At 35.4% G+C, this 138,979-nt stretch overlaps 1 protein-coding gene and 2 pseudogenes across 2 annotated transcripts; 2 read left to right on the plus strand and 1 right to left on the minus strand.

The window, feature by feature from the left end:
• The first annotated feature begins 43,606 nt into the window (after window positions 1-43,606).
• LOC141506524 (high mobility group protein B1 pseudogene) lies at window positions 43,607-62,349 on the plus strand (annotated as a pseudogene).
• An 18-nt stretch (window positions 62,350-62,367) lies between these two features.
• Window positions 62,368-121,405, minus strand: TMX1 (thioredoxin related transmembrane protein 1). 2 transcript variants are annotated; one of them, XM_074213354.1, is made up of 8 exons: window positions 121,163-121,334; window positions 83,517-83,632; window positions 68,985-69,030; window positions 66,546-66,674; window positions 65,539-65,584; window positions 65,341-65,442; window positions 65,155-65,224; window positions 62,372-63,418 (listed from the first exon to the last, which is right to left on the minus strand). In XM_074213354.1, exons 1-8 carry the CDS (start codon window positions 121,312-121,314, stop codon window positions 63,240-63,242), a joined length of 840 nt encoding a protein of 279 aa, XP_074069455.1. In that variant the 5' UTR covers window positions 121,315-121,334; the 3' UTR covers window positions 62,372-63,239. The 2 variants fall into 2 exon arrangements, with proteins under 2 accessions (XP_074069456.1, XP_074069455.1); XM_074213355.1 differs by lacking the exon at window positions 66,546-66,674 and having other exon boundaries at window positions 62,368-63,418; window positions 121,163-121,405.
• LOC141506526 (proteasome activator complex subunit 3 pseudogene) lies at window positions 106,094-109,957 on the plus strand (annotated as a pseudogene).
• Window positions 121,406-138,979: the final 17,574 nt, after the last annotated feature.

Below are 138,979 nucleotides of genomic sequence, written 5' to 3' on the forward strand. Positions count from 1 at the left end.
TTCCTTATCTCTCCAAGAGAGTAATCACATATAAATGAAGAGTATGTTCTTTCCATTTATACTAATTTGTACATTGTTTTCTTGACTTTACCTTCTTTATATCAGTTTATGTATACCTTTCCAAGATGTTCTGTATTCATCTTATATATTATTTTTATGGGATATTAATAACTAATTACATTTCTATAACCCAATTTCTTTAAGCCATTGCCCAACTCATGACTTTTTACTTTGTTTACATAACTCATTCATAACACAAAAAATATTGAATTGTGGAGCTCAGTAATGGAGTCTCTGGTTCAAAGGGATATTTTGGTTACTCTGTTTGCACAATTCATAAATTGTTGTGTCATTTCACAATTTGTCCCTTTTATTCTACAACTTCTACATTGACTATTTTTGGGTCCCATTTTCCCTTTTCAGAGTGTGAAGTGAATCTTCAGAGTTGTTGATTTTATTTCTCTTATTACTAGTGATTTGAAGCATTCTTCAATTTGTAATTATTTTTCTTTTAAGAAATGTTTCGGGCCGGCTAAGTGGCTCAGTGGATAGAGTACCAGCCCTGGAGTCAGGAGTACCTGAGTTCAAATCTGACCTCAGAAACTTAATAATTACCTAGCTGTGTGGCCTTGGGCAAGCCACTTAACCCCATTGCCTTACAAAAAAAAAACCTTTTAAAAAAAAGAAATGTTTTTATCTCCTTTGACATGTTAGAAAATAGCTATCTGTTAAAATACACATAAATATATATATGTGTATATATATATACATACAAATATCAGATATATTGATATTGTTATATTTCTTGGATGTCAAACCTTATCAGAGAAAATGATAGAAAAAATTTTTTCCTTATTTACTTTACTTCTTATCCTAGTCACACTAATTTTGTCTGAGAAGTTCTTCATTTCTATGCAAAGTTACCTTTTTTATCTTTTGTATTACCTCTATCTCTTCTTTGGTTATTACCAATTCATGCCTGGTTTACTGAAATTACCTTCTTATTGACTCTCTGGCATAAACCTTTCCCCACTCCATTCCTATCCTTCATTCATGCAAATCTGATTCTGTCACTTACCTTCTCAGTAATGATTGGTTCTAACATTCTCTAATTGTTGTTCAATACCTTTCATAGCATGCCCTCCTTTCCATTCTTACACTTAATTAATTACACTTAATACCTCTCTCCTCAGTGAGTATATCACTATCATTGGCCTCCTTCCAATTACTTAAGCAGGACATTCCATTGCTTGCTCTAGGGATTTTCACTGACTGTCTCTCATGCTTAGAGTTCTCTCACTTGTCATCTCAATTTCCTGGCTTCAAGACAGAGAAAATTCCACTATGCACAAGAATCATTTTGGAATTTTGCCAATTTGTTTTATAAGGCTCAAGTTTTCATATTGTCTCCTTCATTAGACTGTGAGAACCTTAAGATAAAGAAAAATTAGTTAACGAAGTATCATACTAATTTGTTGTAAAAATTTGGAAAAATCTAGGTACAGTGGTATCTTTGTTTTTGCAAGGCAAATGTGGTTAAGTGACTTGCCCAAGGCCACACAGCTAGGTAATTATTAAGTGTCTGAGGCCATATTTGAACCTAGGTACTCCTGACTCCAGGGACAGTGCTCTAGCCACTGTGCCACCTAGCCGCCCGGTTTCTTTTTTTTTAAATAGAATAAAAACTACCTATTTAAAATCAATATCATGTCATATGAAATGAGAGTGTATTCAAAGCTCTCAGTAATTATACGAGTAAAACTCAGATGCTCATTCTCACTTATTATTATAGAGTTATTGAAATGCTTAGAAACTGTGATAAGAAACATATAAAGACATAAAAATGAACAAAAAGAGGAGACAAATGATAATATGATTGTTTATTAGGAAATTCTAGAGGATCAATAAACAAACAAAGTGAGACAATAATTTCAGCAAAATAATCCAACAAAAATCAGTAACATACAATATATAGGAGGCAATAGTAGAAAAGACATCCAGATAAAAACAAAATGCATAAAATATCTCAGGATCAATCTACTAAAGTGAACAAAATATTTGTTTATATTCAATTATAAAAAGATCCTTAATGAAAATAAGAACAACATAAATTACTGGAGAAATATTCAGTGCTCATGTCTTGGACATAATAAAAATGAGTACATATCAAATATCAAAGAGATATTTTATCAAACTTGATGAAATTTCTACAAAATTCATTTGGAAAATAAATGATCTAGATTGTCAATAGAGAAATAATTTTAAAAGTGGGGAAAAGGGGGAATAGTATTTCCAGACTTGAAACTATCTAATAAAATAATATTCTGTTGTTTTATGATGTGTTATTAGTTAAAAAATTTTTTGAAAGTTTGTTCAATGAAACAGATTGGACACAGAGAAAAATTGAAAAAATGGAAATCACTAATACCATGTTGCGAGTCTAGAAGATATAAATAAGTTTTTTTTTCAAATTTCAAAAATTTTATTTTTTAAAATTATATGTAAAAAAGTAATCATTTTTATTGCTTTTTTTTGGTTTTTGCAAGGCAATGGGATTAAGTGACTTGCCCAAGGTAACACAGCTAGGTAATTATTCTCTCCACTGTGCTGCCTAGCCTGCCCCCTTTTTATTGCTTTAAAAAAAAAATTTGAGTTCCAAATTCTCTTTCCTTCCTTTGCTTCCCTACTTCATTGAGAAGGCAAGAAATTTTACATAGGTTATAAATAAGTAGCTATGCAAAAAATATATTCCCATATTAGTTACTTAGTAAAAGAAAACAGAGACCAAAGCTGCTGCTCCAAACCAAGAATAATAAAATGTAAAATAGAACAAGGAAAAAACCTCCACCATAATTTAATCTGCATTCAGACTACATCAGTTTTTTCTCTAAAGGTGGATAACATTTTTTTATCACAAGTCTGTTGGAATTGTGATGGATTGTGGAGAATGACTAAAATCATTCATAGTCCTTCATTATACAATTTGGTTTTTTGGGGGGAGGCAAGGAAATGGGTTTAAGTGCCTTGTCCAAGGTCACACAGCCAGTGTGTTTGAGGCTGAATTTGAACTCAGGTCTTTCTGACTCCAGGGCCAGTACTCTAGTCATAAGAACCTGCTAAATGAAAAATGAGAACTCTAAAGGGTTTACCAGTGGTTCATCCATTTCTTTTTTATTTTTTTATTTTAGAATTTTATTTATTTAAGATAAAGGGGTTAAGTGACTTGCCCAAGGCCACACAGCTAGGTAATTATTAAGTGTCTGAGGCAGGATTTGAACTCAGGTCCTCCTGACTCCAGGGCTGGTACTCTATCCACTGTGCCACCTAGTTGTCCCCAGTTCATCCATTTCTAAGAAGGCATCATTTAATTCCAATAAAAGTAAAGTCCAAGTGAAGCTTAGAGAGATGCAAGACCCTCAGCTCAGTAAGAAGGGAGATGAAATTTAATTTTATGCAGATCAAAACAAATCAAAATGCTTTTATGATGCCCTGAAGGCTATTTATGAGCCAAAGACATATGGTACATCTTAACTACTCAGTGCTGATGGAGTCACATTGATTAACGTTGGGGACTTGATCCTAGAGCAATGAGCTGAACACTTCCATAGTTCTTAACAGTCATCAATTAATGCAGAAATCATTGATCATTTATCTCAAGTTGAAGTCAATCAGTCTCTAGCTGACGTTCCAACTGAAGAAGAAGAGGTTTTGAATGCAATCAGGCTCTTTTCAAGTGGCAAAGCACCTGGTGCTGTTTCTATCCAACTCATGCAAAAACTGACTGAAATTTTCCAGGTTATAGGGCATGAAGAGGTTGCCTACATCATCCATCTCTAGAAAGGTAGGGTGTCCTATGACAATCACAGAGGTATTTCTCTTTTAGTCTTTTTTTTTTTAGGTTTTTTGCAAGGCAAATGAGGTTAAGTGGCTTGCCCAAGGCCACACAGCTAGGTAATTATTAAGTGTCTGAGAGCGCATTTGAACGCAGGTACTCCTGACTCCAAGGCCAGTGCTTTATCCACTACGCCACCTAGCCACCCCTAGTCATTTCTTTCCATAGTCCTTCTCAATAGGCTGATCCTTCACCTGGAAGTTGGTCACATTCCTGAAAATCAGTGTGGGTTCAGAAAGGGTAGAGAAGGAGGGGCAGCTAGGAGGCATAGTGGATAGAGCACTGGCCCTGGAGCCAGGAGGAATCTCCTGATTTGAACCTGAGTTCAAATCTGGCCTCAGATACAATAATTACCTAGTGTGTGACCTTGGGCAAGTCACTTAACCCCACTGCCTTACAAAAAAACAAAACAAAAAAACAACAGAAAGGGTAGAGGGTCAGTCAATATGCTATTTGTTGACTGACAATTCCAGGAAAAAATTCCAGGAACAGAACAGAGGTCTGTATACATTTATAAAATATGACCAAGGCCTTTGATAATACAAATCATGAAGGTTTTATGGAAAATTAGGTCAAAATTTGGTTGTCTGGAGAAGTTCATCAGCATGATGACATGCATGCCCAGGTTGCTCCCATGCTTTTTAGCATGATGTTTTCGGTAACGTTATCAAATACTTTCACTGAGGATGAACATGGCCTCAAGGTCAGCTACTTCCCTGATGGCAAATTCTTCAACTTGAAAAGTCTACAAACCAAGACAAAAGTAGAGGGAGTGTGGTGTAGTATCTTCTGTTTGCCAATGCTTGTGTACTCAGTGCAGCCTCTGAAGCTGAGATGCAAGTATGGATAAATTCTCTGCTGCTTGTGTTAATTTTGTTCTGACAATTAGCACCAAGAAAATGGGTGCTCCATCAGCTAGCACTGCATCATTCAATGGTGGAACCATTGGTTACAGCAAAGGGAGAAGTTTTGAGTATTGTGGACAAGTTCACCCACCTTGGCAGTGTCCTATCCAAGGAGGTACACATTGACAATGAGGTTGGCACTCACATTGCCAGAGCTAACTCAGTATTTGGGAGAGAAGAGGTACTAGACTGAACACCAAACTGAAGGTCTACAGAGCTATTGTGCTGACCTCATTGCCATATGCCTGTGAAACCTGGAGAGTCCATTACTGTCATGTCAGGAAAATGAATCACTTCCATTTAAATTGTTTTTAGGAAGATTCTGGTATCTTCACCTGGCAGGAGAAGATACCAAACCCTGAAGTCCTTTCTCAAGCTAAACTGTTTATCATTCCAATATTACTACAGAGAGTGCAACTACAATGGACTGGACGCATTGTTGGAATGCCAGGCGTACGCTTGCCAAAAATTACTATTTTATGGAGAACTCACACAGGGGGTCAGAAGAAGCTGAGGGTCTCATTGAAGAACTTTAAAATCGATTGTACAACATGGGAGTAGATATATATATATATATATATATATATATACATATATATATATATATATATATATAATATTCTCCTGTTTTTACTCTTTTTACAATCCTTCATTTCACTCAGTTCACTTAAGTCTTTTCAGGTTTTCATAATTTCTTAGGGTACTATAGGTTTTTTTCTTTAGGAAGATTTTATTAAGTTTGAGTTTTACAATTTTCCCCTCATTCTTGCTTCCCTCCCCCACCCCCACAGAAAGCATTTTGTTAGTCTTTACATTGTTTCCATTGTATACATTAATCTCAGTTGAATGTGATGAGAGAGAAATCATATCCTTAAGGAAGAAAAACGAAGTATAAGAGATCACAAAATTACATAATTACCATAAACAGGGCCACTATGAATATTTTTGTACAAGTGATGTTTTTACCCTTTTTCATAATGGTACTTCTCCCAATGCATGCTGCTTTCTCACTTCTTAATTTTATTTTCCTTTTTTTAGATAGCATGTTAACTCACATCTGTGCTCTCTAAGTGTAATAAATAATAATAAAAGTTCTAAGGAGTCACAAATGTCATTTCCCCATTTAGAAATGGAGATAATTTGGGGCGGCTAGGTGGCGTAGTGGGGGCAGCTAGGTGACATAGTGGATAAAGCATCAGCCTTGGAGTCAGGAGGACCTGGGTTCAAATCCGGTCTCAGACACTTAATAAATGCCTAGCTGTGTGGCCTTGGGCAAGCCACTTAACCCCATTTGCCTTGCAAAAAAAAAAAAAGGAATGGAGATAATTTAACCTCAATGAACCCCTTATGTTTTCTTTTTCCTGTTTAACTTTTTTGTGCTTCTCTCGAGTCTTGGATTTGAAAGACAAATTTCCTAGTCACCTTTGATTTTGTTATCAAGAATGCTTGAAAGTTCTGAGTTTCATTGTGCCTATTGTTCCCCTTGAAAAATTTACTCTCAATTTTGATGTGTAGGTGGCTCTTGGTCATATTCCTAGCTTTCTGAAATATTGTAGATAAGTTGGGCTATCCTAGTGCAGGGACCAAACCATGAATACCTGAGAAATCAGACTCAGACCCCAGAAGTAGAAGTTTAGTACTATTCCTCCTGTGCCTAGTAGCAGAGCTCAACTATCAAAATGAGCAAAAAAACAAAAAGAGCACTAAACACAAAAAGCTACTACTCTGATAGGAATGATAAAAATGACATTTCAGAAGAGAAAAATAGTGACAAAATATTTCCTTAGGTGAAGTGTCAAAGTGGTTTATTAATTAGTCTCAAATCCCAAAAGATCTCTTGGAAGAGCTCAAAAAAGACTAAAAAAAACACAGAAGAGAGGAAGAATTGAGAAAAGAAATGAGTCATGAAAAATTGAAGAAAACAAAACCTTTAAAAGTAAAATTGACCTACTAGAAACTGAAAGGAACTCATATAAAAATAAATTAACCAACTGGAAAAGAAATATGAAAATTAACTGAAGAAAATAAAACCCTAAAATTTAGGATTGGACAACTTTAACTAATGATTCTATGAGACACCAAGATTTCATCAAATAAAACCAAAAGGCTAAAAAAGAAGTAGAAAATGTAAAGAACATCTTTAGGAAAAATGACCAAACTGAAAAAGAGATCCAGGAGAGATAATTTAAGAATTATTGATGTGTTCAAAGTCACAATCAAAAAAATAGTCTAGACAATATCTTTCAGGAAATTATTGGGCAAAACTTTCCTAATATCCTAGAACAAGAAGAGAAGTCCCTTAAAGACTCCACCAATTACCCCCAAAAGAGATCCTGAAATAAAACTCCAGGTAATATCATAGCCAAATTTCAGAATTCTCAGCTAATGTAGAGAATATTGCAAGCAGTCAAAATGAAGCAATTTAAATACCAGGAATCACATTCAGGATTACACAGCATTTATCAGCTTCAACATTAAAGGATCAGAGTGCCTAGAAGATGATATTCTGGAGGGCAAAGGAGCTTGGATTGCAACAAAGAATCAACTACCCTGCAAAATTCAGCATATTCTTTCAGGAGAAAAGACTTCCGAATGTATCAATAAAAAGAGCAGAACAGAAGAGAAAATTTGATCTTCAAATAAAGGGGGAAAATGTTAGTCAATAAGACTAAATTGTCTACAACTCTAACTTGGAAGACAATACTGATAACTTTTGAGAATTATATTTCTTTTCAGGCAATTTAAAGAAGAATAATTAAATGTATATCATGATGGGATAGTATTTTAGCTCATGAAAGCAGTATTTCTATTGGGACAATTGGAGGGGGTGTACTTGAACAGAGAGTGTGAGAATAAATCGATCATGATGTGATGATGCTTATGACTCTTGAGAATTGTGCTTCTATCAGAATAGTTGAAATGAGTATACTTTGACAGAGAGGGTGAATACAAGATAGGGATATAATAATTAGGACATGAAAAAAGAATTAAACTGGGAGAAGATGTCAGAGGCATTAGAAGATAAAGCTACCTGAAGATACACAAAGTGACTATTATAGAAGAGAGTATGAATGCTGAGCAAATCTTATTCTCAATAGATTTGTCTCAAAGAAGGAATGGCTTACATTCCTAATTGGGTTTAGAAATTTATCCTACCCTACCTACAATGAAGTAAGAAGGGAAAGGGGAAAGGGCAAATTGAAGAAGGTAGTCAGAAGTAAAGCACTAGTGAGTAGGGATAAGGTGAAATAATAGATAAAAGTACAAACAGGGGAAGATAGGATACAGGGAAACACAGAGCTAGTAATCATAAGTGTGAATATAAATGGGAAGAACAAAATGGAAATAAAATGGAAACATTTAGCAGCTGGATTAAAAAACCAGAATTCTATAATATGTGGTTTACAAGAAATATATTTGAAGCAGAGAAATAAAGAGAAAGAGGATATCAACAAGTTGGGCATGTGACTAAAGTTAGAGAAAGAACAAATTAAAAATCCCAAATTAAATACCAAATTAGAAATTCTGAAAATCAAAGGAAAAATTAATAAAATTGAAAGTAAGAAAACTTTTGAATTAATAAATAGAATTGAGTGTTGGTTTCATCAAAAAATCAATGAAATAGATAATTTTTTTGGTCAATTTGATTTAAAAAAAAGAAAACCAAATTATCAGTATCAAAAATGAACAAGAGTGAATTTGCCACCAATGAAAAGGAAATTAAAGTAATAATTTGGAGATATTTAGCCCAACTATATGCCAACAAACCTAACAATATAAGTGAAATGGATGAATATTTACAAAAATATAAGCTTTCCTGAATAAGAGGAAATAAATTCCATAAATAACCCTTTTTAAGAAATAGAAATTGAACAAACCATAAATAAACTCCCAAAGAAAAAAATCTTCAGGGTCAAATGGATTTACAAGTGAATTCTACTAAACATTTAAAGAACAAATCATTTCGATTCTATATATAAACTATTGGAAATATGATACCAACATGGTGCTGATACCTAAACCAGGAAGAATTAAAAGAGACAAAGCAAATTATAGTCCAATCTCCCTAATGAATATTGGTTTAAAAAATTTAAATAAAATTTTAGGGAAGAGTTTACTACAAGTTATCACTATGTAAACACTATAATTAAGTAGGGTTTATACCAGGTAGGCAGGGATGGTTCAATATTAGAAAAACAATCACCATAATTGATCATATGAGTAAAAATAAAAATCTTAAGATTATCTCAATGGATTCTGCAAAAGGCTTTGACAAAATATAACACCCATTCCTATTAAAACACTAAAGTACATATGAATAAATGGAGTTTTCTTTAAAATGATAACATCTGTCTAGGGGGGTGGCTAGGTGGCACAATGGATAGAGCACCAGCCCTGGAGTTCAAATCTGGCCTCAGATACTTAATAATTACCTAGCTGTGTGGCCTTGGGTAAGCCACTTAACCCCATTGCCTTGCAAAAAAAAAAAAACAAACTAAAAAAAAATCTACCTAAAATCATCAGCAACCATTTTGTGTGATAGGGTTAAACTAGAGGCATTCCCAAAAAGATCAGGGGTGTAACAGAACTGCCCATTATCACCAATACAATTCAATATTGTCTTAGAAATTTTAGTTTCAGCAACAAGAAAATAAAAATAACTTGAAAGAATCAGAATAGGCAATGGGGAAACAAAATTCTCACTCTTTCCAGATAATATGAAAGTATACTTAGTGAATCCTAGAAAATCATCGAAAAAAAAAAACTACTTGAAAGATTAAGAACTTTAGCAAGGATATAAAATAAATACACACAAATCATCAACATTTTTATATATGACCAACAAATCCCAGTAAAAAGGAGATAAAAAGAGAAATTCTATTTGAAGAAGCTATAGACAACACAATACACTTGGGAACCTATCTTCCAAAACAAACCCAGAAACTATATGAACACAATTACAAAACTCTTTTCATACAAATAAAGTCAGATCTAAACAATTGAAAAGATGTCAATTGCTCATGGGAGACCAAACTAATGTAATAAAAATGACATTTCTAACAAAATTAATCTATTTATTCAGTGCCATATCAATCAAACTACCAAAAAAACTACTTTACAGGTAAAAGAAGGGGGCCTACCAAACCTAAAACTATAATATTACACAGAAGTCATCAAAAAGGTCTGGTGCTGGCTAAGAAACAGAGAAGTAGATCATTGGAACAGATTAGGTACAAAAGAAACAGTAGTAAATGACATTAATCTACTGTTTGATAAACCCAGACTCTAGCTTTTTTTTTCCCCAATTATCTTTAAATTTATTTTTTTTATTCTCATTTTGTACAAATGTTTTTGTACATTAATAAAATATACTTGTTTACAAGTAAACAAAATACCCCTCCCCCATGAATATAGATAGACTTGCTTGGGTGAAAAAGTAAAGGGGGGAGAAAAAAAATTAAAATTAAAAAAAAATAGTAAGAATTGTAGGTATAGCCAGGTGGCGCAATGGACGAAGCACCAGCCCTGGAGCCACGAGCACCTGAGTCCATATCCAGCCTCGTAAACCCAATAATCAACCAGCCATGTGACATGCAAGCCACCCGATCCCCACTGCCCTGCAAAAACCAAAAAGAAGGGGGGGAAAAAAAGACCCAAAATAAAACAAAATAGTAATAATAGTAGGGGTGGCTGGGTGGCAGACAGAGCATTGGCCCTTGAGCCAGGAGCACCTGGGTCCGAATCGGGCCTGAGACACCCAAAGATCACCCTGCTATGTGGCCCCAGGCAGGCCACCCAGCCCCACTTGCCCTGCACCCTCCCCCAAATAATAATAACAAAAAAATGTGCTTCAGTCTTTGTTCCAACACTATCAACTCTGTCATGGGTGGATCACATTCTTTATGATAAGTCCATCACAAAAAGTTATTTCCATATTTTTCCACCATTGCCATTGCTGATCGCAACTCCCTCCTTTCTTATTTCTCCACTACCATGTACTATATTTTCTCTCTCCTTTCACTCTGACTCTGCTGTAGGGTCACTGAGTGGCGCAGCAGACAGATCCCTGGTCCTGGGGCCAAGAAGCCCTGAGCCCCCATACCACCCCTTAGGCCCAGAATCCACCTGGCCCCATGGTCCTGGGTAGGCCATCCAATCCCAGCCCCTTGCAAGAAGTAAAAAAGAAAATGTGTTATATCTGACCACTGTCCCCCCATAGTCCATCCTCTCCTCCTTTATTCACATCCCCACCCCTTCCCCCTGCTCCCCCCTTCTTACTCCAGATGTCTATACCCCATTGAGTATATTTGCTGTTTCCTCTCCTAGCCATCTCAGATGAGAGCAAAGGTTCCCTCATTCCCCCTTGCCTCTGCCCTTCCATATCATTGCAATAGCTCATTGTAATAAAAAAAAAAATCTTATGTGAAATATCTTGGACTATTCCCCCTCTCCTTTTTCTTTCTCCCATTCTATTTCCCTTTTTTTCCTATTGACTCCATTTTTACACTATATTTTATCTTTGAATTCAGCTTTCTCCTGTGCTTCAACTATAAAAGCTCCCTCTACCTGCTCTATTAACTGAGATGGTTCATATGAATATTATCAGTATCATTTTTCTATACATGCAGTCCATCATCATTAAGTCCCTCATACTTTCCCCCTCTCCTCCAATCTCCATGCTTCACCTGAGTCCTATATCTGAAGATCAAACCTTCTGTTCAGCTCTGGCCATTCCAAAAGGAACCTTTGAAATTCCCCTGGTTCATTGAAAGTCCATCTTTTCCCTGGAAGAGGACATTCAGCCTTGCTGGGTAGTTCATTCTTGGCTGCATTCTAAGGTCTTTTGCCTTCCAGTATATTGTATTCCAAGCCCTATGAGCTTCCAATGTAGTTGCTGCTAAGTCCTATGTGATACTGACTGCAGCTCCACGATATTTGAACTGTGTCCTTCTGGCTGCTTGTAATATTTTCTCTTTGACTTGGGAGTTCTGGAACTTGGCTATAATATTCCTAGGGGTTGGTTTTGGGGGATCTCTTTCTTGGGGGGATCAGTGGATTCTCTCCATTTCTATTTTGCCCTCTGCTTCTAGAATATCAGGGCAATTTTCCTGTAATAATTCTTTGAAAATGATGTCAAGGCTCTTTTCCTGATCATGACTTTCAGGTATTCCAATCATTTTAAAATTATCTTTCCTAAGTCTGTTTTCCATATCAGTTGTTTTTTCAGTGAGATATTTCACATTTTCTTCTAATTTTTCATTGTTTTGGTTTTGAAGTATTGATTCCTGATTTCTGTTAAATTCCTCAATCTCCCTGAATACATGGTAGTGGAGAAATACAAAAGGAGGGAGTTGCGATCAGCAATGGCAACAGTGGAAAAATATGGAAGTAACTTTTGCCATGGACTTATCATAAAGAATGTGATCCACCCACGACAGAGATGTTGGTGTTGGAACAAAGACTCAAGCACATTTTTTATTATTATAATTTTTTTGGGGGGTGCAGGGCAAATGGAGCTGGGTGGCCTGCCTGGGGCCACATAGCAGGATAATCATTGGGTGTCTGAGGCCGGATTTGGACCCGGGTGCTCCTGGCTCAAGGGCCAATGCTCTGTCTGCCAACCAACCACCTCTACTATTATTACTATTTTATTTTATTTTGGGTCTTTTTTTTTCTTTTTTTTGGTTTTTGCAGGGCAGTTTGGTTCAGGTGGCTTGCATGTCACATGGCTGGGTGATTGTTGGGTGTAAGGGGCTGGATGTGGGCTCAGGTGCTTGTGGCTCCAGGGCTGATGCTCCATCCATTGCACCACCTGGCTATACCTACAATTATTACTATTATTTTTTAATTTTAATTTTTTTCTCTCCCCTTTACTTTTTCGCTCAAGCAAGTCTATATTTATAGGGGGAGGGGCATTTTTTTTACAACAAGAATATTTTATTAATGTAAAATTTATTATTATTATTATTAATGTATTATTAATGTAAATGTAAATGTAAATTATTAATGTAAATGTATTATTATTATTATTAATGTAAATGTATTAATGTAAAATATAAAAAATTAATGTAAAAAAACATTATTTGTACAAAATGGGAATAAATATTAAAGAAAAAAAGAAAAAAGAAAGTAGGATATTAAAAGCAAAGAAATGATAAGCTGTCCCTGAGGTACCACCTCACACCTCTCAGATTGGCTAATATGACCGGAAAGGACAATGACCATTGTTGGAAGGGTTGTGGGGAATCTGGGACACGATTACATTGTCGGTGGAGCTGTGAACTCATCCAACCTTTCTGGAGAGAAATTTGATAAACTCAAATTGCTAGCAAGTTGCCCCAAAGGGCAACAAAAATGTGCATACCCTTTGACCTAGCACTACTGTGTCGATACCTTGAATAGATTATGAAAAAGTGTTAAAACATCACTTGTACAAAAATATTCATAGCAGCCCTGTTTGTGGTGGCAAAATATTGGAAATTAAATGAATGCCCTTCAGCTGGGGAATGGCTTAGCAAACTGTGATATATGTATGTCATGGAATACTGTTGTTCTATTAGAAACCAGGAGGGATGGGGGATTTCAGGGAAGCCTGGAGGGATTTGTATGAACTGATGCTGAGTGAGATGAGCAGAACCAGAAAAACATTGTACACCCTAACAGCAACATGGGGGTGATGATCCATCTGGATGGACTTGCTCATCCCTTCAATGTAACAAACAGGGACAATTTTGGGTTATCTGCAATGGACAACACCATCTGTATCCATAGAAAGAATTATGGACTTTGAACAAAGACCAAAGACCATCAAATTAGAAAAAAAATCATTATATTATTATGTAATTTTTACTATCTCATACTTTATTTTTCTTCCTTAAGGATATGATTTCTCTCTCACCACATTCATTTTGGATCACTGTATACCATGGAAACAATGTAAAGACTGGCAAATTGCCATCTGTGGGGGGGGTGGGGGGAGGGAGTAAGATTAGGGGAAAACTTGTACAGCTCAAAATAAATGAAATATTTCTTAAAAAAAAAAAGACTAATCTAGGGGCAGCTAGGTGGCACAGTGGATAGAGCACTGGCCCTGGAGTCAGGAGTACCTGAGTTCAAATGTGACCTCAGACACTTAATAATTACCTAGCTGTGTGACCTTGGGCAAGACACTTAACCCCATTGCTTTGCAAAACCTAAAAAAAAAAGTCTAATCTAGTTCTGAGAGAGGGAGATTGAGGTCTCCCATTATTAAAGTTTTGCTATCTATGTCTCCTTGTAATTTACTCTATGAATGTGGATGCTAAACCACCAGGTACATACATGTTTGGTAATGATATAGCTTCATTACCAATGGTGCCTTTTAAGAAGATGGAGTTTCTTTCCTTCTCCCTTTTAATGAGATTGATTTTTGGTTTTACTTTATCTGAGATTAGGATTGCTACCCCAGATTTTTTTTTTACTTCAGTTGAGGCATAATATATTTTGCTCCAACCTTTTACTTTTACCCTGTGGTTATCTCTCTGTTCCAAATGGGTTTCTTGTAAACAACATATTGTAAAATTCTGGTTTTTAAGCCATTCTGCTATATACTTCTGCTTTATGGAATAGTTCATCCCATTCTCATTTATAGTTAAAATTACTAATTCTGTATTTCCCCCCATGCTATCTTTCTATATTTTTCTCTTTCCTTTTCTCTTATTCCTCCTCACTAAAATTTTACTACTTTTCCCACTTGACTTTTTAAAAAAAATTTAACTTTCAGTTTATTTTCACTTATACCTTCCCTTTGCTTTTATCAGTCCCTTCTCCCTTTATCTTTCCCTTTCCCAGTCTTCTCCCTTCCTTAGATTGTTAGATTTGTAAACCCAAGTGGGAATGTATCTTATTTTGCTTGCTGGGCTAAATCTATTGAATAGAATTTACTCAGCATTCATATTATCTCTTCTTTTCCTTTAAAATTATAAATCTTTGTGCCTCTTCCCTTAGTGTTATTTATGGCTCTAATATTACTAATCTGGTATCATCAATCAAAGTTTTGAGTATTTGATTGCTTGATAAACTCAAATTGCTAGCAAGGTATCATCACAGATTGTTTACTTGATTGCTTGATAAGTAGTATCAACTCAAATTGTATCAAATATAATTATAATCATTTTTACTTTATCCTCTTTTCAAATTTCTTTCAAGTACAAACAATCCTCCTCTTGAGCCTAAGTATCATCCAAAACCATATCATTTCTTGAACTATTTGTGCCTCTCTCACCATGCTTATTTCTTTCACACTTTAACCTAGCCACCCAGGGTATTTAGCACCTTGTTAAGTGAAGCAAGGCCTATTCTCTCTAGCACTGTGTCCCATCCTCCCCATTAACCCCTGTTAAATGAAGCAGGAGTGAGGTCAAACCTTGATCTAATTAACTACAAGAATCTTAAAAGTCTCTAAATCCTGGGAGGCTCTGGGGGTCTCACTTGAGAACTTCACAAATGATTGTAAGTTATAGAGACACTGACTCAGGTCCTTGAAGTTTATGATGCCCTCATTAGACAAGGTGCTAAGCACCATGTGATTAAAGTGAGTCAAAGGATAATGAGACACTTAAGTTTGAAGTTAACACTCCTGCTTTTCTTTGGGGCTTTTGTCTTAAATATAGTGATGTCATCTTGGACATTTTCAAGTGAGATAAGACCCAATTATACCCATATCCTTTAGGTTCATTTTCTTCAATTATATTCTACCCTTTAATTATTCTAAGAGAAATAAAGTTCTAAAGAATTTAGAAGTGTTATATTTTTCTTTTTAGGGTTGTTTACAATTTGATGATCTTGACCAACATTTGTTTTGTTTTATTCCTTCCCCTTTTCATTTACCTTTTTTTATGCAACTCTTGAATTGTGTATTTGGTGATTGAGTTCTTTTTTTTTTTAGGTTTTTTGCAAGGTAAATGGAGTTAAGTGGCTTGCCCAAGGCCACACAGCTAGGAAATTATTAAGTGTCTGAGACTGGATTTGAACCCAGGTACTACTGACTCCAGGGCTGGTACTTATCTACCGCTGCCACCTAGCCACCCCTTGGTGATTGAATTCTTTGTTCAGTTCTGGTCTTTGTGGAAGTCCTCTATTTCATTGAACATCCATCTTTTCCCCCTGACACTATATACTGAATTTTGCAGACTAGTACATTCTGAGTTGTAATATCAGGTCCTTTGCTTTCCAAAATATGCTGTTCCAGGTCTTCTGATCCTTCAGTCTTGAGGCTGATAGGTATTCTGTGAGTCTGATTGTGTTTACATTTGAATTATTTTCCTTTTGCTGCTTGCAGTATTCTCTACTTTATTTGACAGTTCTGCAATTTGGCTATTACAGCCCTTGGAGTTTTTATCCTGAGGTCTCCTTCTGGAGGGGTTCTGTGGAGTCTTTCAATAGTTATATTGTTATCTTTTTCTAGTAGATTTGGACAGTTTTCCCTTATAATTTCCAGCATCATGTTTTCCAGATTCCTTTCTTGATCTAGTCTTTCTAATAGTCCACTGATTTGTAGATTGTCTCCCCTGAATCTATTTTCTAGGTCAGTCATATTCCCTAAAAGGTACTTTACATTTTCTTCAATTTTTTTTCAGTCTTTATATTTTTTTTGATGTGAGTGGAATATTCCCTCATAAGAGTGAACATTTCTAGTGAAGTCCTCTCAGGGTTAAAAATCATTAAAACAAAGACAGACTATTACTCTTAGACTATTCTTAGAAGAGGGAGAGAGGCCTTGAATTCTCAGTCAGACCCCCTCCCAATTCTGCTAGGGAGTGGACTATTTCCAGAATGACCTTGCATTGATTCTATTAGGGAGGGAAATAGTGGAATACTTCCAGAGAAGAGACCTTGCAGTCTTAGTTAGCCACCTATTTGATAATAGACTGTGAGAACAGTAGCCTGGCTTCTCTTGTTTGATAAGTACTAAACCAAGAAGATAGTAGAGTTCCTTAGAAGACCTTGCATACTCAGACATTAATCCATTCAACAGAAGCTTATTAGAAATCTTCTGATACCCTTGCCATTTGGATGGTGAGGTAATATTTTATGAAAACCTTTTATTCTTCTCTTTGTTGCTGGGTAGAGTTTTTGTGTAAAGATTGTAACTCAGAAAACCTTAACCAATCAGGCTGGAAGAGAGGGGGCTAGGAGGGGGGAAACGTGCTAGGCCATATAATCTTACTTAACTGTCACCTTGGGGCAGCTCCTTGATCTTCAGAACCTTTGTGAGACTTTTTTTTTTAGGTTTTTTGCAAGGCAAATGGAGTTAAGTGGCTTGCCCAAGGCCACACAGCTAGGTAATTATTAAGTGTCTGAGACTGGATTTGAACCCAGGTACTCCTGACTCCAGGGCCCGTGCTTTATCCACTGTGCCACCTAGCCATCCCTGTTCAATTTTTTCATAATTTTCCTGCATGACTTTCAGTTCCTTTTCCCACTTTTTCTTCTTCCTTTCTTCTTTAGTTTTTAAATTCTTTTTCAAGCTCTTTGACGAGCTTTTTTATTTGCATACAATTTATAGACTGTTTAGATACTTCCCCTGTGAGTGATTTTTCACTGCTTTCTTCTTCATACAAGGCATTGCTGTCATTTAAAGTAGTTTTTTATAGAGAGTGGTCTTTTAGCTTTTTTGTTCATCTTTATTTTTTAGCTCTGCTCATGGGGTACAGGGAGTATAGATGCAAGCCTTTTTTTTTTCCTGGGGCTGAGGTCTGCTCCCTGGCTTGCTGTTGGCCAAGATATTACCTGTGTAGTCCAGGTCTTGTCTTTGCAGACTTTTTTTTTTTCCTCCTTTATGTCCAGGTTCTGACATAACAGTGGTTTGTTCCTGACCCAGTCCTGTCTTTTACCCCAGTGTTCTCAGAGTTTAGACTTTCTCTGGGGCTGGAGTCTTCCCTGTTGGCTTGCTATGTAATTGCCGGTACCTCTGCTATTTTTAAGTTGTCAGGACCTAGATTGCACTGGGACTAAAAGCCTCTTGCTGGCTTTCCCACTCTCCCACTTTCTGAACGTTACTTCCCCTTTTCCCCCAAAGAGATAGACCTTCACTGAAGATCCTCCATGATGTCTACAGTTAAAAACTTCTTTGAATCTTCTCTTTTTCTTTGGTGGGATCTGTAGTGTGAATGTCAGAGTAGAGGCTTTATTTATCTTTGGTAGGGAAAGGCTCCAGGAGCATGTTAGCTTCACGCTACCATCTTGGCTCCACCCCAGAAGTCCTTCGGTTGTTAAGTTTCAAGCAAGGATACATTAACAGAATCTTTGTATTTTTGTTTGTGTGTGTGTGTGTGTGTGAGACAGAGACAGAGAGGGAAAGAGATAGGCCAAGTGACAAAAAAAAGATACACATAGATTCTTTTGATTTGGTGATAAGGTCATGGCCATTTCTTGACTTTCAATAGTCTTAAAGAGGAAAGGGGCAGCAGCTATGTGGTACAGTGGATAGAGAACCAGTCCTGGAGTCAGGAGGACCTGAGTTCAAATCCAGCATCAGACACTTGATAATTTACTAGCTCCCTTGCCCTACAAAAACAAAAAGACAAAAAAAAATAGATGGGGATATTGGTCTAAGACATGATATAAGTGAAAAGTGATATTACATTCCTAGAAAGACTACTTATCAACTTCATATTATTATTATTATTTACCTAATATGCTCTTCAGGCAAAGTCCAATAGTGCTTATTTAATCATTAAGAATTATTATCAGGGGGCGGCTAGGTGGCACAGTGGATAAAGCACCGGCCTTGGAGTCAGGAGTACCTGGGTTCAAATCCGGTCTCAGACACTTAATAATTACCTAGCTGTGTGGCCTTGGGCAAGCCACTTAACCCCATTTGCCTTGCAGAAACCTAAAAAATAAAAAATAAAAATAAAATAAGAATTATTATCAGAAATCAACTCCCAAAACCTGTATGAAGACTTGACTGAAAACTATAAATGATATGAATATTCTCACTTAACCAGCTGCTATTGCCTACTGCTATGTAGCTACAGTCCTGAATAATTTTTATGAGGTATGTTATGTCCTGTTCTAGCTTTTCTTTACTTATAGTTTCACTTATTCTGCCCTCCAGGCATGTATAACTGATTTCTTAAAAACCTTGAATTATACATAAGTAGAATCACATAGAATCCAATATTTCAGGATAAGCCCTTAAAGTTAGAAACACAGTAGGCAAGAGAAAGGAAATAGAAACTTTCAGAAGGGAAGGAAGGAAAGGTTCAAAGGATGCCTTGCCTTTCATGCACAGACCTGTTTTCAATCATGTTGAATATTTTCACTGTGTCTTAGCATGTTGAATAAAGAAAACAAATTTTACCTGAGGCAATCTACTTTTCAAATTACTTATGAAATCTCATTTATATTCATTTTGATGTACACAGTAATTTCTTAGGGGGTTAAATAGCTACTCAAAGTGAATGAAGAGCATATTAAATACTATACTTTTATCTCAAATACATAATCAGCAATACCTATGCTTGAAAGAGATATAATCTTGTGGAACAAAACAATTCAGAAAACTAACACCTTCAGTACCCATATTTGTTCCAGGTATCATTTAGAATCCTTCCCTCCATAAGTGAGTGAGTTTGAACTAATTAATATATTTTAATAATTATTTTCTGGAGTCTTCAAAGTTGAAGAAAATCATCTCTCAGTGGTTCTGGCTTAAAAGGATCTCTCAAAAGACTATTCATATGACTAATGGCCTTAATATTTTTCTGAAAAGGGGCTGGGGGTGGGGGTGAGAAGAACTATGGCAGTTTGAGGAGGGATGAAAAGTTGAAAGAGCCTCTTTGGAGAGGGGGATAAGGGGGTATAGTAGGTTTGTCAGAGAAAGTCTTGTTGAAGCTATGTAACATAAATTTGTGGGGGACTCAGAATGGTTGTGTGATTTTATCCAACTTTATTGAGCAGCACATATGTGGGTATGAAGGCAACAAATGGTGGAAGTGATTCAAGGCTGAAATTTTGCTGAGCATAATTAGTGATATGATAAGAGGTCTAGGGACTAAGATCATTTCAAAGATTTGCCATTTGTAGAGAAGAAAAGTAGGATAGGAAATGTTATCCTGTGTCTAAGGACTGCTTGAGTGAGTTCCTAACAGTAAATATATATTTTATATATTCTATATACAATAGGTACAAAACCAGCAGAAAAAGCAACAGTATTTAATAATGAGCATATGATTGAGATTGTATGAGAGGATATATTCCAGCTGTGTCAGTATAGTAAATTCCTGATGGATATTAAAACATTTGATTTCTTGTTACCTGCTTAATCATAATGAAAGAGGCAGGATATATGATAAGTTGTGTATTGACCTTTGAAAGAAACATGGTTTATTCCACATAGAAAATTATAGATATTTTATTATTGATACAACACAATCTACATCAACCATTCATCCAACTCTAAATCAATTAACAGAACAGACTTCTCTTTACTCCCTCATACTTAAGCATTAACCCCTAGGTTGCAAGATCCTTTATCATCATCTTCCTCTCCTAACTCCTTCATGTGTACTAGGGGACTTTAATATTGAAGTAGATGCTCTTTCATAATCTCTAATTCTCATTTACTCAAATTCCTTAAAATCTTAGTTATATAATAAATCTTGCTATTACCCAGAAATATACACTTCCCTAATCAGAAACTTAACATCTGACCCTAACCTCCTATTGAGTGGAATATTCCATTTTAAGAGTTAATATTCCTAGTGAAGTCCTCTCAGGGTTAAAAATCATTAAAACAAAGACAGACAATTACCCTTAGATGAGGGAGAAAGGCCTTGCATTCCCAGTCAGACACCCTCTTGATTCTGCTAGGGAGTGAACAGTGTGGACTATTTGCAGAAAGACCTTGCATTGATTCTGTTAGGGAAGGAAATAGTGGAAGACTTCCAGAGAAGAGACCTTGCAGTCTTAGTTAGCCACCTGTTTGATAATGGACTGTGAGAACAGTAGCCTGCCTTCTCTTATTTGTTAAGTGCTCTTAGAGTCCCTTAGAAGATCTTGCATACTCAGACATTAACAGAAGGTCAATAGAAATCTTCTTCTGATACTGTTGCCGTGTGGATGGTGAGGTAATATTTTATGAAAACCTTTCATTCTCTTTGTTGCTGCATAGATTTTTCATGTAAAGATTGTAACTCTGAAAACCTTAACCAATCAGATTGGAAGAGAGGGGGCTAGGGAGGGGGAAACTGTGCTAGGCCATATAATCTTGCATGACTGTCACCTCGGAGTAGCTCCTTGATCTTCACTATCTTTGAGAGACTCCGGGGTGCCCTTTTCTCAAGAAAAGCCAAAATAAACTTTCCTTTTGCTCAGAGGAGTCTCTATTTTTTTTTTAGTTTTGTTTTTTTGCAAGGCAAATGGGTTTAAGTAGCTTGTCCAAGGCCACACAGCTAGGTAATTATTAAGTGACTGAGGTCAGATTTGAACTCAGGTACTCCTGACTCCAGGGCTGGTGCTCTATCCACTGTGCCACCTAGTTGCCCGCTATTATTTTTTAAGTAGATTTTTATCCCACACACTATTATTTCACTTCTCCCTTTGCTTCACTACTCTTTGACCCCATTGATACCTTCAACTCCTTCAACCCTTTGTACATTCTCAGGATCCCTGCTCTGATTTCACTTTCCTCTCTTTCAAACTTCAACTGAATAGTTAGCTATTTAAACTTTATGATGTCCTCCACTCTTGAATCCTTTCCCCTCTTTGTTCTATTACTGTGCTTCTCTTGTCAAACATAAGTCTCAGATTACTCTCAATTCAACAAGCATTTTTAATTATTTATTATATGTCATATTCTATTTTAAGTTCTGGTAATAGAAATGTAGGCAGGGAAAAAACCTTGTCCTCAAGGAGTTCACATTCTAATGGGGAAAGACAGAACATAACATTACTTATTTTTTTGTGGAAATAAAACAAAAAATTTATTTAAAAAGTTACAAGAAATAGGCAGGGCTAAGAAGAGAGGGAGATAGAGATAGAGATAAAAGAACAGCTGAACAGTGTTGGCTGGGCCACAGGGAAGAGAAGCCTGGCGGCTTTTATGTCTTACCTCTCATCTAGAGGGCAAAGGTGAACTCCCTTCCCCTGCACTGGACCCAGAATTAGGTAGAGGGTGAAGACTAGAGAGATCAGTATACAAATTTTACATTAAACAATGAATCAATGGTAATGGTGATCTCTACCCAGTTTGAGATTACAAATTGCTTCTGTTACAATTATAATTCTCTGCTTTTAGTCAGCTTACATTTCAACTGTAGGTGGTAGTTAATTTACATCTCCTCCCAATTTCTGTTTACATTCATAATTCTTTTCATCTTTTCCTTGCATCGTTCCCTCCCCCCCTCAAAATTATTCAGGACCCAGATACTTCTGGTCCTTTCAGAGTCCATTTGGAGCTGAAGGTTTTACAGCGAGGGCTTCATTAAGGCAGGGTCCAGGTAATGATTGACTAGCACAGTTGGTTGGCATCCTGCAGAGGCTGGTCTTGGAGCTATACAGCTAAGAAAAACAAAACTCAAGGAGAAAAAAATGAGCAAGCAAAAACCAGAGATATTGTAACAGAATAGGCTATTTAACAGAGGCCCAATAATTATGAAAAAACTAGAAGGTCTATAAGGGACAAGAATTATATTTTAAGATCCTAAGCCATTATCAAAATACCTTTTATAAGAACATGGGATCCAATACAACATACATTCGTTGATGGATGCCACATAAGTTGTAAACAAAACCTCAAAACAGTATTATCAAATGTACTGAAAAAGCATTTTAATACTGCATATGTACAAAAAAAGTAATTTGCAACAAAATTTTGTATTTTGCTTTGGCCATATTTAGCATGAACAAAAATTCCAATTTAAGAATGAATCTCTCTTTAACTCTTTAAAGTAGTTAAAGGGTATACCAAAAGGCATTATCCTGATCCACTGGCTCACTCTCAGACTTAATTATGATGCACCTGAAATGATCATGGCAATCTGCTATTACAGAGCAGAGAGGGACACGAGAACATGTTCCCTTATGAAGTCATACAGACAATATTTTTCTCTTTTATATTTATAAAGAGTCTATTTTTATTTAATGTATTTATTTATTTATATTAATTAATTTATTTTTCCTCTAATCTTACTTCCCTCCCCCCACCCTCCACAGAAGGCAATTTGCTGTTTTTACATTGTTTCCATGGTATATACTGATCCGAATTGAATGTGATGAGAGAGAAATCATATCCTTAAGGAAGAAACATAAAGTATAAGAGAGAGCAAGATCAGACAATAAGATATCAGTTTTTTTTTTTCCTAAATGAAAGGTAATAGTCCTTAGTCTTTGTTCAAACTCCACAGTTCTTTATCTGGATACAGATGGTATTCTCCACTGCAGACAGCCCCAAATTGTCCCTGATTGTTGCACTGATGGAATGAGCAAGTCCATCAAGGTTGATCATCACCCCCATGTTGCTGTTAGGGTGTACAGTGTTTTTCTGGTTCTGCTCATCTCACTCAGCATCAGTTCATACAAATTCCTCCAGGCTTCCCTGAATTCCCATCCCTCCTGGTTTCTATTAGAACAATAGTGTTCCATGATATACATATACCACAGTTTACTTGATTTCCAATTCTTTGCCACCACAAACAGGGCTGCTATGAATATTTTTGTACAAGTGATGTTTTTACCCTTTTTCATCATCTCTTCAGGATATAGACCCAGTAGTGATATTGCTGTATCAAAAGGTATTTTAGACAATATTTTTCAATGAGCCAGGTGAGGGAACTTTTAAGCTTATCCTACCCCAGTTGAGGCTAGGGTCATTCTTTTAAAAGTCATTTTCTCCATCTGCAGCATTTAACATCAAACCCCACAGGGTTAAATCATTTCATTGGCATATTGTCTTTCTGATGTCAGGCAGATAAATTATCAATATGTTGTAATATAGCAGTTGGCTATAACCAGAGCTTCAGGTGGCTTGAGCAGTAAGGAGAACCAAGAGTATTCCAGGCTATAATTTGGTATAAGAGATTCAGGGAAAAAAATCACAATTCAATTGTTGTTCATGTACCTGACAGTGCTGTAAATGAAATGCACAAACATATTTTGAGATTTAAAAACAATAATCATAATTCACAAGCATATATATATATTTTTTTAATAAAATCAACTTTTTGCAATGAACCCATTTAGTTATTAACTATGTTTAAAATAACTAAATGTCTCCTTCTGGTTAGGAGGTTGCCCATCACCTCCATACTTCTCAAATAACAATTGGCTAGAGATTGCCACATAGAAATCTCAAATTATCATTATTTTATTATCCTCATGTTACATAGGTGATTTTCCCTTAACGCACATAACCACAGTTTAGTCCCACTTTACATATATGTATGTATATATGTAACTAGAAATTTCTATACATAAACTTTTAACCACTAGCCATCTTCAGAATGCAAATTATTATTTTCAGAATTCTTGAAAACCTTTAGAACATCTTAGGTAGCATTAAATTTCTAACATATGTTATTGCTTTCAGTGCAATAAAATAGTAAAAAACAACAACCAGGCATTCAAGTCAATTAACAACATGAGTTATTATATATGAATCCACAGATTTATCCCTGAAGGGGGTCATGATTTGTAATATTTCCCTTACCATCCCTTCAAATCAATCACAACTTAATTCCAGCCTTTAAAATTGTAGTATTCAAATAGCTTACATGTTCACAAAAGAACCAAACACTGTTAATATAATTTCTTTGAAATGACAAAAGAACATCACATATTGATAAGAGAGAAAAGGAGAATAAAAATAAGAGGAAGAGGAGAAGAAAGGGGAAAAGGAGGAAAATGACAAGAGGAGAAGGAAGAAGAGGAAGAGGCAGAAAAGGAAAAGAAGGATGTGATGATAGATGATGAGACTAAGATTACAAACTTTCTTCCTTTACCAAAAGACCTTGCTATTCTAACAGCCATGACACAAATCATTTCCAAGTAAACCACCACCTGGACAGTCTCAGGAGCTGGCATGCTGCTCTAAGAGATAAGGTGCACCGGAGTCCTTGGGAGCTGTACATTCTGCCCCAAAGACCAAGAGCACAAGACACAGCTGTGTTTTACCACCTCCCTCCTAGCATACTCCCTTATCCTGTAACGCAAGATGCTGCATGTACCCTGCTTGTGCATGCCCCCCCCCACTTGTGCACGCCCCCAATTACCTCATTATTCTTTGTTCTACCCCGGAAGACCTAACAGTATATATGTAATAGCTAAGCAGTAATAAAATTGAGCCGGAGGCATAAGGCAGTGGTGGCTTGACTCCTTATTCTCAGTTTCCCTCCTGGAGCGAGGTGGTGGCTGTGGGCCCCAAGGTGAAGCAAGACCTTGTGAGATTATTGAAAATGTATATCAATTTAACATCAAAACACATTAGATTAAAAAATTTAGTACAATATTTCTCTTTCCCAAAAGAAATCAGTAGATATATTATATATGATTCAATATTCCCAAATTCCTGGACATATAATGTATCCCAGTTATATTTTCCTTCTTAATAACACACAAATTCTCAAGACTTGTTACAAAACTTAGGTGGCTAAAATTACTCTCATTTAAGCTCTCAGATAGTTTTTTTTAAACACAAGGTGGTGACCTTTTCTTATTAAAGGCCTTCCCACCCTCTTTTTAAAGCCTAAACTTTAAAGTCTCCAGTAACCTAAATTGAATACAGCCTTCAATCAATATTAGGTCAACAAAAACTTCACTCACAGCTGATATCATTTCACAAACTTTGCCACTTACAAACTTTCAAATGGCATAAGTGGATAAGGCTCAGATCCCAACTTCATTAATTGCTTAATTTTAAATTAGACCAATCCAAATACAAACTAAAAAAGGGTAACATTTAACTCAGATAACTGTTAACTATCTCAGATCTAGAATTACACACATACAGACACAGGAGTTCAGACACAGACACAACTCTTTTGTATCAAATTTACCAAAGTGAGATTGATACCCTAGCCAGTACCAGATCTCAGAATATAGAAACATTTTCCCACCTCTCCAGGCCAGTGGAGAGATGTGAAAATGTCCCATTGGTGTTTAAATACATATATGTATATGAACATATATGCACATATACATATTTTTGAATGTACCAATTAAGACCAGTCAGAAAATAATTTTTAGAATCAATCAGAATTTCTTGAGGAACATCTTATATGTTCATTAAGATTTCGAAATAGCCAACCAATAGTTAAATTTGAATGCATTCTTAAGTAACTTTATAAAGCTCAAATCCAGTTACTCTGTTACAGAGATATTAGTTCTTAGAACAGGCTTAATTAAAAGATGAAATCTGAATTTCCTAGTCCCAGAAAAAATTATCTTCCCCTTTTTAATTCTTAACTAATTAGCCACAAGGCTTCTCAATCAATCTGCCCATTTCCTCTTCCCCCTCCCAAGGGTGGGACTTTCTCAGCCCAGCTAAATGGGGTTTGAATGTGTAGCCTAAGAACATCGACATTTTCCCCTCTCCTCCCCAAACCAGGAAGAACAAATTTTAAACAATGGGGTCAAAACAAGCTTGTTTGTTTTTTGGGGGGGTGGGGGGCTTACCCTTCCTGCAGTAAAGCATGCATTCCATCTGAGACATAGGTTTGAGTTTCAAAGTTCTAAAAAGGAAGATTTTCCTTCTCCCTCCTCTGCAGAGAGTAGAAACAGCAGAGAATGAGAGAGAGTATTTCAAAGAGAGAGAGAACCATCCAAGGATAATTTACAGGAGCTCAGGTGTTTTGCTTTTGTCAAATCTTATTCCTTCCAAGGGACAATACCACAGCTGGGGGAGGAGTATGGTATCAAATTTTCCCCATATTTTAATTCTCCGTCAATCTATAGGTAGGCAAGCACATTAATTGACCATATGCCAAACATCCTTCCTTAACAACCCTCACTCCACAGTGGGGTATAAACCAAACACACCTCACAATTGCCTTTTCTCTGGTCAGTCTGAAAATAGGGCAGGCCCACACCAGGGCTACTTAAAAATACCACATGGGATCAGCTTAGCTGACTCTCCACAAAACTCAACCTTTTTCCATTTCTCAGAAAAAGGGAAACAGAAGGAGGGCTAGAGGTCCAATAATTTTCCTGCTTTTCTAAAATCTAGGATCTAAAAAAAAAGGGAGGTGTTGCTTCTCACCTATGGAGCTCAATCCAATTTCCCAGTCTGGGCAGAGTCTCCTGGCTGCTCACCATTGTGTGGGTGCTGCCTATTTGAGTTCAGTTCTGCCAGTGAAGAATCATTATTCAGTCTAGGGAAAGCAAGGGTGGAAATAAAGCAAAAAAAAATTTTTAAAAACATTACAAGATATAGAAAGGGCTAAGGAGAGAGAGAGTGAGAGAGATAGACAGAGAGAGAGAGAGATATAAAAGAACAGCCAAGCATTGTGACTGGGCCACAGGTCAGAGAAGACTGTTAACATTACTTTAGCCAGCTGAAATGCTTCCATTGATTTTTACTGGCAGGTTATTTTCCCAATTACCTTATCATTTACAGTAGTCATGACAATCAGCACCCCATGCTGTTATGTCTTCCTGGGATATAAATCACTTATTCTAATTTTTCATTTTCTCATTTGATTTTTTTGGTCATTAATCACTCTGGTGTGAACTGTAGTCATTTAATAAATATTTTTGAGTTTTCTTTTTTTTCTTTTAAATTTATTTTTTATTCTCATTTTGTACAAATGTTTTTTTACATTAATAAAATACTCTTGTTTACATGTAAACAAAATACCCCTCCTCCCCCATGAATACAGATAGACTTGTTTGGGTGAAAAAAGTAAAGGGGAGAGAAAAAAATTAAAATAAAAAATAATAATAGTAATAATTGTAAGTATGGCCAGGTGGTGCAATGGACGAAGCACCAGCCCTGGAGCCACGAGCACCCGAGTCCATATCCAGCCTCATAAACCCAACAATCACCCAGCCGTGTGACATGTAAGCCACCCGATCCCCCACTGCCCTGCAAAAAACAAAAAAAAGAAAGAAAAAAAAGACTCAAAATAAAATAAAATAGTAATAATAGTAGGGGTGGCTGGGTGGCAGACAGAGCATTGGCCCTTGAGCCAGGAGCACCTGGGTCCAAATCCAGCCTCAGACACCCAAAGATCACCCTGCTATGTGGCCCCAGGCAGGCCATCCAGCCCCACTTGCCCTGCACCCTCCCCCAAATAATAATAACAAAAGATGTGCTTGAGTCTTTGTTCCAACACCAACAACTCTGTCATGGGTGGATCTCATTCTTTATGATAAGTCCATCACAAAAGTTATTTCCATATTTTTCCACCATTGCCATTGCTGATCGAAACTCCCTCCTTTCTTATTTCTCCACTACCATGTACTCTATTTTCTCTCTCCTTTCACTATGATTCTGCTGTAGGGTTGCTGAGTGGCACAGCAGACAGATCCCTGGTCCTGGGCCCAAGAAGCCCTGAGCCCCCATACCCCCTTAGGGCCAGAATCCACCGGGCCCTGTGGTCCTGGGCAGGCCTTCCATTCCCAGCCCCTTGCAAAAAGTAAGAAAGAAAATGTGTTATATCTGGCTACTCTCCCCCCATGGTCCATCCTCTCCTCCTTTATTCACATCCCCACCCCTTCCCCCTGCTCTCCCCCTCCTTCTTACTCCAGATGTCTATACCCCATTGAGTATATTTGCTGTTTCCTCTCCTAGCCATCTAGGGTGAGAGCAAAGGTTCCCTCATTCCCCCTTGCCTCCCCCCTTCCATATCATTGCAATAGCTCATTGTAATTAAAAAAATCTTATGTGAAATATCTTGAACCCCCTCTCCTTTTTCTTTCTCCCATTCCATTTCCCTTTTTTTCTATTGACTCCATTTTTACACCATATTTTATCTTCGAATTCAGCTTTCTCCTGTGCTTCAACTATAAAAGCTCTCTCTACCTGCTCTATTAACTGAGAAGGTCCATATGAGTATTATCAGTGTCATTTTTCTATGCAGGAATACATGCAGTTCATCCTCATTAAGTCCCTCATATTTCCCCCCTCTCCTCCAATCTCCATGCTTCACCTGAGTCCTGTATCTGAAGATCAAACCTTCTGTTCAGCTCTGGCCATTCCAAAAGGAACATTTGAAATTCCCCTAGTTCATTGAAAGTCCATCTTTTTCCCTGGAAGAGGACATTCAGCCTTGCTGGATAGTTCATTCTTGGCTGCATTCTAAGCTCTCTTGCCTTCCAGTATATTGTATTCCAAACCCTACGAGCTTCCAATGTAGCTGCTGCTAAGTCCTGTGTGATCCTGACTGCAGCTCCATTATATTTGAACTGTTTTCTTCTGGGTGCTTGTAATATTTTCTCTTTGACTTGGGAGTTCTGGAACTTGGCTATAATATTCCTAGGGGTTGGTTTTTTGGGATCTCTTTCTGGGGGGGGGCGGATTGGTGAATTCTCTCCATTTCTATTTTGTCCTCTGCTTCTAGAATATCAGGGCAATTTTCCTGTAGTAATTCTTTGAAAATGATGTCAAGGCTCTTTTCCTGATCATGACTTTCAGGTATTCCAGTAATTTTAAAATTATCTTTCCTAACTGTTTTCCATATCAGTTGTTTTTTCAATGAGATATTTCACATTTTCTTCTAATTTTTCATTTTTTTGGTTTTGAAGTATTGATTCCTGGTTTCTGGTAAATTCATCAATCTCCCTGAATTCTATTCTTTGTCTGAAGGATTTGTTCTCCTCAGAGAGTTTCCTTATCTCTTTTTCCATCTGGCCAATTTTGCTTTTTAAAGCATTCTTCTCCTCCATAACTTTTTGAACTGTTTTATCCATTTGACCTAAGCTGTTTTTTAGCATGCTATTTTCTTCAGCATTTTTTTGGATTTCCTTGACTAAGCTCCTGACTTCATTTTCATGTTTTTCCTGCATCTCTCTCCTTTCTTTTCCCAGTTTTTCTTCCAACTCCCTCATTTGATTTTCAAAGTCTTTTTTGAGCTCTGTCATATAGCCTGAGCCCAATTTCTGTTTTTCTTAGAATCTTTAGATGCAGGAGCTTGTGCTTCCTCATCTTCAGACTGAGTATTTTGGTCCTTCTTGGGCTCATTTGCAAAATGTTTCTCAATAGTCTCCTTTTTGTTTCTGTGCTTGTTCATTTTCCCAGCCTGGGCCTGGTTTGGGGTGTTTCTTGAGCTTTTGGGACACTCCCACAAGGGTCTCAGTGTGTGAGGCTCTGTCCTCCCTCCTGGTCTGTGAATGACCATAAGCACCTCCCTCTGCCACGGGGCCGAGGTGGGGGGGCCCCTGCTGTTCTATGGGGGAGCCTAGACTGGGATCAGGATCTGAATGTGGTCAGAGCCCCAGAGTCCTGTTCCTGGGGCAGAGGACAGAGCTCTGCAGTCTCTCTTCACTCCCCTCCCTCAGCTCAATGGGCTCATGCCCTGGGGGCTCCAGCTTACTGGCTCCACCAGCTTCTGTTTCCTGAATCAGGGCTGGGGAAAGACCCTGCTGCTTGCTGTGTGCCCTGAGGGCTGGGCTCCACGTGCTTGCTCTGGCAGAGGTCCCCTGCTGTTCCCCACTTCATGCCCGGTGCTCCTCAGGGTGCAGCTCAGGAGACTCCCCCGCTGCTGTGAGCTGAGGCCCCCAGCGCCCTGGGACTGCCTCCGGGAGGCTGAAGTTCTTTGGCTCTGGTGGGCCACTCCTCTGGCGCGCCGCCTCTCCGACCCCGGGGAGCAGAGCCTTTCTACTCTTTTCCAGGTTACCTTGAGTAGGAGAACTGCCTCACTGGGACCCTTTGTGGGTTCTGTCTCTTGAAAGTTTAGTTAGATTCCTTAGCTGATGAATTTTATCAGAGAGCTCCTAAGACTGGATCCCTTCTTGTCACCATCTTGGCTCCGCCCTTGAGTTTTCTTTAGTTGATATTTTTCTAAGCACTGGGGATACAAAGAAAGGCAAAAAAGTTACTCCTTTCAAGGATCTCAAAATTTTATGGGAGAGATGCCGCACAAACCACTATGTATAAGTAAGCAATATACAGGGTGAATAGGAGATAATTAGTAGCGGAAATGCACTAGTATTAGTGGGATTAGTAAAGTTTTCTTGTAGAAGGTAAAATTTTAATTTACACTTGAAGTAAGTTAGAAAGGTAGGAAGTAGAAATGAGAGAGAATATTATGAACAACCAGGGAAAATGCCCAGAGCCAAGAGATAGAATGTTTTATCTGAAGAAAGCAAGGGGGCTACTGTCACTGTATTGAAGAGTAAATGGAAGAGGGAGAGAAAGGTGTAAATGACTGGAAAATTTAGGGAAGAGGCTAATTAAGTTATGAATGATTTCGAATGCCAGAGGATTTTATGATTGATCCTGGAGATGATACAGAGCCAGTGGATTTTATTGAGTAGAGGGGGTAATATGGTTAATTGGACTTGTACTTTAGGAAAATCATTTTGGTACAATGGAGGAATGATCAAAGTGGGAAGAAACTTGAAAGAAACAGGCCAACAGACAATTGAAATTATCCAGATATGAGAAGATGGAGTAGAGGAAAGAATGAGGCATATCTGAGAGGTGTGGCAAAAATTAGATCCACAGACCTTGGCAACAGATTAGATAATGGGTGTGAGAAAAAGTAAAACATAGTGGTGGATAATACCTAAATTTGTGAACCAGGGATCTGACAAGATAATGTAGTCTCAATAGTAGCTGAAGAGAAAAGAAGCCAGACTTTCATTTGATTCTGCACCTTATATCTCACATTGCTCTTCTCACAGTGAGAAAGGGGGCAAGGAGTCATAACTGGTCAGCTGCAATCTGAGTCAGCAGTTGTCAACTTATGATTTCCCAACTATATGTGGAGAATCTCTACTGAGAAATGGAACAATTTTTCCTCTGATCTCAGTCATTCCATTTCTTGTTACACCTGTTCCTTGAGGAAAGAGGAAAAAAGTGGAAGTGAGACTTCTTTTTCCTATTGTACAGTTTTGACTTGGATCTCCATTCCACTGTTTCCTGCCTAATTCTTCAAGCCTTCAGAGAAAAGAGAAATAATGATAAAGGGACTATCATATGACCATCCTCTGACTGAATTCCTTCCATCTCATGCTGTTTGTTTCTAGCTTGTCTCCAGGACATTCTCAATCTCCTTTGAGAATAAAAGTAATGCCTTCCACTCAATGTTGAACATTCATATACTCCAGTCTTATACATCCCAGGGATTCTAAAGCACTATAGGTGTCATTCTAATTTCTTACTCTACCTCCTCATTTCTATTCCTCACATGTCCAACTTCCTTTCAGAGATCTTGAACTGGATTTCCAGTAGACTTTCAAAACTCATCATGTCCAAAACTAAACCCTGCTCACCTCCTATCTTCAGTATTGTGCAGAAGACAACACTATTCTCCCAGTCCCTCAGGTTCACAAGGCTAGTGTCAACTTTGCCTCTTCACTATCTTTCATATACCCTCCTACATCCAATCTGTTGTAAGACATGTTATATTCACCTTCTAAAATTTCTTCTCTCTTCTAGTGTTGCCACTACTCTCATCAACTCATCTCTGAACTATTGCAATAGCCTGCTGGGGAATCTGCCTGTCTTAAGTCTCCTCACCCTAATCTCTCCTTCATTCATACCCTAAAGTGATTTTCTTAAAATGTAGGTCCAACTCTGTCACCTCTCCTACCCTTCCCTCTCTATCAATAGACTCTAGTGGCTCTCTATTGGCTTCAGAATCAAACATAAAATCCTCTTTTTGTAATTCAAAATTCTTCAAAACCTAGTCCACTTCTAATTTTCCAATCTTCATCCTATTCCCTATCACACCTTCTTTGATCCAGTGACACATTATTCTTTGCTGTTACATGAATAGCTCCTAGAATTTTCTTTTGCTATTCCTCGTGTCCTGAATGCATTCTTTTTTCTCTGTTCCCTTCCTTCTTTGGCTTCAATTCCTAATTAAAATTTCATCTTCTACTACAGAAAGACTTTTTGAATCCATTTTAAATTTCAGTTCTTTCTTTCTGTTAATTATTTACTATTTATTCTGTATATAGCTTATATATACAGAATATATATATATTCTGTATATAGCTTGTATATATTTGTTTCTAGGCTCTCTCTCTCCTAATAGACTGTGAGGACAGCTCCTTGTCTTTTTTTATATCCCCAACACAACATAATACTAAATAAAAAATAGCTGTTGGTATAAATAGAAAAATCAATAATCAGTACCTTTCCCTTGCTTTGCTTTGCAATATTTTATCAGCTATAATAATTTGACTAGGATAAGAAGTAATTGATTGATTTATAGTAAGAGTATAACCATGAAAATTGTAGAGGGTAGTGAGAAAGTTGCCTTAGGACTCTTCACTTTCCCTCAGAAACAACATGAATCAAATCTCTGCATTGATTCTAGAGTGACAGAACCCACAAAAAGACAGAATGGAGCAATCTTCAGCTTAAGATATCTTGAAGGAACTTCAGGAAAGGTCTGTCTAATTCAGGGGCAGAGGAAATCAATAACCACAGCAAATATCAGCAACTGAAACTTCTCAATCCCAGATCAGCAAGCCAGCTTCACAACAGGCCAGCTATGAAGACTCCAGCCCCAGAATAGAAAACAAATTATGAGCCCCAGAATACCAGCATAGCAGTTATGACTAGGTTTTGCAGTCCAAGAAAAGTGAGTAGGCCACTAGTGCCTGAGGACTCACTGCCAAAACTCAGTGAGCAGACTACTGGTCCCCAGCACAAGAAGCTTGAGACAATGCCCCCTCTGCCCTAGGAGCAGAGCTTAATTCTAAAAACCAGGAACTATGCTAAAAATTGAATAAGAAACATAAAAAGATCTGATTCTTCATAGCCACTATGGCAATAAGGAAGATAAAAATACAATCTCAGAAGTGGATATTGGAAAAAGACCTACGTGTGAAGCCCCAGAGAAGAATATGAATTAGTTTCAAGCTCAAAACATCTCTTGAAAGAAATCAAAAAAAGGATTTAAAAAAAAAAACAAGTAAGAATCAAATCACAGAAGAAAAATTGGGAAATAAAAGAGATAAGCAAGAGAGAGTCAATAGCTTGGAAAAGGAAACACAAAAATTGGCCAAATGGAAAATGAAAATAGCTTCTTTTAAAATGAGATTAATAAGGGGCGGCTAGGTGGCACAGTGGATAGAGCACTGGCCTTGGAATCAGGAGGACCTGAGTTCAAATCTGGATTCATACACTTAATAATTACCTAGCTGTGTGGCCTTGGGCAAGCCACTTAACCCCATTGCCTTGTAAAAAAAAAACCCTAAAATGGGATTAATAACACTAACACTAAAATAGAATTGGTCAAAGGAAATCAAAAGCTAACTGAAGAAAATAAATTTGTAAAAATTAGAATTGAACAAGTAGAAGGTAATGATTTTTTGAGACATCAAGAATCAGTCAAACAAATTTTTTTTTAAAAAAGAAGAAAATGTAAAATATCTCACTGAAAAAACAACAGACTTGGAAAATAGATCCAAGGGAGGTAATTTAAGAATTACTGGACTACCTGAAAGGCATGATCAAAAAAAAGAGCCTGGGTAACATCTTTAAAGAAATCATCAAGGAAAACTCTCCTGATATTCTAGAACCAGAAAGTAAAATAGACATTGAAAGAATACACCAATTACCTGAAAGGGATCCCAAAATGAAAATGCCAAGGAATATTGTAGCCAAATTCCAGAATCATCAGGTCAAGGAGAAAATACTGCAGGCAGCCAGAAAGAAACAATTGAAATATCAAGGAGTCACAGTTAGGATACACATTTAGGAGAAAAGTGGATATTCAAAGAAATAGATGACTTTCAAAATTTCCTGATGAAAAGAAAATTCTATCTTCATAAATGAGATTCAAGGGACACATAAAAAGGTAAAGAGGGAAAAAGAAAAAGAATACTATTTAATAAGATTAAATTGGTTACATTCAAGTATAGAAGGATGATACTCATACTCTTAATTGTATTTCAATTAGAGGGAGGATATTTAGAAGAGGGAAAGAATGGAGGGGGTGAGAGTTGTTTGAATCTTACTTTCATAAGATTTGGTTAAAACACTCAGATTAGGTTAGAAATTCATCATACCCTACAGAACTAGGAGGAGAAAGGAGAAGGCAGGAAAGGGACTAATAGAAGGGAAGAAATAAAAACTGACCATGTATTAGGGCAGAAAAACCTCATAATCAAATGCTAAAAGCAAAAAAAAAAATGTCTTTTTCAGATCTGGATGCAATAAAAATCATGTGCTAATAAAGGACATGGAAAGTTGAACTAAAAGTTAATTAGAAACTATATAGCCTAATTTTAAAGGATGAGTGGGTCAAACAACAAATAATAGAAACCATCAATAATTTCATCCTGACAATAAATATCAAAGCAGTTCTTAGGGGAAATTTTATTTCTAAATGCTTACAAGAATAAAATAAAGAAATGGAAATAAACAATCAATGAATGGGACATGCAACTGAAAAAGCCAGAAAAAATAATAAATTAAAAATCCCCAATTAAATACTAAATTAGAAATTCTGGAAATCAAAGGAGAGATTAATAAAATTGAAAGTAAGAAACTATTAAACTAATAAAACTAAAATCTGGTTTTATGAAAGAATCAATAAAATAGATGAAACTTTGCTATTTTGATTTAATAAAAATAAGAAAATCAATTAGCTAGTATCAAAAATGAAAAGGATGAATTTACCAATAATGAGGAGGAACCTTAAGTAATAATTTGTAGTTATTTTTCTCTACTGTATGACAATAAATCTGACAATCTAAAAGAAATGGTTGAATTTCGACAACAATATAAACTGCTCTGATTAACAGAGAGAAAAATATTTAAATGACTCCATTTCAGAAAAAGAAACTGAACAAGTTATCCATGAATCAATTATTAAATTTTGCTTTGTGCTTTATTTTGTTTTTACTCTCATGGTTTCCCCATTTTTGTTCTGATTTGTCTTTCAGAATAATGACTAATATGGAAATGTGTTTCACATAATTGTACATATATAACCTATATCAGATTGCTCTCTGTCAAGGGGAGGGAGAGTAAGAGAAGGAAGGGAGGGAGAAAAATTTGGAACTCAAAAATCTTACAGAAAAATGAATGTTTAGGGGTGGCTAGGTGGCGTAGTGGATAAAGCACCGGCTTTGGAGTCAGGAGTACCTGAGTTCAAATCCGGTCTCAGACACTTAATAATTGCCTAGCTGTGTGGCCTTGGGCAAGCCACTTAACCCCATTTGCCTTGCAAAAACCTAAGAAAAATAAAAATAAAAATGAATGTCTAAAATTTTCTTGGCATGAAGTTGGAAAAATAAATTATTTAATTTTAAAAAACCTGAAAAACAAGAAAAGACAGTAAAGCCATTTTTTTGTTTTTTCTTCTTATTCTTTTTTATTCTTAAAGATTTAATTTATTTTTGAGTTTTACAATTTTCCCCCTAATCTTACTTCCTTCCCCTCACCCCCCACAGAAGGCAATTTGCCAGTCTTTACATTGTTTCCATGGTATACATACATTGATCCCAATTGAATGTGATGAGAGAGAAATCATATCCTTCCTAAACTAAAGTTAATAGTCCTTGGTCCTTTTTCAAACTCCACAATTCTTTCTCTGGATACAGATGGTATTCTCCATTGCAGACAGCCCCAGATTGTCCCTGATTGTTGCACGGATGGAATGAGAGAGTCCATCAAGGTTGGTCATCACCCCCATGTTGCTGTTAGGGTGTACAGTGTTTTTCTGGTTCTGCTCATCTCACTCAGCATCAGTTCATGAAAATCCCTCCAGGTTTCCCTGAAATCCCATCCCTCCTGGTTTCCAATAGAACAGTAGTGCTCCATGACATACATATACCACAGTTTGCTAAGCCATTCCCCAATTGAAGGACATTTACTGGATTTCCAATTCTTTGCCACCACAAACAGGGCTGCTATGAATATTTTTGTACAAGTGATGTTTTTACCCTTTTTCATCATCTCTTCAGGGTATGGACCCAGTAGTGGTATTGCTGGATCAAAGGGTATGCACATTTTTGTTGCCCTTTGGGCACAATTCCAAACTGCTCTCCAGAAAGTTTGGATGAGTTCACAGCTCCACCAACAATGTATTAGTATCCCATATTTCCCACAACCCTTCCAACAATGATAATTATTCTTTCTGGTCATATTGACCAGTCTGAGAGATGTGAGGTGGTACCTCAGAGAAGCTTTAAATTGGCATTTCTCTAATAAGTAATGATTTAGAGCATTTTTCATATGACTGTGGATTGCTTTGATCTTTTTACCTGTAAATTGCCTTTGCATATACTCTGACCATTTGTCAATTGGAGAATGAAAGTCATTTTTCTTTAAAAAAAAAAAGACTATATCCAAACAATCCAAAAATGCCCAAAGATTAACCAATATCCAAGACTTGCTGTAGAAAATGTATGGTTATTAGTCCTTTATATCGATAATTGAAGAGACATGAAGGTCTTTCTTGAAAAAAAACACAAAAAAGGGCAGCTAGGTGGTGCAGTGGATAGAGCATTGGCCCTGGAGTCAGGAGGACCTGACTGGCCCCAGATCTGGCCCCAGATACTTAATAATTACCTAGTTGTATGACCTTGGGCAAGTCACTTAACCCCATTGCCTTGCAAAAGCCAAAAAAAAGAAAAGACACAAAATGAGAAAATAAGAGTATTCATTATAGTACATATCTGCTTTATACTTTCAGGATTGGGAGAGAATAAGAACAGATTTACCATCACAAGTTAACTGTAGTGATGCAGTGAGTAGTTCCTTTTACAACACAAAATCCCAAAGGGATTTTACAGTTATTAGAGTAATCCTTCCTTTCATACTCTGTCCTGCAATGCTCTTTCAGGAGAATATTTGTTATTCCATTTTTTCTTCGTGCCTGTTCATGCATAACTTGGAAATTTTATCAATAATTTCATTAAGATTTCAAATCAGGTAGAGTACTGTTGAAAGGTAGATTTTGGCCTTAGTATGTTGTCAGATTCCATTTGTCCATGTGAAACTTCTGCATCTTTGCCTTCCATTGATTCACCCTTCCTTTTGAATCAGAGCTTCCTATTTATCTCTTTTTACTTTACCTATTAAATCATTCAAAAAATAAAATTTATTTTCTAATTAACAGGTAACAAAAATAAGTTACTTCCACCCCTAGATTATGCATACATGTCTAGTATTAAAGACATATAGTTTCTTTTGTTTTTTGTTTTTTTTAGATTTTTTGCAAGGCAAATGGGGTTAAGTGGCTTGCCCAAGGCCACACAGCTAGGTAATTATTAAGTGTCTGAGACTGGATTTGAAGCCAGGTACTCCTGACTCCAAGGCCAGTGCTTTATCCACTATGCCACCTAGCCACCCCATAGTTTCAGTGAGAGCTAACATTCATAATTTGGAGATACTGCATTAAACACAGAGGGAAAAGCTAAGAATTCTTTCCTGGGTAATTGAAATGATGAAGCCAAGATGGCAGCATGAAGGCAGGAATTCCTAGAAACTCTTCCCCAGAAAACCCCAAATGCCATAAAATTATAACCCTAACCAAATTCTAGAGCAGCAGAACCCACAGAAAAATTGAGGGAAACAATTTTCCAGCCAAAGACATCCATGGGAAAGGTCTATTGCACCAGGAACCATGTTGAAAAGAGCCAAAGAGCAGTGCTAGACCAAATCAGCTCCAACCCTGGTTCCAGGAACAACCTGCAGGCCACCTGAGTCCCTGGGGATACCTGGGTACATGGCAGTTTCCAAAACTCTTACTCTAGGGATTGCTGGGGATGACTTGGAGGACCAGCAAGAGAACTCTGCTGCACCCAGAGTGAATATAGAGCCCAAGTCAGTATTGGCCTCAGGGAAGCCCCACCCCAGGAACCTGTGGAGTCACCCAGCAGATGCTTTCAGAGCACTCAACCCACAGCTGGTAAGGGGGTATGAAGAGACTGCAGAGGTCCCTCTGATATCCCTGGGGCAAGATTCTGCTACCTTGCCAATATTCAGATCCAAGGACCAGTCTGAGTCCCCATACTACCATAGAGGAGCAGGGACCCTCCTCACAACTATGGGGCAGAGGGGAGTGTCTGTGATCATCCACAGACTAGAGCACAGGCCAGGAGAAAGCAGTCAGAGCCCCTAATAAGACATTGGAAGAATTAAGATCGCTGGGGAGGTAAAGTCCCCCAAACCGCCAAAAGCATGATAAAATCAAGGCACAGGGTAGAGAAATGGGTAAAAAAAAAACAGGAAAAAAAAAAGAATCTGACCATAGAAAATTACTTTGGACTCATGAGGGATCAAAATATATACTCAGAAGATGACAAAGTCAAAGTTTCTGTATTCAAAGCCTCTAAGAAAAATAGTAATTGGTCTTAGGCTATGAAAGAATTCAAAAAAAGACTTTGAAAAGCAAATGGGGGGGGGATAGAAGAAAAATTGGAAAGAAAAATGAGAGTGATGCAGGAAAATCATGAAAACCAAGTTAGTAGCTTGATGAAGGAGACACCAAAAATACCAAAGAAATAACATGTTAAAAACCAGTTTAGGGGCAGCTAGGTGGGCAGTGAATAGAGCACCAGTCCTGTAGTCAGGAGGACCTGAGTTCAAATCCAGCTTCAGACACTTTATAGTTACCTAACTGTGTGGCCTTGGTCAAGTCACTTAACCCCATTGCCTTGCAATACTCTAAAGAAAAAAATGAAGAGACTAATGTCATAAAAAGCAGAATTGGTCAGATGGAAATGGGGATAAGCAAGCTCTCATAAGAAAATTATTTCTTCAAATATTGAATGGATTTAAGGGAAGCTGATGATTTTGTGAGAAATTGAGAAACAATAAAACAAAAACAAAACAATGAAAAACTAGAAGAAAATGTGAATGAATGGAACTAAAGGAAGCTGATGATTTTGTGAGAAACCAGGAAGAAATAAAAGTCTTCCAAAAAATCCAAAAATTAGAAGAAAATGTGAAATATCTCACTGGAAAAACAACCAAATTCAAAAACAGATCCAGAGGAAATAATTTAAAAACTATTGGGCTACCTGAAATTCACGATCAGGAAAAGAGCCTAGACTTTATTTTTCAAGAAATAATATAGCAAAATTACCCTGAGATCATAGAAGCAGAGGGTAAAATAGAAATTGAGGGATTTCATCAATCACCTCCTAAAAGAGATCCCAAAAGAAAAACTTCCAGGAACATTATAGCCAAATTCCAAAATTCCCAAATCAAAGAGAAAATTCTAAAAGCTGCCAGAAACAAACAATTCAACTACTGGGGCTCTATAGTCAGAATTACACAGGATCTGCCAGCATCTACATTAAGGGCTCATGGGGATTGGAATATGATATTCCAGAAGGCAAAAGATCTTGGTTTACAAACAAGAATCAACTACCCAGCAAAACTAAAAATTCTCTTTCAGGGGAAAAGATGGACTTTCAATGAAACAGGGGACTTTCAAATTTTCCTATTGAAACAACCGGAGCTGAACAGAAAATTTGATCTTTCAGTATAGGACTTTGGTGAAACATAGAGGGGGTGGACAAGAAGGACTAATTATGAGGAACTTAATGATGTTGAACTGTTTGTATTCCTGCATGGGAAGAAGATACTGATAATTCATATGAACTTTCTCATTTATAAGAGCAGTTACAAGGAGCATATATAGACAGGGAACAGGAAGGAACTGAATATAATGGTATAATATAGTAAAAAGATGGAATCAATGGGTGATAAAGGAAAGTACTGGGAGGAAGAGAAAGGAGAGGAAGAAGGGGCTAACATATTTCACATAAGAATCAAGAAAAAGCTTTCTCAATGGACTGGAACAAGGAAGGCAAGGGGGAATGAAGCCTTCATTCTCATCAGAAATGGTTCAGAGAGGAAATATCAAACAATTAATAGGGTATCGAAATCTATCTTACCCTACAGAAAAAATGAGAAGAAAGGGATGGGATAAGGGAGAATGGGGGGAGGGAAGGGGGTAATAGGTGCTAAAAGAGAGGGTCTTCTCTCTTCCTTCCCTCTCTGGGAGAGGGTACTCAAATACAACACATTTTTGGATAGGCACAGGATGAAAGGAGAGAGAGAATAGAATAAATGAGATTGGGGAGGAATAGAGTGGAGGGAAATACAGCTAATAATAGCTACTGTGGAAAAAATATTGAATCAACTTTGGTGCACTTATGATAAAGAAGGCAAGTCACCCCAGGTACAGAGTCATTGAAATCTAAACATTTCATCAGGTACAATTTTAGGGTATCTGCAGTGGAGAATACCATCTGTATCCAGAGAAAGAACTGTGGAGTTTAAACAAAGACCAAAGACTATTTATTACCTTCAATTTTTTAAGTTGTCTTATGTACTACATAGTTGTCTTATGTACTACATACTACATATGTACTACAAAGTTGTCTTATGTACTACATAAGTCTTATGTATTACTAACTCTAATATTTTATTTTTTCCTCAAGGATATGATTTTTCTCTCAACATATTCAATTTTGATCACTATATAGCATGGAAATGATGTAAAGATTTTCAGACTGCCTTCTCTGGAAGGGCAGGGTAGAGGGGAAGGGAGGCTGGGTGGAAAAATGGTGACATTTAAAATCTTGCACAAAATGATAGGTAGAAACTGCTATTGTATATAATTGCAAAAGAAATAAAATATTTATATATAAAGTTAAAAATAAGATAAACATAGATTTGCTCACTTAATATTAAAAAATATTAAATGGAAATATGGTAAAATTTAAAGTATTTAATTATTTAAAAAAATAGCAACTGTGAAAAAAAAAACAATGAAGTAACTTCTCTATTGGACTTATGATAGAGAATGCAACCCATCCCAGAGACAGAACCAATGCAGAGACAATGTTATCACTTTTTTCTCTCACTTTATTTTTCTTGAGGTTTCTCTATCTTTTGACAGGTAGGGGAGTTTATGTTTGCTTTTACAAGATTATTGTGGTAATGTGAAAAATAAATAAATCATTAGGAAAAAAAGAATTCTCTCCTGGGAAGCTAAGTAAAAACTCATTGTTGAGAAAGACCAAAAAGTCAGTTTCTGAGATAACTGAGTTTAACTCTTTTTTTTTTAATTTAAGGCAATGGGGATAAGTGACTTGCCCAAGGTCACACAGCTAGGCAATTATTATTTGTCTAAGGCTAGATTTGAACTCATGTCCTCCTGATTCTGGGCCTGGCTTTCTATCCACTGCACCACCTAGCCCCCATAAATTTAACTCTTATCTATGCATCAGACATACTGTGGAAAAAATATATTCCAAGAAGAATTCTGGGAAGAATTTGACTGCCATACTGAGAGAACTGAATGGTGGAGTTTTTATGGAGAAATAAGTAGATATAATGGATGATTATAATTGACTCTGGATGTGAGTTCAGTTTTTTGCACAGCCTTTGTATTATATGTGACCAATAAAATCAATCACAAATGTGAGCCAATAAAATTGTTGTTTATCAAAATTATGATTCTATGGTTTGTATTGAGAAAGATGAGTGAAAGCTTATGAGAAAAGAAAATTTTTTAGCTTATTAACTGATTGATTATTAAGTGAAAAGTGGGTTAAAGCTAATTAATTAGTTAATGAGAGAGACTTTAAATTTTATTAACTTTTTTTTTGGTTTTTGTAAGGTAGTGGGATTAAGTGGCTTGCCAAAGGTCACACAGTTAGATAATAGTATCTGAGACCAGTTTTGATATCATCCTCCTGACTCCAGAACCAGTACTCTATCCATTACACCACTTAGTTGCCCCAAATTTTATTAATTTTTTAAGGAATATCAACATATAACCTTTGATTGCCTTAGAGTCAGTCATGAGAATGAATAAAAAAATGAAAGAGCTACTAGAGAGGATTGAAATTTGGTGTTTTCCACCAACATATCATAGGGTGAACATGAAATGGTAAAGATAAACCTGCTACAAATTTTCAATATATATATAATTTCATTTTAAGTATAATTTCAAAAGTAGTTTTAATGAAAATACTGGGAAAGATGCCTAGCTTCAAAAGGAAAGATCAACATTTTGGATTCTTTTCTCTAAATGTTTGTAGATTGCTAGTTTTGAGACTTCTATAACTTTTCTTTCTTTCATCTTTCACAAACATCTTGTTAGGGAACAAGGGCTCAAAAAACAAAACTGAGTAATAAAGAAAAATATTTATTTCCCAAGTGAAGCCTGTGTAATAAAGATGTGACCATAAAATATTTGCCATTAAGTTATGAGTATTTCCAGAAATGACTGTATTCTCAAATGAGTAAAGAAAAAAAAAGAATACAGAAAAAGATACAGCAAAACACCATGATAATATGGGAAAAGATATACCTAGTCAGAGTTTCCTCTGGTAATAGATGTGGTCTTTTTATTTAATTATTTATTTCTTTTTACAGTTACATGCAATGGTAGTTTTCAACAATCATTTTTTTGAGTTTTGAGGTTTTGAGTTTCACATTTTTCTCCCTCCCTCCCCCCTCCCAGAAAAAAATCTAATATTATAGGCTATACATGTATAATCTTGCTAAAAAAAGATCCATATTTTTTTTAGTGTTTCAGAATTTTATTTTGTGTATTTTTTTATTACCATATTGATTTTTTTAGAAAGATTTTATTTAATTTGAGTTTTATAATTTCCCCCCATTCTTGCTTCCGTTCCCATTCCCCCCCCACCCCCCGCCGCCACAGAAGGCATTTGTCAGTCTTTACATTGTTTCCATAGTATATATTGATCTCAATTGAATGTGCTGAAAAAGAAACTCTACATAGATCCATATTAATCATCTGATGAAAGAGGAATCAAATCAAAGTGACAAAAAAGGAAAAAACAATACAAAAGAAAACTTTTAAAAATTGTAGATAGTAAGCTTTGATTTACATTAAAACTCCACAGTTCCTTCTCTGGACATGGATGTATTTCCCATCACAAGTCTTTTAGAATTGTCTGGTGAAATGAATAAGTCCATTATAGTTAATCATCACCCAATGTTGCTGTCAGTGAGTACAATGTTCTTACAGTTCTGGTCATTTTACTCAGTATCATTTCATGCAAGTCTTTCCAGATTATTCTGAAGTTCCCCCATTATTTCTTATTGAACAAATGTGTTCCTGGATGTAGTCTTTATCCACAATGAGAAGAACCAAGTCTTGATGCATATAATGATTGTAACTACTTTTGGGGAAGACACTGGCTATATTTAATAGTAGTAGCACTAATGTTTGAGATTGTTTTGGATTGTATTGGAAGAGACCTCAGAGGTTTTCTGTTTCAAATGACTCATTACATGAGGAGACTGAGGGAAGTTAAGTGACTTTCTATTCTTTTCTTTTTAAAAAACACTTTAATTTCATTTCTTTTCACATGACTACAATAGACAAGATGCAAAAGTAAACATAATCTCCCCCACAAATAAAGAGAAAGCTCAAAAAAATAAAGTGAAAGAAAAAAATGTGCTTCAGTCTGTATTCAAATACCATCAGCTCTGTCTTTGGGATGGATAGCATTCTTTATCATAAGTCCATCAGAGAAATTGCTTCAATATTTTTTCCCCCACACTTGCTATTGCTAGCAGTATTTCCCTCCATCCTATTCCTTCCCCCTCCACCATTAGAATACTATTCTCTCTCCTTTCTCCCTGTCCCTCCTCAGAAGTGTCTGACTACCCTCTACCATGATCTTCCCTCTCTTCTATCAACTACTCCCCCTTCCTCTCCCTGTCCCACTTATACCATCCCTTTCCTTTCATTTTTCTCTCAACCCTTTCCTCTCCTTTATCCTCTAAGGTAAGAGATTTCTATACTGTATTGAGTGTGTATGTTATTTCATCTCTGAGCCATTTTACAAATGTGAGTGAAGGCTCACTCACTCACTCCCCCTCACCTTACTCTCTTCCACTCCATTATAAAAGTTTTTTCTTGCCTCTTTAATGTGAAATAGCTTAACCTATTCTACCTCTACTTTCACTTTCTCCCAGTACATTCCTTTTTCATCCATTGACTCCATCTTTATATTTTACCATAATATTCAACTCCTTTCTGGGCCTTCTCTCTCTATATGCCCCTTCTAACTGCTCTTATAAATGAGAAGGCTCAAGGATGCAACTAGGTGACATAGTGGAAAACGCACTGGCCCTGGAGTCAAGAGGACCTGTGTTCAAATCTGGCCTCAGACATGTGATAATTACCTACCTGTGTGACCTTGGGCAAGTCATTTAACCCTATTACCTTGAAAAACAAAACAAAAAAATGAGAAGGTTAATATGAATTGTCAATACCTTTTCCTTTGTAGGAATACACATATTTCAATATCATTAAATGCTTCATAATTAGCCTTTTCTATTCACTCTCCCTATCCTTCACCTGAATCCTGGTCTTGAAGATCAAGCTTTCTATTCAACTCTGATTGTTTCAATAGGAAAATTTGAAAGCACCCTATTTCATTGAATGCCCATCTTTTTCCCTGAAAAAATGATGTTCTATTTTTCTGGGTAATTGATTCTTGGTTGCAGACCAAGCTCTTTTGCCTTCAAGAACATCATATTCCAAGCCCTATGAGCCCTTAATGTAGATGCTGCCAAATTCTGTGTAATCCTGACTGTAGCACCATGGTAATTGAATTGCTTCTTTCTGACTGCTAGTGGTATTTTCTCTTTGACTTGGGAGTTCTGGAATTTAACTATAATATTCCTGTGAGTTTTTTTGAGGGGGGGAATCTCTTTCAGGAGGTGATCAGTGGATTCCCTTAGTTTCTATTTTACCCTCTGCCTCTAGGATATCAGGACAATTTTGCTGGATTATTTCCTGAAAAATAAAGTCTAGGCCCTTTTCCTGGTCATGACTTTCAGGTAACCCAGTAATTTTTAAATTATCTCTTCTGGATCTGTTTTCCAGGTCAGTTGTTTTTCCAATAAGTTATTTCACATTTTTTATTAGAATTTATTGTTTTGGGGCGGCTAGGTGGCACAGTGGATAAAGCACTGGCCCTGGAGTCAGGGAGTACCTGGGTTCAAATCCAGTCTCAGACATTTAATAATTACCTAGCTGTGTGGCCTTGGGCAAGCCACTTAACCCCATTTGCTTTGCAAAAATCTAAAAACAGAACAACAACAACAAAAAAGAATTTATTATTTTAAGACCTTATGGAATTATAACTGATCTTGTTCTGAGTCTGACTCCAGGTATGATGAATGCTTATGAATCAATGATCCATAAAACCAGCAACCTGGTGGAGTTGATGTCCTTGAACTGAGAATTCTCATGGGAAAGGTTGGGAGAGCAACTCTTGGCATGGATGGAGGGAAGATGAGTTTTATGTCCCCTGTCTAATATTTCCTCTTGAATTGAAAATATCTCACTTAGCTGATTTTAACCCTGGCTCAATGCAATTAGCTATCCATATAATTTTGCCTGGAATTCACATGGTTAAGGAAGCATTAATTAATTCATTGTGTAACTATGTCCTTGATTCTTCTTTTATGGAAAATTTCTATAGTCATGTTGGGTGATCAGTGTAAATGCAACTAAATAGATCTTTTAGGTTAATGCTGGACTACATCTGAGTTACTATAATTAGAAGCAGGAATAAAACATGAACTATTTGAATTGTTTCTTTCCAGTTATTTGTAGTATTTGTCTCCTTAATAATTCTCAATTTGGGCTATAATATTCCTTGGAGTTTTCATTTTTGGTCAGAACATGATTGGTTGAATTTTTCCATTACTATTTTACCCTCTGGTTCTAGGACATCAGGGAAGTTTCCCTGGATAATTACTTAAAGATGCTGTTCAGTATCTTTTTTTGATCATGACCTTTAGGTAGTTCAGTAATTTTTAAATTATTTCTCCTGGATCTATTTTCCAGGTCAGTTGTTTTTCTAAAGGAGTGCTTTGCATTTTCTTCTATTTTTTCTTCTTTTTTGTTTCATGGATTCTTGATATCTTATAGAACCATTAGCATTCACTAGCTCAATTTTAATTTTTTTGAAGGAATTATTTTCTTCAGTTGGCTTTTGTATCTCCTTTTCCAGTTCTCCAAGTTTTTTAGTAGATCCTCTCCCCCATTTATACTATTTTATTTTTAAAAATTTTCAATTTCTGTGCTTCCAAGCTGTTTCCCCCTTTTTAATGATTTTTTCATAACTCTCATTACTTTTCCCAATTTTTATTCTCCCTTCCTTGATTTTTAAAATCTTTTTGAGCTCTTCCATGAGGATTTTGTGAGCTTGAATCTAATTCCTATTTCTCTTTCAAACTTCACATGTAGGTATTTTGACACTATTGTCCTCTTAGTTTGTGTTTTAATCCTGCCTCTTGCCATAGTAGCAGGGCTTTTTTTGTTTTTGTCCATTTTGCTGTCATTTTGTAACTTTCAAATTTGAGCTCTATTCCTGCAGTATAAGGGGTACTATCCCAAATTTCTTGTGCTGGGGACCAGTGGTTTGATCATTGGATTTCTGTGCCAAAGCCTCCAGGGTTTCTGGCCCAGGCTAGTCAAATTAGTTGTGCCTGGGGTTCTTGGATTTGCAGCTTGCCTGATGCACTAGGGTTAGAGGTCTTACAGCTGGCCTGTTCTGTCAGGATGGCAGGGTCTCAGTTGCTGATCTATGCTGTGGGGAAGAGTCTATCACTGGCTTGCCTGGACACAATATGCAGACACCAGCTGAGACATTTCCTGAAATCATCCTAAATTATCTTGGGTTGGTATTGCTTCACCCATATTTTGTGTTTGATGTTGCTTTGAGAAAAACCAGGAGGGGCTCAGATAACTTCCTGGCTATTCCCCACCATTGTGGCTTCACCTCAGATTTGACCTATTTGGTCTAGAACTTTAATCCTTTCTAAACAAATAATTCAGCTTATATATTCCTGTGTAAGATAAGGTCTTTTTATTTCTTACATTGGTATGGGGATAATTAGGCAAAGATGTAAGGACTTATGAAGCCAAGATGTAATTCAATTATTTAGAGAAGTCAGTATCATAACTTTCTCATTTCTGTCAATGAAATGAATATTAGCACAATTCATTATTCCAAATGAAAAATAACTTGTGCTCTAACATAAAAGACAAAAAGATCCACTTTTAGGTAGAGATTATTTCATTCACTTATTCATTTGAACATGACTAGAAACTAAAATTGTTTTATTATATAAATTTTATCTAATAAGTACTGTTCTTAATGTATGTATTTATATTTTCCATTTCAATTTATTTTCCTACAATTGCAGTTGATACAGTAATTTTTCAAAGAATTCATTAAAGGGGACAGCTATAGGTGGCACAGTGGATAGAGCAATGGTCCTGCAGTCAGGAGGACTTGAATTCAAATATAGCCTCAGACACTTAATAATTACCTAGCTCTGTGACCTTGGGCAAGTCACTTAACTCCATTGCCTTACATTTTTTTTTTAAAAAAGAATTCATTAAAGGTCCTTTTCATATAACAAGTGTTCTATTATTAGCTCCTTAAGAGAATCTGATCCTCCTAATGGGGGAATGAATAATGCCATGTATACAAACTGAGTTCTGATAATCAGTTTCTTGGCTATATGAATATGACAATGTTAATCTAAAAACATAAAATACCTGTTTTTAAAGGTTCAAAATTTGATTTTCTAATAATAGACATAATCTTTGAAATAAATTTCGTTTTTAACTGATTTTTGGCACAGTAAATTTTGAATTGGGTTGAGATCAATTTTGTAAATTTTGGGGGGTTTTTTGGCAGAGAAGGAATTCCTAAGAATGAACCGAATCAGAGAAGCCAGCTGGAAATGGCTTTAAGACCACACCCAAAGCAGAGGGTTGCATCAGATGTTTCCAGAGCCAATTATATGAGATGAAATTTCTTTGAAATGGACATTTTTTTTCTATTTTTCTTTTTCCCCGGTGTCTTATCTGTAAGGTTTTCTTACTAAAGTAAGCTTTCTTGGATTTTATCACTGAAATCAATCCCTTTCCTTTTTCCCCTTCATTGATAATCTTTCTAACTAAACCCCTATTACTTGTCATGTGATTCATTGTGGAGACTACATCTCTCAATAGAATCAAATGGAGAAATGAGAGAAATGATTATTTCATTAATAATCAATTATGGAATTACATTGAATTGAAGGACATTGTTGATGAATGCTATAGTCCAAATGCCTGGAGGACATGTTTTTCCATCCTAGGTGAGAAACCTTACCTAAACTAAAGAGACTTACAAAAAGTTTAATCTGGGGCAACTAGGTGGCACAGTGGATAAAACATTGGCCCTGGAGTCAATTCAACTCATTTAAATCCGACCTCAGGCACATAATAATTACCTAGCTGTGTGACCTTGAGCAAGTCATTCTTAACCCCATTGCCTTAAATTTTTTTTAAAAAGTTTAGTCTGGGGGTGGCTAGGTGGCGAAGTGGATAAAGCACCTTCCCTGGAGTCAGGAGTACCTGAGTTCAAATCTGGCCTCAGACACTTAATAATTACCTAGCTGTGTGGCCTTGGGTAAGCCACTTAACCCCATTGCCTTGCAAAAACTAAAAAAAAAAAAAAATTAATCTAATGTGTATTCTAGCCCATTGTATTCCAAGTTTGAGAAGAGGAGGACACATTTTTTCCCTAGATTGCTCTAAACTGGGCTGGCCTGGATAAGAGAGAAGGCTCTTAGACCAAGACTAAGTGAGCAGAGTTGCATCTCTGTCTCTCATTAGAATAAGCCTAACTCATTATAATATTCATTCTCTCATTACTTGTTATCTAATGAAGAGTTGACAGCTCACTTCAGCAACACTTATTCTTCCAAGGGCATGATTAAAAAAATTAATTACCCATAAACTATTTTTCTCACACTTTTTATAAATCATAGATGGCAGGCATTTAGTAAAACTTGTTCTCATCAGATTTTTCTCTAAGAGAATAGCCTACACACTCAGCTGGGTATAGAAATCTAGCTAACCCTTTAACGAAGTAGGAGAGAAAGGAAAGAAACAAAAAGAGGGCTGAAAGAAGGGAAGGAGGATTAAGGGAGGTTGTATTAGATGCAAAATAGACTTTTTAGGGAGAAAGGAGGGACAAAAAGAGAAAAAGAGGATAGAGGGAAATACATAGTAATCATAATTGTGAATGTGATAAACTTATCCAAAAAACAACTGCAGGATGGATTAAAAACGAGAATCCAATAAGTAGTTTACCAAAAAACCCCACACTTGAAACAAAGACACACAACGATTAAAAATAAGGAACTGAAACAGAATCTACTTCAGCTGAAAAAAAAAGATAGCAATGATGAACTAGATAAAGCAAAAATATACCTAATTAAGACAAATGAAGCAATATCAATACTAATTTATATGCAGGGACAATATTTTTTGTATGTTCTACCAGACACCTAAGAATATGAAGAGGAAGCAGAAAGAGCAGAGAATCAGTCTTCCAAATTTTATGACTCATTTTAAAATTTTCACACTAGACCATTTGTCACCCATGCTGCCCCCAAAATAGTAGTTGTTTACAATTTATGTCAGGGCTATTTAGATTTTTATATTTCTCATGGATTTTTAATGTGCAATATTAAGAGAGTAAAGTGAGAAGTTGTCTCTTTTCAACAGAAGTGGCTATAACTCAGTGGATAGTGGGCCAGACCTGGAAATAAGATCTGAGTTCAAATCCACTCTCAAACTTATTAGCTATGTGACTATGGGAAAGTTTGCCCTCTTAAGGAACACTCATTCTTCCAAGGGCATGATTAATTCTGTTTCCCTCAGGTTCCTCATCTGTAAAATGAGTTGGAGTAGGAAATGACAAATTACTCCAAGAAAAGTTCTTTGCCAGGACCCCCCCCTTTTTTCATGGTGTCATGAAGAATTGCACACAACAAAAGTGACTGAACAATACCAATTTACAAAACTGTCTGCTATTCATTTTCATGATTTTTGCTATACTCATTTTATTAGTATTTTAAATAGTTTAAACAACCTAGAAAGAAATGTCCCAAAAAAGATGCAATAAAAAGAAATTACTACAATACACATGTATTTTAATTTCTTATTTTGCTTTTGTAATTTTTTTATAATTGTCTAATAAGTATATGCATGTATAAATAAATCACAGGGAAATAATTTGAGCTGCTAACTAGCTTTGTTTAATCTTATAAAATTTTCATGAATAATTTAAGAATTAAGATAAGGCAAACACAATAAAAGCTTTATTAACAGACTTTTTTCAATTATTTTATTGCTTTACATGTAAATCAATCCTTAGTTCTGAAGCTTCTTTAAAGTGTTTATCTGGAAGATTTGTTTCTTTTGTATATCAAATGGCAAAAGTTCCACACATTCCATATTATTCCAAATATTACTGCTCTCTGTACCACTCCTATTTTCAGTTTGTTTGTTTTGTTTAGGTTTTTGCAAGGCAATGGAGTTAAGTGGCTTGCCCAAGGTCACACATCTAGGCAATTATTAAGTATCTAAGGTCGGATTTGAACTCGGGTCCTCCTGACTCCAGGGCTGGTGCTCTATCCAACTGTGCCACATAGCTGTCCCTGATATTCTTAAAATATTATGCCTACTATACCACAAAAGTTCAATAAATGTTAATGGTGGGGGAAAAGATACAAATGTCTCACTATAAACATGAATCATTTCAGAATGTTATCTGACTAGTCAGATGTCAACCAGTTAACCAATCCCAAATTATGATAATAATGGAAAAAGATACCCAGGAGATATAACCTCTTTAAAAAAAATTGGTCAACTCAGAAAAATAGAAACTAAATATCTCACCACTTTGTAGAGGGCTCTGGTTTTACAGTCAGGAAAACCTGAATTCAAACACTTCCTTGGAAATGATTTTATCTCTTAAGCAGTTCCCTTGCTTTGTGGATATCATAATCTTCACACTGAAGAAATCAGATTTTTTTATGTATTATTACCACTATTTTCTGTCCTGGGCCCTCTTCTCCTCTTCTAAATATTTTCTCTTACTAATTCTATCATTTGATTATTATCTTCAATCTAACTTAGATCTACAAAGGCAGCCTTAATCTACTTTATGAACTCCAAATACCTACCAAAAATTTCTTAATTTATGTCCCATAGTTCAATTTGCCAAAAAGATTTTCCTAAATTTTTCCACTCTAATCTTGGTTGTATTTATGAAAATGCTTGAATTTTATGTAATAAATTTATCTATTTTATCTTCTTTCACGAACTATTCTTAGGGATTGATTTTTCAAGATGATTCAAGAAGGGAAAAAACTGCAAAAGAGCAAAGGACTATAACTAGTTCTGTTAAAATCAAAAAAATAACCAGGAAACCATTAGCAATTTATCAACACAAATGCCCCCTTTTTCATTTTTATATACTTTTGAGACTATATTTAATGTGTCTTAGAAAATATAAGGTCATCTTTTTAAAGCTTTTACCCGGTGGAGCCAAGATGGCGACAAGAAGGGATCGAGTCCTAGGCGCTCTCTGATAAAACTTGAAACTAAGGACTCTAACTAAACTTTTGAGAGACAGAATCCACAAAGGGACCCAGTGAGGCAGTTCTCCTACTCAAGGTAACCTGGAAAAGAGCAGAAAGGCTCTGCTCCCCAGGTCGGAGAGGCGGCCCGCCAGGGCAAAAGAACTTCAGCCTCCCAGGGCAGCCCCAGGGTGCTGGGAGCCCCAGCTCACAGCAGCAGGGGAATCTCCTGAGCTGCACCCCGGGGAGCACCGGGCACAAAGTGGGGGAACAGTGGGGATCTCAGCCAGAGTGAGCACGTGGAGCCCAGCCCTCAGGGCACACAGCTAGCAGCTTGGTCTTTCCACAGCCCTGATCTGGAAACAGAAGCAGGCGAAGCCGGTAAGCAGGAGCCTCCAGGGCATGAGCCCACTGAGCTGAGGGAGGGGAGTGAAGAGAGAGAGACTGCAGAGCTCTGTCCTCTGCCCCTGCAACAGGACTCTGAGGTTCTGACCACATTCAGATCCTGATCGCTGTCTAGGGCCCCCCCACCTCAGCCCTGTGGCAGAGGGGGGCGCTTATGGTCATTCACAGACCAGGAGGGAGGACAGAGCCTCACACACTGAGACCCTTGTGGGAGTGCCCCAAAAGCTCAGGAAGTACCCCAAAACCAGGCCCAAGCTGGGAAAATGAGCAAGCAGAGAAACAAGAGGAAGACCATTGAGAAATATTTTGCATATGAGCCCAAGAAGGATCAAAATACTCAAGTGTGAAGATGAGGAAGCACAAGATCCTGCATCTAAAGACTCCAAGAAAAACAGAAATTGGGTTCAGGCTATGACAGAGCTCAAAAAAGACTTTGAAAATCAAATGAGGGAGTTGGAAGAAAAACTGGGAAAAGAAAGGAGATAGATGCAGGAAAAACATGAAAATGAAGTCAGCAGCTTAGTCAAGAAAATCCAAAAAAATGCTGAATGTGAATAAAGGAGGAAAGGATGGACCATGGGGGGAGTGGTCAGATATAACACATTTTCTTTTTTACTTCTTGCAAGGGGCTGGGATTGGAAGGCCTGCCCAGGACCATAGGGCCAGGTAGATTCTGGGCCTAAGGGGTGGTATGGGGGCTCAGGGCTTCTTGACCCCAGGACCAGGGATCTGTCTGCTGCGCCACTCAGCAACCCTACAGCAGAGTCAGAGTGAAAGGAGAGAAATATATAGTACATGGTAGTGGAGAAATAAGAAAGGAGGGAGTTATGATCAGCAATGGCAACATTGGAAAAATATAGAAGTAACTTTTGTGATGGACTTACCATAAAGAATGTGATCCACCCATTACAAAGTTGTTGGGTGTTGGAACAAAGACTAAAGCACACTTATTATTATTATTATTATTATTATTATTATTTGGGGGAGGGTGCAGGGCAAATGGGGTGTGGGGCTGGGTGGCCTGCCTGGGGCTGCATAGCAGGGTGATCTTTGGGTGTCTGAGGCTGGATTTGGACCCAGGTGCTCCTGGCTCAAGGGCCAATGCTCTGTCTGCCACCCAGCCACCCCTACTATTATTACTATTTTATTTTATGTCTTTTTTTTTCTTCTTTTAGGTTTTTGCAGGGCAGTGGGGATCGGGTTGCTTGCATGTCACACAGCTGGGTGATTGTTGGGTCTACGGGGCTGGATGCTCGTGGCTCCAGGGCTTGTGCTTTGTCCATTGCGCCACCTGGCCATATACCTACAATTATTATGTTTTTTTAATTTTCATTTTTTTTCTCTCCCCTTTACTTTATCGCCCAAGCAAGTCTATATTCATGGGGGGGGTATTTGTTTACTCTTAAACAAGAATATTTTATTAATGTAAAAAAAACCATTTGTACAAAATGAGAATTAAAAATAAAATAAAATTAAAAAAACAACTTTTACCCTCATTTCACATTATAATTGAGAAATATAGAAAATTTGAGCTCCAATTTTATTTATTGTTTATAAGAAAAGAATTTGCCTCTGTAAGAGTACGTTATTTCAATGGATCTTTGATTTCAATGATGTATTTTCTCTTCAATAGTGAAAAACCACAACCCAAGCTTTCTTAGCCCCATGTTCGTAGCTCTTTTCCAGAATATTCATGTAACATGCTGGAGTCTTTCCTTTGGGTCATTTTAGCACAGTGAATAGTGTACTGGTCTTCAGTCAAGAACACTTAAGTACTAATCAGACTTCAAATACTTGCCAGCTATATGACCCTGGCAAGTCACTTAACATCTATTTGACTCAATTTCTTCATCTGTAAAATGAGGATAATAATAGTACCTACCTCAGAGTTTTTGTGAAGAGTAAATGAAATAATAATTAAGTGCTTAATAATGCCTGGAACAGAATAATCATCATATAAATATTAGCTATTGCTGTTGTGATTATCATGTGAGAAAGGACCTCAGTGTTTGGTGTTTTCTCTGCCAAGTGAACCTCAGAATCTTCCTAAGACAATTAAAATTGAAGCAATTCAGTTTCCTGGCATGGTGCTGGTATACTGTACAGGTTTCATAGGCATTACTTAGGGGAATTTTTTTATCTCTAAATGTTTACATCAATAAAATAGTAAAAGAGGAGATAATTGAATGGTGCTGGTATACTGTACAGGTTTCATAGGCATTACTTAGGGGAATTTTTTTATCTCTAAATGTTTACATCAATAAAATAGTAAAAGAGGAGATAATTGAATTGTAGATGGAATCTTACCAAATTCCTTTTATGAAACAAATATGGTGCTTATTTCTAAACTAGGAAGGGCCAACACAGAAAAGGAAAATAACTATATTGAATATTGAATTTAAAATGTTAACTAAAATATTAGCAAAGAGATTATAGCATAGCATCACCAGGATAATATCAGATGGGATTTACACAAGCATTACAGAGCTGGTTCAATATTAGGAAAAACATCAGCATAATTGCCTATAATCAATAACAAAAGCAACAGAAATCATGATTACCTCAACAGATGCAGAAAAGACTTGACAAAATATAGCAACCAATTCTATTAAAAACAATACATACCATAGGAATAAATGGTTCTTTCCTTAAAATGATAACTAGTATCTATCTCAAATCTTCAGAAAATATTATATGTAATAAGGATAAGCTAGAAGTTTTTCCAGTAACATCATGAAACAAGGATGCCCATTATTATCACTATTATTCAATATTGGATTAGAAATGCTGGTTTAACAGCTATAAGAGAATAAAAAGAAATGTGGAATAAGAATAGACATTGAAGAAAGAAAACTATTACTCTTTGCCATGATATGAAGGAAAACCTAAAAAATTCTAGAAAATTAACTAGAAACTTATTTGAAATAAATATTAATTTTTAAGAAAATTACAGGATATAAAACAAAGCCCACACAAATCATCAGCATTGCTCTATATTACCAATAACATCCAATAGCAAAAAATAGAAAAAGAAATTCTATATAAAATAAAAACTCTAGACAATATAAAATATTTGGGAGACTACCTGCCAAGATAAATCTAGGAACTATATGAACACAATTATAAAATGAAGATTAGTATGAAAGCTAATATAGGATACTTAAAAATCATTACACTCCCTAAAAATTGTAGCAGAAAAATAATCCCAACATCAGATTTCAAGAAAAAATAAAATAAGCTTCCTAGATCTATTAGAACATAAGGGAAGTAAGAGCTGGACAGGCACTGGGCTACTTTGTGTGGCACTGAAGGAAAGTAATCCAAAATGGGCAAAGGTGATCCTAAGAAGCCAAGAGGGAAAATGTCTTCATATGCCTTTTTTTGTGCAAACCTGCCGAGAGGAGCAAAAGAAGCACCCAGATGCTTCTGTGAACTTCTCAGAATTTTCTAAAAAATGCTCAGAAAGGTGGAAGACAATGTCTGCTAAAGAGAAAGGAAAATTTGAGGACATGGCAAAAACTGATAATGTTCATTATGAAAGAGAAAGGAAAACCTACATACCACCTAAAGGAGAAACAAAAAAGAAGTTTTAAGGATCCCAATGGACCGAAGAGGCCTCCTTCGGCATTTTTCTTATTCTGTTCTGAGTATCATCCAAAAATCAAAGGGGAGCATCCTGGTCTTTCCATTGGAGATGTGGCAAAATAATTGGGAGAAATGTAGAATAATACTGCTGCAGATGACAGGCAACCTTATGAAAAGAAGGCGGCTAAGCCGAAGGAAAAATACAAAAAGGATATCACTGCACACTGAGCTAAAGGAAAACCTGATGTTGTCAAGGTTGAGAAGATCAAGAAAAAGAAGGAAGATGAAGAAGATGAGGATGAGGAAGATGATGATGATGACAAATAAGTTGGTTCTAGAGCAGTTTTTTCCTTGTCTATAAAGCATTTAACCCCCTGTACACAACTCACTCCTTTAAAAGAAAGAAAATGAAATGTAAGGCTGTGTAATATTTGTTTTTAAACTGTACAGTGTGTCTTTTTTTGTATAGTTAACACACTACCAAATGTGTCTTTAGACAGCCCTGTCCTTTAGTGGTATTTTCAATAGCCACTAACCTTGCCTGGTACACAGTAAGGGGGTTGTAAACTGGCATGGAAATTTAAAGCAGGTTCTTGTTGGTGCACAGCACAAATTAGTTATATATAGGGATGTAGTTCATTTTCATCTTCAATTGTCTTTGATGCAGCATATGAAATAATTGTTGTTAACTGAATACCACTCTGTAATTGCAAAAACAAAGATGCAGCTGTTTTGTTGACATTCTGAATACTTCTAAGTAAATAAATTTTTTTATTAGTATTGTCCTTTTCATAGGTGCCCTTAAATCATAACTTTTCTTTTTAAGGGGAAGCTCACCTTTGGCTTTTGTATGCCCATTTAGGATCACCTGAATTATTAGTTTTCATCTTTTCATATTATTAGCTGATAAAAAGCTTTGATCTACACACCCTGCATAATTGTGATGGGCTAATAAAAGTTGTATAGAAACCATTTTCTTAACTGAAAATCAAATGTTACCAGTTAATAAGCTCAAGTTTCTCACATAGTACAGTATTCTATCCAATTACATTTTACCAAGTGGAGAATATAGTAATTTGCAGCAAGGAATCATTTGAATGAAATATACTAAAATTCTGTCCTTGAAGGACTGGTAGAAGGGTATATTCTAATCTTTATGTGGGGAAAATGCATTCATAATTTCATTACTATGTAACTGAAGTTATGCTTATAATCCCCCTTCCTTCAGAAGAACTGAGAATGTACCCCAAAAGCGTGAGTTGAAAATATAAGACTGCCACATTAATCTTTGGCAGTAGATTTAGTAAAGGCTAAGTAGGATTATATGAAAAGCTGGCAGTGAATGACTATCCCCTTGGGAAACTTGAGATTCTATTTGGTACAATTTATAACTATGTAAATTCAGATTTGATTTGTCACTCCAAAAAAAATTTATAATTCAGCTTCATTTATAAGGGAAAGGTTTGAAGGTGGAATTTAAATTGGAACTTCAAGGAAGTCAGATAAGATAAATGGCAGAAATAAGGAGGAAAAGTGTTTCAGACATGGGAAAAGCAAGTGAAAATTACCAGAGCCATGAGTTGGACTGATTTGTTCATGAAACATGAAGGTTAGTTTTTATTGAAATGAAGAAAAAGTAGAGGAAGGAGCAAAAGATATAGGACTGTAAAAGTATGGGGCAGCTAGTTGGCACAGTGGACAGAGCACTGGCACTCGAATCAGGAAAACAAGAATTCAAATTAGTCCTAAAAAAGATACTTGATAATGAACAGGACTAGTTAAGGGGATGAGACGGTAGAATATACATAGCATAGGGAAAAAAAAGGGGTAGAAATATCCAAACAGATCAAAGTACAAGTGAGGAATCAAAAAATAAAACCTTAAAGGTAAAAGGATAAGAAATGAAATGAGAGGGGAGGCTAGGTGGCACAGTGGATAGAGCATCAGTCCTGTAGTCAGGAGTACCTGAGTTCAAATCTGGCCTTAGACACTTAATATTTATTACCTAGCTGTGTAGCTTCAGGCAAGCCACTTAACCCCATTTGCCTGGGGGAAAAAAAAAAAAAGAAATGAGATGAGAGGATCAAAGATGAACCAAAGAGAGTCAATAGGAACAAAAACAGTAAATTTACTAAAGGAATGTAAAACTTCATTTACAACAAAAGGGGAGGGGGGATCATAACTTGAATTCAATTTTAAAGACAGATGGAGGAAAATAAACTTAGATGCGAACTTTAAATATAAATGGATTTATGAAAGAGTAACAGATTGGTTAAGAAATAGGAAGGCAGGGTTTTCAGCTGAGACAGAGGAAAGTACAATGCAAAGTTTGAAGAATGAAAAGGTTCATAGAACTTCCATGGTGAGTGGGATAGAGAATTAATTAGAGAGGTTAAAGGAATGCTTAGAAGTGAGAGCTCAGTTGAAGTTTTGTAGCATAAATCTGTAGTGAGCACAGTTGCTTAATTTTCTCATTTCAGTAGGACATGCATAGGATCAAAGGCAGAGGATGGTAGGAATGATCCAAGACCAAGGCTGGGCAGGGCACAGTTACTGATAAGGAGGCAAGAAGATGAAAATATAAATTTAAAGTGATTCACCAGGGGCAGACAGGTGGTTCAGTTCCTGAATTCAAATCGGCCTCAGACACTTAAACACTTACTTAGCTGTGCAACCTTGGGTAAGTCACTTAACAACACTGCTTTGCAAAAAAAACAACAACCCCCCCAAAATAAAAAAAAAGAAGTGATTCACCTAGTAATTAAAATGGAGAAAGGAGGAAAGCATAGATAATGCAGGGTTAATGGCCAAGGTGAGAACTGAAGAGTCAAGATAGTGTGGATAAAGAGCAAGAACTGGCATGAAAGGTAGCAGGAGATTGGAAAGTCAATGGACTATGATCATGAATCACAGTTCATGAATATGAAAGTGGTGTCAAAAACAAATTCCAAGCTTCCAAGTCACATGACAATACTGCAAGTAACTAGAAAATAAAGTTCAAGGGATAAGGACCCCCAAGTACTATAAAAGAGTGAAAAATCTTCTAAAATAATATTCCAAAAAGCAAGAAATGAATAATTCCATCTAAAAGTTACTTACCCATAAAACTGATTGAAATCTTATTGGGGGGGACTGATTATCAATGGATTAGAAAAACTCAAATCTTCATAATGCAAAGAACTGAATTGAGTAGAAACTTTGAAATACAAATACCAGAACTAAGAGAAACTTATAAAGATAAATATATCTGAATATTTAGAAGAGGCTACATGATGACTAAATTCTTAATAATAAAGGGGGGGAGGGGGGAGAAAACACACTGCTTTCCCTCCAGAATCTGAAAATCTAGTAGAGGAAGCTAAATGAAGACAAAGACACACATTTAAAAAGTTTGCTGTAGAACTACATCAGAAAGGAAAAAAATAAACATTTATTAAGTCAGGCACTGTGCAAGATGCTTTTCAAATATTTCATTTAGTTATTGAATTCAATAGAGATAAAGGAGGATGGAAAGTGGTGATTGTGAATGGCTTGATAAAGACAGGAAAAGCAGAGGTATGAGAACACTCAACTTCAATTTAGGTCACCAGTAATTAATAGATTCTTTCTTTTTTCTCAACCCTCTTTTTCTTTGTCCAGAAAGGTGCTGAGAAAGAAGGATAATGGATAAGAAGATATACTAGAGAGATACACAAAATTAAAAATCACAATAATGAATATAATTTCTGATAAAATGGGCAGAGAAAGTAGTACTTAATAATATGCTATTTAGCCATACACAACCACATACTGATACATATAAAAGAAATATAAATATTCACACAGTTAAAAATAAGAATCTTGGGCAGAAAAATTCCAAAGGGTAGCAATTATTTCAGACAAGGCAATGTGACATGGTAATAAGATAAGCTGGGAAATCACATAATGCTTAAAAGCAGTATAGATGACATTGTTAAAAAAAATGACCAAGAACTAGGGCATAAAAACATCTTAAATAAACATTTAATACAATCTGATACTAGTTAAGAAAGAAAACTTGGGTTAGTCATAACAAATTAGATATAGAATAACAAATATGCATAGGAGCTAGTATTTAGTCAACTCACAAATCCCAGCTACTGAGATTAAAACTCACTATTTTGACAAGAGTTGCTGGGCAAAAATGGCAGAAACTAAGGAATCACAAGGAGATCAAAGAAAGAGAGCAAAGACACAAATGTAACAACAGTTTTTTTTTTTGTGGTGACAAAGAATTGGAAGTTTGGGATGCCTACCAATTGGGGAGTGCCTGAACAAGTTATAGTACATGAATGTGATATAATACTATTACACAGTAAAAAATGAGGAAAGGAATGGTTGAGAGTAATCTGGGGAAACTTGCATAAACTGACAGAGGCTGAGGTGAGAAATACTGGGAAAACAATAACAATAACACTGTCACCATAAACAACTTTGAAATATTCAGAGAACTTATACACACAAACCTGTCTCAGTTCCAGAGGTATGATGATGAAACATACTATATGTGTCTAGATAAAGAGATGATGGACTCAGAGTCCAGATTATTTTACAAATTGTTTAACATTGGCCAATTTAGGAATTTGTTGGGTTTTGTTTTTCCTGTCAATAGAGGATGGGAAAGGAGATGGTAAATACTTGTGAACTATGAATTTGTGAAAATTAAATTAAATTAAAAAACACTGAGATGACACAGTTAATATAAAATTATCTGGAAAATATAAAAATATAGAAACAGAATATAGCTTTTTAAAAATAATGGTCAGTTGTGAAGTTGTTTTCTTATTTGGGAGAGGATCAGGAAAATAAAGATATTCCAATTCCATAGCAAACATGATGATTCTATCCTTTATATGTAAAGACTTAACTATAACCAACTATCTTGAACCCTCCTGCATCTTCCCCAAGAAATAGATACGTTTAAATATATTCAAATATTCCTTTGAACAGTTATAACAAATACAATCAGCTTCATTTTGTTTTAATATACTAGTAGTTTCATTTTTATGTTCTGAAAAATTTATAGAATTTTTTACAAAATTTTTAAAAATGTCACATCAAATGTTAGTTTGAGAATATTCATTATTTTAAAAGAAAATCTCTTTAAAGAATTTTAAACAAAAAATCAGCTCTTGTCAGCAGTTTCTATTCTAGGAAAGATACTACAAGCCTACAACAAAGGAAGACTTTTAAAAAAGATATCTTAAGGTATTTTTCTCTGGTGGCTTAACATAAGTTTAGGTCTTCCCTATATCTTTATTTTCCTTTCAAGTCACATAGTATGGGTTCCAATTCTCAAAAGTATGAATACATACATACATACACACACATACACACATATATGTATTTATGCATATGATTCTCCAATCATATCAAGTAACTACTTTCATAATAAATTGTCAAGATACTTAAAAAAAAAGAAATTTCTGTTTTTTAAAAACTTAGAAATGTTATTTAAAAAACCTGTGACAATATATATTAAACTTGGTGATAATGAATTATAGAGGCGGCTAGGTGGCGTGGTGGATAGAGCACTGATCCTGGAGTCAGGAGTACCTGAGTTCAAATTCGGGTTCAGACACTTAATGATTACCTAGATGTGTGGGCTTAAGCAAGCCACTTAACCCCTTTGCCTTGCAAAAAAAAAACCTAAAAAAAAAAGAATTATAAACTCTCTTTAATGGAGACTAATTCCACTAAAAAAAAAAGATAAATATTACACAATATTTTCTGAATAGGTTAAAATTTAACAACATTGCCTGCCCAAGAGGAATTCAGATACTCAATTATCAGCAATCTTAATTTTTCCATCAAAAGTAATTTAAATGAAAAGCACAGTAATAATGACAAAAAACTGAAAAAAAAAACTACTAAAGTGATTTCAATTATCAATAGACAATGTTAGAATTTCATGCATATTTCAATATTTTCATTTGCAAAAAGAAAGTTTCGAAAGGAAATTTCTAAAAAGTGCTTTTTATGTTAATTCATGAATTATGTAAAATTCAAATTAGTTTTTCTCCTACAATAGTTTAAATCCCAAATAATATGAAAAATATTTTCCTTCACTCAGAAAGATTACAGAATCATAGACTAAGAAAATAAATCTTTATATACAGGAAATGAAATAAATTCAATCCTGAGTGAATAATCATTAAAATATAATTTAGAATTTAAGAAAACAAATCAATAAAGTATAAAAGATGTACAGAAGGGAGTTATTTTAATTTTACCCACCAAAAAAAGCCACAAAAAAAAAACCACCTTTGGTGAAAGTAATTTCCTATTATTAATTATTACCATGTATAGGAAGTAGTATAATTAAAACAATCATCTTTATTAACAATCTTAATGTAGACATGGGGGAAATTTGGCCTATATCACTACAAAAAAAATAAGTCTATTGCAAAATATATTTTCTTTACAAAACACTAAGAAAAATTCTCACTTAAAGTGAAATTTTCCTTAATTTTTTCCAAGAGTAAAACAAGTTTTACATAAATAATGAATGTTTTCTCTAAAATTGATTAGCATAAATCCTTTAAATTCTCCAAAAGGTTAAAACAATGGACCTATAATTCTCAATTTATACTTAGAAACAAGTTATAATTAAAGAAAGAAAAAAGACATTTATCTTATTGTTTGAGACCAGGTCCTTCTATTTTAAGGAACTGGATGAGTCACTAGACTGTTTGCAAAGTTTATTTCAGGATTCCATTCCAGAAGCTAATACTATTTTCAAAGGAAAACTGCTGAATCTATTGAAAAGATATCTAACTATTATAATGTACAAGCCAGTTATTTCAAACCAACAGGTTAGATTATCATTCTTCATCCTTTTCTCAAAATAGGAACCTTTAAATTAACTAAGAACAAACTAAGATTTATCCACTACTGAAAGAGGACTGACAATGCGTTGTCTTATTGTGGTCTGTGAAAAGTCTTTTTTTGTTGGATTTTTGTTCTCCCATTCATCATCTGAATGATATTCTTCATCTACCTCTTGTTCTTGTTTCAATTTTTTCAAAAGACAGGAAGATTCTGGCAGAAGTTTTTCTTAAAAAAAAAAAAAGCAAATACAATTAGTTTAAGAAAGTTTATTGGGGCAGCTAGATGATGCAGTGGATAGAGCACTGGCCCTGAAGGCAAGAGGACTTGATTTCAAATCCAGTCTCAAACACATAATAATTACCTGGTTGTGTGACCTTGGGAAAGTCACTTAAACCCACTGCCCTGTAAAAACCATTAAAAAAATAAATTTATTGAAAAATTTAGAGATCTTCAAAGAAAAGGAAAAATGTATAAGAAATTTTATTACCTCAACTCCTCTTTAACAAGGGCTTAGACTTAAAAAAAAACAATTAATTATTATAAACTCTTTGGATTTTTCAATACACTTCATGAGACAGAATAGTGGATAGCGTAAGGTAGGAAAATAAGATTCTCATTTTCATGATATACTAGAAGTGCATACTGCTTACTAGATTTGCAAACTATAATATTTCAATTAGTCATTCAGTTTCTGATTAAAAATATTCAATGATAGAGAATTCTTCGTCTGACACACCATGTCAAAGCTATAACCTGCATAGTCAGAATCAAAACAAAATTTTCTTGAAAGTCAGTTTCATATTTTAAGAATTGTAAATTTCTAAGGAAGTCTTTCCTTATGACTTGAGTTGAAATCTTTTTTCTTATAATTTGACCTCTTAAAACTAGTTGACTATCCAGAATAAAGGGGAAACTTAAGTCCCTCTTTAATATGACAACCCTTCAAATATCTGAAACAACTATTTTGCAACATTTATTCTTCTCCAAATTAATTCCACTTTCTTTAGTAATCCTAATATAGCAGGTTGACCTATATGTTATACAGTACAGCTTGCCAATGACTCATCAAAAATGTCAAATCCAGAACTATTAAGTAATCCGAGACAGTAACAACCTTTGTTCCAAATCATCATCTTCAAGGGTAAAGAGGCATCTGTCGATTGGAGGATGAATTCCTTGTTAGGCTCCTAATAAAGTCTTGAAGAGAGCTATCCTCCAAGTATAGGGTCAACAAAGTAATTGAAAATAAGACTTTTCCAAGGCATGGCTCTTAGTAGGTGATTTCCTACTAAGTAGATTTCCCTCTTATTTTCCAAGCAAATGAAATTGATTGTGAGTGATTATAACAAACTAATGTTAGAAAAAAGACTACTTATTAGGGGGTGGCTAGGTGGCACAGTAGATAGAGCACCAGCTCTGGAATCAGGAGTACCTGAGTTCAAATATGGCCTCAGACACTTAATAATAATTACCTAGCTGTGACCTTGGGCAAGTCACTTAACCCCATTGCCTTAAAAAAAAACAAAAAACATAGAAAAGAAAAGACTACTTATTGTCTGAGAGGCAGGGAAATAAAGGAGAAAGGGAAAGAAGAAATAGTGAAATTAGGATCTCTTGGAACTAACAATTCAGTCTTACCAACAGGGCTTTTGGGCTTTTGAGGGGATGAGTCCCCCTGAATATTCTCATTCATAGGGCCTTTGGAGGCAAATAATATACTGTTTAGTAGATATTTGGGTCTAGATAGCTTCTGCCTTCAAGCAAAATTCAATAAGCTAAGAAAAAGGCAGTGGCTGAGGAGGAGATTCTTGGCAAGATTCCTTTAATAAACATATTTTGTAATGCTAGACCAGACCAAATTATTTCCACCCTAGGATTTTGCAATGCCTTAGGGTTTTAACTAATTTATAGGACATCATAAAACACTCAAAAAGTTCATGTCAATCTAAAAATGTACTTACTTGAATAAGGATACTGCTCTGGATTATTCCTTTTTGAAGGACACAGGAAATCTGCCACAAATACCATAATCTATAACCAGAAAAAATGGGAGAAATCAGTCACTAGTCATAGATAACCTCAAGTTCTATCTTATAACAAATTCTATAAATTCAGTTTCATAATAATCTGGGAAAAGCTATACTCACAAGTCCTAGTATTAGGCCTGAGAATAGAGTTGCTAAGGCAAAAACTGCATATGATCCCCAAATTGGTATTTTAAGGTCTTCTGTAAAATAGTTATGGCAAGTCTAAATTTTAAAGAGAATAAGAAGTAAACTTAAGAAACAGGTCATTTCAACAGAGTAGCAAAATGTTTACAAATGAAGCAAGATTTAAATCCATACCCTAATCCAAATAGATAGTTGAAAAAGAGACGACATACTGCTCATTCTAAAATAAAAGAGATATAATTAGAAAACATGAATTTTTCCCATATGACAAAATATTATTCACACTTGTTGAGTCTATTGAATTTATACTAAAGCACAACTGCCTATAAATGAATAGGTAGTTATTGAAAAATTACTACTACTTGATTTCTCCACAGCTGAATAACTGGTGATTTTTCTTTGACCATATCTCCCTTCTCCTAAGTATAAAAATTTATTTGATTTTTCAGGTTGCTCCTATAAGTCATTTTTTCCATATTTTTAATCCAGACAAATCAAATATATGTACACATACATACACACACGTGAATTATATATTCATGTGTGTGTGTGTATATATATATATATATATATATATATATATATAAAATGCATATGTATGCATGCATTTCCAAGTAAGACTCCATTAGAGGTTCTACATTTTTTCCTCTCCCCCAAGCTCAGAGAATAGAAGATTTCAAAAACGTAGTTAATCTGAACCTCCACATTCAAGCCAAATTATATTCCCAGAGTAGTCCATGTTTTAAAATGACTTTATTCTACTCCCTACCATTCATCCCCATTTTTTTTACTCCTTTAGTGAAAATTTATCAGATTTTTCCTTTCATGACATCAAAATGAAAATACACTTTACCACTTCTTTTTAAATTTTACTACACATTCACACTTCCTCACTTCAGTTTATCACCTAGTGCCTATAGGCACTTTTCTTTTGCTGCTTCAGAAAGCGAAGTCAAGTCAATTTTAAAGACTGTCCCTTTCCTTTCTATTTTATCACCTTATCTGTCCAAGTTCTAAATTATACTATGAGAGCAAATTGGAAAAAGTTTAGAAGTCTAAAATTTAATATTTTTCTTTATATACAGAGTAAATATTTTTCCAAGTCATTACTTTACAAGTCTCAGAATATTATTAATACTTTAAAATCAAAAGGGAAGGGTTAAAAATTTTAAAATACCCACAGAAAAGAACCTGGCCCAAACCACGAAGAAATAGGTTCAATACTTTTCCATTGTTCATCATTTATGAAACTTATAAAGTCCTCTTTAGTCCTGGGGCCTTGATATCTTCTAAATTCTCCATCTCTACAACTAAGTGTAAAAGATAAAGGAGATATACATTGAAAGTAATTAAGTCTCAAAAGTTAAAATTATAAGTACATATATATCACACTATCAATTTGACTTGTCACATAGAACAAAATATAAAAGAGGAGCAATATAACTTGTTACCATTAACTCTACTTTAGTCAATAAAATTATGAAGATCTGCCACAAGGAAAAAATCATGAGGGCTTACTATATTCCAAAATATTAGTATTATGCAATATGGGAAAAAATAATAATGCTTGCTTTGGTTTTGAAGAGCACAACATCAGGGAGGTGTTACCATGACAATCATGTGAATTGGATTTGAATGAGGGTGTGCTGTGCTAAGAGTCACCAGCCTCACTTTCTCCTCCAGAGCCATCTGGATCCAGTGGTCAGTTATGAATCATGATGACTAGAAATGACCCTGGGTGTGAGGCAATTAGGATTTAGTGACTTGCCCAAGACTTCAAGGACAGTGTTCTATCCACTGTGACACCTGGCTGTCCTTGGGAAAAAATGTTAGGATATCAAATTTATAGAAAACTAAAATGCATGAAAATTCATGAGAAATTTAGTAGGCCTCTAAATGAATAAGTTAATAGCTGGTAATAAAAAAAAAAAAGTTGGGGAAGAAGGGTATTCTGAGAAAATGGCGGAGTAAGTCAGAAATTTCCAGCATCTCCATATTTTCTGCAAAGACAGACAGAAAATCACATGAAATGAATGTGTAAACAGCAAAAATAAAGGAGATAAAGTAGGTGTCCTCCTAAGACAAATTGAGAGGACCTTAGAAAAGACAGGTTCTACAAGTTCTTTGAAAGTAAGGTAAGTATTGAAATTACTGACATGGGGGGCCGCTAGGTGGCGAAGTGGATAAAGCACCGGCCCTGGAGTCAGGAGTACCTGGGTTCAAATCTGGTCTCAGACACTTAATAATTACCTAGCTGTCCAGCCTTGGGCAAGCCACTTAACCCTGTTTGCCTTGCAAAAACCTAAAAAAACCAAAACAACAACAACAAAAAAAAACAACCAAAATTACTGACATGGGATGATTCTAAAAAACAAAATTGGGTAGGAATAGGTAAAAAGGAGCAATTATATTATAAAAAAGAAGCAGGTAAAGTGGAAGGCTGGTAATGCTGGAATCTAATTTTCATTTGGGTTTAGAGGAAACAAGTACATCTGGAAGGATGCAGAAGTCTTCTGAACATGTAGTGAAATAAGAAAACTGGGGAGGTGGGAGAGGGACTTTTGGAGGATAGTGTAGAATGGGAATGGGTGGTGGGAGAATAACAAGGATAAGAAAAAATGAGAGGCTGAGAAAAAATAGTGAGTAAAAATAAAATGTAGGTAAATTCACAAATAATAATTATAACATTGAATGTGAATGGATATTTATAGCAGCTCGCTTTGTGGTAAAAAAAATAGAGAATTGTGTGAATCCACATCAATTGGGGAATGGCTGAACAAGTTGTGGTATATGATTCTGATGGAAAACTACAGTGCCATAGGAAACAATGAGCTTAATGAGCTTAGAAAAACATGGAAAGACTTACATGAAATGATAAAGAATGAAATGAACAGCAGTAGAGTAAGAGTAGGGTAAGAAATCTCTTACCCTAAAGGAAAAAGGAGAGGAAGAGGGTGAGAGGAAGGGGATGAGAGAAAGGGGACAGGGGGAAGGAAGATCACGGGAGAGGGTAGTCAGATACAATACATCTCCAAACATAAAATATCAATAAAAGAAAGAATAAATCAAGAAATTAAGCATGTAATAAAAAAACTTATAAAAAGAACAAATTTAAAATTCCAAATAAACACCAAAATAGAAACCCTGAAAATCAAAGGAGAGATTAATAAAATTGAAAATTAAAAAAAAATTCAACAAAACTAAGGAGTTAATTTTATGAAAAAAATTAAATAAACCACTGGTTAATTTGATAAAAACAACAAAAAAAAGAAAATTATCAGCAAGTCCCAAGACAGAATAATGCTTTACTAAAGTAAGACACTATTATTTTCTCTATTATTACATGAACTAGAACCAATTTCAAAGGACTAAATTTCATTTAGATGTTAGTCTTAGAATCAGGAAGAACTGTATTCAAACTTCTTACAAATATTGGTTCCATAAACATGTTAAAGTAACTCAGTGTTTCAGGTGTTCCAAGGAACTAAGAAGATACTGGAAGAAGTAAAATAAATGCTGATTTGTTTTGATAGAATGAGATTCCATCTTGGGAGTTCCTTATACCAACGAAATCATAAGCCTAATCAAAACAAAACAAAACCCCACCTTTGAGTACTTACTGGTAGATAGTGGGAAGTGCAGTTATGATAAACCGACCACTTAGACCTGAAAATAAATATTAAGGCTTGATAAATAAAATAAAAAATTCTGGCAGATAGATTTTTCCAGTCTAAATATGTATAATTTTTAAATTTACAAGTACTTCTCTTATATTTTAAAGAATTGTTTTGTAAATGTTACATTACCTATATTTCCAGTTATGATCTTTTCCCCCTGCCCCTTCATTTGGGGGGGGGGGGGTTGCAAGGCAATGGATTAAGTGACTAGTTCAAAGTCACACTGCTTAAATATTAAGTGTCTGAGGTCACATTTGAACTCAGGTCCTCCTGACTCCAGGGCTGGTACTTGATCTACTGCGCCACCTAGCATCCCCTCTTCTCCCACCTTTTCTTTAAACCAAACAATTATAAAATTCAACAATACTAATCAAAACATTGAGAAAGTCTCACAGACTATATAGCATTCTATTTACATAGTTCTTCATCTCTGCAAAAAAAAAAAGAGACATATTCTAATCTCCATGTCCAAGTTTGGTCATAATTTTTGGATTCAGTTTTGATTGATTTTGTAGGTCTTTCCATTTGTGTTGTAGTAACTATGTTTTCTTGATTCTGCTTACTCTACTATGAATTAATTCATATATCTTTCCATGCTTCTCTTTATTCATTCTATTCATCGTTTCTTTTTCTATTTAGCATTTTATTTTTCCCCATTTCCCCATTGTAAATTTGGTTTTTAACGTTTGTTTTTAAAACTTTGAGTTCCAAATTCTCTCCCTTCATCCCTCCCCATTACTCACCCTCACTGAGAAAACTAGTACTTTGATATTGCTTATACATGTGGAGTAAAGTAAGACATTTCCATAATAGTCATGCTGTGAAGAAAAAAAAAAATCTCAAGAAAAATAAAGAAAAAAGTATGCTTAAATCTGTAATCAGACATCTTCAGTTCTTTATCTGGATGAATAGCATTTTTCATCTTATGTTCTTCAGAGTTTTCTTGGATCACTGTTATCGTTAAGAATAGATATTATTTAGAGAGGATCATCTTACAATATTATTGTTACTTTATACACTGTACATTTCACTTTGCATTAGGCTCTTTTAAGTCTGCAGTTTTTTCTGAGACCATCATGTTCATTATTTTTCATAGCAAAATAGTATTCCAACACAATCACATATAGCAATCGGGTTTAGTCATTGCACAACTGATGGGCATCCCCTCAATTTCCAATTACCTACCACTAGAAAAGAGTTGCTATAAATATTTTTGTACATATAGGTTTGGGGTTCCTTTTTTAAAAAAATCTCTTTTGGGATACAGACTCAATAGAGGCATCACTAGGTTAAAAGGTATACATAGTTTCATAGCCCTTTGGACAAAGTTTCAAACTGTACTACAGTTGAATCAGTTCACAACTCCAACCACAGAGCATTAATGTCTTATTTTTAGTCATTCTTTCCAATAGTTGTCATTTTCCTTTTCTGTCCTATAAGTCAATCTAACAGGTATAAGATTATACCTCAGAATTGTTTTAATTTGCATTTATCTTTTCAACAGTGAATCTGAATTTTTTTCATATCGTTAACAGATAAGCCTTGATTACTTCATTTGAAAATTGTTCATATCTTTTAATTATCAACTGCAGAATGGTTATTTTTCTAAATGACTCAGTTCACTATGCTTGAGAAATAAGGACTATGAGAGAAACCTGCTTCAAAAACATTTTTCCAAAATTATTTTTGATAGCTGTATTCTATTACCTCCTTTTATTATTATTATTTGTATTCTATTTGCCCCATTTATTCTTTCCTCTTTTTCCACCTTGTTCCTCCAATCTGCCCTTCCTTCTATCATCCTCCTCTTCCTCTTATCCCCTTCCCCTCCTACTCTCCCATATAGTAAGAAAGATTTCTATACTCAATTGAGGGTATATATTATTACCTCTTTGAGCTAATTCTTATGAGAGTAAGATTCACTAACTTCGCTTTATCTCCCCCTCTTTCCCTCAATTGTAAAAGCTTTTTCTTGCCGATCTTTCCCTTCCTCTCTCAACCCTTAATTTTTAATTTTTAGATATCATCCCTACATATTCAACTCACTCCTGTGTCCTCAGTCCATATATCTTTCAACTGCCCTAATAATGAGGTTATTATGAGTTATAAGTAGCATCTTCCCATGTAGGAATTAACCTTATTAAGTCCCTTATCATTTTCCTTTCCTGTTTACCTTTTTACATTTCAATTGAGTCTTGTATTTTAAAAGTCAAATTATTCATTCAACTCTGGTCTTTTTATTAGAAAAGTTTGAAAGAACCCTGCTCATTGAATGTCCATTTTTTTCTCCTGAAAAAGTATATTCAGTTTTGCTGGATAGATGATTCTTGGTTATAATCCAAGTTCTTTTGCTTTCCAAGGCATATTTTAAGCCTTTTAAATCCTTCAATATAGAAGTAGCTAACACTGTTACCCTGATCATGGCTTCATGATATTTTAATGTTACTTCTATCTGGCTGCTTGCAGATTTTCTCCTTAATCTGGGAGCTCTAGAATTTGGCTATTGTACTCCTGGTCATTTTCAATTTGGATCTCTATTAGGAGGTGATCAGTGTATTCATTCAATTTCTATTTTACCCTCTGATTCTAGAATATTAGGGCAGTTTTACTAGACAATTTCTTAAAAGATGTCTAGATTTTTTTTAAACATGGCTTTTGAATTGTCCAATAATTTTAAAATTATCACTCTAGGATCTATCTTTTGAGGTCAGTTGTTTTTCTAATGAGTGATTTTACATCGTTTACTATTTTTTCTTTTTTGATTTTGTTTAATGGTCTCTTGATTTCACTTAAAGTCATTAGTTTCCATTTGCTCAATTTAAATTTTTAAGGATTTTCTTCAATGAGCTTATGTACCTCCTTTTCCATTTGGTCAATTCTGCTTTTTAAGACATCTCTTCATTGGCTTTTTGTACCTTTTATATTTTTTTTCCAATTACATACAAAAATAATTTCCAACATTCAACATTTTGTAAGCTTTTTTTTTCTACCATACTTCCTTCCCTCTCTCCCCCTCCATGACAGCAAACAACCTGATTTAGGTTGTACATGTACAATATGTTTTACAAATTTCCATATTAGTTATGCTGTTAAAGAAGAATTAGCAATAAAGGAGAAAAAAATGAGAAAGAAAAAACAGGAAAGAAGTTTAAAAAATAGACGTAGTATGCTTTGGTCAGCATTCAGAATATAGTTTTTTTTTTTTTGTTCCACATGTACGAGGTATTTATTGTCCTTGATCAGTGAACTGTTGAGAATGTTCATCACAGTTGATTATCTCACAATGTTGCTATTAATGCTATACGGGTTCCACTCATTTCACTCAGCTTCAGTTCATGCAAGTCTTTCCAGGCTTTTCTGAAGCCTGCCCACTCATGATTTCTTATAGAATAGTACTATATCACATTCCTAAACCAGAATTTGTTCAATTATTCCCCAACTGATATCCTCTCATTTTCAAATTCTCTGCCACCAAAAAAAGAGGGGCTAAAACTATTTTTGTATATGTGGAACTTTTCTTTTTTATAATTTTCCCTGGGATGCAGTTTGCAAGGCAATTATTAAGTGTTTGAGATTGCATTTGAACTCAGGTCATCCTGACTCCAGGGCCAGTGCTCTATCTACTGTGCGACTAGCTGCCCCTAGATTTTAAGGTGTTATTCCCTTCAGTATTTTTTGTTTCTTTTAACAAGTTGTTGGCTTGTCATGATTTTTTTTTTTTGCATCACTCTCATTTCTCTCTCCAATTTTTCCTCTATATCTTTTATTTAATTTTAAAAATTCTTTTGGAGCTTTATAGCCTGAGATCAATTCATATTTTTCTTGGTGGCTTTGGATGTAGGAACTTGGACTGTGTTATCTTCTTCTGAGTGTATTTTGAACTTCCTTATCACAATAATGATTTTCTATGTTCAGAATTTTTTTCCTTTTTGCTTATTTTGTATTACTTGATTTTTAACTCTGTTGAAGTAGGGCTTTGCTTCCAGGGTGGAGAGTTCACTGTCCCAAGTTTTAAGGATTTTGTTCAAGATGATACTTCTAGGCATCTGCAAGTTTTCAATTCTTCTATGATGGTTTATCACTCTCCTGGCCTGTGCTCTGGGCTGTAAGGAATCATGAGCACTCTTTTCTGCCCTGGAAGGGCAAAGAATTCCCACTCCTGTGTGGTTTCAAGCTCTGGTGTGTTACTACTATTCTTTTTCACCTGAGGATTATGACCCAGATCTGAGTCCTGCTTTGGTGATAGCAAAAAGACCCCCTTAATCTCCTTCCAACCTGTTTGGTTTTTGTTTTTAGGTTTTTGCAAGGTATTAGGGTTAAGCCCAAGGTCACACAACTAGGTAATTATTAAGTGTCTGAGGCTGGATCTGAATTCAGGTCCTTCTGAATCCAGGGCTGATGCTCTATCCACTGTGCCACCTAGCTACCCCCAAAAATCTTTTTTTTTTGGGGGGGTAGACCAAGGCAGTGGGGCCAGGATATAGCCTTCTCTGGATTGCACTCTTCTCACCCTGGTGAGACGTCCATTAGACAACAGACATTTTCTGATGACCTTCTAAGTTGTTTTGGACTGAAAAATTGTTCATTCAATCATTTTGTGGGTTCTGCCATTCTAGAATGTGTTCTGCCATTATTTAAAGGTATTTGGAAGTGTTTGATTGAGAGCCAAGGTAAATCTCTGCTTTTACTCCACCATCTTGGCTAACCTTTACATTTTTATTCATTGTTTCTTAAAGCAAAGTGATATTTCTCTATGTACCGTAATTAGTTATCCATTCCCCAAATGATGAATGTCTATTTTTGTTTCTAATTCTTTAATACTTCAAAAAGTTAATGCTATAAATAGTTTGTTGTACATGGGACCTTTTTATTACAGGACCTGAGTCACACTGCTTCAGGGCTGACTACTCCTTTCTATAATTTTTTAAAAATCATTTGTATAAAACAAATGGGAATGAAGGCAAATCCCACCAAATGGAAAAGTTCTAAACTGTCTTCTACAAAAGATTGCCTATCTTCTCTGATCTCACTTATTTTCTATCATTCTCCATTTCCTGGTTGCTTCCTTACTAACATAGTTATATCTCCTCTATCATCCTAAAAACCAAAACAAAACAAAAATTAAAAAAGCTCACTTGATTCATCCATCGCAAGGTATTTTCTGAAATCTTTCCTTTCTGTAAAAATTTCTTAAGATGACAGTACAATAAGTGCCTCCACTTCCTTGCCTCTCACTCTTCCCTTAAATCTCTGCAATTTGACTTCTGACATCATCATTCAATTAAAAAATGCACTCTCCAAAGTCACTAATAATCTCTTAATGGTCAAATCTAATGACCTTTTCTCAATCATCATTCCTTTTTTCTATCTTTGCAGTCTGTGGTATCGTCAATTACCCTCTTTTCCTTAATACTTTTTCCCTCTAAATTTACACAATACTATTCTATCATGCTTCTCCTTTCTTTCTCATTATCATTTAATGGATATTCATTTGTGTCACACTCACATGGAAGTCCCACAAGGTTCAGTCCTAGGACATCTCTGCTACTGCTTCTCTACTATTTCACTCTGCTCTACTATTTCACTCATGCTTTCAATTATCATATATATGCAGGTGAGAGTTGTCCAAGTAACCTCTTTCATGACCTCAGGTGTTGCATCACCAACAGTCTATTAGACTTCTTCAACCAGATATGTCTAAAAACCAGAACTCATTGTTTCCCCCAAATCCTCCCCTCTTCCTACTGTCCCCACTATTGTCCAGGGTACCATTCTCCTAATTACCCAAACACCAAACCTTTCTTCTTTACTTGATCTCATCCTCATATTCAATGAGTTCTCAAATCCTATCACTTCTACCTTATACAGGGTATATAAGTTTATAGGCCTTCATTTTTACAATAGCCTTTGACTAATCTGTCTCATTCAGCTGTCAGATTATCAAAAAGTCTAAGTATAATTATATTATTCTCCTTCATTCAATATACAGTGTCTCCCTAGCACTTCCAGAATTAGACTTCTAAAAACTCTACATAGACAATCTGTTTATAGTCCTCCCACCCCCTCACTTGTATCCTGTAATCAATCCAGTGATACCCAGCCTCCTGTTACCTGTAAACTTTATCTCTTGCCATCTAGAATTTTCCAACTATTCTCCATATCTCTGCCTCCTGATTACCCTAAACATTCAGTTAAGTTTCACACTTCTCCCTCTGAGACTATCCCTAACTCATCTTGTTTGTTTTCATATTAGATTATGAGCAAGGACTCTTTTTTGTTTTTTTTGTATCCCTAACACTTAATATAGCAATTGACACACAATAAGCATTTTTAAAATACTAATTTACTCACTGAAGAGAATTATTTTGATGTTAACAACTATATAAAACAAATGTTAAAAAGCAATGATATTAATTTTGATTATTAATTTCATCAATATACTATTGATATATTAATATTAATTTTCATTAGGAGCTATGATTTGGAGATTTTTTTAATATAGTTTGAAATCTTTCTTTCAAAAACTATTTTTCCATAATCTTTGGTCTCTTTATAGAGGAATGGCTTTTGGTTATACTTTTTTGTGAGTTATCTATGTATGCTGCCTAAAAAACCCTTATTAGATATTTGTTACAAAAAAAAGTTTCCCTAGTCAGTTGCCTCCCATATCTTTGTTTCATAAATTGTTTGAAGAGAAGGTTTTCAAATTTTCATGTAATCATTTCTTATAATAAATTCTATTCTTTGATCAATAATGCATTTCAGTATTGACTAGATAAGTATCTGTTCTGGTTCTCTTCTAATTTTTATTATAATCTTAAAAATTGCTATTAAACATCCATTTTAATTTTTTTGCATTTTATAATGTTTGTCATTGGACTAGATCAAATTTTTTCATGTTAATCTAGGTCTAGCCCTAATTTATGCCACACTATTTTCCTGTTTTACCAGTAATTATTTTTTTTAGAAAAGAGTGCTTTCTTCCCCACATAATTTGTGCTTTGGATTTACTAAACATTTGCCTATGTCAAATTACTTCTTATTCATCCTAATCTAGTTTGTTTTTCAGAAGTAATTTTATATCTTATACTATGGCCAAATAATTAAGGAAAATTACTCTAAAATTTGATGATTGGAAGAACTATTCATCTTTTTGATCTTCTCTTTAAGTATTCTCTTTGTAATCTGAGTGAATCAAAATTTAATCTAAATATTGGTTTATTATACAGAAAAAAACAAATCATGAGCATTTAATAACTCTCCAATGATTTCAGCTGTTGTTTTTTTACATTTCTTCAAAAAAAATTGTAATTATATACACATACACACAGATCTTATATTTATTTGGTAAATTAATGCATCCAGATATTTAATGCATTATGTAGTTATTTTGAATAAAGAATGTATATATAAATGCTTCCTATTTTTGTTATTTAGTTCTAATTTGTGGCCTGATATTTTACTGATGTTAATTCCTCAAAAGATTTTTAGCAAAGATAATTCTTATACTTTGTATAAAAAGTATAAAAGTCTTTTGCTGCCTCTGCTAATAAATGGCTAACTTTATGTTTTAACTTTCAAAATCATCATTGGTTTTCTAGTTAGAACCATCTTTGCATGTCTGATATAAATAGAATTTGAAAATGGTAAATTATTTGGGAGTAAATTCTTGTACTCTTTTTTGCCAAGATTTGATTTAATTTTTTTGAATAGTTGTACAGTGGGTTAATCTTTTTTTATATATTATTAAAGGAGACTAATATTTTTTTTCTCATTGAAAATGTGAGTATTATAGATGTTAAGCTTTCTTTCGAAGTCCATAAATTCATTTTAGAATAAGTGCCTAACAAACTTTCACTCGATTTGAAGATGGTTAATTTGGGGCAGCTAGGTGGCACAGTGGATAGAGCATCAGCCCTGGAGTCAGAAGTACTTGAGTTCAAATCCGGCCTCAGACACTTAATAATTACCTAGCTGTGTGGCCTTGGGCAAGTCACTTGAAAAAAAAAAGATGGTTGATATGATTTTCCTCTCTTAACCTGGCTGACTGATAGTTTTATCAATTTTGCTTCTCTTTTCAAAGAACAGCTTTTAGTTTTGCTTATGAGTTTTATAATCTTTTTTCCTAATTTATTTTCCAATTTTCAAGATTTCTTTTTTTATGAATATTTTGAATTTATTTACTATTTTTCCAATTTTTAATTGCACATTCAATTCGTTTATCTCTTTTTTCTATTTTGTTAACATATGGTCTGAGGAATAGTCTATTTACTCTGAAGGATACTTTAGTTAAATTATAGAAATTTTGATATGCTGCCTTTTCATTATAATTTATCTTTCACATAGGGGTTGTTTTTGTGATTCTTTTCTTTGACTTATCACTTGTTCAGAATGTTGTTCAAAATTTCCATTTAGGACTATCTTTTTTGGGGGGGTTGCTACTTATATTAATTGTAATTATTTAATTATGGTCTATAAAAAATTCTGTTTATATTTGTATTTTAATATTCCTCTGTGCCTTAATATACTATCTAGTTTTGTGGTGCTGAGGATATGTGAATTCATGTAGCTATGTAGCTATGTATATACATATCCATGTATGTATGAAATATTATTTATTATTTTATGTACCCAATCAGAAGACACCAAAATCTTTCAGTTCTAAATTCTGGAACAGATTATTTGGTTCTATTTCCTTTTTGTTTACATTTTAGATCTGTGCAGTTCTAAAAAAAAAATAAGAGAGAAAATCATAATCTCCTACTAGTATTACTATCAATCTTTTTGCAATGCAGGTGATTTTCCTTTACAAATTTAAAAGCCTTGTCATTTTGTATAAATAGGGTGTTTCAAAAGTCTCAGTGTAGTTTTAAATTATTAATGCTTAAATTTATATTCACATCTACATAATAGATATATAGAAAATTATCTATGGATTATTTAAACATAATGTAATTTTTCTTTCTCTGTATTTTTAGTTTTCTCTGACAGCATGTCCACATAAATCTTACTTTAAAAAATTTTATATAATGCATAATATATTTTGTTCTAGCTTCTTATTTTGATTCTGTTTATTTTTAAAATGTCTAATTTATATAGCCAATTGGGGAAGAGGAAAGGTTACATTCACATAAAGTAATGGAAGTAATGCCTTCATGTTAGGTTTAGTGTTTTCCTCCATTTCTTTCTTTAGAGAACATAGATTAAGGAGATATATGTGTGCATGTATTTCATGTGTATCTGTGTGTGTATGTGTGTGTATGCATGCATCTATATATGTACCATATTTCCCCATGTATAAGACACATCCTTTTTTGAAAAATTTGGACTCTAAAAACTGGAAGCATCTTATACAGTGGTTGTAGATTTTTTTTTTACTTGCATTTCCCACTTTTTTGCACTTGTTGTCTTTTCACTCATTGTCTAACACATGCTACCAGTATATTACATTACATTTTGCCATGTTCTGCCCAGAAATGGCTCAGAAAAGATTTTTGTACAGTGCTGAATTCAAATTCAAAGTGATCCTGTTTGCAAAAGTGAATAGAAATCATGCTGCTGAACTTCAGTTTGGTCCTCCTTCAACTGAGAAAACAATCTGAGACTGGCTATGGGAAGAAGCCCTACTGAAAAACACCCTGGCAAAAGAAGGCCATGAGAAGCAAGGCAGCTGAATGGCCTGAGTTAGAGAGGGAAGTGAAAAGACGGATTGAAGAGCAAAGGGCAGTGGAATTCCTATGTCCACAAAGATGGTTCAGCAGGAGGCAAGAAGAACTGCTGATGAAAAAGAAGTTACTGATTTCAAAGGAGGACACAATGGGTGCTTCAGGTCCATGAAATGGAATGGACTAAGCATGTGTCCATGCACCAGAGATGCTCAAAAGATCCTGAAAGCTATGAGCAGAAGGTCCTTGAATTTCATAATGAATAAAACAAGTTCAATAACTTTATGTAATACGTTTTTTTTTCAAATTTTGGGCCCCAAAATTAAGATACATCTTATACATGGGGAAATATAGTGTGTGTGTGTGTGTATGTATAAATGTTTATACATAATAAATAGTAAGTAAGAATGAAGGGGGGTGATGTCATGACAAGTACGTGAATTGGATTTTAGTGAGAGAGTGTTGTGCTAATTCACCAGACTTTCTCCTCCAGAGTCATCTGGATCCAGTGGCCAGATATGAATCAGGATGACTGGACATGGCTCTGAATGCAAGGCAATCAGGATTAAGTGACTTGTCCAAGGTCACACAGCTAGTTAGAGTTAAGTGTCTCAGGCTGTATTCAAACTCCTGTTCTCCTGATTCCAAGGCCTGTGCTCTATTCACTGCATTCCCCTTAGCTATCTTCAATATATAACATATTTTTATAATTATGATAAAGCAAAAAAATTAAGGAAAATATTAAGCTTGTCCTTCATATGTGAATGGAAACAATACATACAAAATCTGCTTTGCTGTATAAAAAACATCTAAAAATTATGCATAATCAAAATGAGAAACTGGAATAATATTATGTATTATGTGAAATGAAAAAAATAGGAGTTAATTAAAAATTCATAAGACTGATAGTGAAATGAAAACTATATTATACTTAAAGAAACTATAAAAATCATTATCTTGATTATGCATACCAAATGGCATAGTATCTAAATATTATATAAAATGTATTATGTGATATATAGATGTGTATTTATGTGTGTGCATGTTATACCTCCTTACAAATCATTTCTGCAATCAGTTCTACTTAAATTACTCGGATGCCACTTTTAATTCACCACAGGCTTTCACCATTTCTCTTCTCCTATTTCCATATTTTTGTTCTAATTTGGATTTTTCCTAAATTACTGGTTTCTTTTTTCTTTCCTTCTTGATAAGTAGTTTGTTCAAAATATGCCTTTCCTTCTAACTTCTTATGTTTACTATTTTTGTAAATCTTCTTCCTTAAGACATTATTATTGCTTTGTTTTCTTCACTAATACCTAATCTACTCTGAAACTTTATTGTATTATAACCTTATTTACTACTTTTTTTTTTTTAGGTTTTTGCAAGGTAAATGAGGTTAAGTGGCTTGCCCAAGGCCACACAGCTAGGGAATTATTAAGTGTCTGAAACCGGATTTGAACCCAGGTATTCCTGACTCCAGGGCTGGTGCTTTATCCACTGTGCCACCTAGCCGCCCCTAGTTATTACTTTTTTTAATCATATGATGCTCTTGATTTGAAGCTTTAAGTATCAGGTTTCAATTTCCTTTGCTAAGCAATTTCCAGGTTACTTTGTATCACTTACCTTATCCATCCTTCTCTGGTATTTCTCATTCCTAGAAATATCAATTTAAGAGGAAAAGAAAATTGGAAAAGGGCAGTGACACAAGGCAGAATTTTAGCATGTCTTACCCCCTTGTCTTCTGGAAGAAATGATAATTAATAATCCATAATCTGGGAAGATGCAGAATTCTCCTCTTCTTCTAACAACCTGATTTTTAAAAAGTTCTGCCTTTTGAATAATATTTCTAATGAGATTGAATTAACTCTCTTCAACCATATCTGGGTTCTATGCAAAAAAATTTCCAATTTTTACAAGGAATTTCATTTAAGATGTGGAAGTCCATTGAGTTCTGCTTAAGTAGAGACAGATCCTTTTGCCTAGATAGCCCAAGCTGGGGATGATCTGAGGATATAGTTTCTCTCTCTGAGAATAACATGATATCATTATTAACCACTCATTTTAATATAGCTCACTTCCAACTGAATTATCTAATCAAGAGGTGACTGTCACCCCCTCAGGAACACCTACTCTTTGAAAACTGTGACTCCCCCTTGCCATGATAGTCTCTGGTCTCAGAGAGATGACCAAATGACTTTCCTTTTATTAATAACATGCTGGCCTTATCACTAAAATGATTAAATTACCCAGAAACTATGTCTCTTGAACCTGTTTAATCATCATACTTTACCATAATGGGATCCTTCATAAATGTCAATACTATCTCATATCTGTGTTCTGTGCATCCTTCCTCCATCCCCAAAATCATGATTGGTGCTATCTGCTCTAGGAGATATACATATAGGATGCTGCCCATCTCTAATTGTATAAGCTCTCCTCATAGTAAATCAATTGTGAGATTCTACATAATAGACATATATATCTCTTAGTCCATGAGAGGATTTCTATATTTTTTTAAAGCAGGTTTTTTGATATAAACACACATATTCTCAAACATGGAACCCTTCTGCCCTGTCTCCCATACTTCTTGATTTCCTCTCCTCTTGCTAGGAGACTATAAGAAGCATCATTCCTGTACTATTTTCACTATAGTCAGTTTTCTTGAATTATTTCCTACACTACATTTGGTAGGGATGTACTACACATCTCCCTATTTTCCATCTTTCTTTTCCCCATTTATGTAACTTCCTATTCTATGATTTTGTACCACAAAATGTGATGATTCCTAAAGGGACCTCAATCAATCAATAAGCATTTATGTGCACCAAATACAATGAAAAAGAAAAACCAAACAAAAACAAACATCACAGTGCTTCGTTTCTAACTCTATTTTTACTTCAACTTGTTTCACTTATATTTTGAATCCACATACCCATTTTCTTATTCCTTCATGAACAATCTTTTTGTCTTAATTTTAAAGAAACCACTCCATTTTATTAATCTTTAAAATGTTTCTACTGTTTGGAGGTACTTAGAAATCTAATATTCTGCTTCCTTTTTTTATTTCCAGGGATGCCTTCAATTCTTCTCTTGTGGAATATCTTTTTTTTTATTATTAATTTAGACTCATTCTCAGTTGCAGCTTGAACTCCTGTTTTGGGGAATATGTATTATCCTATTCTGTAATTTCTCAAGACAATGAAATAATCTTGTATTTAAAATTCCTTACTTTCCTATTTGAAAGTCTTCTTTCTAATGATGTGAAAAAAATTTATCATCAAAATGATTAGCTTCAGGTATACATGTGAGTGTATATACAATCTGTGGATTCTGGAAACTTTTTTTTTTTTGCTTTGCTGTCTGTATTCAGAAGCCAGTTTTCTTATATTATTTCTTATGGTGTAGTATTCATGTTGATTTGTATGCCGCAATCTTCCTGGAGCTATATATATGTAAATCTTATCTACAATATCAGTAGCTACGACTTGCATGGAATTCAAGTAAGTGTTCTTTTAACACTGTTACATTTTGCTTCTCTTCTGCAAGATTTTCCTTTTCAGTATTTTTGTGTTCCAAATTTGTTAATCATTCTTTCCTTGCTTATTCTATAATATGGTCTGAATTGTTTTCTAATCTATTAAGTTTTTTCATTTTAAATTGAGAACTCTAAGCTCAGATTCATCCTCAATTTCTTTTTTTTATAACAAAAAAAATTTCTTCTTTAACATATTTTATTTCTCTTTTGTGATAGTTTTTGTCTCTTTGGCATACTCTGTTGGGAATCCATAGGATTAGGTATTCATCTGATAATTGGTTCACTTTTCTTTGTTTATCTGTTAGGAATATTTTGTATTTTATAAGATTTATTTAGTTTCCTGCTTTGGGGGAGATCAATTGTTGATGTATTTATTTGTTTATGCTCTGATCTTTGATTGAGGTTCTTCTCTAGAAATCTTTGGTGTTTCAGTCTTTTTCTTTCTGGCCCTCCTCCAATACCACATTATGATTGCTGGAGAATAAAGTCCCAAGCCTAGGCTGTAATGCTGACTCAGCCAACTTTTAGTAAGATTTGTAGGACTGGTCCCTGTGTAGAATATCCTCTAAGGAGAGAGGGTCAGACTCAGTTTATACCCTGCCCTGAATCTTCCTTTAGCTTCCATTCTTTTTAGATTGTATGACACTTGATTCTTTGAGGCAGAGTCTCAAATCTGTAGTCAAAAGACATTTCAGCTCCATGTGGCTAGGAAAAGTCAATGTCTCCTTTAAAGTGTTGGAAGGGAAATGGGTTTTGGAAAAGTAAGAGAAGAATTCCAAGATGGATTCCTGGACAAACTTGCATGTTAGTTTATTCTCCTGCCACAGCATACTGAAGCTGGTGAATAAAGAATGCTGAATCTGTTAAGCATTAGGGTGCTCTGGTATTAATACTATCATGAGAAATTTACCTTATGGGATTTTATCTTCTTTCTCCTTCAGATTTAGCTGTAAATCCTAGATATAGCACATTCTTCCTTTTTTTTGGAGGGGAGGGAGTTAAAGATATTTTAAGTAACCAGTTATTTAACTAGATCATCTCTGTGGTTACCTTTCTGAATTCTATTATTCCAAATATTATTAAATTTTACTTAAGGTCACAATAATATTTAAAGACTTTTCAATAAATGCTGATAAACTATGATAATATGTGATTTCTTTAAATAATAATATAATAAATAGCATTTAATTAAAATATACAACACTACAGTAGATCAGTAAAATGTTTATAATGTTGAAAAGTTTTTTACAAATACAAATGGAGCAACCATACCTGGCTGCTCTGTGACATCCACTTTTGCAATATTAACCTTAAGATCTTCTCCCCACTCAGCAAAATCTTCCCACTCTGGCTGAAGGTTCTGACAAGCAGGACACCAGGGAGCATAACTAGGGAAAAAGATAAGTAAAAATACAGATGGTCAAGAAAAAAGAAAACAACATTCTGGAAATCTTATTTAGGTTTTTATGTGGCTTTTAGGTACAAAAAAACCAAATCTGATTCACAACAATAATTTTCCATTTGTCTTCTAATAGATAAAAAAATCTAGTTTACCAAGAAAATAATAAAAACCTTGCTAATTCCTTTAAAATTGCCAGATTTTGAGAACATATAATCTACATTTTTAAAATCTATAATAACTGGGGAAAAATAAACTTAGGATATGTATATATAAAGCACCCATTCTTGACAAAAAAAATTAACTGTTAACAAATGTAACCTACAGTATACAAATCCAATTCTTTAAAGAGCATTAAGATATCTAGGAGCTGATCATAATAGCTTTTGTAACTGAATTAGAAAAAATAAAATGACCAAATGTTAACAATACTTTTTAAAAAATTATTTATCACAACCAAACAAACTTTATACCAGTTCAACAACTGAGAAACTGTTAATTTAATATTGCAGACAGAATAGAAAAAAATAGATGCAGAAAAAAATTTTATACAGAAGATGTTATCTATTCATAGCAATTTTTTTAATAACTAAAAAGAATTACATTTCATGACAGCAAATATCACTTAAACTGGGATGCCACTATGACAAGGTAATTCCTTCACAAGCTTCTAGCTCCACTGCTGTACTAAACCTTTTCAGTACTTCAGCAAATCTGTCTGGCTCTTACTACTTTACCCTGTCATCTGAAAATCTTGACTCAGATTTTACTGAAAACATTGAGGCTATTCACTGAGAGCTCTCTCTTCACAAACCACTCTACATGCACAAGTGATTTCATTCCTTGACAATTCTTTTACTAATCTTAATTTTTTTCTTTCTTTACTGAATGTTTGCCTGCCTCCTATAAAAAAAATGCCCATGGCTTCCTATCCTCAAAAAACTCCATGCATTCTATTAATTTACACCACTCCCCCCCTTGTTTTTAACATTGGAAGAATGAAGTACATCAACTGGTATTATTCCTTCTGATCCAACCATTCAAGTGAAACTGCTCTATCCAAGAATCCACAGATCCCCCTGAGAAAGGGATCCCAAAAAACCAACCCCCAGGAATATTATAGCCAAGTTCCAGAACTCCCAAGTCAAAGAGAAAATATTACAAGCAGCCAGAAGGACAGAAATTCAAATATCGTGAAGCTGCAATCAGGATCTCACAGGACTTAGCAGCAACTACATTAAAAGCTTGTAGGGCTTGGAATATAATATACCGGAAGGCAAAAGAGCTTAGAATGCAACCGAGAATCAACTACCCAGCAAAACTGAATGTCCTCTTCCAGGGAAAAAGATGGACTTTCAATGAACCAGGGGAATTTCAAATGTTCCCATTGGAATGGCCAGACCCGAACAGAAGGTTTGATCTTCTGATACAGGACTCAGGTGAAGCACAGAGATTGGAGAAGGGGAAAATATGAGGGACTTAATGATGATGAACTGCATATATTCCTGTATAGAAAAATGACACTGATAACACTCATATGAACCTTCTCAATTAACAGAGCAGATAGGAGCTTTTATAGATGAAACACAGGAGAAAGCTGAATTTGAAGATAAAATATGGTGTAAAAATGGAGTCAATAGAAAAAAGGGAAATGTAATGGGAGAAAGAAAAAGGAGAGGGGGAATAGGCCAAGATATTTCATATAATAAGATTTTTCTTTATTACAATGAGCTATTGCAATGATATGGAAGGGGGGAAGGCAAGGGGGAATGAGGGAATCTTTACTCTCATCAGAGGTGGCTAGGAAAGGAAAACAGCATATATATACTCAATGGGGTATAGGCATCTGGAGTAAGAAAGGGGGGGGGGAACAGGGGGAAGGGGTGGATGTGAATAAAGGAGGAGAGGATGGACCATGGGGGGAGAGTGGTCAGATGTAACACATTTTCTTTTTTATGTCTTGCAAGGGGCTGGAATTGGATGGCCTGTCTGGGACCATAGGGCCAGGTGGATGCTGGGCCTAAGGGGTAGTGGGGGGCTCAGGGCTTCTTGGCCCCAGGACCAGGGATCTGTCTGCTGCGCCACTCAGCGACCCTACAGCAGAGACAGAGTGAAAGGAGAGAGAAAATATAGTTCATGGTAGTAGAGAAGTATGAATGGAGGGAGTTGCGATCAGCAATGGCAATGTTGGAAAAATATGGAAGTAACTTTTGTGATGGACTTATCATAAAGAATGTGATCTACCTGTGACAGAGTTGTTGGTGTTGGAACACAGACTGAAGCGCATTTTTTATTATTATTATTTTGGGGGGATGCAGGGCAAATGGGGCTGGGTGGCCTGCGTGGGGCCACATAGCAGGGTGATCGTTGGGTGTCTGAGGCTGGATTAGGACCCAGGTGCTCCTGGCTCAAGGGCCAGTGCTCTGTCCGCCACCCAGCCACCCCTGCTATTATTACTATTTTATTTTATGTCATTTTTTTTTCTTTTTTTGGTTTATGCAGGGCAGTGGGGTTGGGGTGGCTTGCACGTCATACAGCTGGGTGATTGTTGGGTGTACAGGGCAGGATATGGGCCTGGGTGCTCCTGACTCCAGGGTTAGTGCTCTGTCCACTGCGCCACCTGGCCATACCTACAGTTATTTTTTTTTTTGGCAAGGTAATGGGGTTAAGCATACCTACAATTATTACTATTATTTTTTTAATTTTAATTTTAATTTTTTTCTCCCCTTTATTTTATTGCTCAAGTGAGTCTATATTTTTTGGGGGGAGGAGGTATTCTGTTTACTCTTTAACAAGAATATTTTATTAATGTGTAGAAAAACATTGTTTGTACAAAATGATAATATTAAATTATTAAAGATCAGAAAAAAAAAGAAACTGCTCTCTCCAATAAGTAATCCCTCAACTGGCAAATCTAATAACCCTTTTCTCAATCCACATTTTTTTTAAACCTCTCTTCAGTCTTTTATCTTGACATCCCTCTGAAACTATTCTATCCATATTTTTTCTCCTCTCTAGCTGACCACTCCTCATTTTCTTTTGCTAGAACTGCAGAGTGCCCTCAATGACCACAGGTAGACCCTAGGCTCCGTTCAGAGCCCTCTTCTCTTCTCCCTCTATACTATTTAACTTGATTTCATATTTTCATGATTTCAACTCATACTTTTAAGTTGATAATTCTCAGTTATGAGGAAAAATCAATACAATGACCAAGATTTCAGAGGTAAAAGATTTAGGGCATAGAATAAGACAGATATTTTTGGCTTGGGATGAGAAGCTGTGAAGGTGAGGTGATGACTGCACTAGAGTAGTGGCTATGACTTAGGGAGTGTATTCAAGCTATTTAAAAGGTGAAATCAAAGGGGTTGGTGACAGTTTGGGTACAGGGAGGGGGCACTTAGAGATTGTGAAAAAAAGTATACTTCTAGGTTTTGAACCTGAAAGACTGGGAGGATGGTATTCCCCTATACAGAAATACAGAAGTTATGGGAAATATAATGGAATTCTGTTTTGACATACTGATGTCTACTGGATTTCAGTTCTAGATTTCTTGAAAGGCAATTGAACATGCTGAGATCTGCAAAGAAGCTGGGGCAGGAAAAGATAGATTTGAGAATCATCAGATAAGAGAGGTTAATTATATCTGTGAGTTGATGAGATCACCAAGTAAAGCAGTAGAAAGGGGGAAAAAAAAGAGGATCGAAGTACTCCAAGGAACATCCACAGTTACAGAGGGTGATCTGGATGTGGATCCAGTAAAGGAGACAAATAGGTAGGAGGAAAATCAGGAGAGTGGTGTTCCAAAAACTTAAAGAGAGAAGAGTGCATCAAGGAGGAGACTGATCAACAGTGTAATGGCTGCAAAGAGGTCAAGGATTTGGCAAATAAAAGATCATTAGTAATTTTGGCAAGGGCAGTTTCAGTAAAATGATAAGGTTGGAAGTCATAAGCACAATGGATTAAGAAGAGAATAAGAGGAGAGAATGGAGGCAAAGGGCAGAAGACAAATAAGACAATGGTTACCAGAGATCAAGGGAGTTTTTTTCAGGATGGGGAGACATAGGTATATTACTAGGCATTAGGAAAGGAATAAGCAGAGAGAAAGAGACTGAAAATAAATGTGTGTGTGTGTGTGTGTGTGTGTGTGTGTGTGTGTGTGTGAGAAGCCAGGTGGCAATGTGTATAGAACACAGGCTCTGTGTTCAAATCTAGCCTCACTTAATAATTACCTAGCTGTGTGACCCTGGCCAAGTCACTTAATCCCACTGCCTTACAAAAACAAATACCAAAAAAAAGAAAATAAAAGATAATCTGTGATCAGATTTTCAATGAAATAAAGAGGAAAGGGAACAGAAGTAGAATGCATTGGTGCTAAGCAGGAAGAGAGTGAAGGAGAAAAGAGAGAGAGAGAGAGAGAGAGAGAGAGAGAAGGAAGGAAAAGTATAAAAGAACAGGAGGATTGGGGAATTCTGAGTCATGACCACGAAATGAATAGTTCCCCCCACCAACCCTCATAATCCTTTATGCCTCTCCAAACCAGAAATAAGGGGAACTCTGCTATTTTCAGGGTTTAGGACATTAAGAACCCAAACAAAGTAAAAAACTCAATGAATTTAAAAATAGAGACGCTAATCTGTAATATTCTCATTCAACACCCTTCTGGAAAACCAGGTGCTTTACAAAGAACTAAAGTCTACAAATCAATCCTTTTCTTCCCCCAGTACCAAGAAGATCTAAATTTCCCCAGGCTACAATAGCAGCAAAACTTGACAGCAGCAAGGTGCAGTAATGTTGCCATGGAAATGTTAGACAGAAAGCAAATAATTAAATTCTATGCCTATCTATAGTAAACTGTTAAAATCTTGTGCCTTAAACTATGCTGACCTTGTGGAAGGGGGCAGCTAAGTAATACAGTGGATACAGTACTGGCCTGGAGGTCAGGAGGATGGGAGTTCGAATCCAGTCTCAGACACTTGTGTGATCTTGGGCAAGTCACTTAACCCTGACTGCCATTCAGATGGCTCTGGAAGAGAAAGTGAAGCTGGACACTTAGCACAGCCCCCCTCACTCAAAACCAATTCATGTGCTTGTCACGGCATCACTACTCTGTCTCTGTCCCATGTGACTTCTGCTTGGACAGAACTGGCCTCAGCTTATTTCTGGGTTCTTTCTCATGTGATATAGCCACACATGCATGTTTCTTTCTTTTGCTCTCTGTTCCACTGTTCTTTGGTCCAGCTCTGTTGCTGCACAGATCATTACTGATGCATTTTGCTCAGGTGGTTAGTTAGGGCTCAAAGAATGAAAGAATTTCATGAAGACTTGTGATTCAGAGTGATACGGGTTACATAAGTTTTATTACACAGGTGCAAGGTTATTATAAGAGGGTCCTCTCTAGCAAATAAGTAATTAGCAGAGGAAAAAGCTAGAATTTATCTAGGGGTTCAGGTGTTGGCCTATGTACTGGGAAAAGGGTAGGGATTAGCAGTTAGAGTGTAGAAGGCTATTTTGGAGCTAACAGTTTGTTTTCATGTTGGGCTTTCTCTCCATTTTCTTGTTCATGTAGGATCCTCCTAGTGAATCCTGTATTAGTTGGCAGAGTATGGCATTCATAGATGGCTATTATCAATTCAAGGAAGGAGGCAGTTTCTTTTCTTTTTTTAGGTTTTTTGCAAGGAATGGGGTTAAGTGGCTTGCCCATGGCCACACAGCTAGGTAATTATTAAGTGTCTGAGGCCGGATTTGAACTCAGGTACTCCTGACTCCAGGGCTGGTGCTCTAACCATTGTACCACCTTAGCAGCCCCTTGCTTGTTCTTTATGATTGTTACTCTTAACCTTGGTTTTGCAGAGTGTCATTTGTTTAATTCACATTGCTTATTTAACATAGATTATTTCCTTGGTTCTGCTTGGTTTACTCTGTCTATTTCATTCATGTATCACAATTTATTTAGCCACTTTCCAATTGATCTACTTTATTTCCAATTCTTATTTATCACAAACAGAACTGTTATAAATATTGTGGTAAATATAGGAACTTTATTCTTATTAACGGATTACTTGAAGCATATACCCAGTAATGGATTATCTGGTTCAAAGGATATGGAAATTTTAGTCACTTTATCCAGCTTAATTCAAATTGCTTTCCAAAATGTCCTTAGCTCCACAAAAACTGTGGATTAATACTTTAACAATCCCTCCAACACTGACTGTTGCTATTTTTTGTCTTTTTTGTCAATTTGTAATGTATAAAGTAAAACCTCAGAGTTGTCCTGATTTCTGCATTTCTCTTATTAGTAATTTTGGAGCATTTGAGTGTGTAGCTGTGAATACATTGCAGTGTGTGTGTGTGTGTGTGTGTGTGTGTGTGTGTGTGTGTGTGTGTGTTTTGAGGCAAGTAATAGATGGATAAGGCTCTATACCTAGTTATTTATTGATAGATTAGAATATATATATATATTATATTTACATACATCTTTATAGGAATTCAGTTAAACATAGGATTAAATCAATTAATAGGAGGAATCTCTCTAAGGGTTGTTACTTTATTTTATCTTGATTAAAGGATTAAGTTTTCTTCCTTGGGAAAATCTAGTCCTAATAGTTAAGATAAGCCAACATAGATATTTCTTTTAATCAGAATAATACTTAAAGATTTAGTGAGTGGATAGATAAGATTTACCATTTAAGTAGTAAATAATTTGTAGAAATAATTAAAAATAAATAAATAAAATAACCATAGAATTAAAAGGCTCCTTAAAAAGAAAAGTATTAAATTCCCCCTTTAAGAAGCTACAGAAAAGGAAGGTTGACAAAAGATTAAGTTCCTCTTTCCAGAGATGTGGGAAATCTGGGACACTATTACACTGTTGGTGGAGCTGTGAACTCATCCAACCCTTCTGGAGAGCTATTTGGAACTATGCCCAAAGGGCAACAAAAATGTGCATACCCTTTGACCCAGCAATACCACTACTGGGTCTATACCCTGAAGAGATGAAGGAAAAGGGTAAAAACATTACTTGTACAAAAATATTTATAGCAGCCCTGTTTGTGGTGGCAAAAAATTGGAAATCCAGTAAATGTCCTTCAATTGGGGAATGGCTTAGCAAACTGTGTTATATGTATGTCATGGAACACTATTGTTCTATAGAAACCAGGAGGGTTGAGATTTCAGGGAAACTTGGAGGAATTTGCATGAACTGATGCTGAGTGAGATGAGCAGAACCAGAAAAACACTTTACACCCTAACAGCAACATGGTAGTGATGTTCAACCTTGAAGGACTTGCTCATTCCATCAGTGCAACAATTGGGAACAATTTTGGACTGTCTGCAAAGGAGAGTGCCAGCTGTATCCAGATAAGGAGCTGTGGAGTTTGAACAAAGTGCAAGGACTATTCCCTTTAATTTAGAAAAAAAACCCAGATATCTTATTGTCTGATCTTGTTACCTCTTAGACTTCTCTTCTCTTTAAGGATATTTCTCTCTCATTACACCCAATTTGGATCAAGGTACAACATGGAATCAAAGTAAAGACTGACAGAGTGCTTTCTGTGGGGGGTGGGGAGTGGGGGGAGGGAAGCAAGATTGGGAGAAAATTGTAAAACTCAAATAATATCTTTAATAAAAATAAATTTAAAAAAAAGTTCCTCTTTCCAGCAAGTAGAAGTTAAGTAAACTGATCTCCTAGAGTTGTTTACCCTTATGGCAACTGGAATCCTCAATTTCATCCCTCAATTTTATTTTGTGTTTGTCTTTGTGACATATATATATATATATATATATATATATATATATATATATATGTATATGTATGTTTCTTGTAAGCAACAGAGTGGGTTTTTTTTTTATTCTTATCCAATCTTACTCTTTTTTCATTTTCTTGGACTGTTTATTCTATTCTCCTTTAAAATTATAAGATTTATACTTTTTTTATCTTTTGCTAATAATACTGTAGAGGTTTTTTTTTTTAGGTGACTAATTTTTCATCCCCTCTGCTAAAACACAATGGTAGTAATCTTTTTAGTCTTTAGTCTTCTTTAATCTTTAAAGGGATTCTTAATCCCACTGGCTCTCTTCCCCATCTCTTGATACTTTTTTACTTTGGTATTTACTTTTTCCTCTTGTATTTTTATCTGATTATACAATTCTTCCTCCCTTTTCAATGTGCTCAAGAAGATTCCCCCTTATGCTTGTCTTCATGCCAACATTGTTAGCATCATAGGCATATTTTTTAATGTAATTATTATCTGCCTTTCTCTGTCCTTTATTTCTGTGTATTTATTTGCATTTCCAATTTATTGCTCTTTTTTGCCCATTATTTTTTCTGTAAAATCATATTCTGTTCTAAAACAAATTTTTCTTTTGAATCACTCAGGAACATATTATAGTTCCCTGTTCTCAAATTTTACAGGGTTCTCAGTTTCTTCAAGTTTTAGGTCATTTTCCTTTACTTTAGTAGCATTTATTCATAAATGTCTTAATTCTTTTACTAAATCTGGAGGCCAAATTTCCTTCCATTGTTACTATTTTTTTGTGCTGATTTATTTAAGTTCCAGGCCAATTTTTTCCCCTCTTTATTTTTCTTACCATTCACTTTTCTTTTTTTTACCTCTCCTCTGATTGTAATTTCCTTGGGGTCTGGATTTCAGTGCCTCTCAGCTGCTTTCCATGCTGGATAATTTAAGATTTACAAGCCTAAATCTATGCTCCTTAACTTTGGATGTTCAGAAAAGACCTGAGCTTTCTCTTTCAGGCTTGGTGGATGATACACAGTACCCATACATAGAAAGTGTCCTGTCCTGAAGTCCTGTCCCAACTTTCTCTGTTTCTTCGTTTTGTGGTCAAGTTCAGAGCTTTGTAGAGCTGGTTCTATATTAGTGTCTGCCCTGGTGCTCTGCTGATATTATGGGACTGTTAAATTGGTTAAGGCTCTGCAGATACTACAAAATATCTGCCTCCAGGCAGAGTTCAGAGCTTTTGCAGAGTCTATATATAGTTATAAACCCAATTCAACACCCCCCTACCCCCATGGGTTATGGCCACCTGTTTGCTGTATTCAGGGTAAATTATCAAAGATTGGAACCAGGGCATTGTGTCTGATACTGCAGCATCACTGCTGACAGCATGGAAGGTAGGGTAGGGAAGATGAATGAACTTAGGGTCAGTGAGAATCAGTTTATAGGTTTGGGATTGCGGGTGCTTTAACATTCTGGATTCTAAGTATCCTGGACAATGGAGTTGTGGGTTAAGTAGCTTTATCTTTGGCACATAATTTCTATTTGGAAAAGATTAAGGGATTGGAGGAATCAAAGAAAGTGTCTACTACTTTGTCTTGCTGCTCACATGACCTATAAATTCAAGAAAAACTTGAAAGAAAGTCTCAAAAAGTTTTTTTTTAAAAGGGGCAAAATCTATAATGTTTATATTCAGTTAAAAAAAGGCATAACCATTATGACCTCAGAATAGGCAAAAGCAAAAAGAAATTTGATTGGATGAGATTAAAAGGGGAAAGTAAGTTCTGCTAAAAGGTAAAATAGAAAATGAATATCAATACTAAGTATATCTGCATCAAACATCAGTCATAGCATCTCCATACTTAAAGGGAAAGTTAAATGAGTAACTGAGTTATAGGGAGAAATGGTAATAAAAGCATAATAATGAGAGACCTTAATTTACTTTTAAAAACTAGATAAACAGGGCTATTAGGTGCTGCAATGGATAGAGCCCTGATCCTGAAATTAGGAAGATCTAAGTTCAAATCTGGTCTCAAACACTTGATACTTACAAGCTATGTGACCTTGGCCAAGTCACTTAACCCCATGTCTAGCAAAAGCCCACTCCCCCCTCACCAAAAAACTACTAAATAAAATTTAACAAATGAACAAAAAAAGTAACTTTAAGTTAGAAATAATAGAATTCTCAGTTACCGAATTCCAAGAGTATAACATATATCTTAGATGTACATGGATTTTCCTATTGACTATTAAATCAACAAAAATGTCACAAACAAATGCAGAAAAGAAAATTGTCAAATATCTTTTATAGACTACAATACAATAAATCCAACAAGGGATCACTGATGAAATACTTAAAATTAGAGACTAAATAATTTAATCCAGAAAAATAGGTGGCGAGCAGGTCAAAGAATTCTGCTGAGGATGTTTCCTTGCAACATTTCATCAAATACTCCAATAAAACAAAGATATAAAGAATTAAAGAATCATGTAAATTGTTTAATACAATTTAACAATGGGAGTAGTAATACCATAAAGAAACCAAAACATATCCCAAACCTCAATATTACTCCATATCAAGCTGTATTCAGTATGAAAAATAGTATGAGTCCTATTACAGTTTAATACTAAAAGTAAAGTTTCACCTCAAAAGTAGTTCTGGAGGATAGATATTAAGGATACTCATCCCATTTGCTCAAAGGTTACCAATGAGCTCTTAACCACTAAATCCAATCATAACACCTAATTTCTTATTCAATGTGACTTTTTTCCTTTAGAAAAATGCTAATTATTTTAGTGTGGATGTTATTTCTGAAAGACTCCTACCCTTCCCCTGCCCCCCCCCAGTCTTCTTAACTTTGTAACAAAGAAGCATAGTTAAATAAAAATCAATATATTTTCCAGACCTGACAACACATACCTTATTGTCTAAAATGATACAGACAGAATATATATTTCAATATCAATTCTCTGAATAAGACTGATCATTACTCCTCCTCTCCATCTGGGCCACACCACAGAAATGGTTAGTTTCCACTTCCATGTTTATAAACTTTAAAAATTCCTTTATCTGATCATAACCTTCTATCCTTCCATCTTTCACTGTATTTTTTCTAACTTTATTCTTTGTCCTCACTATGCCTTCTAAATCCTCTATCATTAGCCCATTCAGAAGTCATTACTTTTTTGGGGTTGGATTTTTTTTTTGCAAGGCAATGGGGTTAAGTGAACTGCCCCAGGTCACACACCTAGGTACTTATTAAGTGTCTGGGGCCGCATTTGAACTCAGGTCCTCCTGACTCCAGAGCCGGTGCTCTATCCATTGTGCCACCTAGCTGCCCCAGAAAAACCTTGGACAAATGGAAAGTAATAATGTTAAGAAACAAATATAACATATTGAAAAAGTATATTTAGAAAGAATAAAAATAGAACATGGGAAATACCATATTTCCCCATGTATAAAACTCATCTTTATTTTGGGGCCCAAAATCTGAAAAAAAAAATGTATTGCATAAAGTTATTGAACTCAAATTTTATTCATCATAAAATTCATACAGCTCCTCATCATTGTCAAAACTCCCATTTATTAGCTAGTCCTCATCTGTGTTTGATGATGAATCACTGTGTTCATATACTGCCTCATCCTCAGTTCTATCTCTGGCATTTGAAATGCCATACTTCTTAAATGAATTGACAATGATCTCAATCTTGATATTATCTCAGGATCTTTTCACCCAGTACAAACTTCTCCTATAGTTGGTTCCTTCACTCTTCCTGCTGGTGTCATATTGTCCCCAAGAAGATTTCATCCACTGGTTTCATTTGTCTCTTGTATGAAAGCTTTGAAGGGTTTGTTAATACTGACATCAAGTGGTTGGAGCTGGGATGTCAAGTCTCAAGGTATAATGGCAAGTTTTGTTTCTTGCTCTAAGAGCAATCTTCTTTGTGTTTGTTGTTATGTGTGCCCTGAACTGATCAAGTACCAATAGGGCAGGTTTGCATAAGAGCCAACCTGGTCTCCTGCTCCAAACTTTGTCAAATCAGGTCCAATCCTGATCCATCCAACTCTTGTCATGAATGTGGACAATCACTCCTTGAGGAATGTCTTCTTTTGGCACTACTTTGTGTTTGAAAATCAGCATAACAGGCAGTTTGGTTCTGTCAGCACAAGCTAGAACAACTGTATAATAGCTCTTATCATGTCCACTTGTCTTCACAATTATAGTTTTCACCCCCTTCTTACCAACAGTTGTTACTTGGGACATCAAATTGAAGAGGGACTTCATCTAGCGTCTTCTGACACTGAATGACAAAATGATGAAATTCAAGGACCTTCTGCTCATGCCTTTCAGGCATTTTGGGGGCAAGTCTAGTGCGTGAATACATGCTTAGCCCATTCCATTCATTGTGTCCTCCTCTGAAATCAGTAACTTCTTTTTTATCAGCAATTTTAAATTGCCTCCTGCTGAACCATCTTTGTGAACACAGGAATTACACTGACCCTTTTCTCTTCAATCCATCTTTTCATTTCCCTCTCTAAATCAGGATATTTGGCTGCCTTGCCTCTCATGGCCTTCTTCTGCTGGTACCCAGCTGTGTGGCCTTGGGCAAGCCACTTAGCCCCATTGCCTTGAAAAATCTAAAAATAAAAAAATAAAATAAAAAAAAGTAGTAACTAGAGCACCGGCCCTGGAGTTTTATAAAATCTGGTAAATAATGTGCTACTATTATTATGGTTTCGTTACATTTGGTATTAATAACACAAGTTGAAATTTAAAGTCATCTAACAGTTTGATTAACACATTGAAAGAATTCTGAAAGTAATGATTTGTATTCCAAACATGGCTAATAATTAAACAGAGAATTAGAGAATTGTTAGCATAGGGATTTTCTAGTACGTATATAAATTAGGATTACTGTGGTTAGATATATTTGTATTTGTGTGTGTGTGTGTGTGTATATATATATATATATATATATATATATATATATAATCTCAAAACTGGTTGTTTGCTCTGATGCTTTGAAGTGAAAGTACCTGAGTAATATGGAAAAGATAATAATAATGATAATAGTCTGAGATTTTTTTCTGTGACAATCTCTAGCTAATTGTTTTGTAAGAATTCTGGAGATGATGGGCAATGTCCTAGCAACAGGAGGTGTCTATCAACTATATAATACAGCATGTCAGAAGGAGGGGTCTCTAGCCAAAAGGCATTTGACATACCATCTTTATATAGGAATAGCACAGACATGATTTCAAATAAAGGGATGTGGGTCTGGAAACCAGAAGTTAGTGCCTTCTGGTTGAGTTATAGAACATACTTGTGATAGGATTTTTTTGTTGTTTGTTTGTATGTCAGGGAATACTCCAGATGCTGAGAGAACCTGATTGCTCTTTGCATGAGTTTAGAAGATAATCCTGTTTATTCTGATGACAAGACAACAGGGAGGTTCAGAGTAGATCTGAGTGCTAGGGAGGAGGCTCATTGATTGGGACCCCCATCAAGATTATAATTAGTATTAGTCCTTATGAATTGGATTCACTTGGAGGTCTAATTAGATGGAATTACTATTTTTAGATCATGGGACTTTTAGTTAGTTTCTATTCTGTGTCTGATATCATAAAGATAGGCAAAAGAAGTGCTGTTGGATCATACTCTTCTGAAGCCAGGAAGCCCAGTGGAGGTTTGAATTCTACATGTGACAGGTGCATTGGAATGAAAAGTTGAAGGGGCAGTTTTCAGTGCAGCCTGACGTTGAAGCCTTTCTGATTTGAGTTCTCCAAATGTGACACTTGGATTATGCCTCATAAGATATATTTAAAATTTGTCTTACGGCATTTGATTACCCCATATGACCTCTACCTGGAAACTGACATTCAAAATTATACCTATAAAAGATTTTTTCTTTGGTGCCCTGGATCTATTTTATACTAAACTGCTAAAAGCAAATGTGATATAGAAATTTTAGATCAATTGGAGTTTAATAGCTAGACAGGCTGGTATGTAACTTTGACATCTGCAGGGGCTATTTAGGTAAGAAAAATAAAAGTTTTTTTTTTAATCTCAGGCTACAATTCTGTGCAATAGTAGTTTCAAGTTCTACTTTAAGGAAGGGAACGAGTCATTTGAGTATATCAGGAGAAGAATCACCTATAGTATCTTCAGAAATATTTTGGGAAGAGAAATTCATTTTTAGGTAAGGATGTTTCAGTTGTTATTTTAATAAGAGTAAAAGGTTAAGACTGTAAGTCACTTGATGGACACACTTTGTACTAAGATGATTATTTAATGTATATATTACAAGCTCAAATTAATCTGACAATTTTTAGCAAATTCACTTGTATATTGAAACAATTACAAAAGCTTATTTTGAGAGCCAAGATGGCAGACTAAAGGCAGGGACTCACTAGAGTTCTCTTCCAAACCACTCAAAATACCTATAAGTAATGACTCTAAACAAATTCCAGAATGGCAGAACCCACAAAAAGATGGAATGAAACAATTTTCCAGCCCAAGATAACTTTGAACATCGGCAGAGAGGGCTGATGCACCAAGGTTAGAAAGGACCCAGTGTAGCCCAGCCCACACTGGAGCGAACTGGCCCCAGCCATCCAGGAACAGACTGCAGAGTGAATGACTCAGTGGCAGAGGGGGTGGTTTCCAGAACTCTCAGTCCAGAAACTTCCAAGGACAACTTGGAAAATGACTAGGAAAAGTCTGCCACATGGGGTGAACAGGCCTCAGCAGCACAGACCAGGCCCCAGCAGACTAGGAGCAGACCTCAGGACCCACTGAATCAGCAGTAGCAGCTGTTTCCAGAGCTACCAGCCCATGGACTTTAAGGGGTTGGGAGTGGATTATAGGAGTCTCCTTGTTATCACTGAGGCAAAGACTGTTGCTTTGCCCATACTCAGTTCTGGGCCATAGCCTAGGCCCGAGTCCCAGTAAGAGGAGATGAAGCACAACAGAGCTTGTTGCTTTAGCAGAGAGGGACTCTCCACACAGTTCCAGTTTATCTGATTAAGACCTCAGTTCCTCAAACATAGAGAATGGAGTCAAATTTATAAAAAATAAGCCATTCCCCAATTGATAAATGATCCAAAGGTATGAAATTTTTTCAGATGAGGTTATCAATGCAATCTATTTAAATCACTAAAAGAAAAAGTCCTAACTCACTACTGATGGGAGAAATGAGGGTTGAATTGGCTAAAAGGACAGGAGAAAATGACGAAAGTTGGAAGAAATGTAGGGAAAATGAGGTATTAATGCATTGTTGGAGGAGCTGTGAAATGATACAATTCTGTAAGGCAACTTGGAACTATGCTCAAAGGGTTAAAACCATGCCTACCCTTTCACCTAGCAGTGCCACTACTAGGTCTATATTCAAGAAGCAATGAAAAACAGAAGGAAGAGGACCTAAATATATATAAAGATATTTATAGTAGCTCTTTTCTGGTGGCAAGGAACTGGAGATTGAGGGAATGCTCATCAGTTGAGGAATGACTGAAAAAATATTTTTATGTTTGGTATTAAGATAAAATGCTTTTCTGTTATAAGAAATGAAGAACCAGATGCTCTCAGTAAGAAAATTTACATGAGCAGATGCAATAGGAAATATACCATATATAAAATAAAAGTAATGTTGTGAAAGACATAGGTTTTCTCAGCAATGCTGTGACCCAAGAGAACTCTGAAGGACTTGGAATAAAGAATGCTATCCATCCCAAATGGAAAAAAAAAAAAGTTTATTTTGTTAAAGTGAACCATGTATATCAATATGACAGTAAACCCAAAATGTAAATTTAACAGCTTTAGAATTTTATTATCTAATGATGAAAACATGAATTTTGGTCTGATAAGATGTTAAGAAGTTCCTTTACCAGATGAGAAGATTTCAATAAGTCACTGAACTGGAGAGAACTTTTTGGAACAGATTCTGAAGATATAGAAAGTTATTGAATATCTCTAGGGGAAAAGAGAGAGAGAGAGAGACTGGACAGTTCATCTGCTCTATCTTGTATCTATGTGTTTGAGTTGTTTGGTCAAAGGGATCTTCCCCTTTGATAACTGTAACTTTTCCCTTGACTCTGTAAGTGTGCCACCTTTACTTATACTCCCTTCCCTTGCAGATAAATCTTATATTTGTTGCCTGTCTATTGCCAAGAAGAAAAAGAGGCAGGACTATTAAACTACATTTTCTACTCCCAATAGACTCCTAAGAGTGTACAGCCAGCGACAGAGATCATCACCAACCATGACAAAGATTTTGATAGGAAGTGTTGAAGATTATGGTAATGAAAACACCAGGATGGGTCCCTCTTGAAAACATAGATAAAGCTGAATAAGGAGGGAATATTGAGAAGAACCTATAAATAATGTTTATGAGGAATGATGTAAGGAAACTTTAAAAAGGATAAAAGAAAGGGGGGGGGATTGAGGGATGGCCCTTCAGTGAAGTTTCCTCATGAATACACTCTTGTCTCATCTTAATCTTTATTCTTTACTTAGAAGCAAAAAAACCTGCTTTCTATAGTACCCAGGATTCTTGAAAAATGTAGTAATTTTAAGGAACTAAAATGGCTCTCTTTCTGATTGGCTATCTCCAAATCTGGTCAGAGGAAATGTATAATGAGGTTTTGTAAAATATCATTTTAATAGGGTATAGATTAGTTATGAATAATTAGGATAATGAGGATTGAATTTGCTTTGCTCCAGTTGGGTAGAATTAGTTGTGAGCTTGTCTTACCAGTCAATGTTGTTAAGACAATAGAGGTAGGATTTTTATTGTTATAAAAGAGGCCTATGAGCTATTTTTGTACATTCCCTGCCTGATGCTGCACAGGGGCTGTGTCCCCTTCTCATGAGAAGAAATAAAAACCTTTCCTGTTCTCTTGACTCATATTTTGGACTGTGGTCCAGATTCCTTTGGTCATCATCCCATACTGTAGGGATAAGAAGGGAGCTGGTCCTGACTTAGCAATGGCCTAAGAAAGAACTGTGCCTGCTTAATAAGGTCTATACATAATACTTTATCATGTCCCTCATAAAATTAAGCTTCATTTACATATTATGAAAAGCAAGAGAAAGTGAAAGAAATATATTAAGTTAAGGCGTATCACAAAGATTGTAACCCGGAAGAGAGTTTAGACCAATCTAACTCTTGGAAGAGAGGGACTGAAGTTATTGTATCATACTAATCCTATAAAAGCCTTCTCATTTCTCTACCAAATGTACCCTTTGAGATGTGGAGCCTGCTTCTGGCCAGCAGGATTTCTCTAAGTTCTTGCTAAAATAAACTGCTGATACTAGATTTGTTTCAAGCATGGTTCTAATAGTACCTTTTGTGGAAATAACTATTTTGGCTTGCATTCTTTACAACTTTTAACTTTTGCTGAATTAGAGAAAGCTAAAGAAAATATAAAATAATTAAGACTAGATAAGAATTTGAAAGTAAACATTTAGAAAAATATTGTACATTATAGTTAAAGTGCCTGTAAGAATTGATAGTATTAAAACTAGAACACTATTAGCTCTTCACATTTCATGGATTTTTTACACAGCTTTTTTTTTTGCTTATTTTACAGAGATTTCATTAACCATAGAACCCAATAATACCATGATAATTACAGTGGACAAAGTGTCAAAAAGAAGGGGACTGAATATTATTATCTATAAAGGTTCTAGAAATGCCCTTCTAAGAGCTGGTTTAAAAGTTTGAAAGCCTGACAAAAAATTTCAACTTTCAAGTTCTTTTATTTTAATAACCAACAAAATCAACCACTAGCAAACTGTATGAATTACATTATAAACAAGCACAAAAAAAGATGTTAAAAAAAACAAGTCTTTTTCTTTCTTGACTTTTTAGAGTCTCCTTTACCTATCAAATCTAATAATCTTTATTTGACTTCCTGGGATGATATTTTCCTTACAACAATACCAAAATATAATGATATTTATATAATATTAACCATTTCAATTCATTCTAAATCACTTTATACTTCAAGTACTACCTCGGTAAATCAAAGGAATTTATTAAATATTTACTATTTGCCAAACACTGTATTGATGTTTATAAAAAGAAAGACAAAAGATAGTTCCTACTCTCAAGAAACTCACAGTCTAATAAGAGGATTCAGCTTAAAAACAATGATGTTTGTTCAGGATAAACTGAAGATAATTAAAAGAGATAAGGTTCTAGGAGGATTAATCAAGTTTTCTTTTGAAAGGTGAGATTTTACAAGTCATTCCTCAATTGACAAATGGTCAAAGAATATGCAAAGGTAATTTACAGATGAGGAAATTAAAGCTATTCATATGAAAAATTCGTATTCATATGAAAAATTGCTCTAAATCATTACTTATTAGAGAAATGCAAATTAAAGCATCTCCAAGGTACCACTTCACACCTCTCAGACTAACCAATATGACCAGAAAGGAAAATGATCAATGCTGGAAGGGATGTGGGAAATCTGGGCCACTAATACATCGTTGGTGGAACTGTGAACTCATCCAACCTTTTCTAGAGAGCAATGTGCAACAAAAATGTGCATACCCTTTGACCCAGTAATACTACTACTACTACTGGTCTATACCCTAAAAAGATCATGAAAAAGGGTAAAAATATTACTTGTACAAAAACAGCAGCCCTGTTTGTGGTAACAAAGAATTGGAAATCAAGTGAATGTTCATCAATTAGGGAATAGCTGAAACAAATTGTGGTATATGTATCCTATGGAACACCACTGTTCTATTAGAAACCAGGAGGGAGGGGAACCCAAGGAAACCTGAAAGGATTTGCATGAACTGATGCTGAGTGAGATGAGCAGAACTAGAAGAATATTGTACACCCTAACAGCAACATGGGGGCGATGATCAAATGGACTTACTCATTCCATCAGTACAACAATCAGACACAATTTTGGGATATCTGCGAAGGAGAATACCATCTGTATCCAGAGAAAGAATTGTGGAGTTTTGAACAAAGACCAAAGACTACTACCTTTAATTAAAAAAAAAAAACTGTTATCTTATACTTTTTTCCTTAAGGATATAATTTCTCTCTCATCATATACAATATAGATCAATGTATACCATGGAAATAATGTAAAGCCTTCTGTGTGGGGGGAGGGGGGGAAGGAACTGAGATTAGGGGGGAAAATTGTAAAATTCAAAACAAAAAAATAAATTTTAAAAATAAGGTTTAGTTTTTAGTTAGGACTTGAAGGAAGGCAGGGAAACCAGGAAGCAGAAATAAAGGGGAAAAAAGCCAGCAAAAACACACAGTTAGAAGATGTAGCATCTTATGTTGAGAAACATCAAGGAGAACAGTGTCTTATCACTAGATTTCAAAGTAATGGGAATGAATAACATATGAGAAGATAGAAATATGACAACAATGACTTATGTGCATGTAACTAGATCTATAGATGAGAGAACCATACAAACATATATATGCATATATACACAATGAGATTAATTATCATGTCTACAAAGAAAAGTAGATAAGAGTGAAGTAACATGGTATAGTGAAAAAATAGCAGGATCAGAGAACAACTTAGAGGGCAACTGAAAAAAAAGTCAAAATCATTAAATACAAAATATATAAATCATGTATGCAGAATATCCTAAAAGGCTTAACATTCTATTTTAAAGAGTCATTAAGCATCTGCTTGTTATTATTACTTTCTTAGTTTAATCTTATTCATTATCCTCCCCAGTCTTTCTGAGCTTTTACCAAAGTTATATTCTTTTTTATTTATTTATTTAATTGTTTGTTTTTAGTTTTTTGCAAGGCAAATGGGGTTAAGTAGCTTGCCCAAGGCCACACAGCTAGGCAATTATTAAGTGTCTGAGGCCAGATTTGAACTCAGGTACTTCTGACTCCTGGGCCAGTGCCCTATCCACTTCGCCACCTAGTCGCCCCAAAGTTATATTCTTTACATGACTCAACTCTTTCTTTTCCTTATTTTAAACATTTGGTTCAAAGGCAATGCTTTCAAACAGCAAAACATGGGAGACAAGAGTATTAACACAGAAATCACAGTATCTTAGTTCAAAAATCAAACTGACTAATTTTGGGGCAGGGCCAAGATGGTAAGGTAAAGTTAGCATGCTCCTGGAGCTTCTCCCCACATGTTAAATGAAGCCTCTACGCAGACAGTAAAGCTAAAGATCTCACCAAAAAAAGACAAGATCCAAAGTAGTTTTCAATTGTAGACATCATAGTGGATCTTCCGTTTGAGGAAAAAGGGAAGTAAAGCCCAGCTAGGCAGTAGGGTAGGAAAGCCAGGTGGAGATTTTTAGCCACAGTGCACTGTCTAGATCCCAGCAGCTTGACAACAGTCAAGCTAGCAGTCCTGGTAGTTATATAGCAAGCCAGCAGGGAAGGTACCAACTCAAACAAAATCTGAACACTAGAGTAAAAGATAGGGCTGAGATGGGAAACAAACCAATGCATAGGCAGAACCTGGACATAAAAGGAGTAAACAAACCTCTACGAAGGCATCACCTGGACTGCACAGTCAACATCTTAGCCAACTATAAGCCAGGGATCAGATCACAGCCCCAGCATGAAAATTTTGGATCTATATTCCCTATACTCCAGGGAGCAGAGCTCAAACAACCAAGATGAGTAAAAAAAGCTAAAAAAGCCCCCTCACTATAGAAAGTTATGACCTGAGAAGAAGGCAGAGGAAAAATTACCTACAGGGGAAATTTCAAAAGAATCTATGAATTGGACTCAAATCCAAAAACTCATGGAAGAACTTAAAAAAGAATTTAAAAGCTAAAGGCAAGTAAGAAGAAAAATGGAAAAAAGTCATGCAGGAAAATTATGAAAAATTGATCAAAGAAATCAATTTATTAAAGTAAAAATAACCAACTAGAAAAAGAATGTGACTCTCCAAAAAACAAAATTAACCAATTGGAAAAGGAAACAGAATCTAACTAAAGAAAATAAAAATCCAGGGCAGCTAGGTGGCGTAGTGGATAAAGCACCAGCCCTGGAGTCAGGAGTAGCTGGGTTCAAATCAGGCCTCAGCCACTTAATTACCTAGCCGTGTGGCCTTGGGCAAGCCACTTAACCCCGTTTGCCTTACAAAAACCTAATAAATAAATAAATAAATAAACAAACAAATAAATAAATGAAAACCCTAAAAATTAGAATTGGATAAATATAAACCAATGAGTTTATGACATTACAAGATTCCATCAAAGTAAAAAGTCTGGAAAAAAACTGAAGAAAATATAAAATACCTTTTTAGGAAAAACAAATGACCTAGAAAATAGATCCAGGAGAGATGATTTATGAATTATTGTACTACCAGAAAGCCTAGATCCAAAAAAAAAAAAACCTGGAAATTTTCTTTTGGGAAATTATCAGGGAAAACTGTAAGAACACAGAACTCCCTCAGAAAGAGACCCCGCAGGATAAACACTCCAAGGGCTATCAAGTAAATTCCATAATTTTCAAATAAAGGAGAAAACCCTGCAAGCAACAAAAAAAAAGAAACAATTTAAATACAAAGGAAACACAGTCAGATGTACACAGGACTTAGCAGCTTCAAAACTGAAGGACTAGAGGCCCTGGAATACCATATTTTGGAGGGCAAAAGACCTTGGATTACAACCAGCATATTCTGTCAGGGGAAAAGATGGATACTCAGCAAAATAGAGTACTACCAAAATTTCCTGAGATTAAAAAAAAAAAACAGAACTGAACAGAGAATTCAGTCTTCAAATATAAAACTCAAAAGATGCCTAAAAAGGTAAATGAAAAGGGGGTAAAAAAAAAAAATGTTGGTCAAGAACATTAAATTGTATACAGCGCTATAAGGGAAGATGTAACATTTGTAACCCTTGAGAATTGCATTTGTCTTAGCATAATTAAAGGGATGAATATAGTTGAAGAGACTGAATTTAGAGGATATGAGTATGGTTGGTTCTTATCTCTCCATTGAAGAGGATCAAGATGACATCACTATGTTTGAGACAAATAGCCCAGATGAAAAGCTGGGGTGTTACCTGAAACTTATGTGTCCCAGTATCCTCTTGCTCTGACAGCTTAGCATTTTCTCTGACAAGGGCATCCTTTTCTTTCCTGGGCTGTCCTGAGCCAATGTCTATCATCCCTTAAAATCAATTGTAAAGTTCTTAAGCAAGAACTTAAGAGAGAGACCAGTGCTTAGTACTTACAGACTTAATTAAATCAGATGCGACTTTAGGGGCAGAAGGTGGGAACCTACTAAGAAAGGTTGGTTAGGAAGAGATCTTAACATGGTTGGTGAGCTAAAGGGGGGAATATGGAAAAAAGAGTATGTGATTTTGTATGATGCATTGGCTTGTAAGGATTGTTTGTCCATAGAAGGTACTTGAAAAGGGGGTAAGGTATAAAGTGATTATAACTTGACATGATTCTTGATTCTTAAGAAGTATATTTCTAATGAGACAGAAGAGAGGAGGGTACTTAGTGATGAGGTGATGTTGCTTATCAATTAAGCAACCAATCAATCAATCAGTCTGTGATTGTACTTTGATAATACTTTGAGCTTATCAAGCAATTAATTAATGGTACTTTGAGAGTACTTCTATCAATCTGTGAAGAGGCACAAAGATCAGTTATAGTAAATGGAAAGAAAGGAGGGTGTATACATAGAGTAAATCCTAATCAACAGGGAAGTGGAGGAGAGGGGGGCAGGGGTTGAGGGAAAGAAAAGGAAACAAGAGATTGATTTTGAAGGTAAAAATGAAAATAAAGTTAAAATTTAAAAGAAAAACTAAAAGAGAAAAGGAGTAAAACTTGAGTGAGGCAGAATAAAAGGGAAAGAGAAAAAATACAAATGGGGAAAGATAGTATGGAAGATAAAGTAGTGTTATTAATCATAACTGTGAATGTGAATGGGAGGAACTCTACCATAAAACAGAAGCAGAAAGAAGAGTGGATTAAAACCAGAATCCTACAATATGTTGTTTACAGGAAACACATCTGAAACAAGGAGATACATACAAAGCCAAGATAAAAGGCTGAAGCAAAATATATTGTGCTTCAGCTGAAGTAAAAAAAATCAGGGGTAGTGATGATCCTGATTTTAGACAAAGCTAAAGCAAAAATTGTTCTCATTAAAAAAAGGATAAGGGGACAGCTAGGTGGCGCAGTGGATAAAGCACCAGCCCTGGAGTCAGGAGTACCTGGGTTCAAATCCGGTCTCAGACACTTAATAATTACCTAGCTGTGTGGCCTTGGGCAAGCCACTTAACCTCATTTGCCTTGCAAAAACCTAAAAAAAAAAAGTTAAAAAAAAGGGATAAGGAAAGAAACTACTTCTTCTTAAAAGGCACCATAGGCAATGAAGCTGTATCATTATTAAATATGTGTGCACCTAGGGATAGTATCCAAATTCCTAGAGGAAAAGCTGAATGAGTTACAAGGAGACGCAGCAAAACTTTAATAATGAGAGACATCAAATTTCCTCTCTCAGAACTAGATAGATCTAATCACAAAATAAACAAGGAAGTTAAGAAGGTGAATAAAAACTTTAAAAACTTAGATAAGATAGACCTGGGGCAGCTAGGTGGTGCAGTGGATAAGAATACTGGTCCTGTTGTCAGGAGGACCTGAGTTCAAATCCAGCCTCATACATTCAATGATTACATAGTTGAGTGACCTTGGACAAGTCATTTAACCCCATTACCTTTAAAAAAAAGATATGATAGACCTTTCAGGAAAACCTAATGGAAATAGAAAAGAAAATACCTTTTTTTCTGTAGTTCCAGACACCTATACCAAAACTGACCAAATACTATGGCATAAAAACTTATAATCAAATGCAGAAAGGCAGAAATAATAAATGTATACTTTTCAGATCATAATATAATAATTACATATTATAAGGGGGTACAGAGAGATAAACCAAATATTACTGTAAGCTAAATAACGGAATTTTAAAGAACAAGTAATTTCATTCAAGAAAATGATAACAATGAGTCATCATACCAAAATTTATGGGATACAGTCAAGGCAGTTTTTAGAAGAAATTTTATATCTCTAAACGTTTACATGAATAAAATAGAAAGAGGAAATCAATGATCTGGATATGCAATTTAAAAAAGCTAGGAAAAAGAACTAATTAAAGATCCCCAATTAAATACCAAATTAGAAATTCTGAAAATCAAGGGAAAGAGTAATAAAATTGAAAGAAAACAAATGACCTAATAAATAAAACTAAGATTTTGTTTTATGAAAAAAAAAGATAAACCTTTGGTTAATCTACTTAAAAAATAGAAGATAATCAAATTACCCATATCAAAAATGAAAACAGTAAACTAACCACCAATGAGGAGGAAATGTGAAAGAGATAATTCAGAGCTATTTTGCCAAACTGTATGCCAATAAACTTGATAACCTGAGTGAAATGGATGAAAATTTACAAAAATATAACTGCTCAGATTAACAGAAGAGGAAATAACTCTTAAATTACCCCATTTCAGAAAAAGAAATTGAAGAAACCATCAATAAACTCCTTAAGAAAAAAATCTCTAGTTCCAGATGATTTTACAAGTGAATTCCACCAAACATTTAAGGAACAATTGATTCCTATTCAACACAAGCTATTTAAAAAAAAAAATAGAAGAATTCTGTCAAATTTCTTTTGCGACACCAATATGATGCTGAAACCTAAGCTCAGAAGAACCAAAACAGACAAAAAAAATTATAGATCAACCTTCCTTATGGCATTTATACCAGGTAAGTAGGGATGGTTCAATATTAGGAAAACACTGACCATAACTGAACATATCAACAGCAAAACTGACAGAAATCATATGATTATCTCAATATATGCTGAAAAAGCCTTTGACAAAATACAACATCCATTTCTATTAAAAACACAGGAAAGGGGGTTGGTCAGGTGTGCATTGGATAGAGCACGGGTCCTGGAGTCAGGAGTACCTGAGTTCAAATCTGGCCTCAGACACTTTAATAATTACCTAGCTGTGTGGCCTTAGGCAAGCCACCTAACCCCAATGCCTTGCAAAAAAAAATAAATAACTTGCTAGTTTTTTGAAGGAGCCTATCTTAAACATCCATGATTTAACTCAGATCCACTCAGATATGAATCTCTCTGTTCCTGATCCCATCCTTCTTACCAATAGATGGATTGGATGGTCCCAATTTGAAGAAGAGGAAGTTGGATGAGTGTGAGCTGGCCTTCCAGGGAACTAAAGTATTTGTGATGCCTAATGGGATGTTAAAAAGCAACCAGCAGTTGGTGGACATTATTGAAAAGGTGAAACCTGAAATTCAGCTGTTGATCGAGAAATGCAACACAGTCAAAATGAGGGTTCAGCTCCTTATCCCCTGGACAGAAGATGAGAATAACTTTGGTGTATCCATCCAGGAGGAGACAGTTGCAGAACTAAGGACTGTGGAGAGTTGAAGCTGCATCTTATCTGTACCAGATTTCTAGATATTACATTACAAAAGCCAAATTGGTTTCTAAAAATAGCCAAATATTCCCATGTGGAAGACTATCAACGCACAGTGACAGAGAATACATTAGTCTTCAGTTTATTATATCAGAACTGAGGAACCAATATGTCACTTTACATGACATGATCCTGAAAAACAATGAGAAGAACAAGTGGCCCTGGAGCAGCAATGCAGAGACACTGTACTGAGGTCAGGAAGTCTGGCTCCAGACTGACATTGCTTTGGTTTGTTACATGACTATCAAGATGGAATTAGTAATCACAATCTTCTGTTCATAGTTAAGAGTCTAATGAAGCTCTCATGTAGTTCTGTGACATGTTTTATTTCAGACCTCAGGAACTCTCCTACCCTAGACCCATTCATTTCTGGAGTGTATGCTCACATGTTGTCCATGCACATATGCACTTTCTCTTGAACTCTTTTTCCCCACCCTAATCCACCTCTAGTCTCTTGGTATGTTTGTCTCCTTTTCAGTTAGTTGTTTAGACATTGGAGAAGTTGGAAGTGAAAGAACTTAATGTTTCTTTGAAGGAATGGAGGGGGGCTACTCTTGCCTCTCTGTGGCAGAGGATCCCTGGTGTTGGGAGGGAGAAGGGAAGGAAAGGTTGTATTTCCTAGCTTGCATCTCCCTACCACTGGGACCTTGGGAAATATTATACCTTCTACTGTCTCTTTCAAAGCTTTTTTGTAATGTCTTTTATTGCAAGCTTTTCAATTTTTCATATGTAACTCTGCCAACACACATATTCCTGCCCCTATCATCAGACTTCCCTCCTCTTCAGGAGTTCATCCTAGCTCCAGGAGTCGGGTGCCTAGACTAAGTAAGTGGTGGAGGATGCAGCTGCAAGGCACAGTGTGTTCCACCTGAGCAGAGAGATGGGAAGGAGGAGAGAGCAGCCCCCTCCTGAGATTCAGCCTTGTTGGGAACTGTTAAAGACAACTGCCCCAAGTATTTGACTCTTCTTAAATCAGTTAAAAATAGAAGGGGTGGTATTTTCTGAAGTTTAGATCCAGATGGTACTTTGGGGCTACTTCCTTTTGGAAAATGTTTCTTATTTAAATATTTTTTCCCAAAGGGGGGGAGAGAGAGAGTGGGGGGGGGGTGAGAGAAAGCATGTGTAAATTTGTAGGGTACATCAGAAACATGGAACAATTGCTGTCTTTCTCTTGAGAACTTTCTGGATATATTCCATTCATTATTACAGGTTCTTTTACTTCCTCCCATCCACCTCCAGCTGTGTTACCCCATCAGAGGGTTGCTTTGTTCAGCCAATCTACCCTTTCCTTATGTATTTTCATCTTTTCTTCTGTTTTTTTTTTCTCCTCACTTTCCTGCTGGTTTCTACCTGGGATGCATCAGTCTGTCCCATTATATTATAGTGAAGGAGTCAGGACATTGTCTTCCCATGAATAATATTCAGTAACAAACCAACTCTGTTTTAGTTGGGCCTCCCCTAGACTCCACTCCCCCATCCCTGTCCCCAACCTGTCTTCTCCCTTTCTACCATGTGTTTCTTGGTGGTGTTTGCTTTTTTGTTTGTTGGATTGTTCTGATGTCCCCAACTCCTGCTTCCCCAATCCTTATCCTACCCAAGCTTCCTGGATCATAATGTAAAATTCTTTTACCATGTCAAGAAATTATTAAAACACACACACACACAGGGGCAGCTAGGTGGTGTAGTGGATAGAGCACTGGCCCTGGAGTCAGGAGTACTGAGGTTCAAATCCAACCTCAGACACTTAATTACCTAGCTGTGTGGCCTTGGGCAAGCCACTTAACCCCATTTGCCTTGAAAAAAAAAACTAAACACACAGACACACACACACACACACACACACACACACACAACCACTGGAGGGTATAGAAATAAATGGAATTTTCCTTAAAATAATAAATAGTATACATCTAAAACCATCAACAAATGTTATATGTAATAGGAATAAACTAGAACCATTTCCAATCAGACTGGGGTGAAACAGAGATGCCCATTATCACCATTACTATTCAATACAGTATTTTAAATGTTAGCTTTAACAATAAGAGGGAAAAAAAAGAAATTGAAGGAATCAGAATTGGAAATAAGGAAGCAAAGCTATCACTTTTTGCAAATGATATGTTATACTTAGAGAACCCCAAAAAAATCATCTAAAAAACTACTTGAAACAATTAACAAATTCAGCAAAGTAGCAGAATATAAAATAAATCCACATAAATCATCAGTATTTCTACATATGAACAAAGTCCAAGAGTAAGGGACAGAAAGAGAAATTCCATTTAAAGTAACTACAGACAACATTAAATACTTGGGAATCTACCTCTCAAGACAAACCCAGAAACTGTATGAACACAATTACAAAGCATTTTTTCATGCAAATAAAGTGAGATCCAAACAATTGGAAAAATGTCAATTGCTCATGGTTAGGTCGATAAAAATGATAAATTCTACCCAAATTAAATTACTTATTTTGTGCCTTACAAATCAAACTACCAAATAACTATTTCACCAAACTGGAAAAAAAAATAGTAACAATAGTCTTCTGGAGCAACAAAAGGTCAAGAATAACAGGGGAACTGATGAAAAAAAATGTAAAGGAAGGTGATCTAGTTCTGCAGATCTAAAACTATATTATGAAACAACAGTCATCAAAATTGCCTGGTACTGGTTAAAAATAGAGTAATAGATCAGTGGATTAGAATAGGTTCAAAAGAAATAATGTTAAATGACTACAGTTATCTACTATTTGACAAACCCCAAAACATTAGCTTCTGGAATAAGAACTCTCTGACAAAAATTGTTGGGAAAATAGTATGGCAAAAACCAGGCATAGATCCACATCTCATAGCCAAAATAAGGTCAAAATGGGTACAGGATTTAGACATAAAATGCGACACCATAAACCAATTAAGAGACCAAGAAATACCCTATCTGTCAGATCTATGGAAAGGGGAGAAATTAATGACCAATCAAGAAATAAGGCACATTATAAATTACAAAATGGATGGTTTTGACTATATTGTTTTTGCACTAATAAAACCAATGCTGTCAAAATCAGAAGGAAAACAGAAAACTGGGCAACAATTTTCACAGTTAGGGGTTCTGATAAAGATTTCATTTCCAAAATATATAGAGAATTGCATCAAATTTATAAGGTCACACATTATTCCTCAATGATAAACGATCAAAGGATATGAACAGAGTTTTCAAATGAAGAAATTAAAGCTATATATTATCATATGAAAAATGCTCCAAATCATTACTGATTAGAGAAAATATAAATTAAAACAATTATGAGGTATCACCTCACACCTATCGGATCAGCTAAGATGACAAAAAAAGGAAAATGATCAATGTTGGAGAGGTTGTGGGAGGACTAGGACATCAATGCACTGTTGGTGGAGTTGTGAACTGATCCAACCATTCTGGAGAGCGATACGGAACTATGCCCAAAGAGCAATAAAACTAATCATATCCTTTGACCCAGCAATAACAAGTCTAGGCCTATATCCAAAAGAAATCATAAAAAATGGGAAAAGTCCTACATGTTCCCAAATATTAATAGCAGCTCTTTTTGTGGTGACAAAGAAATGGAAACTGAGAGAATGTTCATCAATTGGGGAATGGTTGAACAAGTTATGGTATATGAATGATATATGCTCTATAAGAGACCAAGAATAGTCAAGACTCCAGAGAAGTGTGGAACAAATTACAGAAATTTATGCTGGGTGAAGGGAGCAGAACCAAGAGAATATTATACAAATTAACAGTAACATTGTGAGTTGATCAACCTTGATGGATGCAGCTCCTCTCAGCAGTTCGGAGAACGACCCTAGGAGACTGTTATGGGCAATGCTATCCCCATCCAGAGGAAGAATAACGAAACAAAACAAAACAAAACAAAAAAACCTACAGAATCTGAATGATGGTTTTCTTTCTTTTCCCTTAATCTTAATTCCTCATATTGAAAATGACTAATCTGTAAACACATTAAACACAAAAGTATATGTACAACATTCACCTGACTGTTTGCTGCTAAGGGGAGAGGAGTAGGGAGGGCAGAAGAAAATTATGTAACTTACAGGGCAGCTAGGTGGCACAGTGGTTAGAGCATAAATCCCAGAGTCTGAGTTCAAATCTGGTCTCAGACTCTTAATAATTACCTAGCTGTGTGATCAAGTCACTTAACCCCACTGCCTTCCAAACACAAACAAAAAAAGAAAACAAGAAAATTATGTAATCTAAAAATATGCATATGCATGTGGCTGAATGTAGAAAAATTTTCATAACAAGTAATTGGAAAAATAAAATAAAATAATGGAAAAAATCAAACTGTCTTACAAAAAACAAAAAGTCTCCACAGAGAATAGATGGATAGAGGATTACAGTATCCCCTGCTTCAAGAAATCTCATGTATCATTTATAGGAAATGTTAGAGCACTGGGAACTGTCAATTGATGAAGTTCAATTAGATTATAGGAGACACCAGGCTAGTTATCACTTTAGGTCTTAAAATTAGCTGAGTAACTCAAATTAGAAAGTATGCTTTTTGAATAATTCAAAAAGTTTGGCTATCTAGTTCTCTGGATATTCTCCTAACTCTATCCCATGCCTGCTAAGATTTGGGAGGAGATGGAAGTAAGAAAAGTATAATGTAGTGCTGTGGACGCACCTTGGAAAAAGTGATAGCCTAGGTGAAGTAAATAGCCTAGGTGAAGAGAAAGTTATTCTAAGTATGAGGTACTTGGGGCAGCTATGTGGCACAGTGTGGCATAGAGCACTAGCACCTGGTATTCAAATATGAAGTAAAACTAGGTCTGTATTCCAAAAAGATCATAAAAATGTACAAAAATATTTCTAGGAGCCCTTTATATAGTGGCAAGGAATTGGAAAATGAGAGGAAGTTTGAATAAGTCATGGTATATGAATGTGATGGAGTTAGACTGCACTGTAAAAAAAATCATAGTGGGCTGACTTCAAAAAAGCATGGAAAGATTTGCACAAACTGATGCTGAGTGAAGTGAGCAGAACCAGGAGAACAGTGTACACATTAACAGCAATATTGTGAGATGATCAACTTCACTCCTCTGAGCAGTTCAGTGATCAAGGACAATACTGAGACCTGTTATTGAAAATGCCATTCACGTGCAGAGACAAATCTAGAGTCTGAATGCCAACCAAAGTATACAGTTTTCACTTTTCAAAACTTACTTTGTTTTTTTCTCAAGATTTTTTCCCTTTATTTCAGATTCTTTTTTTTACATGACTAATTTAGAAAAATGTTAAAACATGACTGTTCATATATAATCTATATTAGATTGCAGTCATAGGGGGGGGAGGGAGGGAAAGGAGGTAGACAGAAAAATGTAATAGCCAAAAGTTTACAAAAAGATGAATGTTGAAAACTATCTTTGTAAGTAAATGAAAAAAGAAAATAAAATGGCATTTACAAAAAGTATGAATTATACAAACCACTAACTACATTAGCTTCTGAGGACAATCCTGGGTAGGCTCTGGAAAAATTTGTCCAAATAAAACTTTAAAAACATTTTTTAAACAAAGTTTAGTATTGGCTCTTGTAATGGCTTTTAAATCTCTTATGTTGGCTTTTTTTTTTTTTTTTAAGTTTTTGCTAGGCAATGGGGTTAAGTGGCTTGCCCAAGACCACACAGCTAGGTAATTATTAAGTGTCTGAGGCCATATTTGAACTCAAGGTACTCCTGACTCCAGGGCTGGTGCTCTATCCACTGCGCCACCTAGCTGCCCCATTGGCTTTTAAAAATAAAGTGCTGCATTTCTATTTTCCATATTTTGGAAAAATATCTACTGTCAAAATGCTTACTGATCATGTGGTTTTTGTAAATTAGGAAGCAGTCACCTCAATGCATTTAGTTTTATAACAAAGTTACTAAAGTAGAATCTTTGAAGGCTGTTAAGACACACAGATTCTGGCATGACTTCTGTTCCTTGGATCACTTTGGAAGGTGTATCTCAGAAGTCCTTAGACAGCATCCTTGCCAATCACTCCCTGGAAAGGATTTTTAAATCTTTCCTATATTTTAAATATATACATATATAATATATATTTAAATATATATTTATAATTATGATCTTATATTTTACAATAGTATAGGTTTGGACAGAGTAGCCTATATTTCTTCAGTCAGATTGTTATATAATTTGTAAACAGGATATAAAAATTTAGAGATAAGACCTTTAGGGTTTTTTTGGTGCTTTTTTTTAAACAGGGAGGGCATTAAATATAAAATGCTTAGCAACTATGCATAAGAATGCACTAAAGTTTTGTACTTACAGCTTTTAACCCTAAAGTATCTGGTTTTTTTTTTCAGGAAATTTGTCTATGTATGTGGAAAAAAATTCATAATTACTTTTTAAAAAAAAGAAATAGCAACAAAAATGTGCATAGCCTTTGATCCAGCAATACCACTACTGGGTCTATACCCTGAAGAGATGATGAAAAAGGGTAAAAACATCTCTTGTACAAAAATATTCATAGCAGCCCTGTTTGTGGTGGCAAAGAATTGGAAATCAAGTAAATGTCCTTCAATTGGGGAATGGCTTAGCAAACTGTGGTATATGTTTGTCATGGAACACTATTGTTCTATTAGAAATCAGGAGGGATGGGAATTCAGGGAAGCCTGGAGGGATCTGCATGAACTGATGCTGAGTGAGATGAGCAGAACCAGAAGAACACTGTACCCCCTACAGCAACATGGGAGTGATGATCAACCTTAATGGATTTGCTCATTCCATCAGTGCAACAGTCAGGGACAGTTTGGGGCTGTCTGCAATGGAGAATACCTTCTGTATCCAGAGAAAGAACTGTGGAGTTTGAACAAAGACCAAGGACTATTACTTTTAATTTAGAAAAAAAAACTGATATCTTATTGTCTGATCTTGCTATCTCTTATACTTTATGTTTCTTCCTTAAGGATATTTCTCTCTCATCACATTCAATTTGGATCAATGTATATACCATAGAAACAATGTAAACACTGACAAATTGCCTTCTGTGGGGGTGGAGGGAGGGAAGATCAGGGGAAAAAAATAAAATCTTTAAAAAAAAAAAAGAAATAGAAACAAAAGACAGAACTGTGTTGAGGAGACAGGAAAATGCATTAGGTAAGAAGCTGGAAAGACAGAGAAAAAAAGTTAAAAGCTAGTTTATCCTAGACATAGTAGAAACTACTGGAATTTATATAGTAGAAACTACTGGAATTTATCAACAGGAAGGAATCAGACCTAGTTCTTAATCAACCATGACCCTAGTTTCAGTTCCATACTTGAGCACAGAGAGGAACAATATATGCAAGCTCAAATATGTAAAACAATTTTAAAGGAAAAAATCCAAAACATTAGGACTAATGTCAGTCTTGATGGAACGAGAACGTAGCCTCCCAAGATGTGACTTCTCTGAAAAGTATAAGACAAGTCTGAATACATAAGAGTTAGTATACTTGTTAGATAATAAGTTTAATTACCTTTAAAAAAAGTTCTATAAATAAAAGCTTTTAAGAATATTTTGCGGTATCCACTGAGCCAAACTAGCTACCCCTCAACAGACTTTTGAGGAGACAAAAAGGGAAAGAAGAGAGAACAGAATAAATGGGAGTGGGGAGGAATAGAATGGAAGAAATACAGTTGAGCAATAGCAACTGTGGGAAAAAAATATTGAAGTAACTTCTCTGATGGACTTATTTTTTTAAAATTTTATTTATTTAAGGCAATGGAGTTAAGTGACTTGCCCAAGGTTACACAGCTATGAAATTATTACTCACTCCAGGACTGGTACTCTATCCACTGTGCCATCTAGCTGTTATTGGTATCTGAACATTGACATAAGTACATTTTTTTCCTTTTTCTCTCACTTTATTCTTCTTGGGGTTTCTCTATCTTTGTGGGAGGAAGGGAAATTATGTTTACTTTTACAAGACTAATGTAATAATATGAAAATAAATAAATTAAAATGACAAACATAGCAAAATCTAGACTATTTGGCCAAATAAGCATGAAGGTCTCAACTGCTAATAGCTCCCTTTCCACATTCATTAAATAGTTGTAGGAAAGGGCTAAGGTATAAGAAAAAGGATAAAAAGACAGGATAGGAATGAAAATCTTTTTTTTTCTTAAGATGACACTTCAACAGCAGATAGATATTCATCACTATTAATAAAAACTGAAGAAATGGAATCAGGAGAGGGGCATAAACAATGATTATGATTATTTAAAAACAACAATGAAACTTGAAGAGAAAAGAAATCAGAAGACAAAAAATAAACTTATATTATTTTGTTAAAATTTATATTATTTTCTTTTTAAAATGTAAACAGATCTAATTGTGGTTTTATTGCTTATTTTATTTATATTTGTTGTTTGTTAAATTTACAATAAAAATTACTTACATTTAAAAAAAAGAAATTCACTATCTAGCTGTTTCTCCAAAGAACTGGGAACTTTTTGCAGTAATCTATAATTGCGCAAACTCTGAATTAAAATTTAAAGCTTTTCACTTAACACCACTGCCTGATCAGATTATTAGCAATCAACAAGCATTTATTAAGTACTTATGTGCTAGGCATTGTACAGAAAAAAAAACCACAAAAAAAATAAAATCAGCTCCTGTCCTCAAGAAAGCTAACATTATATGGGTGGCTAGGTGGTTCAGTGGAAAGAGCACCAGCCTTGGAGTCAGGAAACCCTGAGTTCAAATCCAGCCTCAGACACTTAATAATTATGTAGCTGTGTGGCCTTGGGCAAGCCACTTAACCCCGTCGCCTTGGGAAAAAAAAAGCTAACATTCTAAAGAGACAGGGAGTGTTTGTGTATGTGTATGTATATACCTGTTCATGCAGAACTGTAGGGTCTTTGAGAGGTATACTTTGAATCTAAGATTAGAAAGCTATATAGTCTCTTCCCTAGTCTGAGTACATATAAAGATTTAGTGCTAAGTGCCATATTTATATTACAGAGAATTTTCATCTACTCTAACAGCAACATGGGGGTGATGATCAGTTGACTGACTCATTTCATCAATGCAATAATCAGGAACAATTTTAGAGTACCTGAGAGAATACCATCTTCAGAGAAAGAATTGTGGAGTTTAAACAAAGACCAATTTTTTTTTAAAAGTGTCTTATGTACTACATAAATTTGCCATCTCTAATATTGTATTTTTCTCCTCAAGGATATGATTTCTCTCTCAACACATTCAATTTCAATCAATGTACAGCATGGAAATGATGTAAAGATTATCAGACTGCCTTCTGTGGGGGGTGGGGAAGGGAAGGGGGGACTGTAAAATTCAAAACTTTATAAACAACCTTACAAAAAAACTAATATTGTATATAATTGGAAAACAAATTAAAAAATTAACTTAAAAAAAGAGATAATTTTCATCTACTGTGGAATGACTAGATGGTAAAAGAACTGTTTGAAATAAACGGAGGATTTTTAACCAGAAGACAAAAAAAATAAGGGATCACGTGATTTTAGTCTATGAAACGTTCTATGGAACAGGAATTTGATTTGGTTTGCTTGGCATAAGGAGACACTTACCATGAATAGCTGCAGAATGCTAAGGTTAAACTGGTAATAAGGGTACAAGGGGTCTTCAAACAAAAAGTTGGATAACTTGTTACAAAGAATGGGTTCTTATTCATGTATGGCTTAGCCTAGATAACTTCTGAGGATCCCTTCCAATTATATACACACAAATGTGTACATGTATGTGAATGTATATCTTTATTCACAGATATGTGTACATTTCAACATATACAAATATATAGCCTCTGTGCTTCTATTATAATCTATACATGGGATAGCTGAATCAGAGACTTAAAATAAAAAGGTCAACTGCCTCACTTTACAAACAAGAAAACTGAGATGCTGAGATGTTAAGTGAATTGCCCAGGGTCACAGAGGTATCAACTAGCTGAGTTAGGATTCAAAATCCAGATTCCATGACTCCAAATCATACACATTTATTTTATGTTGTTTTTTCCTGTCAATACTATTATTTCTTTTAAGGTTTTTGCAAGGCAAATGGGGTTAAGTGGCTTGCCCAAGGCCACACAGCTAGATAATTATTAAGTGTCTGAGGCTGGATTTGAACTCAGGTACTCCTGACGCCAGGGCCAGTGTTCTATCCATTGTGCTATCTAGCTGCCCCTCAATACAATTATTTTAGATAAGGCTATGACTGCATAACATACACTGTATAACATAAAGCAAACAAATTAGGTTTAGCTCTTGACACCACAACTTTAGGAAAGATACTGATAAATTGGAAAAGTCAGAAAAGAGCAACCAAGATGCTGAAGGGCCTGGAGTTCATGTTATATAAGGATTAAGTTGAAGGAAATGGGGATGTTTAGCCTAGAGAAAAAAGACCAAGGGAAATGACATGAAGTACTGTCAAAAGAGGAAGGAGACTTGTTTTTTGTGGCTCCAGAAGGCAGAACCAGAGGCAATGATGATACAAAAGGAGGCAAATTTAGACTAAATATTAGGAAAAAATCTTCCAAACAATTAAAACTGTTCAGGAAAACAACATATGCAATGATGATAACAATATAAATGAAAGAAAAACAAAACAAGTGTGGACCCAAAACCGGACTATGAAAGATGACACAATGCATATACTTGCAGACTTAGTTGATGAATTGGTAAGATTTGTTGAGCTGTTTTGCATTTTTTTTACCATTTTGTTGTAGGGGGTTTTTTTTGGTACAATTGCTGGGGGGGTGACAAAAAAAAGGGTATATTTGGAAATGAACGTGATAGAAAAAACAACAGAGAGCAATAAAAATGGAAAAGTAAAATAGAACCGTCCAAAACTGTAGTGAGTTCCCCGTCAGTGAGGTCTGCAAGCAGAAGCCGGATTACCAACTTTGAAGCATGATATAATGGAGTTCCTTTCAGGTATGGAGGCAGCTATGTGGGTCAGAAAATAGAGCAGTAAGTCTGGAGTCAAGAATTTAGTTCAAATTTTACCCCATATACTTACTAGCTAGGCAAATTACTTAAACTCTGTTTGCCTTAATCCAATGGCAGACCACCCCAGTATCTTTGACAAGAAAACACCAAGAACACTGGCATGTACGGGATTACAAAGAGTTGGACAAAGTTAATTTCATCAAATCTAAAGCTTTCTTAAATGGTTCTACATCATTGGGGGGGAAACCTTTTGAAACCACAGGTTTCAAAAAAAAAAACTTGGAATAAACTTTTTTTTAAAAAAAATCTATCACTTGGTCAAATCTCCTAACTTGTGAGCCTCAGTTTCCTCTTACCTAAAATAAGACACTTGCTTGATAATCTCTAAAGAGGCTTGTAGCTCAAGCCTGTTTCCAGAAACAACATAGAGGATTTTTTAGAAGGGGTCCTTATGCCCTTTAAGAGTTTACAAAAATATTGTATTCAAGTTGACCTTCTAATACTACTAAAGCCCCCCCAAAACACAGCTTGGTACATTTCTCTGTATTCTCATAGAAAAGTATCTTAAGGAAATATGTTTCTTAACTGTAAAATGGACTATCTATCTCTAAGGACTCTTTCAATCTATTCCTCCATGCAGTTACTAATATGGAGGAAAAAAAGATTCTTATCTTTATTAAATATCTATTTAGGCACTTGGCTAAGCTTGGATTCTTTGTACTGTAGGGGGAATTTACCCATTCATTACACCTGCAAATACCACATAAATAAAAATATGCCCAAAACACCTAGGTCTACACTGTCAACCAACAGTCTTTTTATTCATTATCAAAAATAGGTTCAACGGAAGAAAAAGTGCAAGGGAGGGAACTTCTATATCAGAGTAGAACTCTGTGCCTCAGGATCATCCTTTGTTAAATATCTCAGAAAAGTACTTTATAGTATTATGTGTGAGGAAATAAAAAAAACTTCATCAAAACCCATGATATCAAAATGTGTTATTAAGAAAAATAGTACAGAACTAGAAAAAAAACTAAAAAAATTGGGGCAGGGAGGGAGAAAAGAGAAGCGTGAGAACGTGGTTCTAGAGGAATGCAAGATTACTCCTCATTCCAGTTAGTGAGAAAGTGTGTGGGGGGGGGGGGAGACCAGCTTCCCCAAATCGAAATAAGTCAAAGTTGGAGAATGTGGGGTGGGAATAACTTGAAGGGAAGGCAAAGAGTCAGAGAATAACCTCTGAGCCCAGGCGGCCCTGAGGGGTGAGGTGGGGAGGGGGAGGGGGTCACAGACAGTGAGGATAAAGACTTGCCCAAAGGATCCTAGGCATTACACTGTCACACTCACAATTCAATCATCCATTCCCCTTCCAGCACCTCCTTCCAGTTCTTGTCCGTTATGGTCCTCACATGCCTCCACAATCCTCGGACTCCCGGCGTTCCATACAACAATAACAGCAATACTATTAAGGTTAGCAAATAACTCCTGGACCGCGCCATTTTTGCTTACTGTGAACGCCACCTGGAGCAACAGTTACAGGGGTCTACTTCACCTCCGCCCCTAAGGCCCACTGTTCACTGCGCATGACTGAACCAGTAGCGAACCTTATAGGCATGCGCAAGTGTGGCGCCTGCGTGATGCTTTCTCTCTGAGAGGCGTTTAGTTTGTTTCCTGTAGTTAGCAGAACGGGTCTCGCTTCTTTGCGGCAGCTCATTGGCATTTTGTAAATTTAATAGGAAGAGCGAAAAAAGAAAAATTATAGGGACCAAGCTTTGAGAAAAAACTTATTTGTAGTTCATTACTCTAACAGGCAAAAAATTTCAGCTCCTTCTCAAGTGTTTAAACTCAATCTCCCCTGCACCCACCAGAGATCCTGAAAGGTAAAACGAAGCAAATAAAAACTCGAAAATTTGAAACGCCACATTAGGGACATATAATATATATAATATATAATATATAATGTATAATGTATAATATATAATATATAATATAATGTATAATACATAATGTATTATACATAATGTATTATATATATTATATACATATTATATATGTATTATATACATATACATATTATTACATGTTGTATTATATACAATATACATATTATATATATTATACATTATATATTATATATTACATAATATATTATATTATATATTATATATGTGACACCATCCAGAAAAGGATACTCGGAGGTGAAACACCTCCTCCAAGTCTATCATCATCTTCAGTTCCTTCTTGAATTGTCAATGAAATATTGAATGATGTTGACAAAGTTATTATTTCATTCGAGACTCAACTCTGGGAGATAGTTCTATCACCACAACTCCAGGAGGTAGTTCTAGTTTTCCCCATTTTACAGATGAGGAAGCTGAGGCAAACGAAGATTAAGTGATTTGCCCAAGTTCATAAGACAGTATCAGTACAAATTTTAACTCAGGTTTTCCTGCCTCCAAATCTACTGCTCTATGCAGTATAGACCCATAAGAAAGAAAAATAACCTCAGGTTTAATGTATTCTATGAATACTCCTCTAACTCATCAGTCCTTTCTAGTACTTTCGCCATCAATAGTCAACCAGAGGACTTAATTAGCTCGAAGCAATGATATTTAAGAAAATTGAATAGCATAAATTATAGTAAACAAAACATTCTCACAAAACTACACAAAATGTACATGGAAGAATAGGTACACATGGAGAGCGTGAAAGTAAAGTTATTTCTTTAAAACCTTTGTTAATAATGTCTAGTAAAAGTAACATAATTCCAACTGAGCTAATCATGAGATTAGACCTATAGATGCAGAAAAAAAACTTTTGATAAAGTACAACACTGATTTATATAAAAAAAACTTGAAAGTATTGGTACAAATGGATTTTTTCTTAAAGTGATGAAAAGCATTTATCATAAATCATCAACAAGTATTATTTTTAATGGAGATAAGCCAGAAGTCTTCCCAGTAAAATCAGGTGTGAAACAAGGATGCCCAATGTCACCAATAATATTGAATATTATATCAGAAATCCTAGCAATAGAAATAAGAAAAGAAAAAGAAATAGAAGACAAAAAAATAGGAAAAAATGTAATAAAACTATCCCTTTTTTTGCAAATAATATAATATACTTGGAAAACCCCAAAACTCGACTAAAAAGGTAAAAAAAAATTTAGCAAATAGCAAGTTATAAAGTAAATCTACTAAATTCATCGCTTTATAGCACGAAGCATTGCAAGAAAAGATAGTAAAAAGGAGTACCTGGGTTCAAATCCGGTCTCAGACACTTAATAATTACCTAGCTGTGTGGCCTTGGGCAAGCCACTTAACCCCATTTGCCTTGCAAAAAAAACCTAAAAAAAAAAAGATAGTAAAAGCTCATGTAAAATAACTCTAGATAGTAATAAATACTTGGGGGTACACCTAGTAAACAAAGCCAGGATCTATGAAACAAAATTATTTTTAAAAAATTATGCAAATAAATCCAAATTCAAATAACTGGAGAAATATTAATTGTTCATGGATAGACAGGGCCAATGTAATAAAAATGATTATTTTACCCAAACTAATCAATATTATTAATTAATCATTAATATAATAATTGATTCCATACCAATTAAATTACCAAAAATTATTTTACTGCCATAGAAAAGTGATAACATTCATTTGAAAAAAAAAGATAAAATCAAGAATATAAAAGGAACTAATAAAAAATATGTAAAGGAAGGATCTTAAAAGGAAGGATCTTAAACTGTTGCATAAGGCAGTCAATTATCAAAACTATCTGCTATGGGCCAAGAAATAGATGGATCAGTGGAATAAAGTAGACATAAAATTGACAGCATCAAGTTCTGGTATAAAATATAAAAACTTAAGATTTTGGCATAAGAATTCATTATTTGGCAAAAATTGTTTGGAAAACAGGAAATCAGTAGGCTAGAAACTGGGTATACATCAGTATCTTACACCATTTAATCAAGATGATGACAATGATATTTGTCCTTTGTTCTAGAAGAAGACCATAACATCAGGAAGGTGATGCCATGACAAGCACATGAATTGAATTTGAGTGAGGAGGTACTATACTAATTTATCATCCTCACTTTCTACTCCAGAACCATCTGGATCTAGTGACCAGATGTGAATCAGGACAACTGGAGATGGCACTGGATAGAAGATAAACAGAGTTAAGTGACTTGCCCAAGGTCACACAGTTAGTGTTAAGTCTCCTGACTCCAAGGCCAGTGTTCTATCCACTGTGTCACCTAGCTGGCCATTTAACTAAAGTAAGGTCAAAATGAAAATCTGACCTAGATAAAAAGAATGATCATATAAGAAATTTAGAAGACAATGGAACATATTACTTATCATACTTATTGTTAGGTGAAATATTTTTGAATAATCAAGGGGTAGAGGGCAAAGTTAGATGTAAAATGGATAAATTTGATTATATTATATTTAAAAAGATTTTGTACAAAAAAATATATGTTTCCCAAGATGAGAAGGTAAGCAGAAAATTGGGGGAAAATTTTAATACATAATTCCTCAGGTAAAGGTCTCATTTCAAAAGTATATAAAGAATTTTATCACATCCATAAGAATACGTCATTCCTATTGATAAATGACCAAAGGGGGTAATTAGGTGGCACAGTAGAGCACCAACCCTAGAGTCAGGAGGACTTGAGTTCAGATTTGACCCTCAGACATTAAGGATACAAACAGTTTTCTAAAGAAGAAATCAAAATGATTTAGAGATAAATGAAAATGAAAACATTTTCTAAATTGTAATTGATTAGAGAAATACAAACTCAACCTTGAAACATCCTTTTATACCTATCTGATTAGCTAACATGATTGAAGGGGAAAGCAATAAATGTTAAGGAGAAGAGTCCCTGATGTAGAAAAATTTGGACACTAATTCAATGATGGTATAATTGTGAACTGATCTAACCATTTTGAAAGACGAGCTGGTAGTATACCCAAAGAGTTATTAAACTGCCTAAACCCTTGACCTAACAATATGATTTATTTCTGAAGATAATTATGGAAAAAAAGAAAAGAATCTATATGTTCTAAAATGTTTATAGCAACTCTCTTTGCAGTGTCAAAAATACTGTAATTTGAAGAATTGTCCATGGATTCAGGATTGATTAAAAAGTTGTGGTATATGATTGTGATGGAGTTCTTTTGTGGTAAAAGAAATAACAAGTAGGATGATTTCAGAAAGACCTGGACTTACATACATTCATGCTAAGTGAAGTAAAAGAATGTTACATACAAAATGCCAATGAAGAATTGTCAATGACTTCGTTATTCTCAGTAATCCAATGATCTAAGAAAATCCCGAAGGCCTTATGAAGAAGGATACTATCTACTTCCAGAGAACAAATTGATATTGTTTTAATATAGACTAAAGTATGTTCTTTTTCACTTTCTTGCTTTCATTATTTTCCTTTTATTTGAGTCTTGTATAAAATGGTTAATATAGAAATTTTTACATAATTGTACATGTATAACCTATATCTTATTGCTTACTGTCTCAGGGAGGGGAGAGAGGAAAAAGGGAGGAAGAGATAAAATTTGGTACTCAAAATATTTTTTTTTTATTTTGGGGGTTTTTGGAATTCAAAAATGTTAAGGGAATTGGGAGAAGAAGACATGTTCTTAGAAAAACATAGAAGTCTTGAACAAAATGATGAAGAATGAAATAAGCAAAACCAAGGGAACACTTATTTTCCTTATTTTATCCAATATTGTTTTAACCATAAGGCACAGGTGAAGAAAAATGCTATCTGTATCCAGAGAAAGAACTGATAGAAGTATGTATAGAATGATTTTATATACACCCACACATACCTATTTTTATGTAATGGTAGCCATATCTGGGGGGAAGGAGAAAAAAAAAGAAACTTACATAACTGTATTAGATATTTAAAAGGAATAGCAAATTGTTGGTTCTTGTCCTTTGTTTTCAAAGATCAAAATGACATCTCCATGTTTGAAACAAATTACAGTGTATATGACTGGCTGATCAGACCGATAAGAGCTTGAAATGATCTGCCACAACTTAGGCACAATAGTCCATGTGAACACCTAGAATGTTTACTCTAAATTTATGATGTGTGCCACATTTTCTTCGAAATACTTCAATTTTGACTTCTTCATATAATACATTACCTTCTTGGATGAAGGCATGCTATGCTGGGTGGTCCTATACCAGTGTCTTCCATGCTGTACAATCAGTTCTGAAGTTCTTAAGAGGGATCTTTAGGGTGTCCTGGTATTGCTTTTTCTGATTTCCTTATGAGAGTTTGCCCTGTGTGAGTTCTTTATAAAATGGTCTTTTTAGCAAGTGAACTTCTGGAATTCTAACAATGTGCCCAGCCCATCTCTAATGTTGGAAAGTTTATCTCGAGAAAGGACCTCAGTGACTGGTATCTTCTCTTACAAGAGGAATCTTAAGAATCTTTAGAATCTTAGGTTAGACAATTTAAATGGAAGCAACTCAGTTTCCTGACATGGCTCTCGTAGACTGTCCAGGTTTCACAGGCATAAAGCAATGAGATCAGCACAACAGCTCTGTACACTTCCAGTTTGGTTTCAATTTGGTAGCTAATCTAATCTTCTCTTCTCTCCCACACTTTCTTTTGTAGTCTCCCAAATACTGAACTACCTCTGGCAATGCTCATGTCAACCTCATTGTCAACTTGTCCACAATATACAAAACTTCTCCATTTGCTGTAACAAATGGTTCTCATATGAGTGGTGCAGTGCTGGCTGATGGAGCACCTGTGTTTTCTTTCTGTTAATTATTACACCAGAATTAGTTCAAATAGCAGAGAATAGATCCATGTTTGTTGCAAGTTCTCATTTTTCATTTAGCTGCTCCTATATTTCTTGTATCATTTCCATCAAACCAGTCTTGATGTTTGTGAGTGTTCTGACCCAAAGAACAAATGCAGGGCTCTTCACCAAATTCCTTTTCTTCTCCACTGTTGTAAACTGTGTGTTGCCTTAGTTTTCTCTCCAAGCTAGTGAAAAGCTGTTCCCCATTTAGAGAGAGACACTCTAAGCTCTTGATATTAATTCTTCTAGTAGTCATTTTGCCTTTGAGCTGCCACTTTTGAGAAGGACTCTGGCAAGAATCTCACCAGATCTCTAAAAGTTGCCCACTCCTTTTCTGTTCCACTGTTGTCAACTGTGTGTTGGCTCAGTTTTCCCTCCAAGTTAACAACAAACGCTTCCCATTTCAGAGAGACAACTTCTTGACTTTAACTGTTCTAGTATTCATTTTGCCTTGGAACTACCACTTTGGTTGAATGTGAATTTAGGCTGGAAGAGGATGAGTTTGTGATCAGTCCACACACCACACATTGCCTTTGTCACTCACATCCTGTTTGTCTCTCCTCCTTACAATCACATAGTCTATTAGATGCCCTGGAGTCAGGAGTTCAAATCTAGCTTCAGACATTTAATAATTGCCTAGCTGTGCCCCATTGCATTAAATAAATACATTTTTTTAAAAAGTGAGAGCCTTTAAAAAAATCTGCATTCTAGAAGAAATGAAAATGAATAGGGTAAACAGTAATTTCCTCTCAAAAGCTAAATTCTTCCAATAATTTCTATGACTTTCTTAAATGTCAGAGATAATTCCATTGCAACTGAAGAAAGACTCCTGTTTAAATTTACTTTAGAGTTAGCAAGGTACTAATTCTTTAGCCTCTTAATAATACTATCATATTTGATCGAGAAATTTCTTCATGTCTACTAAAAGAGCAAAGTATAAATATTTCTTTACTATTCCTTCCATGTTGTTTCTAAAACAAGATGATTTATATCCCAATTCTGAGCATGTTCACCAGCAGTGAATTTCTCAGCCAGTCAATTGATCCAACCCATGCTGTTCCATGAAAAATATACTCCATGTTTCTTGGCTCTGGTCATTCTCTCTGATTGTCTCCCATCCCTAGATTGATTTCCTTCCTCTACTTTGCCTACTCACTGACTTGTCTGGCATCTTTAAATCCCAACTAAAAACTTCCTAAGGTCAAGGAATTCTCTTTTTTAATTATTTCCTGTTTCTCCTATATATAACTAGTCACACACATGCACATATATGGTAAAGAATCTTGAATGTCTACATTAAGATCCTTACTTTCTAGGAAATAACCATGGCCCATTGAATAGAAATAAATCAAAAGAAATATGTATTTAACCATGAAGGATTATTACAAAAAATTCTTTGTCAAGTCAATTCCAGGACCTGAAAACATTGCTTGATTCCAGGAGATTATATGGAGATATTCTTCTTTTTCTTTTATTTTCTTTTATTTATATTGTTTTACAATTTTTCCCCTAATCTTCCTCCTCCCCTCCCCACAAGAAGGCAGTTTGTCAGTCTTCACAATGTTTACATGGTATACACTGATGCCAGTTGAATGTGATGAGAGAGAAATCATATTCTTAAGGAAGAAAAATAAAGTATAAGATATAGCAGAATTACATAGTAAAATAATAGGATTATTTCCCCCTAAATTAAAGGTATTAGTTTTGGGTCTTTTTTTTCCCAAACTCCACAAATCTTTCTCTGGATCCAGATGGTATTCTCCATCACAAATACCCCCCAAATTTTCTAGTTGTTGCACTGATGGAATGAGCAAGTCCATCAAGGTTGGTCCTCACCCCCATGTTGCTGTTAGGGTGTACAATGTTCTTCTGGTTCTGCTCATCTCAATCAACATCAATTGATGCAAATCCTTCCAGGCTTCCCTGAATTCCCATCCCTCCTAGTTTCTTTTTGTTTTTTTTGCAAGTGAACTTTAATTTATTATTACCATTATTACGGTAATTTTGTTACAAGAGTAAACATAACCCCCCCCCAAAGAAAATGGGAAACCTCCCCTCATAAATCCTCAACTTTTCTATATATGTCTAGCAAGATGCAGCAAGAAGAGGTAGAAAGAGAAATCCCATTCAAAGTAACCTTAGACAATATAAAATACTTGGGAGTCTATTTGCCAAGACAGACTCAGAATCTTTTTGAAAACAATTATAAAACACTTCTCACACAAATTAAATCAGATTTAAATAACTGGGCAAATATCAACTGTTCATGGATAGATAGAGCTAATATAATAAAAATGACAATTCTACCAAAACTAAACTATCTGTTTAGTGCCCTACCAATCAAAATTCCAAAAAATTAATGAATTAGAAAAAATTGTAAGTAAATTCATATGGAGAAATGAAAAGTCAAGAATTTCCAGGAGCTTAATGAAAAAAAGTACAAAAGAAGGTGGCTTAGCCCTACCTGATCTAAAATTATATTATAAAGCATCAGTCATCAAAACCGTTTGGTATTGGCTAACAAATAGAGTGGTGCACCAGTGGAATAGACTAGGTGTAAGAGTAGGAGATGATTATAATAATTTGCTGTTTGATAACCCCAAAGAGTCCAGCCATTGTGATAAAAACTCCCTCTTTGATAAAAAAAAAACTGCTGGGATAATTGGAAGTTAGTATGGAAGAAACTTAGATTAAACACTTAACACCTAACACCCTTTACCAAGATAAGATCCAAATGGTTACAGGACTTAGACATAAAAAACAATACTATAAGCAAATTAGAAGATCAAGGACTAGTTTACCTGTCAGATCTATGGAAAGGGGAGCAATTTATGACTAAGGAAGAGTTGGAGAAAATCACCAAAAACCAATTAGATGATTTTGATTACATTAAATTAAAAAAGGTTTTGCACAGATAAAACCACTGTAACCAAGATCAAAAAGAAATGTAGTAAATTGGGAAACAATCTTTACAACTAATGTTTCTGACAAAGGACTCATTTCTAAAATATACAGAGAACTGAGTCATATTTTTAAAATAAAAAGCCATTCCCCAATTGACAAATGGTCAAAGGATATGCAAAGGCAATTTACAGATGAGGAGATCAAAGCAATCCATAGCCATATGAAAAAATGCTCTAAATCATTAGTTATTAGAGAAATGCAAATTAAAGCTTCTCTGAGGTACCACCTCACACCTCTCAGATTGGCCAATATGACCAGAAAGCATAATGATCATTGTGGGAAGGGGTGTGGAAAATCTGGGACACTATTACACTATTGGTGGAACTGTGAACCCATCCAAGCCTTCTGGAGAGCTATTTGGAACTATGCACAAAGGGCAACAAAAATGTGCATACCCTTTGATCCAGCAATACCACTACTGGGTCTATATCCTGAAGAGATGATGAAAAAGGGTAAAAACATTACTTGTACAAAAATATTTATAGCAGCCCTGTTTGTGGTGGCAAAGAATTGGAAATCAAGTAAATGTCCTTCAATTAGGGAATGGCTTAGCAAACTATGGTATATGTATGTCATGGAACACTATTGTTCTATTAGAAACCAAGAGGGATGTGATTTCAGGGAAGCCTGGAGAGATTTGCATGAACTGATGTTGAGTGAGATGAGCAGAACCAGAAGAGCACTGTACACCCTAACAGCAACATGGGAGTGATGTTCAACCTTGAAGGACTTGCTCATTCCATCAGTGCAACAATCGGGAACAATTTTGGGCTATCTGCAAAGGAGAGTGCCATCTGTATCCAGATAAGGAGCTGTGGAGTTCAAACAAAGTTCAAGGACTATTCCCTTTAATTTAGAAAAAAAAATCGATATCTTATTGTCTGATCTCATTACATCTTAGACTTCTTATCTCTTCTTTAAGGATATGCTTTCTTTCTCATCACACCCAATTTAGATCAAAGTACAACATGAAAACAAAGTAAAGACTGACAGATTGCTTTCCATGGTGGGGAGGGGGGAGGGAAGTAAGATTGCGGGGATAATTGTAAATCTCAAATAATATCTTTCATAAAAATAAATTTAAAAAAAAGAAAATGGGAAACCTCAAGAATAGTGAGAGAGAGAAAAAAAAATGTACTTTACTCTGTGTTCCGATTCCAATGGCTCTGTCTCTGGAGTGAGTTGCTTTCTTTATCATAAAAGATATCATCAGAGAAGTTGCTTCAATATTTTTCCCACAGTTGCTGTATTAGCTGTACCTCCATTCTCTTCCTCCCCACTCTCATCTATTCTGTTCTCTCTCTCCTTTCATCCTGGCACTGTCCAAAAGTGTGTTGAATCTAAGAACCCTCTCCCTCAATCTTCCCTTTCTTCTATCACCTATTCCCGCCTTCCCTCCCCCTATTCCCCCTTATCCCATACTTTTCTTCTCCTTTTTCTCTAGGGTAAGATAGATTTCCTCACCCTATTAAGTATGTATGTTATTTCCTCTCTGAGCCATTTCTGATGTGAATGAAGGCTCAGTCATTCTCCCTTGCCTTCCCCCTCTCCACTCCATTGAAAAAGCTTTTTCTTGACTCTTATGTGAAATTTCTTAGCTTCTTCATCTCCTTTCCCTTTCTCCCAGTACTTTCCTTTATCACCCATTGACTCCATCTTTTTACTACATTATACCATTATATTCTACTCCTTCCTTGTCCTGTCTATATGTGCTCCTTCTAACAGCTCTTATAAATGAGAAAGTTCATATGAGTTATCAATATCTTCTTCTCATGCAGGAATACATACATACAGTTCAATATCATTAAATTCCTCATGGTTAGTCCTTCTAATCTACCCCCTCTATGGTTCACCAGAATCTTGTACTTGGAGATCAAACTTTCTGTTCAGCTCTGGTTGTTTCAATAGGAAAGTTTGAAAGTCCCCTGTTTCATTGAAAGTCTATCTTTTCACCTGAAAGAGGATGTTCAGTTTTGTTGGGTAGTTGGTTCTTGGTTGTAAACCAAGATATTTTGCCTTCCAGAATATCATATTCCAATCCCTATGAGCACTCAATGTAGTTACTGCCAGATCGTGTGTAATCCCGACTATGGAGTCTTGGTAGTTGAATTGCTTGTTTCTGGCAGCTTTTAGAATTTTCTCTTTGATTTGGGAATTTGAGAATTTGGCTATAATATGCCTGGAAATTTTCCTTTTGGGATCTTTTTCAGGAGGTGACTGGTGAATTCCCTCGGTTTCTATTTTACCCTCTGCTTCTAGGATCTCAGGGAAATTTTGCTGTATTATTTCTTGAAAAATGAAGTCTACGTTCTTTTTCCTGATCGTGTCTTTCAGATAGCCCAATAATTTGTAAATTATTTCTTCTAGATCTGTTTTCAAGGTCAGTTGTTTTTCCAATGAGATATTTCATATTATCTTCTAATTTTTGGCTTTTTTGGAAGAGTTTTATTTCTTCCTGCTTTCTTGCAAAGTCATCAGCTTCCTTTAGTTGCATTCTGCATTTGAAGGTGGTGTTTTCTTCAGAGAGCTTTATCTCCTTTTCCAGCTAGCCAATTCTGCTTTTTAAGGCATTCTTCTCCTCATTTGCCTTTTATTTTGCTTTTTCCATTAGGCCTAAACTGGTTTTTAACATATTATTTTCTTCAGTATTTTTTTCTATTTCTTTCACTAAGCTATTGATTTGGATTTCATGATTTATCTGCATTGCTCTCATTTCTCCACCCAGTTTTTCCTCTACCTCCTTTAATTGCTTTTTGAAGGCTTTTTTGAACTCATCCATAGTCTGAACCCACTTTCTATTTCTCTTAGAGGTTTTGGATATGGAGCTTCCATTTTGTCATCAACTGAGTATGTGTTTTGATCTTCCATGGGACTAAAGTAATTCTCTATGGTCAGATTCTTCTTTTTTATGTTGTTTACTCATTTCCTCAGCCCAAGACCAATTTACAGCTCTTCCAAGGCTTTGGGTTTTTTTTGGGGGTGGAGACTGGAACCTTCACTCCTTCAAGGTCTTATGCTCTGTCTGTTCTTTGATATGTAGATGACCCCTGTACTTCCCTCTACCCTCGAGCTGTAAGGATGAATCCTGCTTGGCTACTTAGTAGGGAAGCCCAAACTGCAACCTGTATCTGAGTGTACAATAGCAGCAGAGTCCTATCCCAAGGGAGAGCAGACTCTCTGCAGTCTTCCCTGACCCCCTTACCATCTGTGGGCTTTGCTCTGGGGGTGCAGGCTGGTTTCTCCAGGTTCTTGATGCAGATTCTGTGGCCGGTACTCCTCACTCCACACTCATTCTGTTGTAGCAGAATTCTCTCCTCACCCCTTCAAGCTGTTCCAGGGCTGTGCTGTGACAAGGGGTTTTTCCAGTCCCCTGGTTTGGTAAAACACACCTTTCCTGTGGAACCTCCAAGTTATCTTGGACTGGGAAAATGTACCACTCAGTCTTTCTGTGGATTCTGCCCCTCTAAATTTTGGCAGAAGTCACAATTTGTTGGCTTTTGGAGTTTGGCAGGGGAAGGAGTTCCTGGGAAATGCTGCCTTCACATTGCCATCTTGACTCCTCCCCCTATATGGGGATATTCTTGAAGGATTTACAACATTGTTCTGAAAGGCTGTATTTTAACATTTAGGGTAAAAAATAAATGTTCCAAAGTTACACTGACCTCAGTGTGAATAAATGGGACTTCAGTATCTTGCTATGATCTAGTCTAAATCTAATAACTAGCTTTAGTCTTTTCCTTGTAACTGAAGTACCTTGTTTCAATTGGAATGAAACTGCTGCCTTAATTGCTGCAAGTGATTTTCTTTTGCAGAATATTTATTCGTAGTGAAGAACTTTTCTCAGGCAAAGAAACTGAAAGAAACCTCAATAAGACTTGATGCATTTTTTTTATAATAGTGATATCTAGAAATACAAATAAATGCTGTGAATAACAGCAGATTTTCTGTCTTTCTGTAGAATTTCAATTATCTTGAAACATATTCTTCCTGTAAATCCCTGGCATACCTTAAGAAGAAAACAAGATACTGACTCCCAGTCATTTACATTAATGCTAATGCAACAATGCAAAATTTCTTAGATGTCAATACATGCAACAATGTTACAAATCCTTTTGGGGTACATTTACTGAAAGAGAAAGGAAAAGAATAATATTCGTGAGCAAAGAAATTGTAATACAACCTCAAAAGATTTGATGCATTGTTGATAATATTGAGAATCCAGGAAGTAAAACAAATGCTTTGAATAACAGCAAATTTTCTGTATTTCTATGGAATGATTTCCAATTATAATGGAACATTTTCTCCCTATAAATCCCTAGTCTCCTTAAAAAGAAAGGCAGATGTTGAACTTCTATTCATATACACTGGTCAATAAAGGGGTCAATGCCAACACCTCACCTCTATACCAAGATAAGATCCAAATGGACAGCGGATTTAGACATAAAAAACAATACTATAAGCAAATTAGAAGATCAAGGACTAGTTTACCTGTCAGATCTATGGAAAGGGGAGCAACTTATGACTAAGGAAGAGTTGGAGAACATCACCAAAAACCAATTAGATGATTTTGATTACGTTAAATTAAAAAGCTTTTGCACAGATAAAACCACTGTAACCAAGATCAAAAGAAATGTAGCAAACTGAGAAACAATCTTTACAACTAATGTTTCTGACAAAGTACTCATTTCTGAAATATATAGAGAACTGAGTCACATTAAAAAAAAAAGCCATTCCCCAATTGACAAATGGTCAAAGTATATGCCAATGCAATTTACAGATGTGGAGACCAAAGCAATCCATAGCCATATGAAAACTTGCTCTAAATCATTAATTACTAGAGAAATGCAAATTAAAGCTTCTCTGAGGTACCACTTCACACCTCTCAGATTGGCCAATATGACCAGAAAGGATAATGATCATTGTGGGAAGGGTTGTGGGAAATCTGGGACACTATTACACTGTTGGTGGAGCTGTGAACACATCCAACCTTTCTGGAGAGAAATTTGGAACTCTGCCCAAAGGGCAACAAAAATATGTATAACCTTTGATCCAACAATACCACTACTGGGTCTATACCCTGAAGAGATGATGAAAAAGGGTAAAAACATCACACTATTGTTCTATTAGAAACCAGGAGGGACAGATTTGAGGGAAGCCTGGAGGGATTTGCATGAACTGATGCTGAGTGAGATGAGCAGAACCAGAAGAAAACTGTACACCCTAACAGCACCATGGGGGTGATGATCAACCTTGATGGACACACTCATTTCAGCAGTCCAACAATCAGGGACAATTTGGGGCTGTCTGCAATGGAGAATACCATCTGTATCCAGATAAAGAATAGTGGAGTTTGAACAAAGTTCACGGACTATTCCCTTTAATTTAGGGAAAAAAAATGCTTTCTTATTGTCTGATCTTGTTATCTCTTATACTTTATGTTGCTTCCTTAAGGATATGATTTCTCTCTCATCACATTCAATTTGGATTAATGTATACCATGGAAACAATGTAAAGACTTACAAATTGCTTTCTGTGGGGGGTGGAGGTGGAAGGAAGTAAGACTGGGGGTGAAAATGTAAAATTCAAAATAAAGAAAATCTTTAATTAAAAAAAATAAAGAGGTCAATAAAACCTTGAGACTTTTCCTAGGTGTCAAAATGCAACTTTTAGAACAAAGTGGGAAATCTTTTTTTTTTAAGGTTTTTGCAAAGCAATAGTGTTAAGTGGCTTGCCCAAGGCCACACAGCTAGGTAATTATTAAGTGTCTGAGGCTGGAATTGAACCCAGGTCCTCCTGACTCCAGGGTTGGTGCTCTATCCACTGTGCCACCTAGCAGCCCCATGTTGGAAATTTTTAAGAAGATCCCAGTGTAATCTACTGCCTTCCATGCTTTGGAATATTGCTATGATCTCAAGGTTAAGTACCTATTTGATTAGGTTGGAGCAAAATATATTTTGCTTCAGCTGAAGTGAAAAAAAGCAGGGATAGCAATCCTTATCTCAGACAAAGCAGCTGCAAAAATAGATAGCATTAAAAAAGATAAAGATGGAGACTATATCCTTCTAAGAGGTACAATCTACAATAGAGTAATTTCAATACTAAATATGTATGCACCCAATGGTATAGCATCTATATTCTTAGAGGAGAAGTTAAGGGAATTACAGGAAGACATAGATGGAAAAACTCTACTAGGGGGAGACCTCCACCTCCCACTCTCAGATTTAGATAAATCTAACCATAAAATAAAGAAGAAGGAAGTTAAGGAGGTAAATAGATTGTTAGAAAACCTAGGCATGATATACCTATGGAGGAAATTGAATGGGAATAAAAAGGAATATACCTTCTTTTCTGCAGTACATGGCACTTATACAAAAATTGACCATGTACTAGGGCATAAAAACCTAATAATCAATCGCAGAAAAGCAGAAATAGTGAATACATCTTTCTCAGATCCTAATGCAATAAAAATCACATACAATATTGGACCAGGGAGATATAGACCCAAAACTAATTGGAAACTAAACAACTTAATTTTAAAGAATGAGTGGATTAAACACCAAATTATAGAAAGAATTAATTATTTCATCCTAGATAATGACAATAATGAAACAACATACCAAAATCTATAGGATACACTCTAGGCAGCTTCCAGGGGATATATTATATCTTTGGATTCTGATTCACTTCTGTGAAAGATGATTCATTTTGGACCCCTACTCAAACTTTAATCTATATCAGTCATTTCAGTATGATTCTATAAGGGTTCATGTTTATCAGCAATCCATTTAATATGTTCATTTAGTTATAGTTATAACAATAGATAAAATAATAAACTATGTAATAAATCCATATTTTACATAGGAATATCTAGATAAGTTTTTAAAGAAAGACTGTTATAATAGACCTCATAATCACTATTGTTTACTATCTATGAAGCTTATTTGCATAACTCCAAAGGATCTTAACGTGCATATTTAAAATATTTCCCCAAGAGAACCATGAGAAATCTCTTTTTTTAAAACAAAAAAAATTCTTGAAATGAATAAGAATTTTTCTAACTGAAATAAAGTAAATGACATGAAATTTCCATTGAAATAAGGAATCTCAACTTTAAAGAATAGACTAATGATGCTAGGGAGGATGGCATGAGTCTTTTAAATCTGGGTAGGTTAAACAACAATTATCTATTGTAAATATCAAAGGAAGCAATTTGTTATCAGGTTTTTGAATGGACAAGATTGTATTTCATCAAGATTAATTATTTTTAACTGAGTTTAATACATTAGAGTAGGCTGATGCTGTTCCAATTTTGAGTATCTTTGGCCCATTTAAGATTTTTCTCTTTCCTCTAAATGGCAGGAAGTCTTTCCTTTTGTAAAACATTTCTAGAAATGAAGAAGTCCTTCTTGGGTGAAGAAATTGTAATGGAATCTTAATGGAATTGATACATTGATAATAATAATGAGGAAATGGAAATTCAAAAAAGTATTCTATTGATTCTGAGCGAGATGAGCAAAATCAGAAGAACATTGTACACCCTAACAGCATCATGGGGGTGACAATCAACCTTAATGGACTTGCTCATTCCATCAGTGCAACAATCAGGCACAATTTTGGGATGTCTGTGATAGAGAATAACATCTGTATCCAGAGAAAGAATTGTGGGGTTTGAATAAAGATCAAAGACTATTACCTTTCATTAAAAAAAAATCAAAGGATATGCCAAGGCAATTTACAGATGAGATCAAAGCAATCCATAGCCATATGAAAAATTGCTTTAAATCATCAATTATTAAACAAATGCAAATTAAAGTTTCTATGAGGTACCACCTCACACCTCTCAGACTGGCTAATATGACCAGAAAGGATAATCATCATTGTTGGAAGGGATGTGGGAAATCTGGGACACTATTACATTGTTGGTGGAGCTGTGAACTCATCCAACCTTTCTGGAGAGAAATTTGGAACTATGCCCAACAAAAATGTGCATACCCTTTGATCCAGCAATACCACTACTGGGTCTATACCCTGAAGAGATGATGAAAAAGGGTAAAAACATCACTTGTACAAAAATATTCATAGCAGCCCTGTTTGTTGTGGCAAAGAATTGGAAATCAAGTAAATGTCCTTCAATTGGGCAATGGCTTAGGAAACTGGTTATATGTATGTCATGGAACACTATTGCTCTATTAGAAAACAAGAGGAATGGGAATTCAGAGAAGCCTGGAGGGATTTGCATGAACTGATGCTGAGTGAAATGAGCAGAACCAGAAAAACACTGTACACCCTATCAGCAACATGGGGGTGATGATCAACCTTGATGGACTTGCTCATTCCATCAGTGCAAACAATCAGGGACAATTTGGGGCTGTCTTCAATGGAGAATACCAGATAAAGAACTGTGGAGTTTGAACAAAGTTCAAACACTATTCCCTTTAATTTGGGGGGGGGGGGGAGATATCTTGTTGTCTAATCTTGTTATCGCTTATACTTTTATGTTTCTTCCTTAAGGATATAATTTCTCTCTCATCACACTCAATTTGGATCAATGGAAACAAAGTAAAGACTGACAGATTGCTTTCTGTGAGGGTGGGGGGTGGGGGGAGGGAAGTAAGATGGGGGAAAATTGTAAAACTCTAAGAAAATCTTTAATAAAAGAAAAAAAATTTAAAAAAACAACCATTATCTTATTATGTAATTTTGCTATCTGTTATATTTTTTTCCTTAAGGATATGATTTCTCTCTCATCATATTCAATTTAGATCAATGTATACCATGGAAACAATGTAAAGACTAACAGACTGCCTTCTGTAGGGGGTGGGGAGAGGGAAGTGAGATTAGGGGGAAAAAATTCAAAATAAATAAAATTTTTAAAAAGTTTTCTAAATAATTACAAATTTACTGTCTTTTTATTGACTCATTTCCATTTATAATAAATCATTCTCTTCTCATGAAACCCTTGCCTAACTTCAAAGAAAATCGAAATATAGAATTCCTATTTATTGACATTGAAGCCAATGCAATTTGGGGACATTTTCTAAGTTAAAATGCAGCCTTTAAGATCAACGTTGCATATCTTTCAGGTAGATCCCTATGAAATCTGCTGGAATCAAAAACCAATTTGATCAAATAATCAAATAACCAGTATCATGGAATATTCCTTGACAAAAGTGTTACTTTATAATCCTCAAGAATCAATGTATGTTGTTTTTTTCATTGCCTTTTGATCATTCCATAGTGATATTAAGGTCTCTTCCATTCCCCATTTGATGGACATCCCCTCATTTTCCCAATTCTTTGCTACTACACAAAAGAGCTGCTATAAATATTTTTGTACATACATGTAGTTCCTTTCCCCCTT

Source organism: Macrotis lagotis, chromosome 1 (genome assembly GCF_037893015.1).
Source record: "Macrotis lagotis isolate mMagLag1 chromosome 1, bilby.v1.9.chrom.fasta, whole genome shotgun sequence".
Lineage (NCBI taxonomy): Eukaryota > Metazoa > Chordata > Mammalia > Peramelemorphia > Peramelidae > Macrotis > Macrotis lagotis.

What these genes read in the sequence shown, in the direction of transcription:
- TMX1 (XM_074213354.1), bottom strand. Translation starts at nt 121,314, where the DNA reads ATGGCGCGGTCCAGGAGTTATTTGCTAACCTTAATAGTATTGCTGTTA. An exon ending in TTTGGGCCAGGTTCTTTTCT is followed by an intron (nt 65,585 to 66,545) that starts GTGGGTATTTTA and finishes CTTTTATTTTAG; the next exon opens with AATGAGCAGTATGTCGTCTC. An exon ending in AACTATCTATTTGGATTAGG is followed by an intron (nt 65,443 to 65,538) that starts GTATGGATTTAA and finishes TTTAAAATTTAG; the next exon opens with ACTTGCCATAACTATTTTAC.